Raw genomic sequence first — 144,179 nt, forward strand, 5'->3', positions numbered from 1 at the left:
CCTGGATAGGAAATTTCTTAATCGTTGGATCGGACATGGAGGACCCATTGCTTGGCCACCACTTTCACCCTACATTACTCCGCTTGATTTTTTCATGTGGGGATTTGTGAAGGACCCTGAGTATGCGACCAAAGTGGACGATATTCCTACGTTGCGACATTGCATCACTAATGTGATTGCTACGGTAACAGAGGAAATGTTACAAAGAACTTGGCAAGAAATTAAATATAGACTCGATAGTGTTCGTGCTACAAATAGTTCACTTGTAGAGGTGTATTGATGATAAATAAATAAATTCTTTGAGATGCTCTACTATGTTTTTTTTCCTGTGCCTTTGAAATCAGGGAGGTTTGAGTGGGACACCCTGTATAATCAATTCATGGGAGGTGTAGAACCTGTGCCTTCTGTAGGAGTCCAGATATGCTAAAAATGATGTATTACAGAATATTTTTTTCATATTCTTGATATGATGGTAGTGAATGCTTAGTTTCTTTACAGAAGAGATGCAACACCATGTGTGATGCATTGCTAAACCACATTTGTCATAGCCGAGTTCAAGAAGGACACAGGTGGAGCTTTGCTGTTCCAGAGTAAAAGTGAAGCAAGAAAACAAGGAAGTGCTAGAAGTAATTCTACTGAGAGATCTTCCGTCACAAAAAAGGACAAAGATGGCGCTGTAGTAATGTATGGAAAAGATGTGCAATAGGATGGCATAGTACATTTTCCTGAATGGATATGAAAGGATGATGCAACGTTCCATCATGCTATTGAATAATTAGTATGAAGTGTGTGAAATGGAAAGTGCATTTTTGTTTCTCTGCAAATAAGAAATGTTTCTTGAAATTACAGTGTAACAGATGAGATGAGGTATAAAACTGTTCAAGACTACAACTAAAAAGTTTTAGAAAATTGTAGATAAAATGAAAGGTAGAATAATTTTTTATATAAAACTTTTCCTCTCGGTATTTAGGCTTACATTATTTTACGTCTTTGATAAAATTGTTTATACATATAAGAAAATAAAAAAAGTTGTCATACTTATGTTGTTGCCATATGGCAGCAGACCTAAAATAGTGAATAAGTAAAAATGAAATCAACATTTCTAATTTATGTTTTCATACAATTACATTCTAATTTGTGTTTAAGACCCTACCAGAGCCGTGCAGTTGAGAGTTAATGAAGTTTTTGCATGTGTCTTTTAGTTTATTGTCTTGGAGCTGTCTTTGTGAGGTGACTTTAATTTGTTGTGTATCTATAACATATCACACTGGATTAGATACATCCTTTTCTACACTGCTCATCATTCAAACTGCAACGATTTAAACATATCATGCAGCAAGTTGGGATCGAATGTATGTAGAAATGACAAACATTCCAGTGTAATTGTACACAAAAGGGAGGAAGAGAGATTAGTGTGTAACATCCCTTTGACAACGAGGTCATTAGAGAGTGAGCACAACCTCAGATTAGGGCGGGATCGGGAAGGAATTCGGCCGTGTCCTTTCAGAGGAACCATCTCCGCATTTGTCTTAAGTGAATGAGGGAAATCACGGAAAGCCTAAACTTGGATAACCAAATGGTGATCTGAGCAGGCGTCCTCCTGAATGCGAGTCCAGTTTGCTAACGACTGCGCTACCTCGCTCGGTCGTACACAGTAGGTAGGAGTAAGGCGATCTACATTCCGAATACAAGGAAGATTACGCAATGGGATAATAAATTAGAGATCGCGTCTGAACGGTGCTTGTATATGAGACGGTCGCGTTATGCCTCATATGAGGAGGAAAACCGTCTACCAACACGTGTCGGAAAACGACAGCGGCTGGATCACGGACTTTCATCACTGCAGTTTATAGTTCAGTGATACTGCTGCTCGTCTGGTCATTATCCCACGACTGTTATGTAAATATGGAATCATTGAGTTCAGGAGGGCCGTACCTCAACGCCACGCAGGGTCTCACCTGTCCCATGCGACTAGTGCCAGGGAGGATACACAGATTGCCGTGCATGACATAAGAGTCGCGTCACGCAGTAAGACAGGTGCCCACATGGATAGTACGACGGCGTCTGAAGTACCACGGTCTGTCAACACGATGACCATTGATGCCGCATCCCTTGTTGCGACACCGAGGCAATGGCGTGCGGACAGCGTTGCACCCGGCAACAACACTAAACACAGGCAGCACGTTGTCTTTTCAGTCGAGTCCCGTTCTCCGTACAGCACCACGATGGACATATCCACGTACAGAGGCTCCGAGGAGAACGAACCTATCCAGATAGCATTCGTCATCGTCACACGGGTCAAGCACCTGGTGTGATCGTATGTGGTACCACTGTTCTACAGCCACGGGGGTAAGTTAATTAGTATCCGCAATTTAGTTATATTTTGGTAGTACTGTCGTTTTACGTTGATGACGCATGCTTTGTTTATTTGTTGTAATATCTTTGCAATTTCCAAGCTTCTAGGTTTGTTTCATTATCGCTGCCGTGCTGTTAATCATAGCTGCTCCGCCGTCTATTTGCACCAAAGATGAGTAACGTTCAGTGATCCGTTTTTTGTGGTCAGAAGGCGTGTCAGGGGCCGAAATTCGTCCAAGACTTTCGGTACAGTACGGGAACAGTGTTTTGCCACAACGGAGTGTCTACAAATGGATTGAAAAATTCCGAAATGGTCGCACAAGTGTTAGGCACGATGAAGGAGCCTGACGATCGTTTACTACCACAAATGGAGAAACCATTGAGCGTTCACGTGAAATGATTCTCTTAGACAGACGATTAACTATTAACGAAGTGGCACATCGTCTGCAAATTAGTCACGGTTCTGCCTACGAAATCATCCACAACGGACTTGCGTTTCATAAAGTTTGTGCAATATGGGTCCCAAAACAACTCACATAGCTGCACAAACAAACGCCTATGGGCATCTTCAAAAAACATTTGGATCGCTATGGTAACGAAGCGGACAACTTCTTAGACAGGATCATTACTGTGATGAAACATGGGTCCATCATTACGAGCCGGAGAGTAAACGGCAGAGTATGGAATTTGCCTCGGACGAAGCAGTGAAAGAAGCGGTGCATTCCTGGCTCGCAGCTCAACCGAGAACCTTCCTTTAAGAGGGCATCAGGAAGCTTGTACAACAATGGACCAAGTGCGTTGAAATGCAAGGAGACTGTCGAAAAATGATGTTCTTGTAAGTTACCTATTTGATTACAATAAAATTTTATAACTACTTTGCGGATAATAATTGACTTACCTGTGAAGTGCATGGCAGAGGGTACGCCCCCCTGTACCAGCTATTAGAGCTTTTCCCTGTTCCATTCAGGTATGAAGCACTAGTAGATTGATTTTTTTAAACGACTCTGTGCTTGCTGAAATTAATCTAATCATGTCCTCACGTTCCTTATGGGAGCGATATGCAAGGGGTTGAGTATATTCCTAGAACCGTCATTTAAATCTGATTCTTGCAACTTCGTCAGTAGACTTTCTCGGGATGGTTTCCGTCTATCTTCAAGAGTCTACCAGTTCAGTTCTTTCATCATCTCTGTGACATTCTCCCGTGGGGTCAAACAAACCTGTAACCATCATGCTGCCGCTGTCTGTATACGTTCTATATCCCCTGCTAGTCCTACACTGATGAGTCAAGAAATTATGACTACCAGCTTAACAGCTTGTTTGCAAGTCTTTGGAACAAAGTACGTAACTGATTCTGCGTATCAGAGATCTGACAGTTTATTGGTGGGTTTTTGGAGGTCCGTGGCATTAGATGTCTATGCATAGATCACGTAATTCGCTTAAATAACGGGCCGCTGATATGCGTACGCGGTGACGGCGCCCGATAGCGACCCAGGTGAGTTTGACAGGATTTACATCAGGCGAATTTGGTCGCCGAGGAATCTCCTTGAGTTCACTATAATGCTCCTCCAACCACTGGAGCACGGTTCTGGCTCCGAGAAACGGACAGTTATACTACCGAAATATGACATCGCCGTCGGTGGACACATCACGCATTAAGGAATGCACATGGTTCGCAATTGTCAACGTGTCTTCGTCTACTACCACAGGTCCCATGCAAGCGCAGGAGAATGTCTCCCACAGCATAATATTGCTCCTACCAGCCTGCGTCCATGGCACTTTGCATATTTCGAGCCGCCGTTCACCTCGATGACGGCGTTTGTGGAGGCGACCATGGACCTGCTGTAGCAAAAATGTGATTCACCCGAAGAGTAACATTAACTAAAATTTAACATTTTTATAGCGTATAAATTCAAAATTTTATATGTACTCATAGAGCATAGTCTGTATGAATTCACACGCTGAATCTGCATAAAACAGCATAGGAGCAATAAATGAGTCAGACAGGTCATAGACTGAGCAATGCTCTATCTCGTGTGTTTTATGTAACACTCTTCCGCGGAAGTTCCCACCAACGACGTTAAAACAATTGCCACTGTGGGTCGTCGATCTCAAGAACGCAATATCAGCTTCTGATTGGGCCGTATATCAGTTTCTGGGAGAAGAAAGTTTCTATACCGTAACATTTTGGCTTGTACAGATGGCCTTAGAGACATTGGGGGGGGGGGGGGTCAGAAGGAGAAGGAGCAGTTGATGGACGAGGGGGGAGGGGGGAGAAGCAGATGGTCAGAGAAGCGGGAAGGAGGAGGTGGACTAAAAGAAGAGTGGAATAAATACATACCAAGGCAATGCCGGGTACTCGTCTAATATGATTGTAAAATCATATAGGTAAAAGTAAACAACGGAAGGCAACGATTCCGTGAAAGATGATGTCAGTTCAGATGGCTGACAAATCCCAGTTCGGATGTCTGACAAATAGGGCGGAATGACAAATGCAGTGACGATTAGATTTTTTACTTTGTTATATTTATCGGCAGAACTACCAAAGAGAACTTGTTTGCGTAATGCACATTCCATAAGAATGAGAGTTTCATTATTTTCCATGGAATTTTCGAAGCTTCTTAAGGGACGTGCCCGTTCCTGGAAAATGCGATATGTGTGAGTTGATGATAATTTGTAAAATTCCTGTGATCCGAGAACTGCAAACAATAACGTGACATTATCAATTGCTTTTTCAGTAACATCTAACGAACGAGGTACATCTGACGACAGGTTTATATTTCTAGACATAAGTTTACATGATACTTTGTCCCTCATTTCATTGTAACGATCCAGTACCCAAAGTTTGTCGAAGTCTCTGTTCTGAATCAAACTGGGGAGAAAAGGGTTTTATGTCACCACTTGAATAAAAGACGGAATTAGTTGATAGGACACTTCCTGAAGAAACAAGAAATAGTTACATATGATAATGGAGGCATGTTCGGGATAGTGTACAGTAGAGAGAGACTAAGCGAACGTCCAGTAATTACATTCAAATACATAGGCTGCAGTAGTTACATAGAAATGAAGAGACTTGCACAGGAGAGACTAACTTGGAGAGATGCGTCAAATCAGTCTTCAGACTGAAGATAACAACCGCAGCAACAACAACAACATATATTTGTCCATTTGAGAACATTCATACGCTAAGAGCGTGTAACAGGATATCTTTTCCAACTTGCGTATTACGTAGTACCTGACAAGCACCTAACGTAAATGACTTAGCTCGTTATGGTGTTTCGTAACGATGTTCACTGGAAAGTTCTCAGCCTTGTATCAAAGCAACTCAAATACCAACAGCAACTGTAATTTTTATGTTGATGTCGAAATGAATCAAGGCAAGAAACGTAGAACAGAAATATACATTCTTCGGGGATTTGTGAATTAATCATTAACATAAATGTCTTTACGTTGAAACAAAATGGTAGTTATGAAACTCATGACTCATGTCGTAGAAGATTACAAGGAAAGAAATATTCCCTTTATCGAATCGAGGTTTGTGAAAGTATAAAAGATAGACAAGAACCATTGGGCAAGAAGTCTGTATAAGGAAGGATCTTCTTCGCGCTATACTCTGATGACGGTTCACGAATCTGTGCCCGGACTAGGAAGTCAAGAACTGGGGAGGGGGGGGGGGGGGACGAGAGTCTAAAACGGAAATTTTTGCTTCAAATTAGTTAGTCAATTTCGAGACGTGTTATGCTGCAAAAACTAAAGTTTATAGGAGACAAAAATAACTTATTATATCTCAGATAATTGTGTCTATGCACTGACTTGTACAAGTTTATGAGAACTTTGATGTGCATGAAAACTCAGTACTCCAGGTTTCAGGAGGAGAGGGAAAAGGGGGAGACGAGGGCCCTCTCTTGCACCCCATCTCCCCGTCCCCATAGCAGAAAGCATTGCCCGCAATTACATCCCACTTGTATAGCCCTTCTATATACTCCTTCCACCTTTCTGCTTTCCCTTCTGTGCTTAGGGCTGGTTTTCCATCTGAGCTCGTGATATTCATGCAAGTGGTTCTCTTTTCTCCAAAGATCTCTTTAATTTTCCTCTAGGCAGTATCTATCTTACCCCTAGTGGTATATGCCTCTACATCCTTACATTTGTCCTCTAGCCATCCCTGTTTAGTCATTTTGCGCTTCCTGTCGATCTCATTTCTGAGACGTTTGTATTCCCTTTCGCCTGCTTCATTTACTGCATTTTTATATTTTCTCCTTTCATCAATTAAATTCAATATCTTTTCTGTTACCCAAGTATTTCTACTAGCCTTCGTCTCTTTACCTACTTGTTCCTCTGCTGCCTTCACTATTTCATCTCTCAAAGGTACCCATTCTTTTTCTGTTTGTTTCCCCCATTCTTGTCAATCGTTCCCTAATGTTCTCTCTAAAACTCTCTACAATCTAGAAAATTTTAACAATTTTGATCATTTTCGCGTACGTCTCCCTTAAGAAGTACCATCATTGGTCTTTCGGACATGCAGGGCTAATGCATCGTGCAGGCACTGGTGTTCCGCATTTCGTTATAATTATCCAGCCTTTACGATTTCTCTGTAGACAATGGCGTCAACACAGGTAGTGAAAAGTCATGAGTGCCACTGTTGGTAACCAAACCGAAGTTGCTCTCGAGATAGCCGTCATGTTTAGAGAGGCGACGCAGGGGTGAGTGGCCGACCCGCCGCTTTCTCCGGGGAGGCGACAGCGGCCGTGGTGAACGACCCGGGTGTTCCCGCCGCCTGCCCCCATTTGCCGCCGGGATGGGGGCCCCCTCCCACGGCAGCCCGGCCGCCGCTATATGAGGCGCCCCCCGCGCTGCCGCCGCCGAGTCATCACCATGTCTGCTGAGGCTACGGCGCTGCTGCTGCTGCTCGCAGCTGCTGCACTATTCGCCGGCGACTACGCCGCGCCGCTGGAAGCCGACTCTGCAGGTGAGCGCCGGCCTCGTGTTGCTCTCGGCTGTGGTGGACATAGGGTCACTGACAACCACGTGCTCAGCAGCCAGACACCTGCTTATTCTACGGGTTTTGGACTGTCGTTATTGACAGCTTCAGAGAACTTAGGACTTGTACTCGCGTTTTAGCAAGACATCGGCGTCTATATAAACCTGTTCTCTTTACAGTGCGCTGCGGATGTTACTTTTTATTGCGCCCCCAATCTGTAGATATACCTCTATTTGTGGATGGAACGAATGGAAACTAGTACTTACTTACGTATGTATTTGCCGACTATTATTACTACGATGTCGTTGTTGTTGTGGTCTTCAATCCTGAGACTGGTTTGATGCAGCTCTCAATGCTACTCTATCCTGTGCTAGCTTCTTCAGCTCCCCTACGATTTTTACCCTCCACGCTGCTCTCCAGTACTAAATTGGTGATCCCTTGATGCCTCAGAACATGTCCTACCAACCGATCCCTTCTTCTAGTCAAGTTGTGCCACAAACTCCTCCCCAATTCTATTCAATACATCCTCATTAGTTATGTGATCTACCCATCTAATCTTCAGCATTCTTCTGTAGCACCACATTTCAAAAGCTTCTATTCTCTTCTTGTCCAAACTATTTATCGTCCACGTTTCACTTCCATGCATGGCTACACTCCATACAAATACTTTCAGAATCGACTTCCTGACACTTAAATCTATACTCGATGTTAACAAATTTCTCTTCTTCAGACACACTTTCCTTGCCATTGTCAGTCTACATTTTATATTCTCTCTACTTCGACCATCATCAGTTATTTTGCTACTCAAATAGCAAAACTCATCTACTACTTTAAATGTCTCATTTCCTAATCTAATACCCTCAGCATCACCCGATTTAATTCGACTACATTCCATTATCCTCGTTTTGCTTTTGTTGATGTTCATCTTATATCCTCCTTTCAAGACACTGTCCATTCCGTTCAACTGCTCTTCCAAGTCCTTTACTGTCTCTGACAGAATTACAATGTCATCGGCGAACCTCAAAAGTTTTTATTTCTTCTCCAAGGATTTTAATACCTACTCCGAATTTTTCTTTTGCTTCCTTTACTGCTTGCTCAATATACAAATTGAATAACACCGAGGAGAGGCTCCAACCCTGTCTCAGTCCCTTCCCAACCACTGCTTCCCTTTCATGTCCCTCGACTCTTATAACTGCCATCTGGTTTCTGTACAAATTGTAAATAGCCTTTCGCTCCCTGTATTTTACCCCTGCCACCTTCAGAATTTGAAAGAGAGTATTCCAGTGAACATTGTCAAAAGCTTTCTCTAAGTCTACAAATGCTAGAAACGTATGTTTGCCTTTCCTTAATCTATCTTCTAATTTAAGTCTTAGAGTCAGTATTGCCTCATGTGTTCCAACATTTCTTCGGAATCCAAACTGATCTTCCCCGAGGTCGGCTTCTACCAGTATTTCCATTCGTCTGTAAAGAATTCGCATTAGTATTTTGCAGCCGTGACTTATTAAACTGATAGTTCGATAATTTTCACATCTGTCAACACCTGCTTTCTTTGGGATTGGAGTTGTTATATTCTTCTTGAAGTCTGAGGGTATTTCGTCTGTCTCATACATCTTGCTCACCAGATGGTAGAGTTTTGTCAGGGCTGGCTCTCCCAAGGCTGTCAGTAGATACGATAGAACTTCAAAAGCCCTACAGGATGGAGCTGAACGAAAATCAAACAGTCTGGTCTGCGAATTCGATCTTGGAACTCATCATCAGTTTCACGTTACGAAATTACTCTTGACAAATCATAACAATTTAAAAATGTTTTAGTCCAGTACTATAGAGGAATGGTAAGGCTACGTTACCAGGGAAAGTCTGCTTGTTACAGGTAAAATTCTCCTACTTTTCGACGTGACCTCCTTTTATGTACCCATTCGAGGTGGCACAATAGTGCATTGCATTCTCATTGTGGAGGTAGGGGCTCCACTCTCCACCTGACCACCGTAATTTGCGTTTCCCATCATTACTCTAAATGACGTACGGTGAATGCAGGGGTAGTTCTTTTGAAAATTACATTGTGTATTTCATTTCTTACAGTTTCCCTACACGAGCTGCCGCTTCACCTCCAACGGCCATGTCGTCACGCGACGTTAGATCCTCATCTTGCTTCCTTTCCTTCCTTTTGCACCTGCGCACTTTGTCGAACGGTTTTGCAATAACTAGATTCATCGCTGAAGTATAGTTCTACAACGCCTATGAAATAACCAGCCAGTGACGCCTTAATCTCTTCATTGAAACTGGATAGCTGTGCGACCACGAATACCTTGCATGTGGGAATACCTGCATATCGAATATACACAGTGCCAAATCTGGTAAACAGGACGGATACTCGAATAATTCGTACATCAAATTCACCAGTTTTCCCATGACAAAGTACGTTTTTAAGCTTATGAGTCGTTCTGATTTTTTTTTTTTTGGCAGTGCAGTCCCGGCACGTATCATTTCAAGATCCACAATGTCATGACGATTTGTGTGCTAACCTATTTATCCTTTGGAAGTTAATAAAAGATAACAGTCTTTGATATATTCCAGGAAACACTGCTCACAAATTTTCCAAGAGAAGAAGCCAAATTTTCCTATGCAGTTACAAATAAACGCACAAATACAGCTGTATCCACTTTAAAACTGTTCAAACATTGCAGAGATATTTTCATACTTCCATTTCGTCAACATTAAACGAATGCGGTAACAATATTCCACATAATGTTTTCATAGTTAATTATTCATGCAGAACGAACTGTATTTTTCTGATATGCCTACGGCCTCAGCAGTTTCGTAGTCTGTTAACTGCCCATCTTTCATGCTGTGCAGTTCAATAATATCTTATATCTTTGTCTGAAGTTTCGGAATGTTGTTCTTGTGGATCAGTTTCGAAAGCGGTGCGTCATGTTTGAACGCAACCATTCATTTCTGAAATGCTGAAAATGAAGTAGAAAACAAAGAAAGAGAGAGTTAATGATGGTACGATATTCCATTTATCCGTATAACAAACCACACACAACACGAACTTTTTGAAACTTACTATAAACCAAACTATTCCGCTGATCAAGTTGACTGTTGATTTGCGCAATATATATCAACGTGAGGAAAAAATACATCAGTTTTGCCAACCTTATCTCTGTGTGAGTCTGAGAAATTTTTCCCTTGCCTGATAAGTGAAGCTGTCCTGCTGTACAATTCGTACATGGGACATGGAAAGTTTCATTACTTATATGCGATTATGTGGGATATTTGATTGGACCCCTTGCTCAAGGAAGTGATGTGATGAATATTCGCATGTAACAACTGGGATACAGTTTCACTATTTTGATTTTTTTGTGTCCCTAACTACTTCTAACGACTGGAAAATCCTCCGACTGCGCAATAGTAAGAAGAGACAAACAGTGTCCCTAAATTACATCTCCATCCTCCGTGGCTACACTGCGCTTTCATCAGGTCATTTTGCATTAGTTTGCGTTCAGTTATTTTTAATCCACCGTCAAATAATGTCTCTGTCATAAATGACGTTGAAAACTCATTCACCACTGAATCTAATGGTTTTTTTTCCCACTTCATACAGAGAGGAAGTTAAAACTTCATTGTAAGAGTAAACATTAACACAGCAGGTATAGTCGCTGATGAGTTGTTATCAGGATTGATATGTCCCGAAAGCAATGCAATGTGTGGAATGTAATTCCTACTTGAATATTTCCTTTTTTATTATTTGAAAGAGTCTTATGAAATAGGAACCTCGTTCCGTACACTGGAGTAATTTCTTTAATATGAAATCTTAGTTGCAGACCATGGTTCAGCGTCTGATGTTATCAGCAGAGAAAGATCCATACAGCAGTACAATAGATGGAATGTGGCTCGTACAGAATATTTCTTTTGTTTATTTTATTAATCAAAAGAGTCGCATGAAAAAGGATCCTTCTTTCACACCCTTTTACAGTTTCCTTAACAAGAAATATTAGTAGTCAATCAAGGTTCAGCATTTAATGTCACTCTGAGCTTTGATCACAGCTGGAGCTACAATTCGATATTTGTCGCCTGTTGATACGAGCTCAGAGGGGACTACATGGTGTTATAATAGCGTGTTCTCCGGTAGTTGCATAGGCGACACAGAAATGCTGTTCCATAAAAGTCGCTCCTCGACATTCAGCACCGAGGAGAATGTGCAAGTTGTACAGACAATCTTCCCACGAAGTCTGCAGAAACCAACACGCCGAGCATCTAGAGAAAGTGGTTTAACGAGACACACGACTCAAACCACTCGGAAAGGGGATTAAATTTCAGCCTTGCAGTCACAGCGCCACATGTAGCTTTTTCTCTTACCTTGATGTTGAGGTCGACTTCTTCTGCTAGCGAGTGCAGCAGAGCCCTTGTATGTTAGCTAGGAATATTCTTCATACCCATGAAAGAGAACTGTTCTCCCACACATCGTCACCGTCTCAGCAGGTGTTCCACAGAGTATAATACTTTGTAATAGGACGTAATGCTCATGCAGACTTGAAAACTGAGCAATGGCCTGTAACTGATTTCTGAAATGGCACTTCCTGAAATACATTCGACCTAGGAAAGGAATTCAGTACTTTAGTTTACAAGCAAAATTCAATAGGGAGAACGTTATCGTTAGTCTGTTACGTCATCGTACAGGACTGTACCAGTTCCGATCGCGTTCCACGTGAACAAACGTTACCAGATACTCCACCGAAATTCTTCTGTGCCAGACTACCCATCTTGAGATTTATACATACAAGCGCAGATGCAAAGAATCAACATCTGATGATATAAAGTCCCTGCAGAACGACTCAACGAAAGAATGAACTGAGTTCGAACAGAGCGTGATTCTGTGCATCCATCATGTTGGTTCATATAACACCGTTATTTCGTGAAACAGTTGGAGGAAAGTTGAAAGGAGTGCTTTATCGTGGAACTTGATGTGACGACCAGATCGTTTGTATTGATCTGGTGGATATCTACAGATGGCGTTGACTTGAGAATATTGTACAGTTTAACATGTGATGAAAACCACTGTGAAGCTTCGATTTCTTTTATTTACTTCACTCTGTTTTAATACGAAACTTACAAAGTTTTCCGATTTATATCTTTGTTTATGGACAAGGGCCTGCACAGGCCAAATTTGTAACAACGCTGGATGTATTGTAAATTTTTAAATTGCGTATCAATGCGCGAAACCCATTAGAACAAGCAATCTCAACATACGCTGAACAGAAAGAAAGAAACGATTTAATACGTCAGGAGATTTCAATTTACGCGTGTACATGTGCCTAATGGTTATCAGTATTTTAGGAAACTTTTTTATTGAATAACTCACGAAGTTCCTTTTGCTCACGGCACTTCACCTGATTACCTCCTGCTGTGATTGTTTATTCTGTGCGTCAGGATGACTTCCACAATAAAAATTATTAGTAAATAATTTTTTAACGGGCAAGGAGTATATAGGATATCTCAACTGAAAAATAGAACTTGGTGAGTGATTCAAGTAGAACAAATCAGGCATCTGTTCGCGTGTAATGACAGTAGAGGTCTTCTTCGATTTCTGTCTTATTCAGGACTGTAGACGATGCAGTTTTGACATTTTGAATGTGATGATGATGAATTTATACTTCTCTTTCCATTTTGGCCTTTGTCTGAAATATAGGCTAGTTATAATTACACTTTTGCTTCTTCAGAAGGCCCCCATGAAAAACTAATGGTTGTAGGACGATGAAACATTTCGGAAACATCGGTAAGGACGCCCGGCCGGTGTGGCCGAGTGGTTCTAGGCGCTTCAGTCTGCGATCGCTCCGGTCGCAGGTTCGAATCCTGCCTCGGGCATGGATGTTTGTTATGTCCTTAGTTTAGTTAAGTTTAAGTAGTTCCAAGTTCTAGGGGACTGATGACCTCAGAAGTTCAGTCCCATAGTGCTCAGAGCCAGCCGGTAGGGACACGCGGAAGAGAATTATCGAATAAACAATTGAAAGAAATACTTTTTAATTTCCACACGAGTGGGAAACATTTGTTAATTACGTACCACGATTGCTTTACACGTTACAGGCGTTGCTCAATCTGACGACCATCTGCATCGACGACAACGTGGAACCGCACTAGAGATACCATTTCCCAGTTGTTCGCAGCACTTGTCGAAAGCTGTCCTGACACAGCTCGTGGATCGCTTGAAGATCGCACATTGCGTCCAGCGTTCTCAACCGTGGCAACAGCAACTTCTTCAGAAGTTTTTGGTGCAGTTGGCCGTTAGATTATTCCAGAGGCAACTCCCAAATCGCCACTTAATTATAACTTCCGAAACGTGTTCTTAAACCCCGTTGCGGAAAGAATACACGCGAATAGCAGCAGCACTATTGCTGTTGTTTTGATAAAACAACTGTGCGAGTAAATCCACGCTCATCTATGTTGACTGCAACTATAATGCGCACTGATGCCTGTGTTTCAACCCTAAGTGCTGTACGGCCACCGACACCTAACGGCAAGTCATGACACTATCGCTGCCAACAACGCAAATCCTACAGCGCACAGTCTGAACATCATTCCTATAAAGTTGGGTTCCTGTACCGTAAATAGTTTTCCGTCAACACTGGCTGAAGTAGTGAGAGTTTAATAGTGAGAGTTTAATAGTAACTACCCTGTATACGGTTAGTGTACTCTGCCGAAGTCAGTCACTTCTTGTCCATATCAAATCACACATTGTTTTTGTTAACAGAAGCAATTCTAGTCCTGTGTGTTGTTATCGTTATTCTCTTTGTTTTCCTTGTTATTTTCATTTTGGCATGCGGCAGTATCATGATTTATTGTTTTCTTTCAATAAGTTTCGTATATATTTATTTGCTCGATCAATTTCGTTTCCGTGTATTTGATTAATTTCTATAGCACTCTGTTCCTGACAAAAGTGTTGAACTGAGTAAAGATTAAATAAACTAAACATAATACAGGGGGATAGTTTCTCTTCGTAGCCGCCCAGATCTCGTTAAGCCAAACGTGTCAATGTCACACGTGTGTCCGAGGGCGTCGCATATTGACCGACTCTATGCCGCGCCACTCCGATACGGACGCCATCTCATTAGCTTATCGTGCGTTCGCTGTCGTTCAGCTGTCTCTGGAAAACTGTGTCTGATATTAGCAAGGTCAACGTGGCTAACGTTTGCGGCAGTATTGTTCTGTATGTGCTGCACGGTCTCATTTTTTTTATTTCCAGTCATAACTGACTAACAACGTGACACTGGCCGTGGTAGTGGGAACGTTGGAGGGGCATTCCACGAATTCAAAGGTCCACGACTAGAACGCTGTAGATTGTGGTTCTGAGATATCACATTGCGTACAACGGAACCTCTAAAAAACTAAACTCCTCCCGCACAGACCGCCAAAGGTACCGACTGGCCGCCGTGTCATCCTCAGTCCACAGGCGTCACTGAATGCCGATATGGAGGAGCATGTGGTCAGCACACCGCTGTCCAGGCCGTATGTCAGTTTCCGACACCGGAGCCGCTACTTCTCAATCAAGTAGCTCCTCAGCTTGCCTCACAAGGGCTGAGTGCACCCCCCCTTGCCAACAGCGCTCGGTGGACCGGATGGTCACCCATCCAAGTGAAAGTCCAGCCCGACAGCGCTTAACTTCGGTGACCTGACGGGAAAAGGTGTTACCACTGCGGCAAAGCCGTTGGTCAACGTAACCTCTAGGACGAGAAAATTGCATTTCAGTATCATTTAGACAATGATCAGAGCAAAAGAATTTTAACTACACCAAACGTGAAGATAAATTGTACTTCTTCGAAGTGCTGGTCCCAGTAAGTTGTTTAACTTTATTGATTTCGATTACGGGATCGTATTATCACGCGAGCCAGTGGTGGACAATTCGCGGTCACTAAAATGATAGTGAAAGTCCTGTGACAAATTCAGAACTTGTCGGTAGCCTCATAGGGCGAGGACAACGTGGCGGCATCGAGTTTCATTCTCTCCTTTTCTTTCGTCTCCATATTTATCCTAATGAGCACTCGTTGCATGAGCATTCGCTAGTCATTCGCACAAAACAGTCACATGACCTTGGCAAAAAAACAACGTGGAACGCTTCTAATCGTCATCATGGCTATTTATGAGTACAGAGATTAAGTTAGTCCGCAACTACTACGAAAGGAATTTCCAGAATAGAGTCAGAAACCGTGTAGTCCACAAAGGGTTTGCAAGGGTGGTAAGAGGGGGGGGGGGGTATTCATGCTACTGTGCTCTAGTTTCAACCCGTATTATTCGTCATGTTATCACCTACCGCACTACAATGAGAAAATAATTCTCAGAGTACGAAGGTGTACTACACACACACCACACACACACATACACACTCACACACACAGAGAGAGAGAGAGAGAGAGACAGAGTGAAAGAATTTCTGTATGAGATCACGCATTGTGCGAAGGATCTAGTTGCTTTTGGGTTGGCCGGCCGGGGTGACCGAGCGATTCTACGCGCAACAGTCTGGAACCGTACGACAGCTACGGTTGCAGGTTCGAATCCTGCCTCGGGCATGGATGTGTGTGATGTCCTTAGGTTAGTTAGGTTTAAGTAGTTCTAAGTTCTAGGGGACTGATAACCTCAGAAGTTAAGTCCCATAGTGCTCAGAGGCATTTGAACCATTTTTGCTTTTGGGTCGCTCCATAGAACGATAATGATCATACAGGAATTGTGCTCTTCCGACGTTTGTAAGTTGTAAATAATCCTACTGTAAATTCTGGGAAAGATTGTGTTGCAGTTATAAGCTCAGACCTGTCTAATTTCGCTTCATTTAAGTATATTGCCATATTGAAAAATTTGCAATTCAAAACTTACTCAGGATACTCTATAAATTTAGGCAATAATCGTCATCAGTAGAAAAGTTAACGTTCAAGTGCAAAGCTCACCGGGATAACAGACAGAACAAATGGGTCAAAACTGCAACACTTCTTTTACAGCAGCGTGTTTATGTGATAAACTACGGTTATTGAGTGTTCTTGAATGTTGCCTAACAAAGTACGTGTCCTCCAACCCGAAAGCGCCTGACCTAGCGCCAACCATCGCTGCTGATGGTGACCCAGATTTACGATGCAGCGTCAAGGCTGTTCTCGCGTCAGCCCTTCTCAGAACGACGACGTGGAACGTGCTTGCGGCCTCTTTGTAACATGACTTCGGAACTCGTTACCCTTGTGCGCCTGTGGTTGCTGTCATTTCCAATGTGGTGACTTCAACTATGGTCCTACTGTATCGGAAGCCTAAAAATCCTTCCGCTTCCGTCATTAATCATCCGTTGTTTGTTCGCGAATTCCGCCACATAACACGTATTTCTTCTTATATTAATTCAGTTGCATCATATACGGTGAAATTATACATATGACTGTATGAGGGCAATGAATATCTTAAGATATGTCTGATGAGGGAACTAGTTATGTCTAATAGCCGACCTGTGGCGATTGATCTGTACAATAATTCCCAACAATCACTGTTCCCTTGTAGGGCGATGCCTGCGTTTGATAAAGATGTTATTTCTTTATTAACTTCATTGTATATTCACACAGATTTACTTTTACATTATTAAACATCCCGTAGCGGTCAGTTCTGAACATCTTCAGGTCACATAATAATTTAGTGACAATATTATATAAGAAACTAGCTTCGCGCTCCTTGCTTCGCTCGAGTAGACTTATGGCTTGCAGAAATTTTTGCTTTGATTGTATTTAATCGAATTTTTATGTTGTTAATAATTGCAACACACTTTAGGCTTTTCATGTTAATGAAGGCTGCATAAGCATGGTTTTTTCCGAATGTACTTCTGATCAAAATGCGATTCTGATAGCTGGAGTCCAAAGTTTGTGTTAATCATGCATTTTGCGTTCTTGTGGAGATATTTCCGTAGCAACTTCCATCCCATAACAAATATTTCTTTATATCTAACCGAGTAGTGAAATACCACTTTTCACAAATTTAGCTTAAAAATTTTTTTAATGTGACGAAATATTTTCTAAAAAATTTTCAACTCCTATTGCACTCCATTAGGGGTTGAGTTTCCAGAAACGCTGAAACACATTTCTTTTTATTTCTAAGCCAGAAGTCAAATACCAGTCGTCATAGATGTAGCCTTAAAAGTCCTTTCAATAAAACTTTCACCCACTATTCCACCCCCTTAGTGGTTGAGTTTCTAAAAATGCTGAAACGTGCATTTTTATTTTCTGACTGAGAAGCCAACTACCAGTTTTCGTAGTTCTAGCTTCAAAATTCCGTTAATAGCGACTTACTTTCTAAAAGCCTTTAATCCCCTTCTTCATCCCCGCAGGAGTGGAATTTTGGACAATCCCTTCTTAAACGATGCCTACAGTATAAGATGCACACCCTCTCTAAACGTCAAGTTTCTGTCCTGAGCTCTTTGGACTGGGCGATGGTGAGCCAGTGAATCAATCTGACTATTTCACCCTCTTAGGGGTTTAGTTTCCAAAAACCATAACAGAGAAGCCAAATACAAATTTTCATAGATTTAGCTTCAAAAATGCTTGCACAGTGAAATATTTCCATAAAAATATTTCAATAAAAATAAATAAAAAACTCCGTGTCCCCCACGGGGTTCAATTTCCATAAACTGGAACACGTGTTTTTTTATTTGTAAACTAGAAGTCGAATGTTTATATATGTATCTTTAAAAATGTTTTATTAGTCCTTTAATAATGATATATTTTCAAAAAACTTTCACCCACTATTCCACTACCACTGGGTAAAATTTCCCAAAATGCTGGAACATGTATTTCTTTATTTCTGACCGAATACCAATTACTGTAGGTCTAGCTTCAAAACTATCTTAATAGTGATGTTTCTTTAAAAAAACCTTCTTCCCCTACTTCACCCCCTTAGGGTTGCAACTTCGAAAAATCCTCTTTTAAACGACGACTGCAGTATAAGATCCACACCCACTCCATATTTTATGTTTCTATCCTTATCGATTTGGGCTGGGCTATGAGAGTCAGCCACGGGACATTGCCTTTTATATATAGAGATAATTAGCTGAGCATTATACGTGAAGCTGTTTTACAAAATCTCAATCACTCCATGGTATTATAAATAAAAAAACCTCGCAAAATTACGGATATGTTGTCTGATATGCAGATCTACTATTAGACACTACCCTATTCTACATGCAGTCCTGAAAGAACTATCGTAGAGAAGTTTCTCAAATACCTTAGTCCCGTGAGCAACTACACAAAATCTTACATATTATTTCAGTTATTCTGAAATTCCTATAGCTGTGAACGATATACTCTTGATCAGACTGCGGGTATAATCAGGTGAGGCAGCATTAACAATACGCTGGCTACTGATAATTTAATACACGCAATTTTTTTCTGAATGTTCAACAAATCTAGTGTATTTAGATCAGAGAGCGGTCGCATTATTCGCAGACCTAGCGAAGAAGGCGAATAAATGTTAATGATTCTTATCTCTGGCATTTTCACTCCCGGCCTGTTTCCCCTCTACGGAACCTACCTCACAGAGAACCCGTCAAACCGAGATGTCGAAAAACAGCGCAAGCACTTGTATGCACACCAAGGCTTGGGTGCCTCTGCGGACGTGATAGTTACTGACTTTTTCCAAGCAATAGCCGCCAGTCCTGAACGAATTCTAAATTGCGAAGTCTCCGAATATGTCGCTGAATGTCTGTACGGTTAATTTTCACTCTATCACCTAATGCTTACAGCGCTGTGCGCCATGAAACTCATAAAGACGTATTTTACGACGACCGTGTCGTAATAAGCACACAAAAATCTTTGTACTGCAGTAGGTGGAAAGAGTGAGAAATATGTGGAGAGGCAGGAGGTTCCAGAGGACTGATCTGTGGCAAGAATGTCTAAAAGATTAGCGCTCAGGACTGTATTGAAGTGACACAGAAAGCGGTCTGTCTGAAAAAACTGTGAGAAGTCTGCAAAGTATCAAAGGACATCTGTCGTCAGTATTCGTACAGTCTTGCTGAGGTCCTAGGTGGAGGAAAATAGACGATTAAAGCGTAGTTTTCGGGTTATGCTGAATTAGTTACTGGAAGATGCTCACCCTATTCTACATAAAATCACCTTTACCTAACGAATAAGTTGATGCTGTTTTGTATCTTACGTGAGTACCGTATAATTTATCTTTTGCTCCTGGTCGATAGCAGATCTACAATGAAATTGCTAACGGCTGATTATCTCACCAGCACCATGCCGCTTGTATCTGCCGCGCGACACATGCATAACATGTACACACTGGTCTGACAGTTTCGTTGTTGTGCAGCTCAAGACTGACAAGGATGAATAACTTGGTATGTGTTGAAACATCGAACATTACGAAGTATATTACGCGGGAAGACTCACGCCTTACAAGGCGATAAAAGGCGCGCATGGCCGAGAATTCCCCCGGCTAGCAGTAAGTGGTGATTCCCCGCTCGAGGCTGGGATGGCCAGCTGCCCTTGGAGTGCTGCCCTGTTACGTGTCCTGCGCATCGGCTGCCGCGAGAGTGCGCGTGGGCGTCAGGCGTAGCGTGACGTAGCAGCGAAAGTGCGCTTTCGCCTCGCCGCCTACGCAGAACTGGGGAGTCCCGCAACATATGTCAGAGCGCCCTAGCCCCGTGTCTCCGGTGGCCACATTCAAAGCTCAGTGCTGTCTTCTTCGACAGGAAGAGTGCCAGGATGTCAGTGATGTGCGTGTAGACACGATCGCTTCAAATAGGTTCCCAGAGACTGCTCAACAAAGTTGGGTGAAACCAGGGTCGATGGTGTCTTTATTACTTACAAGGGAATTATTCTAGCTCGAAAAGCTAAAAGCCGAATAAAATGACGTTAGAGTGTGGAAATGTGTTTGATGATGAAACCAGTGACAGTTACAACACTGACATGACACTGGCACACAAAACACACGTAACATAAACACATAGAACATGCATTAACGTGAACATAAGTCAAAGATCGCTATTTATGTCTCCTAATGCATGAATGAAATTAAAAGAAGAAGTAATTAGAATAGTCCCCGAACAGATATTGTTCTAGAATCCACGTGAAAACGTGTGCACATCATTGTTAAGTAGTAATATAAATTAATACGAATGTAATATAAGATATGTAAGCAGTAATTCAAACAGTGTTAATATACAACAGTAACAGATCATATAAATTTATAAGTTATAGAGCGCACCAATCAGTCGTCCTTGTTTTGTAGGTTTTATTACGCAAATACAGATTTCGGCTATCAATGCAACATTTTCTAATCTCGATTCTTGTTAATTCCCTGTTGTTCGGGCGTCAGTCAACAACAGGGGACTAACATGCATCGAGATTAGAAAATGTTGCATTGATAATGGCTAGGCACTAGCCGAAATCTGGATTTGCGTAATAAAACCTACAAGAAAAGGACGACTGATTGCTGCGCTCTATAATTTACAAATCACATAACAGTCGATGAGTGCACCCACTTTCCCAGTGGAAGGTAACCTGAGTAACAGATCATGCACATTATGCTATATATGCAAGATTAACAAGTGCATTACTCTGAGAAAGTAGCTGTGTCACACAAATATTTTGTTTCAAGGTTAATAACTGGGTTAGTTGTGGCTTGCTATTTCTGCTACAGCGGCATAAGATCTGTGTATAACTTAACTAGAGTACATCGAGGCAGCATATTATTCCAAAGCCATGTAAAATTTGTTTACTAACTAACCAAGTATTAGTAGTTGGTTCAAATGGCTCTGAGCACTATGGGACTTAACATCTATGGTCATCAGTCCCCTAGAACTTAGAACTACTTAAACCTAACTAACCTAAGGACATCACACAACACCCAGTCATCACGAGGCAGAGAAAATCCCTGACCCCGCCGGAAATCGAACCCGGGAAACCGGGCGCGGGAAGCGAGAACGCTACCGCACGACCACGAGCTGCGGACTATTAGTAGTTGTTATGTACCAAAACAAACATTAACTCGCATAGCACCCTAACAAACGACTCCAAGCATATATTAGATTACATCTGCATGCACTGAACAAATCTAATTTTCCCGAGGAGAGGTGTTCATGCAGATAATGCTAAAATGGGTAACACCACACAGGCACACTGGACATGAAGTTCAGTACCAAGTCCCCTTCCCAAGTGGTGTTGGTGAAGGGACATTTATGTCTACTCTTTCCTGTCTTTTTATTCTCTTCTTAAATTATGCCATAAATTTACAGTTTCCCACTTCCAAATTCATGTATTTTTCTTTCAAAAATTAAGTTTAATTGCCGTAAGTAGATGAAATATAATACCAAAGAGCAGACAAAAGAACTCCAAGCAGCCCCACCTGCACGTGGTGCTGCTGGCTGGGCAACAGTGCCCGTGGCCTCAACTGCGTAGCATGATTTTGCTGCGCGGTGGTGGCGGTAGGTACGGGCTAAAGGGGTCTGTACGAAGCACACGGCTTGCATATAGTAATAAGATGGCGGGCAACAGCAGTCAAAATAAAGCTCGAAAGAAAAGAAAAAGATCCCGAAATATACGCAATCTGTCCCAGGTTGCCACGCACAAAGCACAATGCTGTCTTCTTTGACAGAAGTACTGCCAGGATGTCAGTGGTATGTGTGTAGAGATGACAGCTTCAGATAGTTTCCAGAGGCAGTTCAACGAAGTTGGATGAATCCAGAGCTGATGGCGCCTTATTACTAACAAGGGAAGCACTCTAGCTTGAAAAGCTAAAATCGATTAAAATGACGTTAGAGTTTGGAGATGCGTTTGTTCCTCAATTCAGCAAGTTTACTTACATCTGCATCTAGATGTACACTCCGCAAGTCAAGTTATGGTGTTTAGTGGGTGTACCACTGTCACTTCCCCTCTGTTGTGTTCCATTCGCGAATGGTGCGTGAAAAGAACGATTGATGGTAAGTCTCTGTGTGAGCAAGACTAGTTTTACCATCAGTAGCTCGTGGTCTTATGGATAGCGTTGCTGACTGTCGATGACGAGGCCGCCGGTTCGATTCTCGGCGGTGTTGGAGATTTCCTCCACTCGGGATTCGGTTTGTGTGTAATGATAATTAAATCAAGACCCTAAGCTGTCGACGGGCGTTGATATACATCAAAGGGGACAGTTGAAAATGTGCGCCCCAACCGGGAATCGAACCCGGAATCTCCTGCTTACATGCCAGACACTCTATCCATCTGAGCCACCGAGGGCACAGAGGATAGTGCTACTGCAGGGATTTATCCTTGCACGCTCCCCGTGAGACCCACATTCACAACTCAATGTCCACACACTACATTCGTAGTGCCGCTGCCCACTACACTCATTACTCGTGGCAGACAATCTTACCGAGTCCCGTAAGAGTTCGGGCAATGCGCGTGCATCCGCACAGAAGAAGAAGGTCAATGGCCGGTTAGCCTTAACTATATGAAGATGGTATCTGTTTTTTCGGACATTTTCAAAAGAACAGATACCATCTTCATACGGTTTGTGTGTTGTCCTCCTCTTCCTCATCATCATTATCATCGACGCGGAAGTCGCCGAAGTGGCGACTTGCACCAGCCGGTCTCCTTTCTAATTTTACCTTTGTGGCCTTTTCGTGATATATAGGTAGGAGGAAGCAATGTATTGATTGACTTCAGGAACGGGACTGGGTGTTTTTCTGGTCCTCATCATTTCATCATCATCATCATCATCATCATCATTATTCGTGACAGTGGCTAGATTGGATTGTGTAAAAATTGGACTGAGTCAAAACTGGGACTTTTTATGGGCGCTGATGACCGCGCGGTTGAGCGCCCTACAAACCAAACATCATCAAACTTCAGGAACGCGTGTTCTAGGAATTTTAGCAGCAAACCACACCGTGGTTTATGGCATCTCTTTTGTAGCGACTGTCACTGAAGTTCGACGAGCATCTCTGAGGAGTTTTCGCACTTACTGAATGATCCTGTAACAGAACGAGCGATAGGTTTCGTGATTTCCTGTCTGGGAGGTCAGAGTTCGTAGTAACTGACGGAAAGTCACCGAGTAAAACAGAATTGATTTCTGGCGTTCTTCAATGTAGTGTTATAGGCCCTCTGTTGTTGATTTAGCAGAAAATCTGAGCAGCCGTCTTAGGTTGTATGCAGATTATGCTGTTGCTTATCTCCAGTAAAGTTATCAGAAGATAAAACAAATTGCGAAACGATTTAAAAAAAAGATATTTGAATGGTGCGAAAATTGGCAATTGACCTAAAATAATGAAAAGTGTGAGGTCATCCATTTGAGTGCTAAAACAATCTGCTACACTTCGGTTACGCGATGACTCAATCAAATCTAAAAGTCGTGAATTCAGTTAAATAACTAGGAATGACGAGTACAAACAACACAAATTGGAAAGTACAAACTGTAAATGCTGTGGGGGAGAGGAACCAAAGGCTGCATTTTATTGGATGAACGATTAAAAGATGCAAGATGTAAAGAGACTGCCTACACTACTCTTGTCCGTTCTCTTCTGGACTGCTGCTGCGCGGTGTGGGATACTTACCTGATAGAATTAACGGAGTAAATCGAGAAATTTCAAAGAAGGCAGCGGTTTGTGCATTATCGAAAAACAGGGGAGAAAGTGTTACAGATATGATGCAGGATTTGGGGTGACATCATCAAAACAATGGCGTTTCTCGTTGCGGCGCGATCTTCTCATAAAATTTCAATCACCAATTTTCTCCTCAGATCGCGAAAATATTTTGTTGACGGTGACCTACTCGCGGGAAAACAACCATCATAATAAAATAAGGGAAATCAGATCTCGCACGGAATGAAACAGGTGTTCTTTTTTCCGCGCGCTATTCGAGAGTGGAATAATAAAGAATTATTGTGAAGGCGGTTCGATGAACCCTCCGCCAGGACTTTAAGTTTGTTTTGCAGAATATCCATGTAAATGCAACTGTAGATTTCGGCAAATTAGCAGGGTCTACTAACCAGGTATTGCCGTGCATTACCTACAACAGTAAATTGGAAGAGTGATTTTCAACAAGAAATCCTTAAAAATTTGTGTCTCTATGTGGATAAAATTATTTTAGAAGTGAATCAGAAACTTCAATTTTACACAACCTTCCACCTTTCATTTGAAGCAGACGACTGGATGATAGGCAACACACTGCGTACGAACGCCACAGAGTGCCTTCACTCTGCCGTCTCTCAGGGGCATCACCAGCCTTAAACAACGCATAATGTCGCGTCGCTGGGATTCGTCAGCGAACATTTTGTGTTTAACAAAAGTTGTTCCCAATGACGTGATACATCACAAAAAGATGTTTCTTGCAAAGACTTTGAAACACCCTGTATATTCAAAAAAGAGATATGCTAATGTTCCTTCCACAGACCGCAAATGAAATTGTCCTTATGGATGCGGAACAAGACAAAAATCTTAAACAAATTTTAATTTTGAGAGGTAAGACACTTATCACAAAATAAGTAAATGGAGGTGCATAAGACAATTCTTAGACTTTTGTAGCCACACACCATAAAAGAGAAATTCAATTTACGCTGATCACTTTACTGCACAACATTATATGGTTTGTGGAGTGTAGCTGTAGATGTTGATGGAGAAGATGAGGTGTGCAGATGTCAGATTTTATATAACTTCACATTATTTGGTATTATTAGTAACGTATACGTTAACTGAGATACGTTAATGGTGTCTGTGTTGGCTGTCATTAAATCCTTTAGGCTTCTATTAAACTGCAGTTTACTCGTATTAGTAGCTAAACATTTCGTGGCTGGTGGAAAGTTATGGAATATGTTTGTTCCTGAATAATGGACACCTTTTGGACCAAAGTAAATGTCTTTAAACCTCTTTGTAGCGTATTCTTATTCTTCTTCTTATTATTATTATCGAATCCACGAGCTGAGTTATCGCTTCGAAAAATAGATAATCATAATGCAGTAACTAGCACCGCCTTTTTGTTGAATTGGCCTCAGCAGGACGTTCCTGAGTTTACACTGCAAATAATTCATATTGTATCCTTTAGGACCCGCAAAACTTTAATTAGGCTTGATAAAGTGACCCAAAAAAGGCATGATATTGTGGAATGAAAATAAATGAAGTATGCTAGCTTTTTTATATCACCTATGTTGGACAACAACCGCATTACAAATAAAGATTTGTTTCGGTACTTCAGAAGTTCTGTGGTATTCCGCTTCCACTTGATTTTACTGTAAAATTGTAATCCGAGGAATTAAACTCTGTCAACCTCTTCTGTGTGGTTGTCGACATATTTTAAGCACATACTGAAAGGAAATATCTTACAACTGAACTGTGTATAGTGTGTTTTTTCAGGATTTAGTGACAGAGAATTCGAACCAAAACACATGTGTGGAACTAATGGGAACAGGTATTACGACACTTACAGCTGTATCTTAACGCTACATGAGTCAGAATTTGCTGTAGTTTACCAAAGAATGACACTACAATCAATACAGTGAATCATCATGTTAGCTGTAAATTCAACAGCAGACCTGTGAAGCGCCCGCTGAAGAACCATGTATGTAAATTGATATAAAATAGACTTCGCTAAGCTGATACGAAAATTTCATCCACAATGGATTCTTAAGTGAGACTATCATAACAGCTATTGCACGATGTATGATACATTTCATACCATCCCTTTTTCTGAAACGAAAATAAAGAAAGGAATATCCCGCCACAGTGTTCAGCTTCTTTAAGTCAAGGTTGACCTACACTGTTGTTAGTATTCAGAAGTGTAAAGGCAGTGTCGTCTGACAGAGCCATGAAAATGAGACTGCTGGCGCCAGTTGGCTTTCGGAAGCCCAGTAAATCTTCGGCGATGGGGCGCTACTGTTCGCGTGCAACGCGATGATGGTTATTAAAATAAAACGTTTAGTCGGGAAAATTGATAGATCCACTACCAGCAAGGGTGGTAAATTACGGTGGATACGAGACAAATCGCTGAGAAATCCCGACAAAAAAGAGTGAAGTAAGCGGCGAATAAATTACTAACCCGGCGGCAGATTGGGTCGTCCGCGCTTACGGGCGCGCCGCCTTATTGGAATGTTTCGTATGAGAACGTCCTAATTCCCATACTCGGCTGAAAGCTCGTGCCGCGATTGCTACCCGTGTTGGGCTCATTTGCATGGGGAAACACACGGGCGGAGCGCTTCGCGTGACCGTCGGCGCTTGGCGGTCGGGGTGACGTAACGTGACTTGATGGGACGTGGCGGTACGGGATGCTGGGAATCAGGTCGTGCCCGGGAACAAAGCTTTGTTTGCAGCTTTGCAGTTTCTTCCCCTCACACTCACTGCGTTCGCTGTGACACACGTCAGCACTCGCCACGGACAACCACTATGCCAGATCACCGCAAGATTAGCAGTTGGATAACGCTGCTTGTTCCAACAAAAAATCCAAGAATTACGTTTAACCACCCGTCGATGACGAGGTCGTTAGAGATGGAGCACTCGCTTAGACTGGGGAGGGATGGCGGCGTATCCTTTTCAAACGAACCATCCTGGCATTTGTCTTAAGCCATTTAGAAAAATCACGGAAAACTAGAATCTGGATGGCTTCACGGGGATTTGCACCGTCGGCGTCCCGAATGCGGGTCATGTCTTACTAGTGCGCCACGTCGCTCGGTCCCCTGCTCCAACGTCCATTGCTCTGGAACTACCAACAAGATGACACTTTGCATCCAGCTGAGACCGGAACAGCCGCACGGGATTAGCCGAGCGGCCTAAGGCGCTGCAGTCATGGACTGTGCGGCTGGTCCCGGCGGAGGTTCGAGTCCTCCCTCGGGCATGGGTGTGTGTGTGTTTGTCCTTAGGATAATTTAGGTTAAGTAGTGCGTAAGCTTAGGGACTGATGACCTTAGCAGTTAAGTCTCATAAGATTTCACACACACGTTTGAGACCAGAACTTCCCTATGAAAAGCATCTCTGTGGCGCCAAAGAAACCCATGGGCAAGGGCCCAGTTTTCCTCTTGAAAACTTCATGTCTCTTTTACTGACGGTAAGAACTAAATAAGCTGTCGGACAAGTGTTGGTAATTATGAAAAGAATTACTAGACAGTATGCTGCTTGATGTTTTATTTTGTATACAGGATGGTCCATTGATGGTGACCGGGCCAAATATCTCACGAAATAAGCGTCAAACGAAAAAACTACAAAGAATGAAACTTGTCTGGCTTGAAGGGGGAACCAGATGGTGCTATGGCTGGACCGCTAGATCGCGCTGCCATAGAACAAACGGATATCAACTGCGTTTTTTAAATAGGAGCCCTCATTTTTTATTACATATTCGTGTATTACGTTAAGAAATATGAATGTTTTAGTTGGACCATTTTTTTCGCTTTGTGACAGATGGCGCTGTAATAGTCACAAACATATGGCTCACAATTTTAGACGACCAGTTGGTAACAGGTAGGTTTTTTAAATTGAAATACACAATGTAGATACGTTTGAACATTTTATTTCGGTTGTTCCAATGTGATACATGTACCTTTGGGAACTTACTATTTCTGAGAACGCATGCTGTTACAGCGTGATTACCTGTAAATACCACATTAATGCAATAAATGCTCAAAATTACGTCCGTCATCCTCAATGCATTTGGCAATACGTGTAACGACATTCCTCTTAACAGCGAGTAGTTCGCCTTCCGTGATGTTCGCACATGCATTGACAATGCGCTGAAGCATTTTGTCAGGCGTTGTCGGTGGATCACGATAGCAAATATCCCTCAACTTACCCCACAGAAAGACATCCGGGGACGCCAGATCCAGTGAACGTCATCAAATATGCTATTCAATACCGCTTCAACCGCATGCGAGCTATGTGCCGGACATCCATCACGTTGGAAGTACATTGCCATTCTGTCATGCAGTGAAACATCTTGTAGTAACATCGGTAGAACATGACGTAGGAAATCAGCATACATTGCACTATTTAGATTGCCATCGATAAAATGGGGGCCAATTATCCTTCCTCCCATAATACCGCACCATACATTAACACGTCAAGGTCGCTGATGTTCCACTTGTCGCAGCCATCGCGGATTTTCCGTTGCCCAATAGTGCATATTATGCCGGTTTACGTTACAGCTGTTGCTGAATGACGCTTCGTCGCTAAATAGAACGCGTGCAAAAAATCTTTCATCGTCCCGTAACTTCTCTTCTGCCCAGTGGCAGAAATGTACACGACGTTAAAAGTCGTCGCCAAGCAATTCTTGGTGCATAGAAATATGGTACGGGTGCAATCGATGTTGATGTAGCATTCTCAACACCGACGTTTTTGAGATTCCCAATTCTCGCGCAATTTGTCTGCTACAGCAGCTAAAACACCTACTTGGGCATCATCATTTGTTGCAGGTCGTGGATGACGTTTCACATGTGGCTGAACACTTCCTGTTTCCTTAAATAACGTAACTATCCGGCGAACGGTCCGGACACTTGGATGATGTCGTCCAGGATACCGAGCAACATATATAGCACACGCCCGTTGGGAATTTTGAACACAATAGCCATACATCAACACGATGTCGATGTTTTCCGCAATTGGTAAACGGTCCATTTTAACACGGGTAATGTATCACGAAGCAAATACCGTCTGCACTGGCGGAATGTTACGTGATACCATCCACATATACGTTTGAGTGTATTACAGCGCCATCTACCACAAAGCGAAAAAAGTGGTCCAACTAAAACATTCATATTTCTTTACATATTACACGAATATGTAATAAAAATATGGGTTCCTATTTAAAAAACGCAATTGATTTCCGTTTGACCTATGGCAGCGCTGGCTGGAGTGGCCTAGCGGTTCTAGGCGCTACAGTCTGGAACCGCGCGACCGCTACGGTCGTAGGTTCGAATCCTGCCTCGGGCATGGATGTGTGTGATGTCCTTAGGTTAGTTAGGTTTAAGTAGTTCTAAGTTCTAGGGGACTGGTGACCAGAGCAGTTAAGTCCCATAGTGCTCAGAGCCATTTTTTGAACCTATGGCACCGCCATCTACCGGGCGAACCATAGCGCCATCTGGTTTTCCCCTTCAAGCTAGACGAGTTTCGTTCTTTGTAGTTTTTTCGGTTGACGCTTATTTCGTGGGATATTTGGCCCGGTCACGATCAATGGACCACCCTGTATAAGCTTAATTCGGCTTCGTTGGCTTCATCGGTATATCTGCAAATAATCGTATTTATTTATATTTTACGTAACATATAGTTTATAAAGCCTTTTTATCCTCGGATATTCTACTCACGTCCTGACGTTGTAGACGGACATATGCCAACCTTGAGTTGCTGTCCGTAGTTGTTGGATGTAATAATGTAGTAACACTTTAAAGTTGTTCGATGATTTGATGTTTCACGTATATTATAACACGTTTTTTATTATTTTAACAGTCATAGAAATTCAAGTTTGACAGATAGTTGTTTACTGTAGCATGTTTATGTTGTTGCGGGTCGTTATAAACAACTAACTGTCAAACGTGAATTTCTACAACTGTCAAAATAATAAAAAAACGTTATACGCGTGCAACATCAAATCATCGAACAACTGTAAAATGGTAATAAAAAAAATATTACATCCAGGAACTAAGGGTAGCAGTAATAGTTTACTCAAGGCTGACATAATATATGTTGCTGGTCCCATAAAAAAGAAAGTGTTTGTAAGTTATGTTCTTCGAGCATTCTTGGTATGAATCCGAAGTTGTCAACACAACTATACTGATGTGCCGAACTTAAGGATGGAAGTAACTTTAGCGTAATGTGTCTCTGCCAAACAACACAGTTCGATGAAACTTAGACCATACATAGAAACAACTGCTACGATATAGTATAGAAGGTAACTGAAAGAAATACGCAATGAGACGAACAGAAATGATACTTTTATCCAACCACAATAATTACACCTAAGTCACTGCGATTTATGATGGTCCCCTGGACATTACAAAAAGCAAGACTAGGTTCCTACCACGGTGATCATCAGGGACAGCAATAAATGCTGTGCATCGTAAGCCCATGCTGGCCACAAGGTTGGGAAGGAACTCTTCTAATAAGGCGTACTGTTCCTCTACCAGCGCGGTTGACAACTGCCGGATGGGTTGGGCTGGGTTGTTTGGGGGAAGAGACCAAACAGCGAAGTCATCGGTCTCATCGGATTAGGGAAGGAAGTCGGCCGTGCCCTTTCAAAGCAACTATCCCGGCATTTGCCTGGAGCGATTTAGGGGAATCACGGAAAACCTAAATCAGGATGGCCGGACGCGGGATTGAACCGTCGTCCTCCCGAATGCGAGTCCAGAGTGCTAACCACTGCGCCACCTCGCTCGGTCTGCTGGACGGTTCTTGGTGCACGTGAACGTACTGCAATACGTATGCCCAACGTACCCGACACGTACTCGATAGGATTTAAGTCGGGGGCAAGGGTAGGTTCAGTCCATTCACCAGTTCTTCTCTAGTTCCAAGAGCTGCCGCACCAGCGCTGTTCGATGCGGTCGCTCATTTTCATCCATAAAAATTACGTCAGGGCCGAAGGTAGCCTAGAAATATGCACAAGGAGGTGGAATACGTTGTCACAATAACGTTGACCTCTAGAATCACTACTCAGAATGAATCTGCACTCAGCCAAAAACGCAACCCAAATACTCGTTGGTGCAGTTTCTATGCTAGTGGCACCATCGCCAACGGGGCTGTCCTCATGTGAACACTTTGAGAATACTGTTCTTTGACTGAACACCTTCTTTGTTCCGAAGGTTAATGAAATTTTAAAATAGAGAAAAACTTGTTTCATTAGTGATTACTTCTATTATAATCATAAATAATGACGTAAAAATCATACTAAAATTAAAAAAAAATTAGTGTCATCAAAATGGTAAATAAAACCCTATGTTATTAATAGTTTTTCGTGGAACACTTATTCACTTCCTACTCTACACAATATTGTTTAATTTATTTATTAGTACCGTATTATCTCCAATGATAGCTTCTTTGGGGGGGGGGGGGGGGGGATAAAGAATGTTCTTTGCTCTGTCGCTCCTTTTACCAACTTCCAAGCAAATGTAGAGCACCTAGAAACGGAAGGTGATGGCGGCAGCAAGGAAATGCAGTTGTGTAGTTATTTCATTGAAATGATCTAACAAAGGAAATGATCTGACACGGGGACATTGTTAAGTGTTAATAAACGACCTTGATGGAACTTGGCAGAGTATAGAGGGGGCAAAATAATGCAATAAGTATCTTTTTGTTTGTGTCCAGTTTCACTTTTAAGGGGTAAAACACACCCCGAAAGGTAATTCGCAATTTTAGATTTAGAGGGAATATCTTCGAAACGGTGATACATATAAAAATGTTTTTAACATGATAAATAATTAATGTTCTCCATTCCAATAATTTAAAATTTTGCAAAATATTCCACCACCATTAACTGATTTTGAAAAATAAAAACTTTAATTACAATATAAATTAAAGAAGCTTTCAAGCCACATACATCCCTGTGTAATAAAGATGGTTTCTGAAACACCATTTACGGAAAATAAATTGTACATAATGTGCTGGCGGAGTATTTTCAGCGTTCCTAATTAAAATATCTAATCATTTATTACTATTCTAAGTATTTATTTTACTTACATTTGTTCTATGTTTTAAATGATTCTTTTTACGTTTTAAATTCATAGGTTTCTTGTTGTTTAGATCACCGTTTCACATACGTGTATTTTGATAACTGAAAATGATAAGTAACTCATTATTATGACAGAAAATAATTACGATAATGAAATGCTTAAATCAAAACGGTTTTTTGCGCTATGCACACAACACGAACGAAATTTCTTCACGTAATATACACAACAGCATTTAACGGAATTTCAAATCGTCACAGGTGAACCTGTAAATTTCCTGATTTGAATTAGGCACATTTCAGTACATTGGTAAGCTTTGGCGAAGAAAATTAACTATATACCAGTGACTGTAGGTTGACTAAATTGTTTCTGAAGTGTAGATTGACATCATAATCATTCAACGGAACTAGATCTGAAAGACTTCTCACAAAGTTTTTCCAACAGCGATAGCCATATTCATTCCACGGTTGTAGCTGCGCCATCGAGCCCTGTGGGATCACCATATGTTTCTCGTTCTGGGGTACGACCCTCAAAGCGTTTTAATTCACACTGATCGCCCACCTTTTCATAGTTTTAAGAAAAACTAATTGTGAATTTGGACCGAGAATCCAAGCTCTTTGTGAAGCCCTAAAAGTCCTTGTGACAATATCGAAATCTGCTAAACAAAACATCTGACCAGGTCAAAAGGTATTTGAAAGATGCTTTCTTGTCTGTATTATTGTTAGGTTCTTGAAGTGTTAATGTGAAAGAACCATTGAGGACAAGGAACTTGTTCATCTGGTGATCCCAAAGGATTCGACGGCACAGGTGCAGCCGTGGGACGTGTACGGCTTTCGATGTTGGAAGGACTTTGTGAGAACACCTTCAGATCTGGTTATGCTGAATGACTACGATGCGAATCTCCACTCGAGAAACAATACAGTCAAGCTGCAGTAGCTAGTACATAATCAATTCTCTTCACCAAGGCTTACCAATGTACTGAAATACTCCTGATACTAAATCAGGATAAGGATCACCTGTGAAATAAGAAATCTTGCTGAATTTTGTTTTATATTAGCTTCCCCGTCATGTATATTACGTGAAGAAATTTCATTCTTTTATGTGCATGCTTTAAGTATTTTCTTACAGATTATCGTTATTGTAATTATTTTGTCCCGTAATAATGAATTGGGACTACTTATTCTTTTCAGTTAACAAGAACATGAATGTGAAATGGTAAATAATAAAACAAAAAGCAATAAATGTATAACATAAAATAACAATTTACAACATACAACACATAAAAGTAAAACAAATAATTCGACTAATAATTAATTTTTATATATTTTAATTAGGTACGCAGAAAATACTCCGAAAGCACACTGTGTACAGTTCATTTTCCAACAATGGTGTTTCAGGAAACAGATTTATTATACAGAGATTTATGTGGCGTGAAAGCTTTTTTAATTCAAGTTGTAAGAAAAGCTTTCCTTTTTCAGGATTAAATAATGGTGGTGGGGTATTTTGCAAAATTTCAATAGTTGATTATACAGTTTTCAAGAACATTATTACATGTCAACTTTTATGTTAAAAACATTTTTATACACATCACCGATTCAAAGATATTCCCCATAAAACTAAAATGGCGGAGTGTGTTTCACCCTTCAAAAGGGAAATTGGGCACAAACAAAAAAATACGTATCGCACTACTTTGACCCCTCTACCCTCTCGCCAAGCTTAATCAATATCGTTTATGAAACTTGAGAATGTTCCCTTGTAAGTTACATCTGCTCTTAACTCAAATCCTGTATTCCACTCACAGTAACCCCGCAGCTATATATCAAGTTATTTCTTTCTTTGTTTACAGCGTAAGTCGTGTTGTTTTTCTTATTTTTCTAAAACAATCACTTCGCTGATTCGTGTGGAAAACTGTAGTCGTGCAGCTTCTGAGAACTGAAGATAACCTTGACACAGTGCGCCTCTGTAGCCAATCTGTTTACACTGTAGAACAGGGCGGGTCACGTTATGCAAGTCACAGGAATCATGAAGCGACGTAATCTCTGAAGGTCTTAAGGTGAAGCCAGTGCAGCAGAAAGTTATCGCCAAGCATCGTTGTATAATCAGAATATCGTAATGGCGCGCAAATATTAACTACTGTATGTATTGGTGATGCGTGGTTGTCAACAGTTCAGCTGTGCCCATCGTCTACGTCAAATACAGCACTGCTTCTTGAATTTTGAGTAAAAAGAATATGAGTAAAAGAGGCCTCAAGAGGCGTCACTGTACATAATTTCTCCAATTTATTTCCGAGATGCCAGTTCTGGACACGGAAAGGACATTTACCGCTCGCTGTACGATGTATTAAATTCTGGGTATGGCCGTTCATTCGGAAGTTTATTACAATGTAATTTTTAAATTGTAAAGGAACTATCTGCTTGATGACTAGTATTACCTAGTGTAATATCAAATTAATGTCTCCTGAGAAAACATTCTGACCTACTGTTAGGCACCTTCACAGGTAACACAGTTTATAACCATCTCAAAAGGACAAAATCGTTTACATGTATAGTATTTGAATACCTTCGATATTGTTCTTTTCCGGCCAGTTTTCTACACCGGCTTAATTGCCAAGATTTAGAGACATGTGTGGATTTGAAACTTTATGTTAAGCAGATGCATTCTAAACAGGTAATGCTATATTTAATTGTATATAATACCGAGTAAATCTTTGATAAAGTGAAGTTGAAATGAGATGTACATATTCTAAGCCACAGAAATATGATGGAGGCAGAAGATGATCACTAACGTCACTGTGAGACGGAGTAACTCTATGACATAGTACAACATCACTATACTGTTGTTTAATTATGAAACAATGACGGGAGGAATTAAAAAGAGACAGCCAATACTCAATCAGTAATTTAAACTCAGAAAACTTCGATCCGACAACCACATATGCTGTTTCGCTAGAACATTACAAGGTGTTGGCAAGGAAGGGCAGAATGAGAGATTCGCCGACAGTGATGTAGCGCGCATCATAAATGAGAAGGTATTAGAATGAAAAATAGTTAAGTTTCGTTTCGTTAAAAGAAGACACTGAGTGTAGAACATGCAGGGAAAGCCTAATTCTCTACGTAGAATAGTGTGCTACCAAGTTTTGCAGAAAGTTTTATTGCTTTGGTAAAAAGAAAAACGTTTACTCTTTCTTATGAAGAACATCCGCCCCCATGAACCGTCGACCTTGCCATTGGTGGAGAGGCTTGTGTGCCTCAGCTTTTCTCTGCCTCGTGATGACTGGGTGTTGTGTGATGTCCTTAGATTAGTTAGGTTTAAGTAGTTCTAAGTTCTAGGGGACTGATGAACATAGATGTTAAGTCCCATAGTGCTCAGAGCCATTTTTTGTGTCTCAGCGATACAGACAGTCAAACCGCAGGTTCATCCACAACGGAGGGGTATCTGTTGAGAGGCCAGACGAACGTGTGGTTCCTGAAGAGGAACAACAGCCTTTTCAGTAGTTGCAGAGGAAACAGTCTGGATGATTGAGTGATCTGGCCTTGTAACATCAACCAAAGCGGCCTTGCTATGTTGGTACCGCTAACAGCCGAAAGCAAGGGGAAACTACAGTGGTAATTTTTCCCGACGGCATCCTCTTTGATAAAATATTCCGGAGGTGAAATATCCCCCCATTCGGATCACCGAACGGGGACACTCAGGAGGATGTCATTATCAGGAGAAAGAAAACTGTCGTTCTACGGATCGGAGCGTGGAATGTCAGATCCCTTAATCGGGCAGGTAGGTTAGGAAATTTAAAAAGGTAACTGGATAGGTTAAAGTTAGATATAGTAGGAATTAGTGAAATTCGGTGGCAGGAGGAACAGGACTTCTGATCAGACGAGTACAGAGTTATAAACACAAAATCAAATAAAGGTAATGTAGGAGTACGTTTAATAATGAGTAAAAAATATGGGAACGCGGACAAGCTACTATGAACAGCAAAGCCAACGCATTATTTTAGCCACGATAGACACGAAGCCCGCACCTACCATAGTAATACCAAGTTTATATGCCAACTAGCTCCGCAGGTGAGGAGGAGATTGAGGGAATGTATGATGAGATAAAAGAAATTATTCAGCTGGTTAAGGGAGCCAAAAATTTAGTAGTCATGATGGACTGGAATTCGATAGAAGGAAAAGCAAGAGAGGGCAAAGTGGTAGGGGATTATGGATTGGGGGAAAGGAATGACAGAGAAAGCCGCCCGGTAGAATTGTGAACAGAGCATAATTTAATCATAGCTAACACTTGCTTTAAGAATCATGAGAGAAGGTTAAATACATGGAAGAGACTTGTAGACACTGGAAGGTATCAGATTGATTATATAATGGTTAGACAGATTTCAAATCGTAAGACATTTCCAGGAGCAGATGTGGACTCTGACCACAATTTATTGGTTATGAACTGCAGATTAAGACTGAAGAAACTGCAAAAAGGAAGGAATTTAAGGAGGTGCGGCCTGGATAAACTGAAAGAACCAGAGGTTGTAGAGGGTTTCAGAGGTAGAATTAGGGAACGATTGACAAGAACAGGGGAAAAGGATACAATCGAAGAAGAATGGGTAACTTTGAGAGATGAAGTAGTGAAGGCAGCAGAGGATCAAGTAGGTAAAAAGACGAAGGCTAATACACAGGGTAACACAAGAGATATTGAATTTAATCGAGGAAAGGAGAAAATATAAAAATACAGTAAATGAAGCAGGTGGAAATGAATACAAACGTCTAAAAAATGAGACCGAAAGGAAGCGCAAAATAGCTAAGCAGGAATGGCTAGAGGACAAATGTAAGGATGAAGAAGCATATATCACTAAGGGGTAAGACAGATACTGCCTATAGGAAAATTAAAGAGACCTTTGGAGAAAATAGAACCATCTGCATGAATATCAAGAGCTCATATGGAAAACCAGTCCAAAGCACAGAAGGGAAAGCAGAAAGGTGAAAGAAGTATATAGAGGGGCTATACAAGGGAGATACGCTTGCGGGCAATGTTATGGAAATGGAAGATGAGAAGGGAGATATGATACTGCGTGAAGAATTTGACAGGGCACTGATAGACCTAAGTCGAAACTAGGTCCCGGGACTAGACAACGTAGCGTTACAGCTACTGATAGCTTTGGGACAGCCAGCCATGACAAAACTCTTCCATATGATGAGCAAGATGTATGAGACAGGCGAAATACCTTCAGACTTCAAGAAGAGTATAATAATCCCAATTTCAAAGAATGCAGGTGCTGACAGCTGTGAAAATTACCGAACTATCACTTTAATAAATCATGCCTGCAAAATACTAACACGAATCCTTTACAGAAGAATGGTAAAAGCGGTAGAAGCCGACCTGGGGGAAGATCAGTTTGGATTCCGGAGAAATGTAGCAACAAGCGAGGCAATACTGACCCTACCACTTATCTTAGAAAATAGATTAAGGAAAGGCAAACCTACGTTTATAGCATGCGTAGACTTAGAGAAAGCCTTTGACAATGTTGACTGGAATATTCTCTTCCAAATTCTAAAGGTGGCAGGGGTAAAATAAGGGGAGCGAAAGGCTATTTACAATTTGTACAGAAACCAGATGGCAGTTAGAAGAGTCGAGGGGCATAAAAGGGAAGCAGCACTTGGGAAGTGAGTGAGACAGGGTTGTAGCCTATCCCCTATGTTATTCGATCTGTATATTGTGCAAGCAGTAAAGGAAACAAAAGAAAAATTCGGAGTAGGAATTAAAATCCATGGAGAAGAAATAAAAACTTTGAGGTTTGCTGATGACATTGTGAATCTGTCAGAGACAGGTAAGGCCCTGGAAGAGCAGTTGAACGGAATGCACAGTGTCTTGAAAGGAGGATATAAGAAGAACATGAACAAAACGAAACGAGGATAATGGAATGTAGTCGAATTAAATCAGGTGATGCTGAGGGGATTAGATTAGGAAATAGACACTTAAAGTAGTAGATGAGTTTCTGCTATTTGGGAAGCAAAATAAGTGATGATGGTCGAAGCAGGGAGGATAAAAAAAATGCTGATTGGCAATGGCAAGAAAAGCGTTTCTGAAGAAGAGAAATTTGTTAACATTGAGTGCAGGTTTAAGTGTCAGGAAGTCTTTTCGGGAAGTATTTGTGTGGAGTGTAGTCACGTATGGAAGTGAAATTTGGATGCTAAGCAATTTAGACAAGAAGAAAATAGAAGCTTTTGAAATGTGGTGCTACAGTAGAATGCTGACGATTAGGTGGGTAGATTACTTAACCAATGAGGAGTTACTGAATAGAATTGGGGTGAAGAGAAATTTGTGGTAGGACACATTCTGAGACATAAAGGGGTCAGCAATTTAGTACTGGGTGAAGTGTGGGGGGTAAAAATTGTTGAGGGAGACCAAGAGATGAATACAATAAGCAGATTCACAGGGATGTAGGTTGCAGTAGTTATTCGGAGATGAAGAGGCTTGCACAGGATAGAATAGCATATAGAGTTGCATCAAACCGGTCTTTGGAATGAGGACCACAACAATAACAACAAATAACGCGTGCATCTCCAAATATACGAAATTACCTAACAGACATGCACCTGAACTTGTCTTCAAGTTTAGTGCCTATCTAGACAGAGAAGTCAAATTTCAACTCACAGGAATCAATAACTGCAAACATTCGCAAACGAAAGAAGAATTAATTCTGTTTACATCTCTGTAGTCATTATCACCACACTTTCTTTCCACAGATGTGAAACTTTTTTTTACTTTCAGGATCCAATTTGTGGGCCATGTTTGAAGTTTTTGATAGCTGTTGTGCTGTTATCTAAACGTCACTCCTTGAGAGACATTGTAAGACAGACTTACCAGATGTATAATACAGGCAAAAATTCCTGTGCAGTAAACCATAAGACAGCCCCTCCTCTGTCCATTGGAGGGTATGGTCTTGAAGGTGGAAGGGTTTTAAACACTGGCGTAATGTAACTTTTCAGTGTAGGTTGCATTCGAATATCGGCACGAAGCATATCGCGAAGTTTATTACTGCGATAATGTGTATCGAGGCAGGGAGCGTGGAACCTAGTCTGCACGGAGGAAACAAAGGCATCTGTTGACGTCGACCTCAATGTAAACAAAGCTCCATTGGACAAGAAAGTGAGAATGAATCGACTGTTTGTTGAAGTGACTATGTTCGCATTTGCTAGCAACAGTAAGGGAAATCAAGAAAAATCTACGGTAGGATCGTCTGATGGAAATTTGCACCACGTTTCTGTCGAGGAAGAGTCCTTTGCCTAGACCATGACTGTCCCGTGGACGAACCAAGCTTAATAGTGCCTCATTATCGCTCTCCATTATCCTAGAGGACAGACGTTTGAATTTTTATCTGAGGAACGCTCTAATATATTGCCCCTGGTTCTCTGCCGAGGAGGTATTCATGAGAGCCTCTTAGCTACAGCTGGGGTGGGAGCAGGCAGTCTGCTACAAAGGGTCACAGCTTCCCCGCGTTTTACCGTCTCAAGTCGCGAATGAGGCCGGCGAATGCATAGAGCTATACAAGCACGGGACGGACTGGTGGGGCTCAGTGAAAGCGCGGCCTAGACCCTCTTGGCGCAGCACGCATTGTGTTGGCGTCACGAGACCGAAGCTTCCAGCAGCGTGCGCTGGGACCTCAATCTGTCTCGCAAGAAACGATGTTAGGCACTTCACGCGAGTCTACAACAAATACGGACATATCTGTCAGTATGTGTGTGAATTCCTAAGGAACCAAACTGCTGAGGTCATCGGTCCCTAGACTTACACACTACTTAAACTAACTCATGCTGAGAACAACACACACTCACATGCCCGGGGGAGGACCCGAACCTCCGGCAGGAGGGGCCACTCAATCCGGGCGGCATCTAAGAGTGATGCAGTCGCTGTACAGTATGTATTACCACTCTCCCAGATTCCTTTACATCGATACCCTCTACTTTAGCCGTATTAACCTCATCCTCCACAGTGAAATATGACTTTAAACGATGTTCCATCCAGTTCAGTTATGCATGTCCGTTGATCCACTGGCGGAAACGGAAGTGCTACACCATAATATACTAGTCTGTCATTTGTAGATATGTTTATCACGTGACGAATATTAATAGTTAAACTTCCAATCCGCAATCAACATTAATATGAGGAACAAATATACTCTTGTTTTCAGTGTGGCATGAGAACAGTCTCTGAATGTTATCTTGAACAATATCTTCCTACGCCTGAAGCACATGCTGTGGCAAGTCATGTAGATTGTTGGCTGGAGGATGTTACGACAATATACTCGTTTCTTCTGTATCCCAGACATACTCTATAGATGGCAAATCAGGGTATCGAGCATCTCACTCAGTGATACGCACGTTCCTCGACGCGTTTGCGGTGTGAACTGCAGTGTACGGGTCTTGCATTATCCTGCTGTAATTTGCCATTTGGTACCCAGGTCATGAAGAGAAGACATGAGGGCTTTACCATTCTTGTCACGTACTGTCGACCATTCAGCACTCTTCACCAACTACCAAAACAGTCCTGTTCTCAAATCATATAGATTCCAACATAATGATCCCAGGAGATGGAGAGGTATAGGTCTCGAGGATCGCTACTTTATTTGATCCTTCGCCAGGTCGTCTATGGGTACCTTGACACCTGCTGACCACCACAGACAGAAACAGGAGTCATCGCTCAACGTCACAGGATGACATTCACTGTCCCAAAAGTCTCTGGGTCAACACAACGCAACCCTCTACTGTCTGCGGGATAATATCAACGATAAACAACGCATGACACTTCGGAAATTCAACACAATTTCCAGTCACCTGATCGTTCGCGGTGCCACTTTACCCGTATTTCGACTGTTGTCATTCGTCTAATAGTTGCAGCTAGACGAACAACAGTACGATCTCCTAATGGTGAGGTCCATTTGGAAAGACCCGTGCCGCTCTTGCGACCACTCGACTTGAGTTCGTCTTGTCACCACTCCTTCTGTTCGCACTGGTCTGTCGGTGTGATGCTGCCATGTCCCACATGCGAAGGAGTCATTTGTAAATGGAACAAAAGAAACTTATTTTTTGTTGCTATGGTCTGTCTCAGTGACGTGGCGCCTCAAACCTCGCGGCCAATCCGCGCGGCTTCTATTAGTGATGCAGTCGCTGTACAGTATGTATTACTACTCTCCCAGAGTTTTCGGATCCGCATATCCGTATAATGTGTCTATTGACACGTCGCCTCGTGACTCATAACAATTCGTTCCGCACAAATCTTAATACTGCTCTGTAAAGGGCAGAAAATTCTTACAAGAAACTGTCTCTGTAAGAGATAGTTACGCTGCAGTTCGTCACCAGTAGAAATTGTTACGGGATGCACTACAATCAGCTCCTCATAGGTATTATTAATAATAGTAACTACCGGTTGGCTTTCTACAGGACTGCGATAATGTCTGCACAACGTCTGGACTGGCGTTGAAAGAGAGGCATGTCGTCCAAAAATACCCATCGAAAAGCAACAGCTAGTGTCATGTTGTTTTCTCTCTTCTTGTAGCGCATTTGCGAGAAAAACTTCCACCTGTCCCTTACAAATGTTACAGGCAGTTTCCGGCGACGTGTTTACAATATTGATGATGAAGAAAACGTATTATTTGCAGTCCTATGTCAATCTTCTGGAAAAATGCTTGGATAAAGGTCGTCATCATCTCTTTGACTAACGAGGCAAGTTTAGATGGTCACAACTCCCAACAGTTTGTATGAACCCTGTCTGATTATGCATGAGAAACTCCAAGATCCAATCACTGGACCGCAAATCGTACATCGCGAAAAGTCTTCTTTTGATCTATCCTTCGGTTCCTTGCAAAGTCCTTTGCAACAAAAAATAAAAGTTCGTAATAATAGCCCCAGTTCAGATGTGAGAGAATCAAACTGTCACACGAAATCAAACATTCAAGTTGCCAAGAAGACATTATGATTTACATCGGCTTCAACAAACGTCGCCGAGCACGATATGTTGACCAAGACTTTCTCCTGTTAGCTATTGGCTCTACAGCCTAGTACTGTGAAGTCGCTGAAAAATTACGCACCCCTGGACTGACTCATAATACGCCGAGTGATGGGATACGTCCTGGTATCGTGTCGGACCTCCTTTGTCCCGGCGTAGGGCAGCAACTGGACGTGGCACGGACTCAACAAGTCGTTGGAAGTTCGCTACAGAAATATTGCGGCATGGTGCCTCTACAGCCGTCCGTAATTGTGAAAGTGGTCCGGTGCAGAGTTTGTGCACGTACTGACCTCTCAATTACGTCCCAAAAATGTTCGACGAGATTCACGTCGAGCGAGCTGGGTGGTCAAATCATTCACCTGAGTTGTCCAGAATGTTCCTTAAACCAGTTGCGAACAATTGTGGTCCGGTGACATAGAGCATTGCCATCCACAAAAATTTCATCGTTATTTGGAAACATGAAGTCCATGAATTGGTGCATATGATCAATGATAAGTTCAGCTGGACCACTTCGTTGTCCTTGGTGAGACGTAATGCCTGAGATTCTCGGCACACTCTTGACACTGTAGATCTCGGAACACTGAATTCCCTAACGATTTCCGAAATGCAATGTCCCATGCGTATAGCTCCAGCTACCATTTCGCGTTCAATGACAATTAAGTCGCGTCGGAAACATTTTCACGTGAATCACCTGAGTACAAATAACAGCTCCGTCAATGCTCAGCCTTTATACACCTTATGTTCGAGATACTTCCGCCTTCTTTATATGTGCTTATCGCTGTCCTATGACTTCACCTCTGTGTGCTTGTCTTTGAGAATCACAATTTGATTCGTAATTTTGCCTGTCCCTATCAGTTTCATGTTTCGTCTTAACAACATGACAAACAGTTGAAAAATGAATATCTCCCTGCTGCTTGTGCGATCTGAGGTTTTCCCGGCTTACATAAATCTTGAAAATTTCTCGGGTATTCAGCCGGGTAGTGTCGTCCAAAAGGCGCGGTATTTCGGCAAGCCGACTTCTTGCCATCTGCAGGCGTTCTTGGTGTCTGACTGCATGCTGCTTCTCACAGGCTGTTGAAATGTGCCCTTTGTTGTCCTCGAGGAGTCGCAATCAGCTTCTAGATTTCGTGAGTTACGAGCAAGTCCTAAAAATTGTTTAACATTTACACGTGGAGCACATCTTGTAGCCATTTTAGATAACACCAGCATTTGCCCTGTTCTGAACAAAATGCGATATAAATCGAAACTGAATAAATCTGTGGTCAAATGAAAGACAGCATTATGTCCTTCGCGTGATTCTCTAGCTGTCTGGTATGCCACATGGACCGCTTTCCATTTGAAAATTACTAGTTGAACCCAAGATTGTTGCTTCCAAAATCATTTTGACGACATAGCAACGCGTTGTTTCCCCCTGTAGCATCTCGTACTACGTGATTCTGTTTATGCACCTGTTTTATAAATTCAATTCTACACCTATGGACCACCCTCTACATTGCAACAACAGCTTCTATAATGTGTACTACAAAATTTTATTGATTTGACGCCATTAATCACAGAACAAAATATATGCTTCACAGAAATTATTTGGGTTTCCACCAGGCAGCTATACGGTTTCTGTATTCCCTGTAAACTTCCATAGTCCACTATTACCGTTTAGAGTTTCTTAAAATTCTTGCATCTTGAAGTCATTTTTACTTCTGCTTTTACAAGTTATATATGTCATGTAAGTCATAACAGTTATAATCAGTAAATCACCTTGAACCGAAACTATAAAAATTGCTGCGAATATCTAGTTCACAGACTGTCGCCACAGTCCCAGCATACAACACGAGTTTATATCGATGTAACATTATGTAGAATGGAATGAAGACAGACACGAAATAGTGCTGTAAGACGTACCCTATTTCCATATACAAGTAATATACCACTTGATTGTTATTTGTGGCTTTAAAACGACCTACAACGTTACCTTACGCATAACACTCACCAGAAGAAGTACTGGACAATTAAAAACTTTAAAAACTGAGCTCTCAGTTTATCAGGGAGTATATAATCAACGGCCACTCCGGCTGGTCTATATAACCTGCCTCGATGGTGGGATAAGCGTAATGACATCGACTAGTTAAATGCTTGTTAACAGCTAAAGGTGCCCATCAATTGATGAGGTAGTTTCCACTGTCGCAGGTGTCAACTCAGGGCTAAGGGGGTGTAGAATGAAAACCAAGGGTCTCGAAAATGCCAATGAATCACAGAATACTTTCCACTTGCTTGCTGACGGCCTGCTCATATTTCATCCACAAGTGGAGCGGTTCAAGCAGTATCTTACTTTGTATACATGAATTATTACGGCACTGTTTACTTTTATTGAAATGATTTTATGTCTGCCATTTGACTTTACATTTGTCCTACTTTACTCATTCTCCGTTCTTTCTCTTTTTTCCTGTGTTTTTCACTGCCTTCCAAGTCCCAAACGCTCCGACATCCGAGCCACGCTGTATCAGCGGCCTCGTCCCCGCACAAGACACGGCCCCATAACCGCGCTGATTCCTGGGGCAGCATCTCATGGCCTAACTTACCCACCCACTATTATCATTCACTGTTCACATTTCCTCGCCCTTTAAAAAAGATTCCGGGGAGAGCGGTCAAATGTGCGTGAGTTTTGTCTATGTTATTGTATGAATGTGTATGTGTGCTGTGCTTCCTTTCCGAAGAATGCTTTGGCTGAAAATTTATGTGAACACTCTTTTCGTCGTGCCTGCTTTATGCTTGGCGTGGTAGTAGCAATCTATCAGTTTCACACTGTAGTTATTCCCTCTTGAAGTTTGTTGTAAATAATCCACTGCACTTCAGCAGGAACAATTACAATACCAGGAGAAAAAATGTCATTCAATACGCCACACTAAGGTTGTCTGTAGCACAAACAGGGGTTCACAGTGCTGCAACCAAAAGTGTTGATCACTTAGCCATTGATATAAAATGCCTGACACCCAGCAAAGTAAAATTAGAAACTGAACTGAAAACGTTTCTCTTTGATAACTCCTCCTATTTCGCGGAAGATTACTGTTATATGCAAATGGTGATGGGTAGGAATTACTGCCTAATGTCTGTCTGTCATTAATTAGAAAATGTAAAACTAATAAATGATCAGCATGCAGGCATGTTAACAAAATAAATGATGTCAATATATAATTACTGGTTCCATATCATTACTATTTATCGTGCAAAAGATACATGGAACATGAAACTAAGCAACTAACTATTGGTATATCACAAAGCAAAGTATAGACTTATATGCTAAAACGAAGCAGATGATCAAAGTAGAAGCACATTCCAATTGTGCTGTTCTTGAAAAACTGACAGAGTTACAGGCGATAAATATTTCGGAAAAAGAAGCAAATTGGTTACTGTTCGCAAGGTAGGCCTACATCTTAAGGCCGGTTCCCACTAGAGCGCGGCAGCGCGGCGTGCGGCAACGGCGGCGGCAAGCGTTTTCCGCTTTGACGCGGCGGCTCGCGGAATTGGCGTTCCCATCTGGAAGCGGCAGACGCTAGCGGTAGCCAATGACGGACAGCCACTGAGGTACGGGGCGGGACCCACTGAAACGCCCGGTGCGTTTGATTAACTATATCTTACACCTACAAGAATGAAAGACGAAGTTGGGTGAAGACATACCAAATTTTCATTTTCTGTAGAATGTACTCTTTCACATATTTCATTATTCATGTTTTCTCATTTCACCATAAACACATTGAAACAATCAATGTACGACAAAAGAGATTATTCAGATAGTTAAGCGAGACAAAAATTTAAAATTTGATACGGTAGCAGGTACAGGAAAACAGTAAGAACACAAAGGCATGAAAGTGGAAGCCACCTGGTAGAATTTCGCACAGAGCATAATGTAATCATCGCCGGCACCTTGCTTAACACTCATGAAAGAATAATACATATTTGGAACAAAGTTTTCGAAACCAGATTTTAAATTATAAGACCTTTTCCCTGTGCAGACGCAAACCTACAATACTTTATTGGTTAAGATCTGCAGTTTACAACCAAAAATACAGTAAACGATAGCAAATTAAGGAAATGGAACTTGAATAAGTCAAGACCCACAGTTATTCGATAATCTTATTTACCGTAATGCAACGACTGACTGAAACAGAGGAAGGAATCCGCTAGAATACGAATGGATATCTTTGAGAGAAGAAGTGGTGAATGCAGCAGAGTATGTTAACGGGAAGAAGGTACAGTAGAAATCGTTAGATAAAACGTGATATATTAAATTTGACAAGAGGGAAAATTATAAAAATGCAGCAAATAAAGTAGGCCATGGGAAACAGAAATGTCTAAACATGACGTCGACAGAAAGTCCAAAATTGCAACGCGATTTTGCACATTGAAAACATAGGGGAGTGAAAATGAGAAAGAACAAAGAAAACTTTCCTCAAAGGAGAAGCAACTGTCAAGAGCTTATTAGGCAAGTCAGAACTAAGCAAATAAGAGAAGGCATTCCTGTGAAATGTCTGAACACGCAAAGCAATACTGATCCTACCACTTAGATAAGTAGACACACTGAAGAACTGCGAAACTGTGTTTATAGCATTTGCATGTTTAGAGAAAGGTTTTGACAATCTAAATGAAAACATTCTTTGAAGCTCTGGAGATGTCAGCGATAAAACACAGGACCACAAGATTATCTACAACTTGTACAGAAACCAAACTGCATTTCTAAGACTTCAATGACTTGAAAGGGAAGCAGTAATTGAGAAGGTAGAAGTAGAGATGACATAAAATGAGGACTGTCAATAGCAAGAAAGCGTTCTGAAAAAGAAAATTTGTTCACATCGAATATATATTATAATGGTTGGATACTATTTTACAAAGGTATTTGTGTGGACTGCAGCCTTGTATGTAAGTGAAACGTGGACGATGAACAGTTCTGTCACGAAGACAATGGACGCTTCAAAACGTGGTGATCAATAAGAATGCTGAAGATTAGATATGAGGATCGTGTAACTAATGAAGAGGTACGGAATTAAATAGAGGAGGAAGAGGAAATTACGGCACAACTTTGACTACAACAGGGGTAAGTTGACAGGACATATTATGAGGCGTCAAAGAGTGAGGACAAAGGGGTTGGGTGATAGTATTCTGATAATAATCATCTGTTGAAATGCTATTCTACTATTTTATCTATTAATGTAAGCAGTGAATTTACTCTTCCATGCACTCTTCCACAAAACATTTAAACCAAAACTGAAATCAGCTGAACACCAAATCTTTCAACCACTGTCTGACAACTACTGGATTCACTTTCAACTTTCTATAACTATCACTGACTAGCCACACGCACATACAGATATAAGGAGAACAAAAATAAACAAACATTAGTTTTCAGCATATAATTCTGCAGGTTGGCAACATGTACATAAACAAACCAGACAGGAAGGGACATGAGGTGAACACACTGTAGTTACGACTTCAAATCAGAGTTTTCGGTAAAACGTCTACTGCTAGTGACAGAAAAAAACAGAGCGAACATGAAAATGTGCTTATGTTCCATAATCTAAGTTTTAGTTCAACCTCCAGCATGTGACCAGGTGAAGGGAAACGTATATGTCCGCCTGTCCGCCAAAAACTCGGTTCACTGTAAGTAATCAGTCATTCACGTAAAAAAAGATGTGAACTGTTTTATAATCTGCAAGTATCACATATCAAAACAAAACTGGATCATTCTAGATTCCACCGAAGGTGCCTTAAAGTAAAAGGCGAAACGCGTCTTCAATCAGTGAAGTACACTGGATAAAGAAAAAAAAGTTTCTTACTTACCAAAGGGAATAATCAATAGCTGTAGATATTTAGTAAATTACATCTTATGACATACCAGCAAATTAGTTTCGGTTTAACTTCATTCCACATGCTATTAAATGCTGTTTAAAAAAATTCATCTATCCCTTCTGAAAAACTGTAGTTACTTTCATATCTCGGTAGATAAACAGATTTAGGATATTTATCATGCGACGAAATACATGACTTTTCACAAGTTATCGTTTGCAAAAAAACACGTTTCGATTTCTTGAACCGTTTACGAAATTTGCGGTTGATACAACCACACGGTTTACGACGAGCAGGACGAAGTACCGGTCGCGTCGCGAGCGACTTGCGCGCGGTCACCGCACAGCCCGTCCGCCGACATATCATCCAATATCTCGAGAACGGTGATAGCTATCGATCTGCTCTCAGCTTTATAAACAATTTCGATATGTTGACTAAATTTCATACGCAATGATGTATTACCTAAAATGAACTGTACGCAAAGTCCACGCAATGCGTTTTTACCTCTGCACACTCATTAAAATTTCGTGTAAAGGTTTACGTAAATGCGATACAGCAAGTGACCACAACGAATAACGAAAATAAATTCGGTCCTTTATCGAGAGAAGATATCAGGCTGTAACATACCCAAGAATCAAATTTTTCTGCCGAATAGTTTCCTTGGAATCGGATGATAAGTATTTCATTGCTGCCGCCGCGTCCGTGCCAGCGGTTCGGCGAAAGTTCGTGTGGCCAGGGGTTCCGTTCCTGACGTCACGCTCAGCGCGTTCTGTGATTGGCGGCGCGCACCTGGAGCGCAGCACGCGGCAGCGGAAGCGGTTCGACATGGGCAAACCGCGACGCAGAGCCCGCCGCGGCGTGCCGCTGACGCCATTTCCATGGCAACCACGCCGCTGACGCGCGGTTTTGACGCGCGGCAGCCCTAGTGGGAACCGGCCTTTATGCATGCTAGGCTAGCATTACTAAAAAGCTATTGACAAACATGTTAAAGAAAACTATCCATTTTAAGAGGTCTTAAGCGTTTGCGACCATTCCCTTCATCACATTTATAGCATTCCACAATGCTGGAAGATGTTTAAAAAATTATGTCTGTTTTTACCTAGTAAATTTCTGTTATTGGCCACACACTAAATGACACGTCATAGGTAAGATTTCAAAGTGAGAAGATGGTTAAACTACAGGGAGACTAGTATAGTGGCAATATAATAAAACAATAACTCCATTCTGCATGGACCTATACCTCTATGCAGTCCTGTTTCTTTGACATTTCAATAATCATTCACTTTGTAGACGTGCCCAAGATACGATAGCATCGCTTGCTTCTTTAGTAATTGCACACGTTTATGAGCTAGCAAAGAACACTTAGGTAAGTTTTTTGCAAACGTGAACCCTAAAAATGTTGTGCATACGAGAACAGAAAACGTTCGAAATTGCCTTTCTTACACTATTTTGTTCATTAAGCCCTGTAATTTTAGTATTTAAAATAGCTGTTACGCGCACACAACAGAAATAATGAACAAGGAGCAATGATAAACAGTAGTCTGCTAATCTTTTGGGCTACTTAAAATGGCGGCAGGTCCAGACCACTCAGCTTTCAAAACAACGTACAGCGTAGGTCTGTAGCGTCATCGCCCTTCTTTTGTTTTATCTCCATACAGTAGATAAAAAAGATACAAAAACTATGATGTATAGAGTGCTTGCAAAGGAAAGTATTAAATTTCTTTAACATTACGCAGAAATAGTTTCGTTAACTAAAAAATAAAACAAAGTTCTTTTCCTTGTGCAGGTACGTTTAACTACTATTGAAAAATTAAGTTTCAGTTATACAAGTATTGGATTACTATTTAAATTCCACTCTATTTTTCAACACTTGTTAATTGTATCTGCAAATGAAAAAACTTTGTTTTCACTTTTAGCTAGTGTAACTATTTTTGCGTAGTATTAAAAATTTAATACTTTCCTTTGTAAACACTTACATACACTGAAGCGCCAAAGAAACTGGTATAGGCATGCGTATTCAAATACAGAGATATGCAAACAAGCAGAATTCAGTGCTGCGGTCGGGAAAGACCATACACAGCAAGAGTCTGTCACAGTTGTTTGATCGGTGACTGCTGCTACAATGGTAGGTTATCAAGATTTAAGGGAGTTTGAACGTGATGTTACAGTCGGCGCAGGAGCGATAGGAGACAGCACCTTCGAGGTAGCGATGAAGTGGGGATTTTCCTGTACGACCATTTCACGAGTGTACCGCCAATATCGGGAATCCGGTAAAACATCAAATCTCCAACGTGGCTGTGGCCGGAAGAAGATCCAGCAAGAACCAGACCAACAATGTCTGTAGAGAATCGTTCAACGTGACGGAAGTGCAAACCTTTCGCAAACTGCTGCAGATTTCAGTGCAGGGCCATCAGCAAGTGTCAGCGTGCGAACCATTCAACTAAACATCATCAATGTGGGCTTTCAGAGCCGAAGGCCCACTCGTGTACCCTTGATAACTGCACAACAAAAAGCTTTACGCCTCGACTTGTCCCGACAACGCCGACATAGGACTGTTGATGACGTGAAACATGTTGCCGGGTCGGACGAGTCTCGATTGAAATTGCATCGAGCGAATGGACGTGTACGGGTGTGGAGACAACATCATGAATCCATGGACCCTGCATGTCAGCAGGGGACTGTTCAAGCTGGTGGAGGCTCTGTAATGGTGTGGGGCGTGTGCAGTTGGAGTGATACGGAACCTCTGATACGTCTAGATACTACTCTGACAGGTGACACGTTTGTAAGCATCCTGCCTGATCAGCTTCATCCGTTCTTGTCCATAGTGAATTCCGACGGTCTTGGGGAGTTCCAGCAGGACAGTCTGACACCTCACACGCCCAGAATTGCTACAGAGTGGCTCTAGGACCACTGTTCTGAATTTAAACTCTTCCGCTGGCCACCGAACTCCACACACATGAACATTATTAAGGATCTCTGGGATGCCTTGCAACGTACTGTTCAGAAGAGATCTCGACCCCCTCGTAGTCTTACGGATTTATGGACAGCTGTGCAAGATTCATGGTGTCAGTTCCCTCCAGCACTACTTCAGACATTAGTCGAGTCCGCGACACGTCGTGTTGTGGAACGTCTGCGTGCTCGCGGGGGCCCTACGTGATATTAGTCAGGTGTACCAGTTTCTTTGGCTCTTCAGTGTATAATTTATGTTTTGTTTCTTGTGTATAAATAATATCTGTGTAAGTCGCACGTAATTTTATCTGTGTTTGCGACATTCAGTTGGCTGACGATGCCCTAGGAAGCCGAAGCCGGTTCGTGCCAAAATAAAAATAATTTTCGGGACAATGAAAAGTGTTTGCCGTTTAATACTATTTTTGTGTTTGTTGTAGTAATAAGAAATTATTCCAGAATGAGATTTTCACTCTGCAGTGGAGTGTGTGCTGATATGAAACTTCCTGGCAGATTAAAACTGTGTGCCGGACCGAGACTCGAACTCGGGACCTTTGCCTTTCGCGGGCAAGTGCTCTACCAACTGAGCTAACCAAGCACGACTCACGCCCCGTCCCCGTAGGTTCGCAGGAGAGCTTCTGTAAAGTTTGGAAGGTAGGAGACGAGATACTGCCAGAAGTAAAGCTGTGAGGAGCCGGCACGGTAGCCCAGCGTGTTCGGTCAGATGGTTAGCAGCCCTCTGTAATAAAAAAAACTGAGTTAATCGATCAACAACGAACTTAAACGGATGTCTTACGACGTCCGCCCCGAGCAGATGCAACGAACGAAAGCGAACAAAATGAGATTTTAAAAAAGCCAGCACGGTAGCTCAGAGTGCTCGTTCAGAGGGTTAGATACCCGCTGTAATAAAAAAAACTGAGTGAACGGATCAACAAAGAACCTGAACGGCTGTCATCGGACGTCCGCCAGGAACAGCTTCATCGACCATTATAGAGCAAAATGAGGTAAGTCCGCAGCTCATGGTCTTGCGGTAGCGTTCTCGCTTCCCGCGCACGGGGTCCCGCGTTCGATTCCCGTCGGGGTCAGAGATTTTCTCTACCTCCAGATGACTGGGCGTCGTGTGTATTTCATCATCACCGAACTGGCGTCAGCTAAAAAGGACTTGCAATTTGCCGGCACGGTAGCTCAGTGTGTTCGGTCAGAGGGTCAGTCGCCCTCTGTAAAAAAAAAAAAAAAAAAAAAAAAAAAAAAAAAACCTGAGTTAATCGATCAACAACGAACTTAAACGGATGTCTTACGACGTCCGCTCAGAGCAGATAAAGCGAACAAAATGAGATTAAAGAAAAAAGCGATCTAAACGCAAAACAAAAAAAAATTGTAGAGCACTTGCCCGCGAAAGGCAAAGGTCCCGAGTTCGAGTCTCGGTCCGGCTCACAGTTTTAATCTGCCAGGAAGTGTTAAGAAATTATTATTATTATATCAAAACAAATATTATATTGTTTTTATTACCAAAATCTCATGCATCTGTAGTCGTTAAAAGTGGGTGTAACGGCGGGGCCGCTTGTTTATTTATGTGTGTGTGTGTGTGTGTGTGTGTGTGTGTGTGTGTGTGTGTGTGTGCGTGCATGTATGTATGTATGTGCGTGTGAGAACTGAATCCGTGATCGGCGCCTGTACTGACGCCGATATGAAGTGCACTTGAGCTGCGTGCAGAATGTGTGAGACGTGGCTGTCGTGGTGTTCGCAGAGGCGACGCCACGTCCGGCGTCGGTGGCGACGGCGGCGACGTTCCGCCCCGAGGCGGCGTGCTCGCGCCAGGGCGGGCTGTGCGTGCTGGCCGCGGAGTGCCCGCCGGGCTCGCTGCACAACACCACCGGCCTCTGTCCGCAGCAGCAGCCGCAGGGCGTCGAGTGCTGCTACGGCCGTAAGTATACACCACTGTACATGGTACACACTACGAGCCGCACCTCTTTCTCCGGCTACAATGCTGGCGCCCGACATGCGAACAGCTTAGCCCGAGGTTTTATGGAATTAACGGTATAAAAAACAGATGACTCACGCGTTATTTAGCAAAATGAGAGTACGTTGTTGTACTTCGTAGTTAATCAGCTGTAGACAGGAGAGGGGGGAGGGTGGGGGGTGGGGGGTTGGTAGCGATTAGTGGTGTTCCACACAAAAGATTTAATACGGGGTCTTCCAATTTATCACATATGTTAATCATCTTTGGGCAACGGCCTTGCCGCAGTGCACACACCGGTTCCCGTGAGATCATCGAAGTTAAGCGCTGTCGGGCGTGGTCGGCACTTGGATGGGTGACCATCCAGGCCACCATGCGCTGTTGTCATTTTTCGGGGTGCACTCAGCCTCGTGATGCCAATTGAGGAGCTACTCGACCGAATAGTAGCGGCTTCGGTCAAGAATACCATCATAACGACCGGGAGAGCGGCGTGCTGACCCCACGTCCTTCCTATCCGTATCCTCCTATGGAGATGACACGGCGGTCGGATGGTCCCGGTAGGCCACTCGTGGCCTGACGACGGAGTGCTGTTTTAATCATCTTTCATTTCGTATAAATCAAGCCGAAATACAGGGGCAGGACATAAATATTACCGTTTCTAATAAGGAGTAGAAATAGCCGTTGGTATTCAAAACAGCTTCCTGTCTTCTCAGAAGACGTAAATACAGGTACCGGTACTCTATTGCTTTTAACGGAATCTTACACCACTCTTCCTGCAAAATAGTGGCAAGTTCAGGTAACGATAATGGAGATGGATAGCGATCACGCACCCTTCTTTTCAAAGAGGTTCAATAATATTCAGACGTAATTACTATGGCGGTCGGGGAAGATGCAGCAATTCATCCTCGTACTCACAAAAGCAGTGCTGGACGATGTGAGATTTGCGGCCGGCCGCAGTGGCCGAGCGGTTCTAGGCGCTACACTCTGGAGCCGCGCGACCGCTACGGTCGCAGGTTCAAATCCTGCCTCGGGCATGGATATGTGTGTGATGTCCTTAGGTTAGTTAAGTTTAAGTAGTTCTGAGTTCTAGGGGACTGATGACCACAGCAGCTAAGTCCCATAGTGCTCAGAGCCATTTGAATCATTTTTTGAGATTTGCGAACAGGTGAACAGGGGCCCTGTCGTTTCAGAACACCGTATCACCATTGGGGAATAAACACTGGCATGGACCTCATTGGCCAAAATGAGCACATAATTCTTGACAGTAATACGATCTTATAGAGTAACAGTGAGGCGCATGGAATATCGCGATGTGGTTGCTCAAATCGTCACCGACCCCTCCCCTATCCGTCATGTCTAACTCTTGGGACGTAAACTCGGCCAAAATTTGTAAACAGTAGGTAAGAAGTCTCATCCGACCACATCACATTCTTCCATTGCTCCATAGTCCACATTTTATGGCTTCGGTACGATGTTTTCCTGCTACGGACATTTGCATCCCTGATGAGTGGTTTCTCAGTTCCAGCTCGGCCTGCTATTCCCAGCATATGTACACTATATAATCAAAAGTATCCGGAAACTCGCAAAACATACGTTTCTCATATTAGGTGCATTGTGCTGCTATCTACTGCCAGGTACTCCATATCAGCGACCTCAGTAGTCGTTAGACATCGTGACAGAACAGACTGTGGCGCTCCGCGGAACTCACGGACTTCGAAGGTGGTCAGGTGATTAGGTGTCACTTGTGTCATACGTCTGTACGAGAGATTTACTCACGCCTAAATATCCCTAAGGTCCACTGTTTCTGATGTGATAGTGAAGTGGAAACTTGAAGGGACGCGTACAGCACAAAAGCATACAGGCCGACTTCGTCTGTTGTCTGATAGAGACCGCCGACAGTTGAAGAGGGTCGTAATGTGTAATAGGTAGACATCTATCCAGACCATCACACAGGAATTCCAGACTGCATCAAGATCCACTGCAAGTACTATGACACTTAGGCAGGTGAGAAAACTTGAATTTCATGGCCGAGCAGCTATTCATAAGCCACACGTCACGGCGGTAAAGGCCAAACGACGCCTCTCTTGGTGTAAGGAACGTAAACATTGGACGATTGAACAGTGGAAAAACGTTGTATGGGGTGACGAATCACGGTACACAATGTGGAGATCCGATGGCAGGGTGTGGGTATGGCGAATGCCCGGTGAACGTCATCTGCCAGCGTGGGTAGTGCCAACAGTAAAATTCGGAGGCGGTGGTGCTATGGTTTGGTCGTGTTTTTGATGGAGGGGGCTTGCACCCCTTGTTGTTTTGCGTGGAACTGTCACAGCACAGGCCTACATCGATGTTTTAAGCACCTTGTTGCTCCCCACTGTTGAAGAGCAATTCGGGAATGGCGATTGCATCTTTCTACATTATCGAGCACCTGTTCATAATGCACGGCCTGTGGCGGAGTGGTTACACGACAGTAACATCCCGGCAATGGACTGGCCTGCACAGAGTCCTGATCTGAATCCTATAGAACACCTTTGGGATATTTTTGAAACCCGACTTCGTGCCAGGCCTCACCGACCGAAATCGATACCTCTCCTCAGTGCAGCATTCCGTGAAGAATGGGCTGCCATTCCCCAAGAAACCTTCCAGCACCTGAGTGAACGTATGCCTGCGAGAGTGGAAGCTGTCACCAAGGCTGAGGGTGGACCAACACCGTAGTGAATTCCAGCATTACCGATGGAGGGCGCCACGAACTTGTAAGTCATTTTCAAACAGGTGTCCGGATATTTCTGATCACGTAGTGTAGCTCCCTTCGTGTTAGTTTGGTGCTGACAAGTTTCACGAATCCGACATGAATTCCTGCAGTGACTTTTGCTGCTGTCGTCACACTCCTGTTTAATCACTCTCCGTCGTGATCACTCAACACACACTTTCACCTGCGTTGTGACAGCGAATGAGGTTTTCCTGTTTTCCCTGCATCTAGTGTAAAACTCCGATACGGTGTCTCTTGATACAGCATATACTTCTTAAATACGGCGCGTTTTGAACAAACACTTAGCCTATCTTGGTTACGGAAGCACACACCACAGCCGCACCAGCAACGTGCTCGCGTTCGAATTCACTTAGCTCCAACATAATGCACTCACAACTACGCAAATACTGTTCTGACTACGGCTGATACTTGCGACGTGCCGGCCGCGGTGGCCAAGCGGTTCTAGGCGCTTCAGTCCGGAACCGCGCGACCACTACGGTCGCAGGTTCGAATCCTGCCTCGGGCATGGATGTGTGTGATGTCCTTAGGTTAGTTAGGTTTAAGTAGTTCTAAGTTCTAGGGGACTGATGACCTCAGATGTTAAGTCCCATAGTGCTCAGAGCCATCTGAACTTGCTACGTATTGAGGGCATTACGCAGGTGTCGTTCGTGGTCAAATACAACAGCGCTACCTGGCCCGTCTGGCGTCTGCATTTATGTTCAAGCATGCGTTTGTCGCGTTGTTTCTAAGTTTTGTCAAACCCCTGCAGTTCTTTTTGCACCGATGCAACCGTTATAATCGTTACTAATAGACATAAAGCAACATAGAGAAGTGTAGAAAACGTTTTTAAAAGAGCTGTTAAATATTGTCTGCAGGATACATCTCTCTTACCTTCAATTTTAAGAAAATACAGAATATTCCGTTCTGAACATCAGATCGTAATATGTTTACAGCATGAACAGCAGTGAGCAAGGCAGAGTCTTGCAATTTTTTGAGAACACGTTTCGAACAGAATTAAGTTAAAAAAAAAATTGAGTTTCTTAAACAGCTCATTTCAGCTACTTTTGCACTTCATTTTACTGCACGCCTGGGAAAGATACACATTCGTAAGCTAACATACTTTGCTTATTCTCATTTCAGTAATATCATACGGAAAAGCATTCTGGGATAATTCGTTTTTAAGGGACAGTATTCTGTTGTCAAAATCGTGCCATAGGAACAGTATTCTGTGCTCACCCTCTATTATGTTGTAGACAACCATCTTGTACAGGTAGATCGTCTTGATATCTCTCATTATGTTCTTAAATGATGCCATTTACACATCCTGATATCTGTCATTACGTTCTAAAAGCGTGCAGCGTGAACACCCGCGAAGAACTGAAAAACATAATTGATTTAAAAAATACCTAAAACAGTTCTTAAATGTACGGTGCGATTTCCGTAACAAAAGATTTTCTGTAGCACTTTCTGATTTGTTATGATGTGTCTTCTTCTTCCTGTATTTTGTCTCATTCCTTTGTTGGCGTCTCGTTTTTCTGCCGCATTGCACTTTTTTAATAGTAGCTTGGTTTATCAGTTCATTCTTAATGGCTGTTTAGTTACACTTACGACTGTCGTGTACTAGTTTACTAAGCGCTGATGGCGCCTGCATGAGGGCGTCATCTACTTGCTTCTAGTGCGCATCTAGCTTATCTTCATCACTAGTTCAGCAACTTTTTTCTAGCTTTGACATTGAGAAGTCTTTCTCTTATGATTAATTTTTGTTCTGAATATTCTTAGTTATGAAGATGCGAGTTAGGAATTTCTTTGTCAGCTGTAGTCTTCAGCTCCAAGAATCAGGGCGCCATGTTATACTGTAAACTCCTCTTCGGGACTCGTCAGTTGACGAGTTACAATATAACGTATTGAAGTGCACATGGTTGTATGTAGAACTTATTTTGATTTGAAATTAAGTTTCCTATTATTTTAGTGTATCCTTTTTTCTTCCTCTTTAAACAGATCATTTGATGATAACTCGGTAATAAATGTGACGTGAAACTGATACAGAAAAAAATAGCAACTGTGATGGTTGGCGTTATTGAATGCAGCACGGTGGTCTGGACTTCCATCTATTAAGGGTAATCTGAACAGCACAGTTACATCGGTGAGGTGTTAGAGCTCGAGACATTTCGCCACATTCATGCAACTTCATAAGCCATATTTCAACAGTACGATGTCCAGCGTTAGTGGTGGATGTTGTAACCTTATTCATTGTCACTTAACCATACAGCATTTACCAATTATACGAGCATTTAATTTCCGTATGACAAATATTATACACATTTTAAAGAATAATTGAAAACATGTAATACAGTTAAATTTCCGCTTATCTGGTTTCTCTTGTTGATGACGTTAGTTAATTGTAGGCAGTCGTTGAACAGCGTCCCAAGAAAAGTCGGGTACCTTACTAAATTCACATCTGTCATAGTGAGAAAACATTTCACGTTTAAATAGCAGACACAGTTTCTGATTAAATTCGCGGTAAATACAAAAATTGTTTCTATTCTTCACAATAAATTTATTCAACCTGCAATCCCATCTTCTAATCGGCTCCTAGCTAATCTGGTTCACTACTTGTACCGAACACAGAAGGTATGCCACTGACAAAGATGGCGTGGAAACCATAGCTATTGTAATTATAACATCTTTAACATTATTGTTTACGAGCACATTTTGGATTTCCCTCGAAATATTTTGTGTTACAGACTCACCGGTAACAGTATAGAAGCCCTACAATGTGACGAAATTATAGATTTTACCAAGAAAATAACTAGGATGCGTCAGAACAGTACATATTTGTAATTCCGACAAAATTTGCTTCTAGAAAATACAAATAGAAAACTAACATTATCTGCGTCACTCCAAAATCACAAAATGAACTTACTGACGTTGCGTCAGCGAAAGTAAGTGAACTTACCAACACTCCGCGTAAGGAAATCCTGTAGCTCTGAAAATATTACAGCGTTCAAAAAGCGTTATCGACGAATTAAGGTACCACTGCTTCTCTTCACTACACATTCATCCGATACGTCACTCAAGGAGTATGTCTGTGTGACAATCCTCCAGAAACCACTGTCAGTGTTCTGTGAACCCGCATGCTCAAACTGCATGGGGAGGAATTACGTAGAAATGTCTCCAGGCCCTCTTCCATCATTTCATATAATGACGATTAGAGATCCTGAACGTAGTACGTGGGGGAGGGGGGGGGGGTTACCACACACCGTGTCAAAAATCGTGTACTGTTCTACTGTTCTGTACGCAACTAGAAGAAGCACCAGTATCCTTCAATGAAGTCAATACAATTATAAAAATTGTAAAAAACAAAAGCTCTTTTTGAGGTTGATAGAATTTCAAACAGAATTGTGAAAAGTTGTTCCAGGTTAATGAGTAATGTCCTTCTTGATATGTGGAATGCATCTCACGCAATTATTAAATCACTTCATAAGTAAGGTGACGAGACAGACTTAAACAATTATCGTGCAGTTTCCTTTATGAGATCTTTTCTCCAAGAAATATTCTAAAAAGAGATGTACTCTAGAGTAGTCGCAAACAGTTTACTTAACATATCACAGTTTGGATTTCAGAAAGGCTGCACCACTGTGAATGCTAATTATACAACCGCTCATAAAATAGTACAATCCTTACGTTATAACATATTGCCAGTTGGTATTTTTTGTGATCTTTCCAAGGCGTTTGATTGTGTAGAGCACACAGCTGATCATATTTGACAAGCAGAATGCAAAATGTTGTGCTGAATAATTCAGATAATGTTGGAAAGGTAGAAAATTTTAGTGACTCGGAAAAGAAGTCACAAAAATAGTCAGACGGGGTTCAATTTTGGGTCCACTTCTATTCCTTGTATCTGTGAATGACCTTCCACTTAACATCCAAGAAGCAAATTTGGTACTTTTTGCAGACAATACTTGTGATATAACAAATTCCAGTAAAGAGAAAGCAACAGAAGAGCTGGTAAATGATATTTTCCCAAGAATTATTAAGTGATTCTCTAAAAATTGACTCTCCCTAAATTTTGGAAGAACGCACTACATTCAGTTCTGTAGAACAGATGGTGCGGTACCAGCAACCGATGCAGCACGTGAGCAGTAGTCAGTAAGTAGGGTAGAATGCTCCAAATTTTTGGATGTACCTACTAATGAAAAACTGAACTTCTCAGACAATTAAACTCAGCTACTTTTGCTCTTCGTATAATTGCTAATCTTGTAAACAAACGTATGAACCACCTGACATATTTTGTATATTTCCACTCAACAATGTCGTATAGAATAATTTTGCGGTAACTCATCACATAGAAAGAAAGTATTGACTGTATAAAAGCGAGCAGTAAGAATAATACGTTGTGTTCACCCACTGACGTCATGTAGGTACCTCTTCAAGGAGATAGGCATTTTAGCTGCATCGTCACAGTACATATATTCGCTAGTAAAATTCCTCAGTAATAATCCATCACAATTTGAGAATAACAGTGATGTACATACCTACAACACCAGAGGAAAAAATGACCTTTGGTACCCATTGTGAAAGCTGCAATAATTCAGAGAGGTGTTCAGTATGTAGCGATAAAAATTTTTTGATCATTTGCTCAGAAACATAAAATGTCTGACCGGTAGTGGAGAAAGTTGTAAATCTAATTTAAAATTATTTCTTCTGGACAGCTCCTTCTATTCCATTGACGAAATTCTACTTAAAGACGAGTAGTGTGAGTAAAAATAATAGTGTGGTAATTGATGCTAACACTAATCACATATACATATCCTGTAAATTGACTCGTTCCATGTCGTTTCGATAGAAGAATCGTTCAAATGATGTATGAAAGGTGTAACCAACTAACTAATGAATCGTAGCTGTTTGTGTCTTGTCACGTACGTGAGCTGTGACATGAAGATCGTTTAAGTCAGTGGTAATTTTCACAGCATTCGAACTGTCTGCTAGATTTCTGAAGTCAGGTGAACTGATGTGGTTCCTCGTGCCGTGTTCCAGTGTCGGTGCAGGAGCGGCGCTGCTCGGCGCGCGGGGGCGTGTGCCGGCCCAAACACAAGTGCGGCCGCCAGCTGTGGGAGGAGAGAGCTGAGGACTGCGGACCCACCGATACCTGTTGTATACTCGTCTCCTAGCAACGGGGACTCCCACCTGTCCAGCTGTACTCAGCACAGGCCGTCTATGACGCAGACTGCCTCTAGCAAAGCGAACAGTACTCTTGCTCTTCAGTACGAATACATTTGCTGTTTGCTGCAAAACGACCAGATCATTATCTGTACACCTAATCTTTGCAGAAATGCAGATGCCTTAGCATGTCTGCTACAACTAATGCCTGGGGCTCAGTTTACATTTATTTCAGAATTAGCAGTGTAACAGAGACTACGTCATTTTCTTTTCTTCTAGTATCCCATAAACTAGCGAAGTTAGAGAACAGGGCAATGGTTCTATTTTGAAGCCACTTGAGATACATTACTACCAGATGCCGTTCTTTCTTATTCATTTGTTTTCTGACCTAGGAGAAAATATCGTCTGTAAAAAAACTCTACCTAGTATTTCATTTTTCATGTGCCCTGAGTGTACAACTAATTCCCTTCAGAATTAATACTGCACAGTAGACAATTCTGTTCCTCTTGTCGCAAGCGATGCTTCAGACAGTCTTATGATCAATTTGAGAACCTCGCTCGCGGTATGTCTTACACAAAATTACAACCAATTGCATCCTTCGCCCTCATTTTGTACCACTGTGACGTTATTAGAAGCTCGGCGAAATAATAATGTTATTATTTAGATATTAGAATATAATAGCTTTATTACTTACATTTGTAATTAATTGTTATTTCGAAAATATAATATTCTTGTTACTTACATATTTATTTTCGTTTCTAACTCCCGTTACTCCCATCCAACCTGAAGAGTATACATGTGCTTATAAAAATGACAAAAACCTAATTTTTCATGTCTCCTTTTCTACCCATTCTTTTGACAGCACTACAAAATGTTATGCACATAGAGAAAACTCGGTTCCAAATTGCTGACGAAAGCTGTCTTCTGCTGCATTTGTGCGTTGTGAGTGTTTGAATGTTTTCATCCTGTTGCTGTGCTGCTCTTTACGAGTCCATATTTGAAGCGGACACTGAAAAAATGAATCTTCAGTCTCTACATTACGAATCGTTGCTCTAATATGACAACACACGAATAATAATAAACATAAATGACGTGAGCATAACAGTAATTCTTTCAAATATGGCTACTCAGATGGTAAAACCCATCTGAATCCCTTCGAAAATATACAGCCTCGAAGTGGATTGGTTTTCAACGAGTAGAAAAGATCAGTATTTTTTGATTCGTACATACGTGTTTCATAAAAAAAATTTGACATACAAGAACAGCTACAAAAGATCCATCCATAAGGAATGAATGTAATTACCTGTGTGAGAGCAAGAAACGCAGACAGAAAGGTCGAATATTTTTTTTATTCCTCCTTTTGAAACTAGTTTTTTAAAGATTTCCAACGCTACAATGACTAATGAATGGTGTTCTAAAAGATTTACAGAAGCTGCTTAACTGGCCAGAGAGAAAAATCAGCCGTACATAATACTAATGGCATGTGTTTGTAGCTACATCTATTCCTTCTTCCCTGCCATGCCCTCATTTCATATGTTCTATAGCGTAGAACGTAGCAACAGGAAACGGCAATTAGAAACGATATCAGCCAACCTATTCCATGTTTGCAAATGCTGTGATGGCTACTTGTAGGAGGATATAACTGAACCAGATCCCAGTTTCCAATGATCTGCATGAAGATTTGTACTCCGCAAGCTATCTCATAGTGTATGTGGATGGCAAATCGTTAAGGACTCTCATAACGTTCCTGTTTCTCCATTCACAAATGGCGTGCGGAAAGAGCTAGTGATGGTTTCTTTCTGGAACCGCGTGACCGCTACGGTCGCAGGTTCGAATCCTGCCTCGGGCATGGATGTGTGTGATGTCCTTAGGTTAGTTAGGTTAAATTAGTTCTAAGTTCTAGGCGACTGATGACATCAGAAGTTAAGTCGCATAGTGCTCAGAGCCATTTGAACCATTTTTTGGTTTCTTTCACTCGTGATGTGTAAGAGGAAAGAAATTAATATTTCTCCACTATTCTTGAAATGTTCTTCTTCTTCTTCTGGTTCCTATCCGTTCAGGATTTTGGCAATCATCTTGGCATGATTTTCTGTCACCTGCAGCTCTAAATAGCTCTGCAGATGTTTTTGAGGTCCACGTTCTGATGTTATTAAGCCAGGAATTTCTTCTCCGGCCAACGCTTCACTTCCCTGGTACTTTTCCTTGCGAGATAGATTGGAGGAGATGGTATCTGTTGTTGTTTCGCATGATGTGTCCCAGGTACTGGATCTTTCTTGCTTTCACGGTGGCCAGTACTTCTTTATCTTTCTTCATTCTTCGTAGAACCTCGACATTTGTGACATGCGCTGTCCACGGTATTCTTAACGTTCTCCTGTACAGCCACATCTCAAAAGCCTCCAACAGCTTATCCAATGATTCTGTCAGAGTCCATGTTTCAACACCATGTAAGAGGGTGGAAAGCACGTAGCAGCGTAGAAGTCTGATCTCCGTCGTCACTGCTAAGCCATAATGCCTGAAAAGGTTACTCATCTTATAGAAGACAGCCCTGAATTTTCCAATTCGAGTTCTCGCCTCATCAGAAAGATCCCACTATGTACTTGCTCTATGTAATTTTGGCTTATCTCAATGTGACATGCAGGGACTCTGTTTTTACTGGTTATCATTGTTTTGGTTTTTTGAGGGTTGACATCTAGACCACATTCAGAGCTTTTTTGTGCAGGTCTATCGACAAGGTACTGCAAACTACCCTCACTATCAGAAAATATTACAGTGTCGTCAGCATATCGGATGTTGTTGATATATTTTCCGTTTAACAGCGCTGCCATCTCTACGTCATCAAGAGCTTCCTTAAAGATGTGTTCTGAATAGATGTTGAAAATCAGTGGGGATAATACACAACCCTGCCTTACACCTCATAAAATGTCTATGTCTTCTGTATTTTCTCTGTCCCGCCTCACAGAAGCCGACTGGTTCCAATATAGGTTCACAATTATACGTAGGTCTTTATCATCCAAACCAATGCTTCTTAAAATGTCAACGATCTTCTGGTGTTTTACTCTGTCGAATGCCTTCTGATAATAAAGCAGGCATAAATGTCGCAATTCACGTCTCTGCACCTTTGAAATAGTATCTGGATATTAAATAATGCTTCGCGCGTGCCAACTGCATTTCTGAAACCAAACTGTGTGGAAAAAATTTATTCTTCACAGATCTTGTAAATTCTTTGATGAATGGCCCTCAGAAAAATCTTTAGCACGTGACTCATGAGGCTGATGGTCCTATATTCACCACAAGTCTTAACTCCGAGCATTCTGAGCAATGTAATAAATTCGGATTTAAGCCATTCCCGTGAAATGTTACCAGAGTCGTAGATGTCACTGAATATTGAAGTCAACCATTTTAAATTATCTTCACAGAGCAGCTTGATAATTTCGGCATTCACATTGTCGGGACGAGGTGATTTACCGTCTTTCATTCCATTTACCGCAGCTTGTACTTCTTCCAGCAGAAATCTAGGTCCTGTTTCGCAATACATTTGAGGAAGTTCTGGCCGGCTGCCATAAAAGAGTTGTTCTATGTATGTTTTCCATCTTTCTTTAAGCTCATCTTGTCCAACTATTATTTTTCCTTCATTATTCACCAACCTATTTCCTGTCCTTTTTCTGTAATTTCCTGCCACTTCCCTCACTTTTTTCATGAATATTGGAACTATCATGCTTCAATTGGCATTTCTCTGTTTCACTGCACTGTTCCTGTGTTTCCCTTTCCTTAGCTCCTCGTACCCGTTTCCTGATTTCCTTGTCGATATTCTTGTATTCATCAGGATTACTTTTCACTTTCCTCCTTCTGTCCATCATTTTAAGTATCTCTTCAGTCATCCATGACTTCTTTTTGGTGACATTGGATTTTAGATGTTCTTCTTTAACTGACTCCACTATAGAGTTTATCTTTTTAATTTTCTCTTCGGTGCACAAGTTACCTGGCGGAGACTTTAATTTATTATTAAGATGTACTCCTGCATTTTCTCTTGTGGAAGATTCTTTCAGTTTGCGGATATCATACATTTTGAATTTTTTCGTTTGAACTCTTTTCATTCTGGTTTTAAAGACACCAACTAGGGAATGTGGTCTGAGTTAATGTCGCCGCCTGGGTAAGTTTTTATTGAGAGACAGCTGCTTCTATATCTTAGATTTATCAAGACATAATCAATCTGATTCCGGGTAATATTTTCGTCTGAATCTCTTGAGGACTTCCAGGTGCAGAAACGTCTGGGTGGTAGTGTGAAGAATGTGTTAGTTATTACGAATCTCCACTCTCCTGCAAATGCACTGAGTAGTTCGCCTCTCTCATTCCTTTCACCAAGTTCATAGTGACCTATAATGTTGCCTTCGGATCCCCTTCCTATTTTGGCTTTAAAATCTCCCGTAATTATTGTAAGATCTTTCATCGGTAGTTGTTGCAAAACACCTGAGATTTGGGAGTAAAATTCTGCAACTTCTTCATCACTATTGTCTGTTGTTGGAGCGTAGACCTGAATAATGTTCAGTTGTGCGGGTAGAGCACTTATTTAGAGTGACCACACGCTCTCTGAAACGTTTTTAGAATTCCCGTCCTTTTTTTAAATAACAGTTTTGATCTGCGTGTTTTTCAGTTGTTTGGGACACCCGTCACTTTAGCGACGTACGCTAAACTGTTCCTTGAAGTTATTAAGTTCTTACCGATAATCTGTACAGATTCGTATTAGTGTAGCATCATATTTAGCGGCTTCTCGTTTATTGGTCTATTTCAGTTGATTTTTAGTTCCTCGATTTCCTTTTATCTATCACCTTACCTTGCTACCTTCACAATGAGTGATCGAGGTACGATTTTCTTCGAAGAAACACTAACGCTTGTCTGATTGACGTATTTAGGCCTTCTTTCCTCCGTGGTTTATGGTCTGAGAACCCCGTTAAACGATAAACTAAATCTTTTGAGCATTGATTGTAAATGAATTTTAGCATTCATTCAGTCCGAAACCACATTCGACTTGCAAAACCCCGCGTGTGTAAGTGAAGTTAGCTGAATCTGAGTTAATCGCGAAACTGCCATACCCTTGTGACTCAGTGCTGAATTTAGTGTACGCAACGGAGTTACTAACGCTGTAATTAATTTAAGCCCTAGCAGTGAATATGAAGGTGGGGAATTGACATAATATTTATCACTAAAAAGGATAGACTGTGATAATAAATTCAAGATTTCATTCCACTCTACAGTTTAGTATAAAAGACATATGGAAAAATAAAGCATTGAAAACAATTTTGAATATCGACGTTACAATGACATACTTTCCGATTAGAGTTGCAAAACTAAAACTATGAGTGGCCAAGGTTAGTCATTGACGTGGAATTGCTTAATCGTTTCGCATATAGCTCTGTGATATACTTTGTAAAATGACTATAACGATCACCTGACCGTCTGTATGCAACAAGAACTTACGACTCCCAAAGATGTGAGGATGTGCTGACGAATATGAGACATTGAACTCTGTCATGAATTTGATGTGCAAACTCTTGTCTGTCCTAATACGCCAGAGCTGTAAGCGACATTTATCATAATCTTCTAAGCAATATGTACAGAGTACAGACAGCGCGCCTCTCTGGAATGGAATGCAGCGCTACGATCCTGCAGTTGACTCGAACACTTGCGTTCCAGCAGTTCCGCCAGTTGAGAGCGTAACCCGTAGAGCACCGATCTGTTCACCTCTCCATAACTTCCACACCCCAACTTCTGCTCACCATCTGCCGCAACACATTTTCCAGAATCCAAAACACAGCTTGCTCGTTTATTTCCGCCAACTAAATGAGTGCACCAGTCCACTGAAAAGTTACTAAAGCCTGCCTGTGGAGTAAGTGTTTCCTTGACAAAATATCTTGCAAAAAAAAAAAAAAAAAAAAGGCGAAATGTCAACAGGACAATTAACTGAGTTTCCCTCTCCCTTCCCCCCTCCAACAACAACAACAACAACTTCCCGATAAGTGTTACGTCCTCCAGACATCTCTTCCACCCGGCCAATCAGTACTCAAGCAGTCACCAGGTAGACTCACATACCAGGCCCTGTGAAACGTCCATGCAGCTAGTCGCCGACTTTGCTGCAACTTCCGAACATTAGGTAGGTCGCAGCTGTTTGGCCAAGTTTTATTAGGAAAGCCAGGAGATGTTTATCTGCTCAAGTATTTCTTTTAACATCCTCCTAGCGCCTACCACCCGCTGACAGAGTTACATCCTCTGGAACAAAGGTTTTTATCCCGGCCGTCTCGCACACCGCGCTATTAAGTGCAGAACAGCCTGTCTGCCTGCTCACCGTTCAGCAGTGCGACTTTCACCCCTGCCATGGTGAGGCATCTGAACTCACTGCTCTCCTCCCTACAATTCTGCAAAAGCCGGTGGGCCAAAGGTTCCTCGTGGCTTGTTTCGCCGCGCCTCGCTACAAGTTGCCTGACTCATACTCACAGCACTTCCAAAGCTTGCACATAAAGAAAATTGATACACCCAGAACCAAGTTAAATTACCGAACGTTAAGAAGAGGAAATGGAATCATCTCACGTAATCAGTGTGAGCTAATGACTCCTCTTGAACTAAATCAGTACCCCTCCAATTTGTAATTAAAGATGCATAAATGGGAAGACAAGAACCGAAGCGTTTGCTGCTTTACTTCCTGCTTGCACAAAGCTTTTGTGCATGAGGTGTTCCTCTACAGAAAAATAGTGAGGCATCAACAAGCAGAAATTTACATAGAGCTTTATACATAGAGGTCAACAAGTTAATCTAGTAGACCACCAAAGTCAATGGCAGAGCGGAGGGTAAAGCGAAAGGTATCTTGGCCAACCAGAACAAAATTAAGATAAACGAAAACACATTCATCCGTAGGGAAACGATCTTGTCCACTTACCCTTACAGCTGGCCATTTTTCTGAAGGCAGTTAAGCGATCATCAATAATGTAACAATATGCATATCAGATGCCCAGCTGGTCAGACATTCACTAGTTTATGAAGACAAGAGTTGGAACCCTGTTACAAAAATGTTATCAACTTGCGGTTTTCTGATTGGCCTTCTAAGCAGACAAATCATAACTGAAGGTCACTCATACTCATTAAATACTATGTTGGTATCTATTCTGGATCAACGATTATAACAGATGTAATTGTTTTACAATAAACACAATTATTACTACGAGGTATGTCCACAAAGTAAGTTCCGTTTGGTTATATAAAACAAACGTGTACAGAAATCTACAACTGTTAAACTACTTTACTACATAGCTTCCGAAATTTTGTAGGCACTTGTCATAGTGTGGCACAAGTTTTTGTATGCTTTCTTCATAGAAGGTTCAAATGGCTCTGAGCACTATGGGACTAAACATCTGTGGTCATCAGTCCCCTAGAACTTAGAACTACTTAAACCTAACCAACCTAAGGACGTGACACACATCCATGCCCTAGGCAGGATTCGAACCTGCGACCATAGCAGTCACGCGGTTCCGGACTGAGCGCCTAGAACCGCTAGACCACCGCGGCCGGCACTTGTCATAGTGTGGCACAAGTTTTTGTATGCTTTCTTCATAGAAGGTTGCCGCCTGTGTATTCAACCATGTGGTAACATGTACTTTCAGCTCGTCATCATCGTTGAATTGTTGACCACCAAGGACAGATTTTTAGTTGCAAGAAGAGATGAAAGTCGCTAGGAACGAGGTCCGGACTGTATGGAGGGTGATCAAACGTGTCTCAGTGAAATTCCCGTAAGAGTTGTTTGGTCACTTTCGCCGTGTGAGGTCGGGCATTGTCGTGGAAAGAAACAACACCTTTCGACAGTAATCCTCGGCGCTTGTTCTGTATTGCGCGGCGCAATTTCTTAATGGTCTCGCAGTAACCATGTGCATTGATTGTTTGATCTCGTGATAAGAAATCAATCAGCAAAACGCCTTTTCTGTCCCGAAAAACGGTGCACATGACTTTTCGAGATGTCATGATTTGCTTAGGCTTAACCTTCATTGGGGCTGAAGTGTGCCCCCATTCCATTGATTGCCGTTTTGTTTCAGGGCTGTCGTACGATACCCAAGTTTCATCCCCCGTGACTATCCGAGAAAGAACACCATCGCCTTCTCCATTGTGGCTTGTCAAAAACTGAGGTGCACTGCCTATCCGTTGTTTTTTGTGTTGTTCAGTAAGAATTTTGGGTACCCAACGTGAGCAAAGTTTTCGAAATTTCAGTATTTCAGTAACAATTTCATGAATTAGTGATCGTGAGATATGCAGAACTTCCACAGTATGGTCACTAAGTATAAACTTACGGTTGTGCTTAATCTTCTCTTCAATTGTGTGAGCCAGTTCATCAGTAACCACAGACGGGCGTCCACTTTGTTCTTCATCATGCACTTGACCACGTCCTTCAGTGAACAGTCTGACCCATGAATCACTCATAGCATTTTGTCCGTAAACCTCGCAGATATGCCAATGAATTTCCTTTGGTTTAACTTTCTTTACATTTAGAAAACGAATCACAGATCTGATTTCACACGCGGCGACATTTTCAATTACGGCTGACATAAAGAAGCACTACAAAGCACACGTCGGCAGCAGCGATCTGAAAACGGCGTACATGTCTTCTCCTTGGGTCAGAGTAACTGCCGCGCACGCTCGGAACTGCGATCGTCGCGCTGCTGCGGATAGAAATAGAAACGGAACTTACTTTGTGGACGACCTTCGTAGAACAGAAATTTAACAATATTTTTTCTTAGAATATCTCTCGAGATAAATGCATAAATTAGCTAACTACATGCTAAACAAGAATTTAAGCCATCACAAACAAGATACAATTTAAAACGTGTAGTACGCAAATCTGTCATGGGGTACTCATCTATAAATGTACCACATAAATATTTCAATATTTATACAAATAGATATATTGTCCTCTTATAACTGCTCTTTTTTCCTATGTGAGCTATGTCTTCCAGAACATAAGTAGCAAAACAAAACTGAAAAATTAATGGAAGGTTTAAAGCTAATATGTGGACCATGAAAACATGGCGTGTAGATTTATTTGTAAAGCTAACACAAAAAATAGCGATCAAGAAGTGTGTAATGTTATTACTTGCACACAACATATATTGTTCTTAGGATAGAACAACATTCGTTATTATTATTATTACACAATGAACAATATAAAGCACATGAATCAGTTAAATTTACCAAATTGACGTGAGAATAATTAAGAGCCTGCTGAAAGAAAAATATACACAACTGTGAACATGAACCTGATCTGAGATCGCCGGCCGAAGTGGCCGTGCGGTTAAAGGCGCTGCAGTCTGGAACCGCAAGACCGCTACGGTCGCAGGTTCGAATCCTGCTACGGGCATGGATGTTTGTGATGTCCTTAGGTTAGTTATGTTTAACTAGTTCTAAGTTCTAGGGGACTAATGACCTCAGCAGTTGAGTCCCATAGTGCTCAGAGCCATTTGAACCATTTTTTGATCTGAGATTGCAAATGGAACACCGTAACACGAGAACCGTGGGGCGCTCAATGCATCACACAAGAAAGAGCTGTTGACTTTGTCACAGGAGAAAGAGGTTTTGGCATAGTTACCACACATTTAGACGGCAGGTGTGTATCAACACTGAGGGCGTGTATGCGGTCGTGGCTTGTAGACATGGTGTAGTGTGACAGGCAGGCTTATTTTGGGCTGGATACAGTCGGCGGATTACCTCCTGCTTCCGGCAGGCATCTTCCACAACAGGGTGACAGTGAGACTATCAAAGCAGTGGCGACAAGTGTGCATCACTGAGGACATGTCTGAGGCATCGTGTCTCGTCAGTATTGGCACGGAGGTAGCCTGTGCTTGTGTCCACAGAGACTGTCTGCAGCTTGTTTTAAACGTCTGTGAGTTACTAACAGATGTTTTCTGTGTTTGTTAACTTGAGTGTACAATGCCAGTTGAAACGTCACCTTTGAACAATTATACATGACTGTGCTTAAACTGACACACAATATTTTTTTAGCGCAACGCAATCAGACATTCAATAATCCCTACAAAAGAATGGCCCTGACTAACTGTAAACTATACCTTTCACAAATCGCTTACCTCACCAAAAATCTTCGTTACTCGAACTACTGCAAAACAGCGAGCGCCACTACTGCCAGCTAAATAAAAGATTCAAACTACGGAAGGCACTAACTACTGATAGGCATAGTTAGGAAATGAAAGATTTTAGTAGAGAACAAACAATGTATTTACCTCAATAGTGTTCGAAAGTCATAATGTATATAGCAGTTCATGGTATCCAGTATTGCAAATTTCAAAACTCCGCCATCTCTCTCCTCACATCTACCACTGCTGGCGGCTCACCTCCAACTGCGCAACGCTACGCGCTGTTCACGTCCAGCTGCCCAACACTACAATGGCAGACAACAATGCAAACTAGCCACAGACTGCACACAGCACAGCCAGTGATTTTCATACAGAGAGCGCTACGTGGCGGCGGCGTTACCAATATAAGAAGCTAAACAGCCTACTTACATAGCCCCAATGCTCCCCACAAAAAATTTTACAAATTGTTTTGGGGAGCATGGGGGCTATGTAAGTAGGCTGTTTAGGTTCTTATATTGGTAACGCCGCCGCCACGTAGCGCTCTCTGTATGAAAATCACTGGCTGTGCTGTGTGCAGTCTGTGGCTAGTTTGCATTGTTGTCTGCCATTGTAGTGTTGGGCAGCTGGACGTGAACAGCGCGTAGCGTTGCGCAGTTGGAGGTGAGCCGCCAGCAGTGGTAGATGTGAGGAGAGAGATGGCGGAGTTTTGAAATTTGCAATACTGGATACCATGAACTGCTATATACATTATGACTTTTGAACACTATTGATGTAAATACATTGTTACTTACACAGTGAGGTGGCAGCGGTTCCATCGATAGCTGAATAGTTTACAGTTGTTGAGTAGCATGAACAAGTAAGTCCAGGTGTCTGTGGGAGGGAGGGCGACTGCCCCTCACGAGTACCACCCTTGTGTATGGGGTAGTACCAACGCATCAGCTGGAATATATAGTACAGCTTTGTATGTGGACGCGTTTTTGGACGGGACAATACAGCGCGACATCGACACAGTAGAGTAGGAGGCTGTAGCTGAACTCGGCTTCGGACGGTGTGGTATAGCGCAGTATTCGTACCGTGGAGTATAGCACTGTATCAGGACATATTTCCGGTGGGATGGTACAGCGCAATAGCTGGACGGACTAATGTACCGTAGTGTCCGAGCATCATACGAGGGTTGTTTTTTAAGTAAGGGCCGTTCGCGCGTATAGTCCCGTAGTTCGCGCGGACGCCGCAACAAGCCACCACGCCACTTGCCGGCATCCTTCCCGTTCACACTGATGCAAGTTGCAGCTCTGTAGCTGACGTGTACGCATCGCTGTGCTACTTTATAATTTCTACGATTATTGAATCGTCCGCCGCGTGTGAGATACGGTCAGTGATACGTTTTTTGGCCGCGAGAAGCCTATCAGCTGCAGAAATTCATCGTCAGTTAACAGAAGTTTATGGCTTGAATGCAATGAGTGAAGGTAAAGTGCGTCAATGGGTTAGAGAGTTTAAAAATGGCCGTCAAAACGTCCATGACGAAGAACGCTCAGGCTGGCCCTGTGTGATCACTGATGATTTGGTGGCTGCAGTCGAAACAAAGATTCGTGAGGACAGAAGATTCGCAATTTCCACTCTTTCTTTGGAATTTCCACAAGTCTGAAAACCTTAACTTTCAGAAACTGTGTTCTCGGTGGGTACCCAGACTCCTCACAGAGGACCACAAAGGGAAGAGATTTGCCACTTCATTGGACTTTTTGATTCGTTACGAGGAAGAAGGGGATGACATGTTGAGTCAAATTGTCACTGGAGTGAAACATGGGTATCCCATATCACTCCCGAAAGCAAGCGACAATCGATGGAATGGCGACACACAACCTCACCCGTCAAGGTCAAAGCCAAACAGACGCTTTCAAAGCGCAAGATTATGCCAACTGTGTTCTGGGACCGGCGCGGTGTTTTGCTAGTGGACTTTGTGCCACGAGGAACGACAATCAACTCAGATGCCTACTGTGCAACTCTAAAGAAGCTCCGCAGAGCAATGCAAAACAAAAGGCGTGGCATGCTGACAAAAGGAGTTTTGCTCCTGCACGATAACACTAGGCCTCACATCTCGCAAAAGACTCGGGATCTGATTGATTCTTTTGGCTGGGAAGTTTTGGACCATGCACCATACAGCCCCGACCTTGCTCCTAGCGATTTTCACCTTTTCCGGTACCTGAAACACCATCTTGGCGTGCAGCGCTTCAATCACGACGATGAAGTGAAAGCGGCCGTGAACTCTTGGCTGTCGGAGCAGGCGGCCGTATTTTTCGAAGAGGGAATTAAAAACTTAGTTGTATTGTATTACAAGTGCTTAAATAAACAAGGCAACTATGTAGAAAAATAGGTAAAAGTGTGTAGAATCAGAAAATAAAAGTTTTTTTTACAAAAGTATTTGTATCTTTTTTTAAAAATGAAAACGGCCCTTACTTAATAATCAACCCTCGTAGATGCATAGTGCGGCGCAGATGGTATCGCGAGGAGCAGGAGCCCTCCCTCACCCCCGGACACCTTGCTCACAACATAGCGGAATTCGGCTACGAGCTAATTGGATTGCAAGTAAAATCAAATTTAGAATGTATGACAGGAAGGTCAGTTTTAATAATCTACGCGGAGATTCTTAACTCTGGTTCCAACAAAGACAATGTAGGTATTACACAGAAGTGTTATGTTAGAGCAGGAGAAACACATATTTCTCAGTCTAGAACAATGTTCTCCATAATATCGTCCGAAATAGATACCGCCGAATTGGGACTGATTCCTACAAATAATATTATACCACAAGTCTTAAGAAAAATAACCAATGCATTAAATAGACTTAAACCATTCCCCAATAAAGAAATTATTCCTTTAAGTTTAGTTAATGTACCAAGTGTACGGAAAAAAAAACTGGAAATGGAGGATGTCGAAGTAAAGAAAAGAAAACTGGAGTATATGGAGAAGAAAGCTGCGATAAAGGAAGAACATAAGCTGCAACTGGAAAAGGAAGAAGCTACCGCGGGTGTGCAGGCCAGGTTTACATATGGTTTTAAAAACACACTGTATGGAGAAATCTGATTACGAAGGTGGAATATAAAATATTGGCATTTATAGTAAACAGCAACGAAAACTGCTCATGTGTTGGAGTTCTGGCAGAAGTCAATGGAATCGAGAATGTTTACTATATTAATGGATACACAAAAACTGTGTTTATTAAGTTCTGTTCCCATTTGGATCGGTTTAAAAAAGATGGTTGTATTCCAAGTGTGGTGAGCTGGATGTTGTCCACTTAGCAACAGAACAGCCATGATGGAATAACTACATTTAAGGGACATTTGTTTGCAAAAGTTGTAAACTTAAAGCTATTTACAGAAATCTCGCAAGAATGTGGAGCAGAAGAATAGCCGACATACACATTGGAAGAAATGGAACGCTTAACAATAGCGCTATGGTGGAAATAAGAGGAAAAATTAAAATCCCCGAATGCTGTTGCCTAGAAGAGTTTCACGAAGGAACTGATTTAATATTTAAAGCCATAAAAATATTTTACAGTAAGAAAATTAGATACATATTAGAATTCGAGAACATACCTCCTCTGTATTTGTCACATTATTGGTTGGAGAAAGAAATAGATAATTTAGATGTGGATTTATGTTTGAATTTGAAAATTAAGTTGGACATCATTAAAACTACACCTAAAAAAATAGTAAGAGTTGTTTTCCATGTGTAAATGTATATGCAAAACTTAATAAAGGTTTCGTACGAGAATATTTGCCTGTCTTATTCGTTAACCTACCAAAAATCCTAAGACACTTCCTATACACAATGATCTATGTGAAGGTATTTTGGATGTGGAAGAGGGTGGTTGGATGGCCTTGAAAAGTAGTTGAAACTAGGTAGGTAGCTGAAAGCGTAGCGACCCTCTTTTCTTACTTATAGGAAGAGAACAGTAGTTGTGCACAGGGCTTAATTGGTATCTTCTCATCCACTACATCATCATTTTGTCCATGCAGTATAACTGGAATATTCTGCGATGGCGCGTATGGTGGGGTCCAGTACCGACCCGCGTCATACTGATTAGGATCCCCGGTGCACTTCAGCGAGTCAGGGGATGGCTGGATGTCTCCAACCGACAATAACAGCTGATTGCCCTGCTCCATGAAGCTGACCAGGTGTGCGACAGGATCCTGCTGCCGCTGCCGGAGGTCCCGACGGGCTGGGACACGTCACTGTTGCAGACCCCCACTCGCGAGCAAAGAAGGAAAGCCGTTACAAGCACAAAAACTTTACCTTCCTCCCACGGCAGTAAACACAGACATTAAGCAAGCGGTACTTACTCATCCGCGGCTTCTTGTTAATCTGCTGCTGCTGCGGCTGGGCAGTGCTGGACGATCTCGGCTGGCGCTTCGTGCTGACTGACTGCAACTGAGGCTGCAGAGCTCCTGTCCCGATGTCATCGGATGCTGCTCTCCTATTGGCTACTGCCAATTTCAAGCGCTTCTGGCGGTATAATTGTGTTGATACTCCCTCCATTTCTGTTATATTCCTAATATTATTATATAGTTTGTTGATACTCCCTCCATTTCTGTTATATTCCTAATATTATTATATAGTTATGAAGGTCCATTGAAATTGTGTTCGCGCTCTCCATTTCTTTCCTTAACATTTTACTCATTGAAACCGAATTCCAATTCATACAGTGTGTTCTTAAGTGCACAATCAGATTTTCCACAAATAATAAATTACAACAAACAGTAATCCATGATGTAAATATCTCCAAGAGTTCCTACAGTAAATCAAGAATATGCAAACTCAAATGCGATACATGCCCAAAATTCTACATTGGACAGACAGCCAGAAGTGCCGAGTTCGAGTCTCGGTCCGGCACACAGTTTTAATCTGCCAGGAAGTTACATATCACCGCATACTCCGCTGTAGAGTGAAAATTTCATTCTAGAAACATCTCCCAGACTGTGGCAACCCATGTCTCCGCAATATCCTTTCTTCCAGGAGTGCTAGTTCTGCAAGGTTCGCAGAAGAGCTTCTGTAAAGTTTGGAAGGTAGGAGACGAGGTAATGGCGGAATTAAAGCTGTGAGGACGGGGCGTGAGTCGTGCTTGGGTAGCTCAGTTGGTAGAGCACATGCCCGCGAAAGGCAAAGGTCCCGAGTTCGAGTCTCGGTCCGGCACACAGTTTTAATCTGTCAGGAAGTTTCAAATAATGTACTGTCTTACCTATAAAAATACTGAACAACTATATAATTAATGTAACAGTATTCGCTCTAAAGCTCACAAATCAATGTATCTCTGTACTAGTGTAAAAGGCGTTTCAGTTGCAAAAGTGAATATATGATCTTTTTCCAAACATGGGACATTTTCATAATGTTACGATACATCATAGCATCGGTGACACTCATATGTTTGTAAGCACTTTGTATGTATCAAAACACGTGGTGCGCGTTAGAAATCTCGCCTGTGACAAACCTAAAGTGTTCAGTGAGAAAAATTTACGTGTGTAACGATAAGAATGCGGTGGGAATGTTTTCACATATGTTGGACGAATTAATGAAAACAAACACTCCAAACCGACATTTCACGTAGGTCACATCCAATGAAAATCCGTAACGCAACCATCTGTGTGGCGTGCTTATAATTATATATTGTTTATATTTTAGGACAATTAATCTGTAAAAAAACGCACATGTAATGAAAGTATGAAAACTGTCTGAAGATGAATCATAACTATTCGAAACCGTTAACGGTACCCTTTGAATAAAAAACTGAAAATAAATTTGTGGCTGGTTTCTGTCTCAACACCATCAACATTTGTCTTCTGTATCTTCATTCAGTCGTCCTGCTAGTTGCTGTTGGTAATTCTTCCGCAGTTTCATGTAGTAGTACCGAATGATTTCGCCTGCGCTAGAAGGAATGCCTGAGGATTAATTCTTTCTCATCATAGCTTCAAAGGACAGCACTGGATTCTTGCATCTGATGCTATTAAATTTTGCACATTATCATTTTGTGCTTAAAAAGTTGTTGCACTTCTCAAACCAGTAATTCATGAGGAAAGCGTCTCTAATTTCACGATATGAGGTACAAATGGTAGCTATGCTCTTCATATTCTCTGCTGTTGCTCCTTCAATATGCGCGCAAACGAACTCTAATTTATATAACAAAGACCAAGAAGGTGGTAAAGATACATAAAAATCTGCAATTAAAGTTTTATGGTGATGCATTTTCCATTTTCTTGCTAATTTTGGAACTTTTGGACTGAGATAACGTTATTACGATCGACTGTCTCATGTTCTATTACACACTGCCTAAGATCTGTTTTTAATGTTCATATTTGTTCACATTGGAACTCTCCGTAAAAGTTTTCACTGTTGTTGTGTTCAGAAACGTTCGTTTCTGCTCAGTGGTATACAGTTACGTGTTTCGCTTGACTCTGCTTTCACTCATACCGCTAGTGAAACTGTCCTTTGAACTTTGCTGTGAATTTTATCCAAATCCTTGTTTCTTCTCCACTGCTGTTTATTTATCCTTTCCTTTTGTTCTGATACACAAGAGGCGACTGTACCTCCCGGCTCTCTCCTGCTGATACTGGGTTAGTAATAGCTGCGCCTACTCCCACTTTCTGTACCTTTTCTTCTGTTATTCTGAACTTGTAATTAGTTTGTGGCTTCTTCGATCTTTCGGACCTCGTAGGTAGGTAAGCAGGGCACAGGGATTGCTGGAGAAGAAACACTGAGTTTCATTCCAAAAGACACAAAACAAGCTTCGCTGGTATTAACATAAACATTGACTAACTTATTCGGGTTAAATCATCATTAAATAAAGCGGCAAAGCAGCAACCTTACAAAAGGCTGCACTCTTAAAAAATTATTGCTCTCCTTCTTTTTCTAAAATTAAGTTTAACAGCATTTAAACAACAATGTTATTTGTTTCTCCCTTTTCTTTGCTCCATTAGCCTTTAGATAGATAAAATTTTTGTTCAGTTTTATAAAAATATTTTCAGAGAACTATTAGCACCCAATTACCAGATAACAGCAACAAAGATTATTATTGATAAGTCAATTTAATGAATCATTCGTTCTGAAAGATTTGTGCACGACAACTAGTAATAAAGGAAAATCTCCACACAAACACTGCCTTGCTCTGATCTCAATCTCAATAAGGTCAAATTCAGAAGCAAGGTAGTAGTCATTTTACAGCTAGACTCAGACTTAATTACACAAACCTTTCTAATTAATCCACCACTTGGTGTAACTTAAAAACTATAAACCCCTTTCCCCTTCTACAAATTTTCACCTTATAGTCAAACTGCAATAACTATTACTACCAACAACAGAAAAAAATTCGTTAAAAAAATAATCAAGAGATCAGAGGCTTGCTATGCCTGGCTGGTTACGACAGCACAAGCCACTTAGCCAGCCTGGTCACACAACCAGACATTGCGCCCTAGGCAGGACATTTAATCTATGATCAGCTAGATCTAAAACACACAAAAGTTGCCTCAACAGCTAAACCTTGCTATATCAACCTTTATATAATGCACAAGCTTGGACACTGTCGTGAACAAGGGCACTAGTGGTTAAATTAACTGCACAATTATAGTTAGTGTCCCTATTCCAAAGTGTTTTCAAAAGGAAGGGAAAAGCACGACCCTTAAACGTGCCACCGAATACAAATTTTACACCTCCAATTTTCAGATATGGTATTATCTTAACAGCACCTTTTAAACATGACTTAAATAACCACTATAAATGTTAACCCACCAAACAGTTCTGGTCTGCTTCAGCAGCATTTGTTTAACATGTTAACTGGGACAGTTCTTTACAACTCTCATCAGGGATCTCACAGAAAGAAATACTATTACTCTTAACACTACGCTCAGAACAGCCAGGGTACAGTCAGAACCAAACAATGAGCTTGGACGAGGTAACAAATCGATACAACTGTTAATGCTGAACACAACGGTGTTAACGGCCTAACCGCGTTCAGCAACCAGGAAGACATCGAGCCACGTTTTCCCACAGAGCCGTGCTGACAAACTGACCGCCAAGCCACTCACTGCTCAATGCTCGGTACCGGCTGCATCTCTCATGAGGCGGCGCGCCCACCATTTTAGCCGGCACCAACCAACCACAGCGGTTGCCAGCAAACTTCTACAGACTTGCAGATAAAGACGATATCGAGGGGAGCTACAGCTCAACCTCTTCGTCTTAAAGCGGAAAGGGAGGGAGTGAGCAAATCTCTTGTCCTAGCGCCCATCTCTCGAAGGTTTAGGTGCACGCCCATGTAGCCATTCCTGATTTGGCTCAGGTGCACTCTTGCCAGACTGGGTATCGCGGAGCATTGAGCTCACCGGTGAGAGCCTTTTAGACGTTACCTAAGGTCCCACGAATCTGGACAACAACTTCTCAGTAATTCCTACCCTGACTGAGAGCTGGTTTCTCAGGATGGAGCAGGATACGGTTACGATTGTGGATGGGGCCGTAATTAGTTACTCTCGCTTGCACAACAAATACGTAAACTTTATTTAAAGAAATTAAAATTTTAAAACAATCTCTTAGAAAAGACAACTGGCTGTATGATGCCTGAAGGCCTTATCATAGAAAAAAAATCCACAATTTTAGGGCCGAAGGCCACCAACAATAACCTCAAACAACAAACGGCCGAAGGCCTGAATTGGAAGTCAGAAGAACAATTCCAAAGAGCACATATTAAGATAAATACTTCGTTTTAAAACAACTGTAACACGGCTGAAGGCCTTATAATAAAAGAAGTGAAATTATCACTCGGCTGAAGACCACAAACAATTTCAAATAACAAACAGCTTAAGGCCTGGATTAGAAGTCCGGAAAACAGTTCCAAATACCACACATCTCAACAAATACCTTACTTTTATAGCAAGTTTGCTTTAAAAAAACTTATTGTACCACGGCTGAAGGCCTTATTATGAAAGAAATTATTGCTTGGCTAAAAGCCACACACAACTTCAGTCACAAAAGGCTGAAGGCCTGAATTAGAGGTCAGAAGAACAATTCCAAATAGCACTTTTAAAATAAATACCTTGCTTTTAAAAAAAGTTTGCTTTAAAAAAATTTACTGTAACACGGCTGAAGGCCTTGTGACCAAAGAAGTGAAACTATTGCTTCGCTGAAGGCCACATCAACAAAAATTAGAAAATTACAAATATCCTTAAAACAAACATCACAATCTAAGGAATCAGGACAAGCAGTTCTCAGCAAGTGTTCCAAAGGTCGGCCTGGGAAGGTATTTCAAACATAAGGTAAGGTGAGACAGGCAGCCAAGAGTTGTACTCACGTAACAGGATGGCAACTCAAACTAGGGGCAGCTTAAGCGCCGACCGACAGACTAACCAATCCGCCTAACGTCCGATCACCGTTACCACGAGGGAATATTTTTAGGCAAGGGCGAAGAGACAGACAGCACTACGTCTTCAGAAAACACCTAAGGCCGAAGGAAACACTAGAACCATGGAAGATTTCTAAAAAAAAAAAAAATGCACAGTACAATACAAGAGGCTGTCGAACAACACGCCATGTTGGACAGCATCAACACGACGAGGAAAGGTACACTGCCGGAACAGTACGCTAATCTCCAGGGCAGGTAACTGCGGCGTTAGCGGCCACAAGGCAGAAAATACGGCTGGTTGCACTTCACTGATAAGAATAATACTAAATTCAATAATGAATAACAAATAGAGAAAGACGACTGCAATATTTCACCGCCTCAAAACACTTCGCGTTGCCGCCAGGCTCAGCGGCCCTGGGTGCAACAACCCACTGGCCAAAGGCGAGATGTGAGAATAGTCGGAGGTTGCATTAGCAATTAACTCTTCACTCAACTTAAACGTCCAGCGTAGGGTGTGCAACGAAGTCGTCGCTCTCGCAGCTCCCCCTCCTCGATCCGGCAGTGGCAGCACGCCGCCATGCCAGCAGCCCCGGCTTGCCCAGGCGCTGCACGGACCTGCTCGCTGCTGCGCCCTCAACTGACCTATGTCGGTTCGCAACTACCCACTCCACACAACGTGGCCCGGAAATACTAACTGTCGCTCCTAATAAGGGAACCTCCCCATCGCACCCCCCTCAGATTTAGTTATAAGTTGGCACAGTGGATAAAAACTGAACACAGATCAGTCGAGAAAACAGGAAGAAGTTGTGTGGAACTATGAAAAAAAAAGCAAAATATACAAACTGAGTAGTCCATGCGCAACATAGCCAACATCAAGGAGAGAATAAGCTCAGCAGCGCCGTGGTCCCGTGGTTAGCGTGAGCAGCTGCGGAACGAGAGGTCATTGGTTCAAGTCTTCCCTCGACTGAGAAGTTTAATTCTTTATTTTCAGACAATTATTATCTGTCCGTCCGTCCGTCCGATGCGAGGTAACTGCGCCGTAGTATGGGGACGCTACACCTAAACAAACATCGAAACACACGACGTCAGTCGACTACAACGCACAGAAGAGAGAGTATTCCTGCTAACGAGGCTCCCTGGCTGGCAGTTGACTGTTCGCTACTTTGGACGACAGTGCATTAAATACGTGAGATGTATTCCGTGGGCAATATGAATCCAGCAAATATAGCTTGCGACTTCAGTAACAAGGTCAATGAATATTTTCCGAACTGTAAGTTTGCGGTGCGGTCGCAAAACACAGACACTAAACTTATTTCAGTGAACAGAGACGTCAATGAACGAACGGACAGATCATAACTTTGCGAAAACAAAGAAAGTAAACTTTTCAGTCGAGGGAAGACTTGAACCAAGGATCTTTCGCTCCGCGCTTGCTCACGCTAACCACGGGACCACGGCGCTCCGGAGCTCGTTCTCTCCTTGATGTTGCCTATGTTGCGCATGGACTACTCAGTTTGTACATTTTTCTTTTTTTTTCATAGTTCCACACAACTTCTTCCAGTTTTCTCGACTGTTCTGTGTTCAGTTTTTCAAGGCCTATCCACTGTGCCAACTTATAACTAAATCTGAGGGGGGTGCGATGGGGAGGTTCCCTTGTAAGATAGTACCACAGGACTCGTATCGATAAGTGCTGCTGCTGCCACTCACGGGCAGCCAAGCCAGCAACTTAGTAACGCCAGAAAGAAACGAGATGCCATAACCGCAATGCCAAGATGCCAAGCAATAAACGGCATGAATACGAGCCGCGCACGGCTCACTGACTCTGCCGCAATATATTAAATGTATTTAGGTAGCGAATGTGGGCAATCATTAGCTGCATAGTGGAATGACGACAATGAAATTTTGTGCAGGACTGGGGCTCGAAACCGGTTTTCCTGCTTATCACGAGCAGTCGCCGTACAATGTGTATGTTCCTCTACAGAGGAGAAATTTTAGTTGAAAGTCTTTCGCCCGGAGACGGCGAATAAATACGATATTTTCACTGTATTGTTATTCCGCATTTGGTGCAATGTCTCTTTGGACATGCATATATGTCTGAAAGAACGGGCACTGCGGGGACTACAACCGTTATGAAATACATTAAATGTATTCGCAGTTGCGAATATGGACAACCATCGGCTTTGTAATGGAATAACAATGAAAATTTATGCTGGACCGGGACTTCAAACTGGATTTCCTGCTTATTGCGAGTGATTGCCTCACCATTTGTCTACCCGAGCGCAACTCACGGCCAGACCCAAACATCCATACGTCGTCATCTATGTGTCTACAACCTTGACTCTTACATCCATTATGTATGTTTCCGTGCAGGGGAGACATATTACTCGAAAGTCGCTTGCCCAGTGTCGACGGATAAATACAATGTTTCAGTGCCGGTGTTACTCCGAATTACGATGCAATGTTCCTTCAGACTGCAGGCATGGCCGAAGGAACATCGCATCGTAATTCAGAATAACTGCGTAACCTTCTTTTTCTTCTTTCTTCAAGTTCTGCAGCTAACCTCCCCACACCTAACTTTTGCTGCCGCTTCTCACTCACATAACTGCTGAAAAATCTTACGCTCAGAGCCCACAAGCAACTCCTCATGCAGTAGATTTGGCAACTGGACCACAGAATGCTGTAACATGTTAGAATTACAGTTGCTATTCTAAATGGATTAGATTCGCATCCTGGACACGAAAAGCTCAATTGCGATGGTACTTAATGGTTACTGCACAGTGGTTGCTCTTCTAAACAGACGAAGCCTTTGGCACAATTGTTTTATTAATCTCCATTGCATGATGTAATTTTAGATTTTTTACTTCTGATGAAGGTATATTTATATATGCCGAAACCTCGGTCAAGAATTTTAATAAATTTTTATCCTGCAACTGTTTTGGCTGTCATCCTTTATCGTGAAGCTTCTAAACAGCATTTCATATTGTGGTGAACTGAGATTTCTTCTCTGCTGTCGGACATGAAATAACGAGTAGATGACTAATGAGATTTCCCCCGTTATGACCTAACAACTAATTGATGTCAATAATTAAATAAAATCAAAGAATCAGGGTACGAAATTAAGAGGAGCAGGTATGAATGTAAAAGATTGTTTATATTATCAAAACATGAAAGAAATGTATTTATTTTAGTGCTGTTTACACAAACCAAAACAAAATTTCGAATCTCAGGGCCGATTTGACTGGGCTTGGAAACAACTCAGTTATTAAGGGGAAAGAGGGAGGGACGACTCGCCCCATCATTATTAGTTATCGTTCGTCGTGCAGTGTTGTCGGCGGCAGGCGCTGCGTCGGTACGGCGCATCGCCTCGGAGCTGTGCGGCGCGAGCCGGCTACCATCTTCAGCAATCACGGCTTTGCAGCGAGGCGCAGATACGACCTCCACGTTGTCTGCCATTTGTCGCTTGCGTAGCCGAAGCTGTGATACTACGACGTCGTAAAGCGGATGTCAGTCGTGAATGGAGGAGACCTCAAGCCCTCTCGCTTTCGCGCCGTCTCGCCGAATCCCCTCTACCCTACTCACCCATCTCTCAACTCAACAACTCTTCGAAATTTTCTTCCTTTCGGCGTTGTCATTCGCAGACAACGTCGTTTCATGGCCACGCCTCTCCGTGCAGGGTGGAAATTTCCCGTCTGGCGTGGGCTGTGTGCCTCGTGAATTGGTATCTTTCTCACGATATCACATTCTTATGATGTTTTTTCTGCACTCCGAGGCTGTTGTGAGAGCAGCTACACAACACTTCTTTGTAATCTCTCTCTCTGCACGAGGCCTAGACAGACTCATGTATGGTCTTCGTCTGGGAGTCTACTGGCGCCCGTGATTTATAAGGAATGTCCTTACTGTGAGAAAAACATCTTCTTAAGAACACTGACTTCTTCCACAGGCCTCCCTGCACAGATTCTCCGCGATTTGTGTACGCTCCTCCTTGTGCCAGTGGGATGTCCGAATTGTTGGCACATTTCTGCTTTCTAAGCCAGGTAAAATGGCTGCCGCCAGGCCAGAAGAACCCACACGCTTGACGTTCCGTCCTAATGGCTGCAGGCGTCCATCTGTTCTCGGCACACTCTTCATTGTGAACCACGTCCTTCCCAATGTGTTCCATCTTGAGCGAGGAGAGGGCGTCATCTGCTCGGGCACTCGCGGCAGGATTTCCGGCTCCCTCCCCTCCTCTTCGGCCACTGGAGCTGCGAGTTCGCGAAAAAGGCTGCGGCCGGAGGTATCATAATATGAACAAAGCAGTTGCGTCTTTACCTGCTGTTACTCGTACTTTAGGTACTTGGGCTACGCAAGGCTCTGTTTAAAAAGAATAGCTCGACGTAGTCATTGGGTCGAACCGCGCACGTCTGCTTTAATCCCCACTAGCTAATTAGCTGCAAACAAAAACCTGTAGCTGTGATCGTGCAGTCAAATAGTCTATGCATTGGCTAGAATTGCGAATTAATAAAATATACAGAAATACAGACTAAAAGTTAAATGAATAATTTAATAAAAGGTTTCTATTCTAACGTCTGTAATTGATGTAGACGACAAAGATTATGTTAAATAACGTTTATTCGAGAAAGGCCATCTCAAATAAACGGGAAGTGTTCCTACGATATTCAGTTAAAATACAGACAGAAAAACCCTTATTAAATGTAGTAAAGTTACGTTAAGAACTTCACGAGAATGGTAACAAAATCCCTCAAACAAGTCATCAAAGACTCACGAAAACTAAGTCCATTTCGCAATCACAACACACGAAATATTCACCAGCTCAAAACAGTTCAGAGTTCAACATGATGTTTCACAAATTAACACACGCGATACATAGAATAGTAACTGATACTCTGTTTGTCCTCAGTTTCTTAACACAATCGGAAGAAGTTAGTCCTATTCTGGAGCACATACAGTCCTCTCAAAATCACTTATACGACTGAATCGCGCACGTTATTCTAGACAGGTCTGCCTTCTTTCAGAAATCGCCACAAAGTGTCCAAAACCACTCGCTTTAGCGCTTCTTTCGGGAAGTCCCAGTCTCTACTCGACTCCAGCGTTGTGCCGCCACTGTCCAACTCTCATTGGCTGAGGGCCAACCCCACCCAAAAATACATCGTTCTTAGCCTCTACAGACAAGATTTGACTCCTCATGGCCACTTTTTAAATCTATTTACATATTTTACACTCACATGGAACACTTTATTCAATCCATATACATTTAAGTCTTAATACTAGTTGTAGATTTGACTTTCCTCTTCTGCTCCCAAAACTTTTTCATCCTTTCCGACCTGGCTGTCCTTTCTTCATCAGTTATGGCGTATTTTTTCGTGTAAATGTCTTTAGTTTAAACCTCGTGTCACTGTGTTTCAGGACCTTCTTTCTCCTCTGCCTTCAATTTGTTGCATTGTCAAGCCTAACTCGTCTAAATCATCCTGAACTTCTTTGAACCAATTGTTCTTGGTCTTACTTTTCCAAAAGTAGGTGAACAGTTGTTTCAGTTGCCTAGTTTCTGGCAGTCTGGAAATGTGGCAGAAAAAAGCAACCCTCCTTTTCCGCACTGTGTCAATTATTGACTCGGTTTCTTGGTTCACAACTTCGTCAGGTAATAGCCGCCACTGTCCCTCTACTTGGTTAATTTTTGTCTGTAATTGTTCTAAGAATTCTTTTGTCTGCCTTCTGTAGTTTGTGGTTGATTTGGTGTTAATCTTGAACAGTGTTTCACTAGCATAGCTTGCTTCAGGTTTAATAGCAGAGTGGTAGTGTATGAGTTTTGCATTTATCGAGAGACATTTCTTCTTTTATGTTGACCAGGTGACGCGTTGCGCTTGTTTCAGTTTAGTTGTTCTGCATTCTACTAACATTTTCTCGTTCGAATTGCATCTTATAACCTCCCCAAGATATTTGAATTTATTTACAAAAAAATGGCTCTGAGCAATATGAGACTTAACTTCTGAGGTCATCAGTCCCCTAGACTCAGAACTACTTAAACCTAACTAAGTTAAGGACATCACACAAACCCATGCCCGAGGCAGGATTCGAACCTGCGACCGTATCGGTCGCGCGGTTCCAGACTGTAGCGCCTAGAACCGCTCGGCCACACTGGCCGGCGAATTTATTTACAATTTTAATTTGATATCGTTCAGTGTAATAGCTAGTGTTTCAACCTTGAAGGATGGCATCATTTCTGTCTTTTCAAACGAGATCTGTAGTCCGACTTTTGCTGCTATTTTTTTGAGGTCTTCAATTTGGTGTTTAGCCTCTTCCACACTATTTGCGAGCAGCGCTAGATCATCAGGAAAGGCCAGGCAATTGTGTTTGATATTTCTGCCAATCTTGATGTTTGGTTGGTATTTCTTATTCCACTCTCGCATGACTTTCTCCAGTGCCCTGTTAAATAGTAGTGGTGAGAGACCATCCCCCTGTCGAAGTCCCGTCCGGATTTCAAATGATTCAGATACTTCCCCTCTGAATTTAACTTTTGATTTAGTATTCTTAAGGGTAAATCCAATAAGATTAACGAGCTTCAGGTGCAATCCAAATGCCGCAGGGATTTTAAGTAATGACTCACGATGGATACTGTCATATGCTTTCCTGAAGTCAAAAAAGTGGTGACCAACTTCTTGTTTCTCACTCTTTGATGTTTCATGATCCACTTACGGCTGATAATTTGATCTGGACAGCTTCTTCCAGGAGGAAATCCTCCTTGATATTATTCAAGTTCTTGGTCGAGTTGTTCCTGAATTCTTGTAAAGATAATTCTAGACAAGATCTTATAAGTGACATCAAGCATCGAAATCCCCCGATAGTTGTTTGGATCCGATCTATCACCCTTTTTGAGTATTGGGTGGATTATAGCTGTATTCCACACTTCTGGCATTTTTTCAGAATTCCAGATGTCTACTATGTGCTTATGGAGTTTCTGGAGTGTTTGTTTATTTTCGTTCTTCCACATCTCTGCGACCAGTTGATTCTCCCCTGCTGCTTTGTAATTCTTGAGCCACCTAGCTGTTTCGATCACTTCACTGAGATCTGGTGGTGTAATCTTCTCTGCATGTGTTTTTTTTGGATGTGGTTCGAAATCTAGGTATTCTTTTGGTTCCTCGGCATTTTGTAATTCTTTGAAGTGATCAGCTAGAATGTTGACGTTGTCTTGATTATTGTGCGCTGGTTTCCCATTTTTATTTTAGGTGGAGTATACTTTGACTGATATTTTCTGAATGTCTTATAACAGTCCCTTGTTTTATGTTGTTTGAATGATTCCTCTATGAGGTTTAGCGTTTCTTTTTGATGATCTCTTTTGATTCTTTTGATTTCCTTGGCCATTTCTCTTCTGGCAATGGTTAGCTCTTCTCGAGATATTTCAGTTTTCTTTTTCTGGTCATTCAGCCATGCCTTGTGCCTTTTCTGTATTGCTTTACCACATTCTTCATTCCACCAGGCACGTTTCTTTCTTCTTCTGACAGGGGCGATCTCTTCAGCAATGTATTTCAGTTTATCAATAATCGTTCCCAGTTCGTCTCTTGGAAGTGTTTTGGATCTCTCTGAATACAACACATTATTTATTAAATAGCTGGGGTCATATTTTCTCCTCCTAGTGGATTTTGATGGCTTGTTTTCCTTTCTTGGGGTTAATTTAATTTTTATCTTTCGAGTGTAATGATCTGAATCGATGTTCACCCCACGAAGAGCTTTTGACGTTATAGAATTCCTTGTGGTATTTTTGACCCATTGCGATATGGTCTATTTGACACTCCCCAATTTTAACATTAGGGCATTTCCAGGTCATTAACTGGTGCGGTCTTCTCTTAAATTTTGTAGTTTCGAGAATAAGTCCATGATCTACGCAAAGTTCAATTAGTCTTTGACCATTCTTGTTTGTCAGTTTATGTACTGGCCATTTACCAACAACAGTGTGATATTTTCTTTCGTTCCCAATTTTTCCACTGAAATCTCCAAGCATGATTTTAATATGGATGTCAGGGATGTTTGATATCAGTTGGCCCAGTTCTTCCCAAAATATTTCCGTTTCTTTCTTATCTTTCATGATGTCCGTGGTAATAATAATGTGGAGGAAGACGAGGTTGCTTCACGACATTGGAAGCCGTAGTGATAATTCGAAATTACGAGATTGAAGATAGCGCGGTAGGTCAGATACGCTGATGAGATGATATGCTCAGATGAGTTCACACACCTCTTCTCTAAATAGAAGATAGTAATCAGCCAAGGTAATTTTGGAATAGTTGAATTTTTAAAGAAAATGGATGAGAATTCACAGAAGAGTGCAGATGAGCTAAGGAAATGGACAGACGACATAGAAAAACACATAAAAGAAACACAGAAACAGACAGATGAAATACAAAGATAGATAGATGAAAAACAATAGGAAGTATAGGAACCTATGAAAGAAGTGAGAAAATACTAGGTTAATGGAAGGGCGAGCAAGAAACGAGGGAAGCCAAGAAAACAGCAAAAGAATGCATCATCGTTGCTGGAAAACAAATGAAGGAATCATGGGAAGAGGTGAAGAAAGTAACCAGTAGAATCGAAAACGTTGAGCAAGTACAAAAGCAGTTCACGGTATTGAAACAAGATCAAAAGAAGAAGCATGGAGGGCACGAAAAGGCCGAGAAGCGAGCAGAAAAAGACAGAAGAGTGAGTTTTGAGCCGTAGCGGTCACCGAGGTTCGCGCTAGTTTATCTGCGCGAGCGCAGAATTTTGTTGCGGCTGGTTGGCGGCGGCTAAAAGAGAGGGCGCGGCGGCTCGCGAGAATGGCGGCCGGTACGAAGCATTGGACACTGAGTGGCACGCCGGTTGGTGTGGCAGCACGGCTCTGTAGGACGACATGGTTTGGCGTCTTCCTAATAGCAGAACTGGTGTACAGCTAGGGGTGTGAAGCAGAGGTGGTTGTTACCGAGGACTGTCAGTGTTTGTCTGCGGCCGCCGCAGCCAGTCCAGGGAAGAGGCGGAGTTCCTGCCTTGCTGCGCTGATCGAATTGATGTCAAACGGAACCACATTCATTGTTCCACTTCTGTCTAGTGGTTCAAAATGGTTCAAATTGCTCTGAGCACTATGAGACTTAACTTCTGAGGTCATCAGTCCCCTAGAACTTAGAACTACGTAAACCTCACTAACTGAAGGACAGCACACACATCGATGCCCGAGGCAGGATTCAAACCTGCGACCTTAGCGGTCGCGAGGTTTCAGACTGTAGGGCCTAGAACCGCTCGGCCACCCCGGCCGGCTCTGTCTAGTGGGCTCGTGCTGTACGCTGTTAGGATGTTAACGCCGTTGTGTCTAGCATTAACAGTTGTATCGATTTGATGCCTCATCCGAGCTCATTGTTTGGTTCTGATTGTGCCCTGGCTGTTCGGAACGCAGCGTTAAGAATATAGAAAGGACTGTTCTATGTTTTAGATCTAGCTAGTCATCGTCTACGTGTCATGCCTAGGTCGCAGTGTCCGGTTGTGTGACAGAATTGGCTAAACAGGTTGTGCTGTCGTAACCAGCCTTGCACAACAAACCTGTGGTCTCTTGATTGTTTTTTCTTTAAGGAAGGTTTTTGCTATTGCTGGTAGTATTTGTAATTGCAAGTTGTCCATAAGATGAGAAATTGTAAAAGGGGAAACGGGTTCATTGTTTTTGACTAACACGAGGTTGTGGGGTAACCAGAAAGCTTTTTGGAACTAAGTTTGTGTCTAGTTGTAAAATGATTGCTTCCCTACTTCTTAATTTGATCTTATTGAGATTGAGATCAGAGCAACGCAATGCCTGTGAGAGAATTTTCCTTTATTATTATTTTCCATGTTCAAATCTTTCAGAATGAATGCCTCGCTAAATTGAGCACTCAACAGAAATCTTTTTGTTGTTAATTGATACTTTGGTGCTAACAGCTACCTGAAATTATTTTTATAAAATTGAGCAACAACTGTATCTAGCTAAAGGGTAATGGAGCAAAGAAAAGGGTGAAACAATAATATTGTTGTTTACCCGCTGTTAAAGTTTGTTTTTTTTTTTTAAAAAAAAAAGGAGGAGAAAATATTTTAAGAGTGCAGCCTTTTGTAAAATTATTGCCTTGTCACTTTATTTAATGTTGATTTAATTGTAATAAGTTAATCATGTTAGATGTTAGCCCATTTTTATGGTAATACCAGTGAAGCTTGTTTTATGTCTTTTGGAATAAATTAAAGCACTTATTCTCTACTGGACTCTGTGTTTCTACTCCAGCAGCCCCTGTGCCCTCCTTACCTAGCTACCAATGGTAGCAAAGAGCGTGGTTCCGTTTCATGGCGCTAAGGATACAAAATTGTACAGTCATATCAGCACAACATTGGTGTAGTTGTTATTGTATTTTATATTTGCTCTTGTCTTGCTGAGCTCTGGTTCTGTTATGTTTCAGTGAAGGTACCTTTGGAGCAAGGAAATTCATTGGTATGGCCAGCCCCAGAAAGCCATGTTTCCAGTATGAGCTGCGTATACCTAAAAAGGATGAGGAAGGCAGCGTTGGTGAACTCGGTCAGCGCATGAGAGCTGCCTTGATCTTGCGAGTAAACATTTCGGTCGAATCAGTGAAAGAGGTGTAAAAATTTGTTAGGGGTCTCCAGGATGATGTGCGCATTCGAAGTTGCCTCTCCGTCTTGTAAGAAAACTTGCCAAGTACAGGCCCTCCTTGACCATTTGGCTACCAGTATCCATGATGCTCGGTGTTAAGTGAAATTCAAAAATTGCAGTATTAAGTTTTCTCCTTACAACAAGACATGTTATCCTCTAGTTGGTACGATGATGAACCGAATACTGGTACTGATTTCAGAGAGGATAAACATGAACCGAAACTTGAGAGTCTGTTCGATAGGTTACCTAATCCTCTAATGGCTACTCTCAAAGGAGAAATGAGCTTATCTGTTGACAGTACTGATCAATTAATGGAACTTTCGTGGTTATTGGTTAAGTTGCATGAACAGGTGAACGTGTTGCGGAGTGGTCCTTGTGTTGTGTTGAGACTTGTTTATCTGTTATCCATGAGTCGTTTGGCCAGGATTATTACAGAAGCAGTAGAGAGTGAGGAATCGTTGTGGGATTTCTGGAAGTCGCTTTTAAATAAATGCCTTGGGAGCCGCGAGAAGAAAGAATTGATAAAAAAACATTAGTACCACGAGCAAGGCAAAAATGAATCCTTAGCTCTTTATATCAATGAAGCACGTTTTGCCATCTTAGCCTTGTGTGTAGAAGTTTCTGAAGCTGGGGGGATGGCTAATAACATCGAAGGGGCAAGACCAGAAGACAGATCAAGGATTCTCTTTTCTGACAAGCTGTTGTGTTTCACTGACTTAGACAAATTACTGGTTGACATTGAAGATATTCGTTATGGTAACAGTAAGCGGGGAGAGTTTGAAGTAGGTTTTTGTTGGCAAAGGGTGAATGATATTAATGTCCTACCTGGTATGTCTTCCTTGGCTACTAAAGGTATGTGCTATCGCTGGAGCAAACCAGGACATTTTGTTAAGGAATGTCCAGTCCCTAAGAATAGACAAAGAAGCAGCTGAAGCCAAAAGAAAGGGGCGTCTTCGGCGTTGTGTCGGAGGCTTTATGGCGGGCAGTCATAGGGTACGAGCGGTAAAGTGTGGGACGCTACCATACGTGTGTATCTTACTGGGTGTGAAATTTGTCTGTGCCCTACTGGATTCCGGCAGTGGTGTATCTCTTCTTAATTATGCCTGGTATAAAAGATATAGGCGAATCGCCAGGTTGTCGGGGCTAAAATCAGAGGATCATTTGTGTATCGCTGCTGATGGGCGGCCTCTGGAGATAGTAGGTCAGTCTCGCTTAAGCTAAGAATTCAGAGTTTTACATGTCCTCTCAAGTGTTGGGTTGTCAAGAGGTTGTCGGCTAAACATATTGTAGGATGCGATTTTTTGCAGTTGACTAAGTGTTTGGTGGACTACGCTGATGATCAGTTTTCCTTTAATTTCAGGCCTGGGGAAAGGTTTTAAATGTGTTCCCATGGGGCAGGTATCAAGGTGTGTAAAGTGGGCGTTCAAACTGCTGAGGTCTACGTTTGTAATTTACCGGAAGCCCAAGCCTCCCAGCTGCTCCATCTGTTGGGCACGTTTCCAGAAGTATTTACCAATCGTTAAGGCGTGACAAATAAAATTAAGTATCATATAAGACTTACTGAACAGAACACCGTGTGTCAGACCCTGTATCAATTGTCCCACGTAAAATGGAGAAACTGTGCAAGATTATTAATCAATTGCTGGCAGACGATGCAATTCGACCTTCAGTTTCATCCTATGCAGCCCAATGTTTTTATACTCCCTAAACCTCCTGACGAAGGAGTTTGGCCTGTGGTTAATTACCGTGCCTAAAAACCAGAAGATTGTTTTGGTGTCAGTTCCGCTACCGGAGTTACATCATTGTTTTACCTGGTTTGCGACAGCCAAAGTTTTCTAGGTCCTGGATCTAAACCAGGCATACTACCAGATTTCCCTTTCAGAAGAGTCTAAACCGATTACTACATTCTGTAGAGATTATAATCTTTTTGAATTTAACAGAGTCCTCTTTGAATTGGCCACAGGTGCGAACATTCTATTCTAGGCGACTATCAAGTCAAGTTCCTGTGTAACAATTTAGTCGATGTAGTTGTGTAGAGCGCCAGGTTTAATGAGCATCTTGATCACCTACGCCAAGTTTCTGAACGGCTTGGAGAGGCTGGTTTGATGTAAAGCCTACCAAGATCACCTTGGCTCAGAGGGAGATTTCAGCCTTAGGACATTGCTCGCGAAAGGGAGCCGTCGGTGATCAAAGCCGGATTGAGGCTATCAAACAGTTTCTGGTGCCGCCGGATAACAAAGCCATTGCTGATTTTATTGGCATGATAAATTTTTTACTCTCACCCAGTTGGTGACACTAATTAACCAGCTGCATAGGAAGGGCCTCAAGCCTGTGTGGGTGGAGTCACGACAGGCAGTGTTCGAAGGGTTGAAGCAGGGCGTAAGCGCGGCTCTGGTGTTAGAGATTCCCGATTTCAACATTCTCCCCTTACGCGTCCAACACAGGGGTGGTAGCAATGGTAGTACAAGAAAGGGATGACGAAAGATGGGCTCATGCGTATGTGTCGAGGGTGTTATCGTGGGCTGAGTCTAAATGTTTTGTATATGAGTTAGAAGCTTTGGCTGTTCTTTTTGCCATGTAAAGGTACAAATTTTATTTGGAACATTGCGTGTTTCGCCTCGAAACGGACTAACAGGCGTCGAGTTGGGTCTGCGCCCGCAAGACCGGACGGATAGCGCAGTGGGCTGTGAGGATTTCCGCCTTTCAGTTTGATGTCTTCCATGTTAGAGATGGACAAAACCAAGTTCCGATGCCTTAAGCCACATGTTCCAAGCGGTTGAGGCCGAGTAAGAGCCGGAGCCACAGAGGGAAGTGAAGTGCACGATAGCGATACCATAAAGAATTACAGTTCATCTGTAATGAGTCAGATGAGGGTAAAACCATTGGGGGCTACTCTGTGCAGAAGGGTTTGCTACGTTTTGAGCCTCGTGATAGCAAGAGACCTCAGCTGTTTGTACCCAGTAGTTTAACGTTCAGCATGATCAAGTTCTTCCTTCAGTCCATGTGTGGGGGAGGGGGCGGGGCATTTGGGGTATCATAAATCACGGATGAGAATATAACTGACTTGGAACGGTATGGACCATGGCATTCGTAGACTGGTAGCGGAATGTGAGCCAGGTAAGAAGGTGAAACCTGATACCAGCCCTTAGCGAGGTTCACTGCAGTCCATCCGTGAATGTTGACCTACGACCTGTGGAAAAATTGTTTGTCGATTATGTAGGTCCTTTGCCTGTACACAGAGAGACAGTCGCTACATTTTGGTTGAGTTCGAGTCTGCAGCGGCCACGGCAACGCGGTCCACCGGCGGGGCTTAGAGTTTATTGGCTGCATCTACAACGTCCGAAACAGCATTACAGCAGAAGCAGTCAGCATGACGCACAAGTTAAGTACTTGCGCAGATAGTGTTAACATATGTGAAACCGCAGGGTCGTCGTTAGTGATGGAGTCTCAAATGGTTCAAATGGCTCTAAGCCCTATGGGACTTAACAACTGAGGTCATCAGTCCCCTAAACTTAGAACTACTTCAACCTAACTAACCTAAGGACATCACACACATCCATGCCCGAGGCAGGATTCGAACCTGCGACCGTAGCAGCCGCGTGGTTCCGGACTGAAGCGCCTAGAACCGCTCGACCACCGCGGCTGGCATGGAGTTTCCAACGACTGAACTGTCACCCAGTCTGTGTAGTTCAGATAATGTTAGTGGGCCAGTTAGTCCAAAATCTGACCGTTTTGGTGTTGACAGGGACGATATTAATGGAGCAAATAGTCTGAAATAAAAGAAAGGATATCTAACTGCGAGTGATTCAGTGGCGTGATTAAGGGAAGTTTTGACGAAATTGAACTCTAAAATGGTGATACAGTGGAACCAGTAATAGCGAGCATAATTTCCTCCAAAATATTACTCGTAGTGCGAAACACTCCTTAAGCGAAAAAGTTTATCCCTTATAAATTAATGTAAAATGCGATAATGTATTCCAATCAGAAAAAGTGCTAAAAGTTTTATCTTATTCATGTCATTTATTCAAAGAAAATTACACATACAGTATTACGTACTTTATTATTCATGATACATGCTCTTAGCCAAAGACACAATCTCTGCAGGTACTGACTCAAATGGTTCGGAGTCAGATTCGACAACTCAGCCTAGCCAAAGTTTCTTCCAAGCAGAAATGAGAGTTCTCGTGGTAACCTGTTCCCACATCTTTTCGATCATCTTGACGCAGGGAACGATGTTGAAGCGATATTTCCAAAACTCTCTGAGGGTGAGACTGGTAGTTTCAGTCAACTCAAAGCAACGCTCGAAGAGTGCTTTAGTGTAGAACTTCTTAAAATTAAAAATGATCTGCTGGTCCATAGGCTGGAGTAATGGTGTGGTGTTGGGAGGCAGAAATTGAATCTCAATGAATCGAAATTTTTCAAGGTGGTGGTCTAGTAGGTAAGTTGGGTGTTTGGTTTGGGGGAGGGGACCAAACAGCCAGGTCATCGGTTCCACCGGATTAGAGAAAGGTGGGGAAGTAAATCGGGGGTGCCTTCCAAAGGGATCATTCCGGCATTTGCCTGAAGCGATGTAGGGAAATTACGGAAAACCTAAATCAGGATGGCCGGAAGCGGGTTTGAACCATCGTCCTCCTGAATGCGAATCCAGTGTACTAACCACCGTGCCACCTCGCACGGTGGTCTTGAAGGCCTGGAGAATGGCAGGAGCGTTGTTCATAACAAGCAAGACATGGAGTAACATTTTCATTTCAAATGTTTTTTCACCGTAGGACCAGACACTTCATTGATCCAATCACAAAAAGATCACGTGTCACCCAAGTCTTGTTGTTGGACCTCCACATTAAATTTAACCTGCTCTTCTCGACTTTACACTTCTTGAAGGCTCGTGGAGTTTCTGAGTGGTAAACAAGCAGAAACTTAATTTTCAAATCACCGCTAGCGTTGGCACAGAATAGCAGGGTGACACGGTCTTTCATTGGCTTGTGATCGGTCAATTCATTCTCCTCTGCTGTTATAAAGATACGCTTCGGCATCATTTTCGAGAATAGACCTGTATCGTCACAATTAAAAACCTGTTGCGGCTGATAACAGAATCTACGAGCATCTTGAAGTTGCTAGTGAAACTCTCTGCTGCCTTTGTGTCGGACCTGGCTGCTTCTCCGTGCCTCACAACGCAGTGGATGCCGGTCCTTCTCTTAAACTTCTCGAACCACTCACAGCTTCCCTTAAAGACTACTTCGGCAGCTGATGATCCTGGCGTTGTCTTAACGAGGTCGGCGAAAATCATTATCGCCTTCTCACAAATGATGTTCTCGTTAAGAGTGTCACCTTGCAATTGCTTTTCAATCATCCATTTAAAGAGCAACCTTTCGATATCTTCCAGGATACGAAACAGTTTTTTAGATGCTCTTGTCACTTCCTTTGAAGCTTATATCTCCTTAATCTTGGCCTTGTTCTTGAGGATAGCGCTAACAGTCGATGAAGAGCGACTGTATGTGCGTGCTAAATCAGAAACGCTCACACCACGTTTCGTGATTTTACGTTTCATTTCTAGGGTCATTTTCTTTCTGTTATGGTCATCTTGCTGCTTTATCTTCGGGGACATTTCTACGAAGGTTATTAAAATGTATACACAAATAACACTGTGTGAACACAAGTTTAGAAAAAGTGAGATCACAAGCTGCTGTGAGATGGTAGCAGAAAGAGCACTGAACCCATACTGCAGTACATACTAAAGACATTGTTCACAGACCGCTGCGGCTGCAGTGAGAGGTGTTCATATTGTTGAACGTTTCCCCGCCGCTCGGTAACGGCTGGTGACGTCGCACTAAATCGTTGTCACTAGTTATACGAAACACCACTCGTTTAAAACCGAGTTCTTTTTTTTTTTTTTTTTTTTTTTTTTTACAGTTTGTTCTGCTCGTTATGCAAATTGTGCGTTATGGGAGGTGCTCGTTATGCGAGGTTGCACTGTATTGGATACAGAGATAGGTACAATAATAACAAATATAGGTTCTGTAGAGACAAGTGTAGCAGGAAATGTATAAGGTGAGGTGAAGAAAATTAAATCCGTCACAGAAGGGATGATAGCTCCAAATTAGAAACTACAAGAGCATATGTAGGCAAAATTTGTGAAGAGGTTGGTAACACCAGAGTCGACACAGTGGAAAAAAGATTTCGTGGACAAGCTGGAAAAGATACAGGACGGACTGGGCGGCGAAGTGAAAATGTGTGTAGAGGCAAAACGAGCTTGAGGACGTGACCAATAAGTCTCTTTAACAATTTGCCAGGTAGAGTACCAGAAAGTGAAAAGGAGGTGCTTAAAAATAGGAACCTCTTGAATCGAGATTAAATAAAGAATTTGTGCAGCATGAACAGCAGTTTAGACATGAGGACAGGATTAAATTCTGTAATAGCGAATCAGCTTACTACTGTGATAAGTATTTCTTAGTTTAACTCAGAAACGACGAAAATTATCATCCAGTTGATTTCCTGGCTACACGTAAAGATGGTTTTGTGAGAGGAATGTCGGAAGAGGCAAAGATTATGTTCGCTATAAGACATCTCGAGGGCAATGCGCAACCATGTGCAAATTTATTGAGTGGTTCAGTCGGGTTGTTTGGGGGAAGAGACCAAACAGCGAGGTAATCGGTTTCATTGGATTAGGGAAGGACGGAGAGGGAAGTCGGCCGTGCCCTTTCAAAGGAACCATCCCGGCATTTGCCTGAGTGCTTCAGTTACTTCCTATGAATTGTTTAAGAATTGTTCCCTGAATAAATTCTGGAGTGAAGCGAAGCAAATACGACTTCAGGATGAATTCCTGGATGTACCAAATTTTAGACACGGAAGTAGGTCGATGCGGGACTTTTGTGTCCGTGTGCTCACTAAGTTGACGAATGTGAATCGTTCGCTGGGAGTGATGACTGACGACGCTCAGGAGAACTTATCGAAATATTTAAAATTGGATCTTGTCCGCAACCCGATAAATTCCATTGACGAGTTTTTAGATTTTATAAAGAAACTTGAACAGGCGTTGAAATTCAAGCCACGTTATGGGAACAGTAAACAGGGAAATGGGTACCAGAACGTGAATTATAGAATTCACCAAAACAGTTATCACCGTAATAATAAGTTTCACAGGGGAAACGGAAAACAGGAACTTTCACAACGAAAATAAAATTCGGTAACGAAGATTTGAGGGTCAGGAGCGTCACGAAATGCAACGCCAGAATACGAGGTAGGGAAATTAGAGATCACGTCAAAGGTAGCGAAATAAACAGGCGTTGAAAATGACATGTTATCTTAAAAATTCTGTGGGTGTAAAAAATGTCGAAATGGAGGTTGTAACAAGTAAGAATAATATTGGGAATAATTTTAAGCAACGCAACCGTAAAGATGGCACGAGAAAGCTTATAAAATATGTAAAGAAATTTGATAATTAGGCTGTGGGGATGAAAAATTTATTCTATGACTGGAAAATGAATGATGGAATGAATGTATGTTTGTTAAAAGACTGATCAAATGAGAAGCAGATGTGAAACTGAATTTGGTGGAGGTGAAATGTATCATGAGTTCTAATGAGGCACTAATCAGCAGCATCAGTTATAGTAACGTAGATGAAAGCAACAGAGATGATTTTGTATTGGCGACAATATATCAGGATATATGCGAAGGCGGCTAATCGGTGGTCTCATCCGCTGGAGATAAATTTTGTGGTGCATCGACGGAAGTTTGTGAAGGTATTTGTGAAGGTGGCGTAGCAATAGTCCCGTCAAACTGGTGGTGGTAAGTTCCTATGGGATCAAACTGTTGAGGTCTCCGGTCCCTCGGCTTACACACTACTTAATGTAGCTTAGACTAAGGAGAACACACGCCCCATGCCCGACGGGATGCCTGAGGGGGGACTCGAACCTCCGACGGGAGGAGCCGCGCGGACCGTGGCAAGGCGCCTAAGACCGCGGCACAGCAGCTGCTGGTGAGTTTTATTATGTATCGGCAAAAGTAAGTGATCTACTTTTAAAGGGAAGCAAAGGTGATGTTTTAGAGGTTGACGTTGCGGAATTTGAGGCTACTGACTGAGATATCTCGGAGGATGTTTGCATTTCTGTTGATGAAAATGAACCACTGACTCTCGATGAAAGCATGAGTTACGAGACGATGTGGAAGGATGAATGTGACAGTAAAGTGTTAGGTAATGAATCAGAATCTAAAATGTCAGAGGAATCTGAGGAGGGGGGAGAAAATGTTATGGAGACAGAGACAGTTCAGACTCTGGAGGAATTCGAGAGCACTGTGAATTATGATTTGGTGCGGTGCAGTAACGGAAAATTGAGTGGCGTATCGGATGAGGCTGACGAAATACTTGGTAGAGATTTCTAAAATGTATCGACGGATGTAACAGATGTTTTAAGTAATGAATCTTATGAGTTATCTGAAGATGTTAATGGAATTACTTCTGCTAAAATTTGTAGTTATTCGGCGGAAATAAGTGAGGTTTTCTGTAAGACAGACGAAGTTTTAAGTTGTGTGGTTAGTTGTGAGAACATTACAACTACTGATATAGTAATTCGGAGGAAGAGGACGGTATATTTGATGCTTATGAGGATGATGAAGGATTTGAGGGCGGTTTAAAACCTACAGATGATTTCGAGGAGGCTTATGGGAATATAGAATTGGATAATGGGGAAAGTATTTGTTTAGGAGACTATATTAGTACTGGATGGTACGTCAAGGAAGAAATTGACTACTCTATAAATGATTGAAGATGGTATGCAAAAATATTGAAGTCAATTACTGTCTCACTAGTGGGCACAGGAAAAATGTAAAGTAGCAAGAAGCCTTGAATGGAGGAAAGACGAAACCAGAGCGAAGGAAGTGTTTAATAAATTGTTTGATGGTGATAATGAAATTGAAGGTTTGTCTGATGCTGTAATGGTTGCAATAGATATGAAGGAGAAAGGAAGGGACATTAAAAAAGATCTTTCGTGGGAACAGTGTTTAGAGAGGAGTGAAATTAAAAATGTGCAGCCCGTTAGCGAAATAAAAGATACTGATGAAAAAAGGGAGCGTTTCTCGAACTGAAAAGTGGTGTGCCAACAGTAGTCACAAATTTTATCGGTAAAAGTAAGAGCCCCTTGGTGAACGAGGAAGGAGCGCCTGAATTTGAGCAGGTGAAAAAACGCAAGAAAGTGAGATTCAAAAAGTATTCACATTGGGGTGAGGATGGGTGTAAGTGTAAGCGGCAACGGCGGCAGAATTGCACATTGTAAAACAAGAGGGTCATGTGTATTAATACTGTGTAGATAAGTGTAATTTCATGTGTAGTTTTAAGAATTCTGGGGTCTATTTCTGTTTGGTGTAAAGGATAAACTTGATGATTTTAAGATGTATCTAAGATGTATGGAAGCAAGAGTGTTGACATAACATAATTAATTTCGTTATAAATTGTACTGTAAGCAAGATTTGGGGGGAAAATTCAAGGGGTTAGTTAAATGTGTTACTTCCACTATTTTTTATCGAATTCTCGTGTAATATGTATAGTTTATTTTAATTTCTATCTGCACAAAATTTGGTGTGTGATCATGGCACCTCATTAAAGCTTTAACTGCTTGTGGGAGTTGAACTTGAAGCTACGTACAAAGTGTAAGCAAAGTTTTGGGGGTATGTTTTGTGGAGTAAATCTATAATATACGTTATTTTGGAAGGGTTTTGAATAGATTTATGTATATAAAACTATGGGGACAACTTCGTAACATGTTTAAGAGACTAATTCTATGGATAAGTGTTTCCTTCCGCAAATAGTATATTGATGAATTTAGAATGCAATTATCAGTTGAATTGAAATGGAAGTTAAATGGGTGATTTCTGCAGAAGTTAGTATTAGATTTAAATTTTCTTCTAAGACTCTGTAAAATTGTAGAGAAATGGTAAAATGTTAATTGGTTCATGGCGTCGAACAAATTTCATAGCACGAAAGACGTGTTTTCTAGTGGGTACATGGACAGTGTGTTTGAAATGTCGAGCTAAATGAAACATGTTTCAACCAGCAATCGTTCTTCAGCACTGTCGGTGACTGCGAATTGTCGTATGTTTGAAACTACGACGTGAAATCAATTAGCAGTATAGATATAAATTCATTAGTGGGTAGACATACAACTCAGCTGACACATGGCTCAACAGGAACTGATGGATGAATAGACTGATGGATGGATGGATTTAAAATAATTGTTTGGCGCTAAAGAGTGCGGTCATTAGCGCTCTTTCTCAAGTTCGTGGTACGGGTGCATGAGTAGTTACTTTTGTTAAAACATAAAGCAAAGGACATTTAACTATAGCCACTGTATTAAAAAGTATCACATAAAGTCTCCAGGGTATGTACTCATACTGTTGTCATACCGATACATAAACAAAAGCAATGAATTATTAAAGGAAATGACTCCAGCATGATTCCGCGATCATTGTGAATATTTTGTGACTAAAACTTTCTAGGGCGCTGGTAAAATATTCTTTAACTATAACGCCGATCCGGCTACCGCCGTCGCCACACATCAAAAAGCTTTGAATTTGCAGAAAAACGTTCATGACAGCGGAAACTGTGTCATAAGTAAAGAACTTTTTAATAGCGATCTAAACGATTTTATTCGCAAACAAGGCTGTGCATTTTTTGCAGAATTTTTATTTATTTGTACATCTATACCCAGCAACCATCCTGCGGTGTGTGACGGACTACACTTCTGGTACACATACACACACTTTCCCTCTTTCGTTGCTCCATTGCGAATGGCGTGTGGGAACGATGATTGTCAATGAACTTTAGTATTACCTTCAATTTCTCGAATTTTCTTATTGTGATCGTTTCCCAAGACGTAATGTGGGAGAAAGTAATATGTTGCCTCCTTCTTCCTGGGGCATACGCTCTCGAAAATTCCCCACGATACACAACGCCTGCGGTGGAGTTTGTTGAACGTCTCTGCAACGATCTAGTGCCGAATAAGCGATCCAGTGACGTAACGTGTCGTTCTTCCTTAGCTCTTCTGTCTCTTCAGTTAATCCAAGCTGGTAATGGTCCCAGACTGATGAGTGACGAACGATATTTAAGAGCGATGGAACAGGTGATTTGTAACCCACTTCTTTCGTGGGTGATTTACATTTCGTTAAGCTTTTTCCAATGACTCTCAGCCTAGCATCTGATTTGTGCGATCATTGCACGTTAGGTGTCTCCAGACGGTTAAGCTTACGTTTTTACGACATTTACTGTTTACAATCAGCTGTTGCCAATAATGCAATCGAACAGTAGTGGATTTCCTTACTTTCTTATGCACAATACGTTACATTCATTTAAGTTCAGGGGGAATTGAGAGTATCTACAAGGGCAAGCTGAAAAGTAATACCTCTGAACTTTTTATGTGAAAACTCTAACCTTTTTTAGTAAAACAAACTTTATTACCATTCTACATTTTTATTCTTCTAGTCTACATATTTATTTCTCGTCGTAGTCACTCTTTCGACGAAAACATTTCTTCCAACAAGAGATCAGTTTGTTGATACCGTCACTGTAGAATGTTGCACTTCGTTGGCGGAGCCACAACCTCACCTCTGCTTACAGACTTCATCACTGTCGAAGTGAAGTCTTCTAAGGCGTTCTTTAATTTTTGGAAACAGATGAACGTCGGATGCCAATTCATCTCTGCACGCAGAATGATCGGTGACAGTCAACCCAAGGCGTCGGGTTGTTTTAGATGTCTCAGCGCTCTACTGTGGTCAGGCATTGTCATGCTGAAGGAAATGGTGCTACATGTGTGGAAGAAGTTTCCTGCAGTTAGAAACTAGATTACAGCTCTTTGTCTTCGCACGCACCTACAAACACTATGTGATGAAAAGTATTCGGACACCTCCAAAAACATACGTTTTTTTCATATTAGGTGCATTGTGCTGCCACCTACTGCCAGGTACTCCATATCATCGACCTCAGTAGTCATTAGACATCGTGAGAAAGCAGAATGGGGCCCTCTGCAGAACTCACGGACTTCGAACGTGGTCAGGTGATTGGGTGTCACCCGTGTCATACGACTGTACGCGATATTTGCACACTCCTACACATCCCTAGGTCCACTGTTTCCGATGTGATAGTGAAGTGGAAATGTGAAGGGACACGTACAGCACAAAAGCGTACTGACCGACCTCGTTTGTTGACTGACAGAGACCACCGGCAGTTGAAGAGGTTCGTAATGTGTAATAGGCAGACATCTATCCAGACCATCATACAGTAATTCCAAAATGCATCAGGATCTACTGCAAGTACTATGACAGTTAAGCGGGAGGCGAGAAAACTTGAATTTCATGGTGGAGCGGCTCACAAACACACATCACGACGGTAAATGCCGAACGACGCCCGGGTTGCTGTAAAGAGCGTAAACACTGGACTATTGAACAGAGAAAAAACCTTGTGTGGTGTGATGAATCACGGTACACAATGTGGCGATCCGATTTCAGGGTGTGGGTATGACGAATGCCCGATGAACATCATCTGCCAGCGTGTGTAGTGCCAACAATAAAATACGGAGGCGTGGTGTTATGGTGTGTTTGTGTTTTTCATGGAGGGGGCTTGCACCCCTTGTTGTTTTGCGTAACACTATCACAGCACAGACCTACATTGATGTTTTAAGCACCTTCTTGCTTCCCACTGTTGAAAAGCAGTTAGGAGTGGTGATTGCATCTTTCAACATGATCGAGCATCTGTTCATAATGCACGGCTTGTGGCGGAGTAGTTACACGACAATAACATCCCTGCAATGGACTGGCCTGAACAGAGCCTGACCTGAATTCTCTAGAACACCTCTGGAATGTTTTGGAACGCCGACTTTGTGCCAGGCCTCACTGAAGGACATCGACACCTCTCCTCAGTGCAGCACTTCGTGAAGAATGGGCTGCCGTTCCCCAAGAAACCTTCCGTCACCTGAGTGAACGTATGTCTGCGAGAGTGGAAGCTGTCATCAAGGCCAAGGGTGGGCCAACACCATATTGAATTCCAGCATTACCGATGGAGCGCGCCACGAACTTGTAAGTCATTTTCAGCCACGTGTCCGGGTACTTTCTATCACATAGTGTAGTTACGTCACAAGCCGCCATATAGACGTTACAATTCAGAAGTCTGTAGTGGCAGAGTATTGCAACATGCTTCAGCGAAGCGGGAAAGTCGACCGAGTAATGTGCATGACTTTTAATACCCCAACCGATATTGAGGACAGAATAAAAAAAATTCGGAGGCATTACTGAGCCGTACCCTGTCGATGGTTCGCGGTACGTTTTCTGCATGCCATCTTTGCCTCTGGCGGAGAGGGAGCTGTTTTGACGCAAACAAGTGGCAGTGTCACAAGGGAGCAGGACGGCGGCAGGCAGCAGAACAGGAAGGGCTCTTCAGGCACGGCGCTTTGCGAGTTGAGCCGTGCAATTTCTCTATTGAACGACTGGGCTTCAGTATTCCGCATGGGACCGCGTGGCCGAGAATGTTTTCATTCTGGCGGTCTGGAGGTCACGAGGCAGCCGACGTTACTCCTGTGGAAGTCTGTAGCTGTGATGCCTCGATTAAGATGGAAGCGTGGCGTCTTAGAACTATGGTGTGGTACCTAACTTCTATTGAGTGATTTTTGTGACGGTGTGAGATTCGCAGAGTGTTCCTTTCTATTGTCTTCCCCTGTGCGTCGCCGTCTGCTTATGAACCTTACTCGCCTTCACGACTATTAGAACTCTAAAAATACCGGCTCAATCTTCCTGTTTACTTAAGCCCCGGTCGTAGGTAAGTTTAGTGCGAGTTCAAGAGGGCTACACGTGTATGTACAAACCGCTCGTTGTTTCACCAGTAAATTTGTGATTTTCTGTAATTAAGACATACTGTGTTTTGCCTTCTTATACATGATAGCTTTGTCGACTTTAAGTTACCTCATTTATTGCTGTGAATGGCTTTGATGCTTGGTAGTTAACTTTTTAATTCTGAGAGAACAGGATTCGTTCCAATTACTTGGTATTTAAGGTACCGTCTGCTAATGTAATACACTCCTGGAAATGGAAAAAAGAACACATTGACACCGGTGTGTCAGACCCACCATACTTGCTCCGGACACTGCGAGAGAGCTGTACAAGCAATGATCACACGCACGGCACAGCGGACACACCAGGAACCGCGGTGTTGGCCGTCGAATGGCACTAGCTGCGCAGCATTTGTGCACCGCCGCCGTCAGTGTCAGCCAGTTTGCCGTGGCATACGGAGCTCCATCGCAGTCTTTAACACTGGTAGCATGCCGCGACAGCGTGGACGTGAACCGTATGTGCAGTTGACGGACTTTGAGCGAGGGCGTATAGTGGGCATGCGGGAGGCCGGGTGAACGTACCGCCGAATTGCTCAACACGTGGGGCGTGAGGTCTCCACAGTATATCGATGTTGTCGCCAGTGGTCGGCGGAAGGTGCACGTGCCCGTCGACCTGGGACCGGACCGCAGCGACGCACGGATGCACGCCAAGACCGTAGGATCCTACGCAGTGCCGTAGGGGACCGCACCGCCACTTCCCAGCAAATTAGGGACACTGTTGCTCCTGGGGTATCGGCGAGGACCATTCGCAACCGTCTCCATGAAGCTGGGCTACGGTCCCGCACACCGTTAGGCCGTCTTCCGCTCACGCCCCAACATCGTGCAGCCCGCCTCCAGTGGTGTCGCGACAGGCGTGAATGGAGGGACGAATGGAGACGTGTCGTCTTCAGCGATGAGAGTCGCTTCTGCCTTGGTGCCAATGATGGTCGTATGCGTGTTTGGCGCCGTGCAGGTGAGCGCCACAATCAGGACTGCATACGACCGAGGCACACAGGGCCAACACCCGGCATCATGGTGTGGGAAGCGATCTCCTACACTGGCCGTACACCACTGGTGATCGTCGAGGGGACACTGAATAGTGCACGGTACATCCAAACCGTCATCGAACCCATCGTTCTACCATTCCTAGACCGGCAAGGGAACTTGCTGTTCCAACAGGACAATGCACGTCCGCATGTATCCTGTGCCACCCAACGTGCTCTAGAAGGTGTAAGTCAACTACCCTGGCCAGCAAGATCTCCGGATCTGTCCCCCATTGAGCATGTTTGGGACTGGATGAAGCGTCGTCTCACGCGGTCTGCACGTCCAGCACGAACGCTGGTCCAACTGAGGCGCCAGGTGGAAATGGCATGGCAAGCCGTTCCACAGGACTACATCCAGCATCTCTACGATCGTCTCCATGGGAGAATAGCAGCCTGCATTGCTGCGAAAGGTGGATATACACTGTACTAGTGCCGACATTGTGCATGCTCTGTTGCCTGTGTCTATGTGCCTGTGGTTCTGTCAGTGTGATCATGTGATGTATCTGACCCCAGGAATGTGTCAATAAAGTTTCCCCTTCCTGGGACAATGAATTCACGGTGTTCTTATTTCAATTTCCAGGAGTGTATAAGTTCGTTGGCCAGCCGTGTGTATCCATTCAAATCTTGTTGATTTTCCGTCCCGCATGGCGGCCCCTTGCTACCGTTACGCCATCGGGCGTTGTTGTGAAATAAAATTGCGATTGGCGTGCGAATCTTATCTCCTTATTGAGATTTGGCTGTGTTAATACTGCAGGGCTTGGTTTCTGCCCCTTTGTTGGTACGCAGGTGTGTAATTACGCTCTTAGTCATATTATGTTCAGTTTCATGACTGAAGGGTTAAAGGTCATTTATAATTTAATTATTTGTCGAACTTCAAGATCCTTTCTCTTGCGCAGAATTGTCTCGATTATCCGTGAGGTGTCCGTATCTGATTTACGCTGAGTAACTACCTGGGTGCTGTCGGTTGGATTCTGAGGCCGTGTGTGCTTCAGGGGAAATGAATGTAAATTCTAAGGTTATTGTTTTAATATGGTTTTATTTCTTTGGCGAGTGGTGTTGTGGAACATTCTGTTATACCAAGCAAATTGTAAATCAATAAAATGGCTGTCAGAAAATACGATAAGCTAAACTATTAAGTTGTTTGTCACACTAATTCTCCTTGTTGTAGCTGTTGTGTTGAAGTATAGGTACTGTACGAAATTTTTGCATCGTTCTTCTGTACTAAAATTTTTCGATGACCTAATAATTATATATTACCTCATTATAGGAACTGAAAATTAGTTATAAGCAATTAATTCTCAATGAAATACAACAAATTTCCTTGCCTCTGTAATGGGTGTTGTTGGAAGTATTGGCTTCCATAATTGTGATTGTTAAGTGCAAAGCTTATTTGTTGTCTATGAAAATAGATATTTTCATAACAATATACAAAATTTTGGGTTTCCTATGTTTTAAAGGAATAATATGCGACGTTGTGACAGTGTATTAAAGTCTTATTTAAATGCAAAGTAAGTACTTCCGCACATGTTGGGGAAGTACATATTTATGAAATTCATTTGAGACTTTTTCTTGCTGTTCTTAACGTGTTTTTTAATCAATTGGTGCAAGCTTACAAGTAAATTTTTCTTTATTGATTTGATTGATCCTTTAAGCACAAAATGTTAAACAAATATTTTGGTTACGAATGATGTTCAACCATTACTTAGGCCTAGTCCTTCCCCTCCTAGACAACCCCATACAGTAACCGTGTAACAATTACTTGACTATCTTCTTTTGTGCGGATGCACAAACAGTGCCCGAACTCTTACGAGAATCGGCAAAAAGCCACAAGTAATGAGTATAATGCGCGGGAGCTCTATTAACATAGTGCGGGACAATAAGTAGGGAATGTGGGTCTCGCTGGAGGTGTGGCAGAGATAAGCCCTGCAGTCGCACTCTCCTCTGTATCCACGGTGGCTCAGAGGGATAGAGCGTCTGCCATGTTAGGAGGAGATCCCGGGTTCGAGTCCCAGTCGGATCACACATTTTCAACCGTCCCCGTTGACGCCTGTATGCAGCTAGAGGTATTCATTTCATTGTAATTTCTCTATATTATCTTTATAAACACTGTGATCAAAGTATCCGTACACTTTCTAAAGGACGTTAATATGGGGTGTGTACACCCTCCGCCTTTATAACTGCTTGAACTTTCTTGGAACACTTTCAAAGAGATGTCTCAATGTCTGTGAGAATGATAGCCCATTCTTCGTCAAGAGCTGAAACCAGAGGATGTAGTTCCAGTGGGTGCACATCGGAAAACTCTAGGGAGGCCAGTACAGGAATGTCATTGTCTGTAAACCATTGTCCCGCACATGCCTTTACGAGAGGGTGCGTTGTCATGCTGATACAATCATCGTCTCCGAACTATTCCTTTACTGTACACACTAAACAATGCTGTAAAGTGTGTTCATATTCTTCTGCATTTAGCGTTTTTTTGAGCGCAGTAAGGGGACCACACTAACTACAACAAACACCTCCATACTGTAACGCCACCTCCTCTGAACTTCACGGTTGGCTCTACACGTGGTATTGTGTAAAGTTATCCGGGGACTCGCCTAACTCGAATCCTTCCATCGGATTGCCACGGGGTATAGAGTAACTCATCACTCCTCACCGCTCGTTTGCATTCAGCCACTGTCATCGCTCTTTACACCACCTCAACTCTCACTTGGCACTGAGTGCAGAAACGTGAGACTTACGAGGAGCTGCACGACCATTGTACCCCACACTTCTTAACCCCCTACACACAGTCGACGTGCTAGCTGAACTCTCGGTAGGCTTTTCGAGGTCACGAGCGATTCCTTCCGTTGGTTTTCTGTGATTTTTTTAAAACCACCATCCGCAATGTTTGATAGTCCTTGTCCATCAGTACATGTGGTGTGCCCGAATTTGTTTTAGCTGTGGTTGTTCCTTCTCGTTCCCACTTCTCAGACATGTCACAAACAGTCGGCAGCTTTAGATAGGTTGAAATGTCTGATGGACTTATCACTCAGGTGACATCCAGTGACTAGTTCTCGTTCGAAGCCATTGAGCTCTCCTGATCTGACATACATTCTGCCGTTACCGCTTCTCTGCCCACAATACAATTCTGCCACCCTTCTTATACACTGGCGGGTCAGTCTCTCGTGACATCTAATGGTCAGTTCCACATTAAATATATGTGCCCACATACATTTGATCTGATAGTGTATGTCTGAGCCTCGAAAACTCAGCAGTTTGCAGAATGCTTTGTATATTGCCATTTGATACAATAAATGTGGTTTTGTATGAAATAAGGTGTATCATTTGAGTGGAAATAAGAGAAAGAGCACTAACCTTCGCCTTATAAATTTACTGGCGACATTCTTTCTTTACAAGAACAAACTTACATCGAAAACTATTTTTCTCTTTCAATAGGATAGACTTTTTCAATGTTGAAATTACTTTCTATAAAAAACGTTTATCTGTTTACCTTCTCATATGAGCATTATGTCTAAATCTTCAAACCGATTGCCCTGGGCAGCAAGAGCAAGGTCATCAGCATATATGAAACTTTTACAGCCTCAAGGATGCAAAAGTTTCATATATGCTGATGATGACCTTGCTCTTGCTTCCCAGGGTAATCGGTTTGAAGATGTAGAGATAATGCTTACACACGGTCTACAACAGCTTGGTACTTACTGTGAAAAGAATCAACTCGCACCCAATCCTAAGAAAACGCAAGTGTGTTCATTGCATCTTAAATATAAAGAAGCTGACAGGAAACTTGACATATTCTGGAATGGAGTTGCACTAGAATATTATTCCCACCCAGATATTTGGGTGTCACTCTCGACCGCATACTAACCGACAAGGAACATCGTCTGAAGCTCATGCAGTAAGTATCCTCCAGAAACTGCCTTCTTCGGAAACTGGCGGGATCGAACTGGGGTACACATCCACAAACATTAAGAACAACAGCTCTTGCCTTATGCTGTTCTGCAGGAGGGTATGCTAGCCCAGTGTGGTACAATTCAGTACATGCAAAGCAGGTTGAAGTAGCCTTAAATGACAGCTGTGGGATTGCTACCGGCTGCCTAAGGCCAAACCCCATGGACAAAGTTGAATGTCTCACTGGGATTGCTCCATGTGACATCAGAAGAGAAGCCGCCACTAACATCGAGAGCATAAATCAAATACAGTGACCTCACATCCACTCTTCGGACATCAACCTGCCAAGCCAAGACTGAAGTCCAGGAAGAGTTTCCTAACAACTTCACAGCCCTTAGAAGGATCAGCTGCGGCTACCCGACTCACCAAGTGGAAAGAAAAATGCCAACATCTGTCAAACTGGATGACACCACAAGAATCCCTGCCGCCTGGACACATGGAGAAGTGGGTCATCTGGAAGTCCTTGAACAGACTACGGACCGAAGTCGCAAGATCGAGGGACAATCTCCTTAAATGGAACTTCCAACTGCCAAATGCCAACACAACACTGTGCGAATGCAGTGAATTGCAGACAACCCGGCATCTCTTCAAATGTAACTCATGCCCAACCAGCTGTACCATGAAGGACTTAACGTCTCCAGCATCCAATGCTATCAAAGTTGCCCAATTCTGGGTGAATACTGTATAATTTTTTTTGTATGTATTGTATATGTGTACATTTTAGTGTACCTCTGACACGAATAAAGAAGACCTTCTCATTTATTCATCGTATAGGCTTTTTATCTAAATTTTGTGAAAACCAAATGTCTTTTCCAGTTCAGATGTTTGGTATCTATTTTGGGAGGACAGTAAAAGTATAAAATAAGTACATGCTGTGTGTCCGAAGAAACACTGCATCGTTCTTTTTAACAATGAAGACACTGCAATATCGTATTTATCCGCCAATACCAAGCTTCGACTTTCAATTAAAATGTCTTCCCCTGTACGGGAATTACATAATGTGTGTGTAAGAGTACAGGCTGTGACGCAGAAAAGACGACATTTGGATATTTAGTTCTGGTCGTGAGTCGTGCATTGGTGGCTAAAGCAGTCAAGGCGACTGCTCGCGTAAAACAGGAAATAGTGGTTCGTGTCCCGGTTCGGCACAAACTTTTATCGCCGTCATTCACTTACGCAGCTGATAGTTGTTCGTATTCGCAATTGCGAATACATTTCATGTACTACAAAACAAGGATTAAGAAGACGGAAAATGACAAAATTCACTACTACAGTAGGAGTGAGCACGGTGAGAATGCGTTTAACTTACGACGTTAGCAGACGTTGTCATGGTCCCCCGTCTTTAGAACACGCTCGGTGCAATCAATTGATCACTGACATTACTGATTCACTCGCAGCGTGGGTGGCGGGAGAGACGTGGGGCGCGCCCACAGTAAGTAGTCGACTTTGACCAGAAAGTCGATCGGGTAGAACGGGATTCAGATGCTATCGAGCGCTCGTCGGGAAATAGCGTGGTAAGCGTGCTGGCGGACGGAGTTGGCGCAGCTGAGACTTAGATTGTAGAGCGCCGTCAGCTGCGGGCGTCCAGGGGGCACGTGGCGGTGGCCGGTGATGGCCAGCTCGCAAGTCTGCCGGCGCGGCGTGCCGCCCGTCAGCCGCAGGCGCTGCCCGCCTCCCTCCTCCAGCCTCCCACTTCCCACCTTCCACTTCCCGGCAGCTCAGCACCCGGGGCGACGTGGGCTGGCGGCGGACGTCCACGGGAGGATCAGGTGCAGCCCAACAAATCAGGTGCCTCATCTCTTCTCTGCCAGTGCTGTAGCGGAGACAGTTAAAGCTGAGAACGGTCGCACGTAAACTGTACGCAGTGAAATCTGCACTCAGAAAACGTCTAGGAAGGGTTGACTAATACCCTCGTCCCAATTCCATGAGTTGCCCGACAGGTAGAACAGCTGAGGACCCCCCACTTCCTGCCCTTACGTGGTGTGCTGTTGAAGAGGACTGGAGATGCTCTAACGAGAACTGTATTGTCTCACCAAGTTGTGTAATACACTACTGCCATTAAAATTGCTACACCAAGAAGAAATGCAGATGATAAAAGGGTATTCATTGGACAAATATATTATACTACAACTGACATGTGATTATATTTTCACGCAATTTGGGTGCATAGATCCTGAGAAATCAGTACCCAGAACAACCACCTCTGGCCGTAATAACGGCCTTGATACGCCTGGGCATTGGGTCAAACAGAGCTTGGATGGCGTGTACAGGTGCAGCTGCCCATGCAGCTTCAACACGATATCACAGTTCATCAAGAGTAGTGACTGGCGTATTGTGACGAGCCAGTTGCTCGGCCATCATTGACCAGACGTTTTCAATTGGTGAGAGATCTGGAGAATGTACTGGCCAGGGCAGCAGTCCTACATTTTCTGTATCCAGAAAGGCCCGTACAGGACCTGCAACATGCGGTCGTGTATTATCCTGCTGAAATGTAGGATTTTGCAGGGATCGAATGAAGGGTAGAGCCACGGGTCAGAACACATCTGAAATGTGACGTCCACTGTTCAAAGTGCCGTCAATGCGAACAAGAGGTGACCGAGACGTTTAACCAATGGCACCCCATACCATCACTCCAGGTGATACGCCAGTTTGGCGATGACGAATACACGCTTCCAATATGTGTTCACCGCGATGTCGCCAAACTGTAAACAGAACCTGGATTCATCCGAAAAAATGACGTTTTGCCATTCGGGCACCCAGGTTCGTCATGGAGTACACCATCGCAGGCGCTCCTGTCTGTGATGCCGCGTCAAGCGTAACCGCAGCCATGGTCTCCGAGCTGATAGTCCATGCTGCTGCAAACGTCGTCGAACTGTTCGTGCTGATGGTTGTTGTCTTGCAAACGTCCCCATCTGTTGACTCAGGGATCGAGAGGTGGCTGCACGATCCGTTACAGCCATACGGATAAGATGCCAGTCATCTCGACTGCTAGTGATACGAGGCCGTTGGCATCCTGCACGGCGTTCTGTATTACCATCCTGAACCCACCGATTCCATATTCTGCTAACAGTCATTGGGTCTCGACCAACGCGAGCAGCAGTGTCACGATACGATAAACCGCAATCGCGATAGGCTACAATCCGACCTTTATCAAAGTCGGAAACGCGATGGTACGCATTTCTCCTCCTTACACGAGGCATCACAACAACGTTTCACCAGGCAGCGCCGGTCAACTGCTGTTTGTGTGTGAGAAATCGGTTGGAACCTTTCCTCATGTCAGCACGTTGTAGGTGTCGCCACCGGCGCCAACCTTGTGTGAATGCTCTGAAAAGCTAATCATTTGCATATCACAGCATCTTCTTCCTGTCGGTTAAATTTCGCGTCTGTAACACGTCATCTTCGTGGTATAGCAGTTTTAATGGCCAGTAGTGTAATTTGCAGAGAACTGTCCAAGTTCCAATATTACTTACTTTTTTACTTGATGACTAGTTTCTAGACTAAGCTCTTCATCAAGTCATCCACTAAGCTATGCAACAAGATCAATCACACAGCCACGTGGCTATACACTTCTAGTTAAACGCATCTTGTAAATTAGTGCAGGGCCGAACTTCATTCTTTAGTTAGACAGGTGAATGAAGTTGAGCACTGCACAGATTTACAAGATGAGTATTACTGGAATGTACACACATTTGGCTGTCGTGATTGATCTTGTTGCGTAGCTCAATGGATGATTTGATAACGAGATTGGGCTCGAAACTAGTCATCATGTAATAAAGAAAAGTAAAATTGCAACTTCGACGGTTCCCTGCAATTTGTTACATAATTTGGTAAATCATTCAGCTGCTGACATTATGCCGTCCAGACTCCTGGAAATTAGCATGCATTGCCTAAATTTTCACAATCGAAAGTGATTATAATTTTTTCTAATTTTCTGTCGAACCCAATAATAAATTTTTACTTATGACCAGATCTTCAGAAAATGCAATGAGAAACGTTAAAACCTAATTATGAACACAAATTTTAAAATCTATATTTCTTCTTCTCGATAGAGGACACTTTAAAATAAAAAGTGGCCTGTACTCGTTGAATAGCGTATTGTACATGTAATGTACCTAAGATGCTTTGTCATTATGACGAAAAGGCTATTATGCATGTCCACAGGATAAAACAGAGCTCCTACGACAAACTTTCGGATGTTATCCAGGAATATTTCCAGAATATTTTGGTATAAGAGACGCGCCGCTCCTCTGCCTCGTTAGAGAGTAATTACATTTCGTTTGATGTTTTACCCCTTGCTATTGTATTGAAAGCATCTGCACAATAATGAAAATATCGACGGCATGCGAAGTGCGTCTCGTTTGGAAACAAACACGTTCCATTTAGTCACGGTACTTGCTGTTGACAGTACAAGGCCTGCTTCACTCTTACAACTAAACCTCGAGATGTCAGACACTCAGTGCGGTACCCAACGTCGTATGTCGATAGAGTATGAACCAAAACATCGATTTAGTTCGTGCTGTGTGCAGTCGTCTAGTAGAACGTGCGTAAACCGTAATTAAAAGTAGCACCAGAGCTACGGAGCACAAGAAAAGCGTATCTGTGAGTGACTGAACTGTAGATCTCGCGTGGGTGGGGAGGAAGAGCGTTCAGTCGTCGGACGAAAGGTCTTGCGTTCAAACTCCACAGATTTTTTAAACTGTTTACGCGTGGAACTGTTATACAGGAAAATATTTTTCTGTTCCGGAAAATGACTTTTCGGAGTTTGTAGCTATGTTCTTTTGGCAGTCTGCTTTCGCTTCGTTAGTTGAACGTTGTGTACTTATTGTTGATCTTATTATTTTATATTATTAATTATTATTACTATTACTTCCACGCGCGTGATGCAATTGTTCCTTTATTTTTCTGTTCTGATTGTATATTCTGTGAAACCACAAATGTACTCTACAGTTTTACTATTTTAAAAGAAACGAAGCGATAGCAGACTGCCAAGAGAACATATCTGTAAAGTCCAAAATGCCCTTTCTAATGTCATAGACACTTTGTCCCATGTAACACTCATGCATAATACTGTAAAAAAATTGTCGTCATTGGGGTTTTGAACTCGGGCTCTTGGTACGACGATCTTATGCTCTACCAGCTTCCCCACGGGAGCAAAGTAAGTGACTGATTCACAGTTATGCTTTTAATGTTCTCCGTTGTTCTGGTGTTACCATTAATTAACGTTTACGCCCGTTCTGCTGGACGATGCACATAGTACGAACTAAGTCTGAATTTTGGTTGATACTCTATCGACATACCGATCTTAGTGTCTGACATCTGAAGGGTTGGGTGTTAGCCCTCAAACTAGCATTCATTACTGCTCGGTCCTTTCTCGGGTTGGTTTCTCCGGCAGTGTTAGTTGCACTAACAATTATACATAACAGTATGGTTAGCTTTACTAATGAAGAAAGGGCCGACGTGCGTTTCGTCTATGGGTTCATTGAATGCAATGGAAAAACTCTACGCTCAGCTGTTTCTACAGGGGCGGCAACCACGTAACAATAGTTTTGCCTCTGTACGCAGACGCCCAGAAATAACTGGATTCATTCATGTTACTACGTTTTGGTGGTCGAGTATTACAGAATTTTTCCACTGCTGCGAAAGTATATTCACAGAAGCAAACATAATTCTGGTAACAAAGTCAGATAAATCGCAATTACATCATTAGTGTGTAACAAGCCAAAGGATGTCCCTCATACCAAAATAGTCGGAAAATATTCCTCATCAACCTTAGAAATTTTCTCGATGGGGTTTTTAGTTCATCCTGTAGATGATATGAGTTTACGTAGCTTCTTCTCCCACTCAAAGCTCTTAGCGCTATGTGTAGGCATCCTCTATATGGGACTTGAAACAAAAAACGATTTTCTTGATAACAGTAATTCTGCATCTAAAACTATTTCCATACTGTGCAAATCACTGTGAAATACATGGCAGGCGATGCTTTCCATTGTACCAGTTATTTAAGTTTCTTTGTACCATTCACATATAGCTTAAAGGCCTCAGTGGGAGAAGTGTTTAATTTAAACTTGTCCTCGGGACCCATATGTGAGCGATAAGAAGTGGGTTGTAGCACATTCATAGAATCATAACTTAGAGATGGTTCTCGAAGCTTCCTAAGTAATCTTTCTCGGGATAGTTTGCCTCGATCTTCAAGCGTCGGGCTGTTCATTTACATCAGCATTTCTGTGACACACTCTCACTGGTCAACTTCCACCTTTCTGCTGCAAGACAGAGTCCAGCTGACTGTAATGAGAAGCAGTAAACACCACACACTTAAACCACATTCCATTCTGTAGTAGTTGTTGTCACGTTTAGGCATCTGAGATCGCTGAAACACTCTTACATCCCTCGTACCCATAGCCCAATATTCACACGCTGCTGTGGACACGCATCTCAGACATTATACTAGGCCTGCAGCTGGACTCAGCCCACCTGAGAGGGCTGCCCAGCCATGGAGGGTGTCCAGGATGACTGGAGTGGTAGGAATTCGGATGTTATCAATAAATCCAGCTCCAGCACTTTTCAGTGATGGATACTGAATCTCCTCAAATGTCCACCTAAAAAATCGAAGAATACTCACAACACACGTGATCGTGAAGGCTACCCAATACATACTGAGTATTAGTTCGTTATTCACCTGCCCAGAGGGCGACACAGTTAGGTCAGGTGCATGCGTGCACGCCGCCTGACTACTGCAGTAGCTCGCATCTTAAGCCAGAAATATCCATTTGTTCCAGTCGCTGGCTATCTCCGCCACACATTCGGAATCCAGGCAACGTCGTCCTAGGAACACAGCCACATATTTGTGAGTGTAATTACAATTAAATATGATTGTAGCGCCAATCTGGTGAGATTTAACAATGAGCGAAGTATCTGAAACACCTTCTCTTGACGACTTTGGCTCTGGAAATCTCAATACCTATACCATTATTATGACTGGACATAATAATTTTTCACGTAAAATGTTTCATTCCCTTCACGGCAATCTATGCGTTGAAATCGCAATTTTCCACATGAATATTATGCCGGCCTCATGACCGGACATAGTGATTTTCTTTGCACATGTCGGAACACTGACCACAGTAACTTTACACTCTGACACACACACATTTCCAATTATTAAGAAATTATGATATATCTACACACACAGTTGTTGGAAATTATTTGACATTTAAATCTTGCAGCCAGTCAGATTCGAGAACAGATTGCTGGTATTATCAGTCAGCGCTTCTGGAAGGTGCTGCATCTCGCCAAAACACTCTGAAACAAATATTGTAAAGCACTGATGTCGGCACTATGTGATATTCAACAGCGATCACACGGACGAAAGGGCTAGAAAGTCATCACCGATAAGGGCTGGTGTACTGTAATGAACATTGTAGTCGATAGTGCAACAAAGAACATATGATGATCTGCTTAGGGAAGCCGATGACAGGACGCTCTGTGTATCCATTTTGTTCAGCCGTATTGCCGACCCGTTTGTAAACTGTAGCAGATCCAGTTGAACCCTCACATTGGAATTTTATGCAGCTGTTTGTGAAATGAATCTGTCACTCTTTACAGTCGGATATACTCCTCAATGCGTTGAAATCAGAGTTACGCATGTCAAATGTATCCTTTCCTTACGGCTAGACATACGAATTACATTTAAATTACCATATGTCCATACTCGCAGAAGCTGGGTGCCGTTATGCACTTCCCAGTAGCATGCACCCCGCCTCCCTCCCCCACCGCCACATATTCGTTGTCGTCCACCTGTTCATTGATGACTAACTGTGTAACTCCATTTAAAAAAAACCATTGTCTTTTATCTTGTTAATTTTTGTCACTTCCAAGAAACCCTTTCGTATTTTTAAAAATTGTAAATCCAGCCAACATAGTGGCATCTTATATATTCGGACTGGAAAGCTGAAGTTCACATTAGTGCATTAGAGACTTATGCCATGTTTAAATGCTTAACTATCATAAACCTAACACCCGCATCATACAAATTTCTCGACTAAGACGTCATTTCGAGTGCGGAATCCTAGAGTACGTCCATTCAGGGTTAATTTTCAAGGGCCAAGTAACAAGGGAGAGAAACGTTTGCATACCATAATGTTATCACAGAACTGTTCTGTATCGCATCTAAGCACCATACCTGTTTAACACTTCGGAGAGGGAACACCCTGAGACGGATCTGTGGCAGCTGGCAAAATTGAGCTTGTTGCGATCAATGTGCCTCAAAAGTCTGCACTTCTATAGGCTGATGCTGAGACAAGTGTTCCAGAATACCACGTTCCTATTGTGTGATGCTGAATCAGTGAAGGTATATAAAGTGCACTCCCTCCACTCTCTCTCAATTTGCCTTCATCCGCCACAGTTGTGTGAGGTCGATTGTCTTGTACTTTCTCATGTGCTTTAATCGTGGTAAGCATAACTTCAAATCGGAAACTGAACTTTTCTTTTCACTAAGAATTTCGTAGTATTGAATACATGTCATCTTATTGTTTCAAAGTATATCCACCAATTCACTGATGAACGAAGTACTGAGATGCATGAGCGCCAGCAACAGCAACAGCAGCAGCAGCTGCGGAATTGGTACATATATTTTTCTTCCTCTTCGTAGTATACGTAATTTCTTTCTAAAAAGTTTCATGGTACACACAATATATAGGATATTCCGTGCCAATTTAGATGATATTTCAGGATAACTTTTTACACTAAGAATTTCGTAATGAATACATTTCGTCTTATTATTTCAGTATTTTTCCAGTGCATAACTGACCAGCTGGATGTTAAGAAGGAGCTATAGGGGCAGCGACTGCATTGTAAGTGGTATATATATTTTCTACCTGTGTATGTAGTATGTTGCTATTAGACACATTCCTTAAAAAATATCATGTTATCATGTATATACTATGATGCACTTTCTTTGTTGTTGGTGATTTCCTGGAAGAAAAGAGAGTAGGGGTATGCACCAAGGATAAGCAGGAGTCATTGCAGACCTCATGTAAGTGCACATTCTAAAAAAGTTTTCTTAGTTTTATGTGTGTACATTTTTTTGTATAAAATCAATATTTTGCTATTGTATGTAGTATCAATAAGATGGATCAAGGGCTCGGCACTGGTTCGACCAAGGACGAAATGTCAGAGTGGGTGGAGGAGATGGAGAGGAGAATGTCGCCATGAGGAGATGCTCGATGATCTGAGGAAGATGCCATGGAAACAGAGTAATATAGGTAATTTATATACATGTAATCATTCTACTTAAAAGTAATAATCTGCATTCTTTTTTTCCTTGCAGCAGCAGATGATGTATGGAACGATGTATTTATCTCTTGTTAGTCTTTGTCTACAGCACCGCTATCAATGGAGTATGCAGTGGCGTGGATACTGGGGGTGGCAAAGCCTGCTTCGCCAAAATGGGGTCCACAGTGCCTTCCTGGCACTGTCGCCACTATTTGTCATGCAAGAAGTTGCCGCTGCTGCCTCCACCCCCACCCCAACCCCATCCTCCTCCCTCCACACCAGCTCCGCTCTAGCATCCGTTGGCCACCCTCTCACTGGAAATGGTTCAAGGCTGCAGCAGCAACCGCAGCCAGGTCGCTGGTACTGGCTCAATACTGCAGCGCCCCCTCCTCTACCTTCCCGTCCTTCCCGATATTTCAACCCACGGCACATACCCCTCAACACCTCAGCACAAACATCTACGTCCACAGGAAGTATGGAGTCATTGTCTAGTTATAGTGCTGGTAACAGCAATGATCCTGTGGCCAGTCGCAGTTCCCTCTCCCGTTCTTTTATGTAGAACATCAGATCGGTTGCATCATACCACAATTAGAATACTCGGGGATTACAGACGCCTTTGAGGATCGAATCTTTTTTTACTAGAATCGAGAATCCGGTGCCGGCCGCTGTGGCCGAGTGGCTCTAGGCACTTCAGTCCGGAACCGCTGCTACAGTCGCAGGTTCGAAGTTCGAATCCTGCCTCAGGCATGCATGTGTGTGATATCCTTAGGTTAGTTGGGTTTAAGTAGTCCTACGTCTAGGGGACTGATGACCTCAGATGTTAAATCCCATAGTGCTTAGAGAATGCAGCAGAAGGGTACCACATCCTTGCAGAGTTTCTACGAGCATGTCTTCCTGTAAAAACAGAGTTCGTCAAGATGGTTAATGATTTGCAGTATCCTTCCATTAAATGCATTGCAGTGCTGTGCATTGTACTATCGCACCCCCGCCCCCCTCCCCTCGTCTCCCAAACAGACCTCTTGCACTGAAGAGACTTCACTATCGTTAGGGGGGAAATGGTGTGATAATGTGGACCACATCAATCACTGGATGGTTTCATGACCTCAGCTTGAGTGCTATTCTGGACCAGTTTTCCGGTATCGATGCTACAGAGTCAGCTGAATACTACACCTGGACATCCATACACATGTCCAAGGATCAGGCTTGTTTTGCAAGGCCAATCCTGGCTTGTGAGAAAAATGACATGAAACATCCGCAGCACACATCTCCATAAGGTAGATACCTTGATATCTGTGGATGTTATAACTTTGACAGTAATCAGTTCCCCGTCAAGATCCAGGACATACCCTAATTTGTGGCGCCTGGAGAAATGCAAGTCAGATGAGCAGAACAAGTATATAGTTGTCAGCCCATCCATTTCGCAAAATTTTCCAGTGAGTAAGATGAATGTGAACATGCTGCTACTCTCCAGTGAGAAAAATAAAGAGAAAGGCAATTATCATTATGTATGGATCAAAGACATATACAGACTCCTCTCCTACCAACTGAGTAATCACAGTGGTAAAATGCATATTTGCTTAAGTTGCCTAAATGTGTTTCCGTCAGACAAGTATTAGCAAAGCTTCTAGAAGATTGTACTTTCAAGGACCGAGTATGTGTTGTTATACCTACAGAGAAAAACAAAGTCATAATGTTTAAAATGCCTACTTTGAGTGCCTCCTCGCTCCTGTGACCCATTGTGAAGGCGACCCACCGCCTCAAATACTACTCATACCTTTACAGAAAAGCATGTACCATATGCAGCTACGTTCCAGAGGGTATTGTCCAGTGATCCAAGTCTTAACTGCACAAATCTCATGTCAGGTATAATCCTGCGGTTTGGCTTCTCACTGAGCTCGAAAAAATTTCATGGGAGGTTGATAAGCTTTACAGCAACAACGTTACCATGACCAAATCAAAGGTGAATGAAGATTTGTCCAAAATGGCGGTTGACTGTCATATTTGTGGGCTACAGTTAGATAGAAAAGTGGAAACTCTTCGTAAAGTCCACTTTCGTCTTATGGGCAACTTCTGTGGCATAGTCACAATATGTGCAATTTCAAGTATCAATTACCAAGGCACATACACATTACCTTTTGTCTTCCATAATTTAAGCAGATATGACACTCACTTTCTTGTTGAGCACTTGACTAATTTCGGCTGGGAGAAAAATCACGTTAATGTCCTGCCTGAGAGCGGCGATAATTATGTTTCATTCTCCAAACGAATGATGAAGAGGATTAAGCTCTGCTTTCTTGATAAGCTACGCTTAATTCAGGTTGTAACCTCCCCCTCACTTATCGACCTTAATGACAGTGAAAAATTAAACTGTGTGTACCTAATGGAAATTTGGGAAAAGCAATCGTCACTGAAATTAATTTGTCGGTAAAGAGGGAGGAAAGGGTTACATCTAAATGAAAGGAAAAATGCCAATGAAACTGGTGGAAATTAATTTTGAAAAGGGGTAAAGTTAATAAAGAAAGTAAATGTGCGGCCGTTACGTTAACAATTAACTAGCGATAATTAGATATTTGAGATTTGGGGGAAATTACGGTCGCCAGTCGAAAGGACAATTACTATAGCAACTGAAAAAGAAAGGTTATTACACATATAATTAGCACTAGAAGCGTGGCAACTGAAGGTTGACACGTGTAGTGTGGAAACTGAAAGTTTGTCAGAAGTAATAAATTTCGCTACACTCTGACTTAATTTAGCAAAAGAATTAATAAAACCGGAAAATCGAAAGTTAATTTAGTGACTGAAGTTAATAGTGAGCTTTCTTTCTGAAGCATATCAAAATTCAGTAAAATACGGTTAGTCTTGGACTACCTCAACAATCATTTCAAAAGCTACTTGAATCTACGCAATTTAGAAATAAGAGATTTAACTTTGAACTTGAATTAAATGATTCTGAACAATTAACAATAGTAAAATTTAGTACGTACCAAGCTGAGCTGTAGTCACAGATAAGCTAAAATATGGTAACAAAACTCGCACTCTTAATTTGTGCTTGTGTAATCTAAATATTGTAGCCAGCTATGAATACCTTAACTGAACTTTGAAATTAAAGCAGTGAAATAGAATAATATTGCTTTAATGCTGGCGTTTGAATGTCAACAACACTCGGGTTCATTCCGGAAAAGGAAGGGACCCTGCTTGGTAATGCAATTGGGACAATGAGCAACAAAGGTTCATGCTACGTTGCTGTAATTTTGTGATTTGAACAGTTTTAAAAGCTGAGGTCTGCCATACAGTTGTAAAACTTTACGTGCTTCCAGTCTTCCTTGTTGGTTGATTGAAGGTTTGAAACCGTCGATCGAGGAGGTGGCGACAGTCACCCATTGTCGGTCGTCGCTGTTGCAGAAGCTGGATGTTGGCGCGCCTTCTTCTCGACGCTGTCACCAGACGAAACGGGCTCTTGATGTGCGCCAGCTAATGCTTCCCGTCCGCGACACCATGTCAGAAACTACTCGTATCATCGCAAGTCGAGCGCAATTACATGCTGCCAAACGCCGAAAGCGCGGCAACTCGCGGGAGCTTCACACAACACACCTGCTCCACTGCACCACCCCAGCCAGATTCCCCTCGGCCCGCGCTCCACGCGACAAACACTACCAAAGATCCTAAACACTTTGGTTCTCCACACGACCTATCGATGTATTCGTTCGATAGCATAGTTTTTCCTAGGCCAGACCCAGCGTATAAATACAAATAATATTCACAAAACAAACCAACATAAATGCATTTATATATATATATATATATATATATATATATATATATATATATATATATATATATATATATATATATATATATATAATTATATATACAAACAGTAAAACAATTACAATATGTAAAGAGACAGAAATGTCATATCTTCAGATCACAAAATAAGGAAAAAAATTTGCAGTGCAATAGATGGAAATAGGAGGATATGCATTTCCGGCGTTACACGTGCCCCACATTGAGGATGTTCGTGTAACCTAAACAGACTGAGAAAATGTCCCAAAAAAGAAACAGCGGAAATGCATATGCTCGAAACATCAAGTAAATTTAGCATTCGTTTAATTAACCATAAATCAATTTTTAGACCATAATAATTGAGTGGAGACACTCCTAATCTTAATCCACTCTGTCATCTTACACAAAAGAAAACAGATTGCCAACATATTAAAATTCATAGAAAACATAGAAAATGGTTTAGCTATTCTAAAATCATCAAAATTCCTAACAGTATCAAGAAATGGAATTCTATTTACAAAATTAACCAGAGTACATGGTCATAAGAAACAGGTATATTAAAATACGCAAATTAATAATTAATTACATAGAATACACATTTTACATAACCTTTTCATAATTCATATTCTCGTCATGAGAGTCCACTTAACGCTAAACGAGAAAATAATATACAGCAGATCGACAAAAAACATAAATATTGACAACAGAATTCTTTCACATAGGCTGTCCGGGAAGAAAAACAACTCCGCCTTCCGCACTCGCAAGTACAAAGAATGCCGACAGCGGCACAAGAGCCGACAGCGGCTCCGCCTCGCCAGTATTGTTGCGCCCGCCTGTGCGGCACGCTTGATCTCACTCGCCTGTGTAACGGCATTTCCAGAACGTCCGTTTCACTGAATTCTTTGGGAAAAACTCCCGAGTAATCTCAAGGAGTCCATAAACACTATCATAGTGGATAACTCAACACTGTCCATCATCATACGCATGTACTAGCCTGAAACTTAAAACAGCGTCTAAGTACATCGGCAATGACTAGTATATCACATATTTATAAAATCTTGCAGCTAGTTACAAAATCATATTTACATTCCTTAATCTACTGTGAGTCAGCTGAAAAACTTAAACTAGCAGCTTGGATTTTTCAATTGATTTATAATGACTCTCTCTTAAATCATTTAGTAAAAATTAATTACTTATTAATTACAACTTCTTTAGTGTCCTCTTGATCAGGCAAAAGCATGGCAATCTAGCAAATCGTTTAAATCTTACACTCTATATTTACATACTGTACAAATTACCCATTCTGTGGTATTAATCAATCCTAGGTTGGTACAATTTCAAGTCTACAATGTTCCGTACACCTAATAGTTTTCCAGAGCTTGGATACTCTAAGCAACAAACATTTGTGTGAGGTATACCAATGACTATATATGGTCCATTATACACAAACTTAAATTTAGAGATTTCATTGTCTATCTCGCTCGATTTCTCATGAGCTTTTACAAGTACTAAGTCTCCGATTGCAAACTTAGGAAAACGCGCTTTAGCGTCATGACGACGTATGCGACCATCGGTTTTTTAGCTTCATTATTTCTGGCAAATGATCTTTTTTCACACCAACACTCGGTTTGTCTGGAAACACACTCTTATTCCTCATTATAACTTCATACAGGCCTCGTCTTTGTTCGTGTGTTACGTTTGACACACCGTCTACAATACTTTCCAATTCACTTTCTACGCTATTGTCAATGTGGAGATTCCTCACGTTACCGTAGTTCAAATTCATGCCGACGTCAATGGCATCCGGCCAGTTAACAATGTGTATAGGCCGGTATTGCCTATGCACACCGTCTCCTGACTCGTCAAAACTAACTACTATTGTTTTATCTTGTGACGTACATGTCAAAGTTTTGCTTTCGCAATTAATCACTGCACGGTACTTTAATAGCCAATAAACCCGATAATTACTTCCGTAGTTAAGTCTGGCACGACGACAAACTCTTGTTCAAAACGTGCCCCACATATCTCGAAGTTGACAAAAATCTGTTTTGTGACCGGTTTACTGGCCTTCCCAGTAGCACCGATAATTTTCACTCCTGTTACTGGCATAACTACGATGTCAGGTCTGTCTTTCGGTAACTCAAATATTTTCCCAGATACAGCACTCAATTCTGCACCGGTGTCAATCAACACGTTTAGTTGTAGGTCGTGCATATTAACAGACACTACTATCTGTCTACACTTGTCCTCGACTGCTTCTTTATTTTCCCACAGTAAATCCTCGTCTATATCCAGGTCATTCCAGAAAAAACCATCCGGCTTTGATCCTAAATCCGGCTTATCTGGCGGCCTTTTCAGCCTCTGTTCACACATAGTTTTAATTTCAACACGTTTGTCCTGAGGCTTAGTCTGTAGCTTCGCCTCCAATACCGAAACCTTTTCCTGTAACTCGTCAACTAGTGAGTGTTGCTTTGCTATCAATTCATTGTCATCTTCGTTGATTCCTCTTTGGTCAGATTGATCTCATCTGCCAATCTACCTGGAGGAATGTGCCCAGTAGTATCTGCAATTACTTCCTCTAGATCTGCACAACCCACACTGCTATCGTCTGACCGTATAATGTCAGCTCTAACCTCATACACGCTGTAATCTATGTGCTTTTCTACCAATCGTGTCCAGCTATCACTAAAATTTTCGCAATCTTTCTCCTTAATACTCCCGCAATGTTTAAACTGGAGGTTTGCGTCGGATGGGTGGGTACTTCTACCACTATAACTTTTCGGTAAAGTCTGCCGGTTAGGACCAGAACTTTCCGTTACTACTTCAACATCCAACTCCTGCGGGACGAGACATGACGAATCTTGCTCGTGCTCCCCATTAACATCAACTATTTCTAGTAAAGTCTGCCGGTTAGGGCCAGAACTTTCTATCACTTCACAAATACTATCTTCCTGTGGGACGAGACGCGGCAAATCCTGCCCGCGCTCCCCATAAACACTTCTCCCATACAGGCCCCTGTAATCTCTTAGTTCGTCGTATAAGCGACCGAAGTGCCTTAACCAGACCTCATCCCTCTCTGCATCCCCTCGCTCAATGACGAACGTGTTATCCGACATCTGATCGTCTCTCAACAATTGCGAATCGTTCTTAAACTCAATCTTCATTTCCGCTGTGGGTGTTACAGCTGCCACTTTATAATCGTTTTCCGGAACACTACTTAAATTGTTCTCACTGACAGTGAATGTATTTTCTACCGCCGTGTCTACAGCTGATCTACTACTTGTGGGCGCACTCCTTTCTCCTAACACTGGCACACTCTCCCGCCGTTGAATATTCCATACGGAATTTTCATAACGACGACACCTGGGTTATCTCCTGTTATTGGTCCTCCAAAATTTCTCCACGCCCGGTGGGCCCCTCACCGGCGCGGCTAATGGTTTCCCTGTCTCGTCCCAGCAGATCTGCTCCCCGGATGCTGCTGAGGCGGCTTATCGCACCCTCTGGCGTTATTACTATCCTGTGAAGCCCGTATCACGTTAGTATGATACCGGTTTCCGTCATTCCTGTTATTATTTGCATTGTACTGATTGTTATTACGGTCCGAACCATTATTGTTATTGCTGCCAAGATTGCGGTATGCATTATCCCCATAGTTATCATTGTTGTGGTTGCTGTGGTACCCGTTGTTGTTACCACGGCCTCTACCAGTATCGCGATTATTGCGCCAATTATCCTCGTCCTCAACTCTTTCCAGGAAATCATTGATTGTCCTGTAATTGCTTCCTACGTAGCGTTTTGTATCATCTGGAAGCTTCTTGTAGAGTTCCCAGATTATTTCGGATTCCGTGCGGCGATCACGCAAATATTCCAACATGCGGATCCAGCCCTCACAAAACTCCTTCATCGAGCCGCGCGAATTCGCATCGAAAGGCCTCGATACGACAAATTCGCGCCAGACACTTTGCGGTTTTTGCTCTGACCAGTATTCAGCCAGAAACAAATTTTTAAACTCGTCAAAAGTCAGGGTGATAATGTTGAGGTTTAAGCCCCAACGCTTGGCATCACCATCCAACACATCAATAACCGCATTAATTTTTCTCTCATTAGTCCATGATCTGGGTAAAACTCTTTCACAATTTTTAATGAAATCCGTCGCGTGTATACCGCCTTTTTTCAAGGGGTCGAACCGCTCCTCTTTCGTCAACAATTGCGAACTATGTACACAGATTGGCACATAGCTCTGTTTTGCGTCAAGTTTCTTTTCTAATTCCGACACTCTCGTAATTACTTGGCAAGTGGTTGTCGCAAGCGTTTCCAGTTCCCTCTTTTTCTTTTCGCAGGTATTAGCCTGCTTCCTCACTTAAATATCTACTTCGGACACTAAAGTCTTTAAAGTTTCCACCTTCTTTTGATCCTCTTTTTTCACTAATTGAATTTGTTCCGTCACCTTATTCTCGATGATCGGAGCAACTGCTTCTCCTACACTTTTCTCGATTCTGCTAATTTCGGAATAAAAACGAGTATTTATGCTCGCAATTTCCGCCTGAACGCCTATCATTTTCTGTTTAAGATTACCGATTTCGGTATTAATCACAACAATATCTTCTTTGATTTTATCAACTTTTGCGTTAACAACTCCTACATTGTTGTTAACAACATTAATAGCTTTGTTCTGATTGTCTAGCTTCCGTTCAATTTTTTCAGACTGACTCGTGATTCGTTAATCAAAACCTTTAATAAATCAGTTAAATTCCCGGAAACTACCGGTTTTACTTCCGTAGCGGCTTCCTCTTTAATTGTCCCCCCGTATTCGTCATCAAGGGATTCACATTTGATTTTCACTTCCGATTCCGAAACATTTTCTAAAGTTTGGAATTCCATTTCTGCTCTTTGTTGCGTTTCGGCGGTCGCGTCTTTCATGCTAGCCGCCTGCCCCTGAACAATGGGTACCGCGGTGCGCGTTTCCCACAGTTCGACCGATTGTCCCGTATCCAAGTCTACCAAATTTTGGTAATTGTTGCCTTCACTCATTTTAATAATTTTCAATATAAATGACAAATGTCAAATCTAATTAGGATTCCTCCCACTACTTAATCTCGCTGACGTAACGACCTGTTCGTAACCAGTACTTTGTTACGAGATTTGCACAATACAAAATTCGTGTCCAGAACAACCTCAGATCTGAAGATTGTCCTGTCACCAGGTCGCCACGTGTAACCTCCCCCTCACTTATCGACCTTAATGACAATGAAAAATTGAACCGCGTGTACCTAATGGAAATTTGGGAAAAGCAATCGTCACCGAAGTTAATCTGTCGGTAAAGAGGGAGGAAAAGGTTACATCTAAATGAAAGGAAAAATGCCAATGAAACTGGTGGAAATTAATTTTGAAAAGGGGTAAAGTTAATAAAGAAAGTAAATGTGCGGCCGTTACGTTAACAATTAACTAGCGGTAATTAGATATTTGAGATTTGGGGGAAATTACGGTCGCCAGTCCTAAGGACAATTACTATAGCAACTGAAAAAGAAAGGTTATTACACATATAATTAGCACTAGAAGTGTGGCAACTGAAGGTTGACACGTGTAGTGTGAAAACTGAAAGTTTGTCAGAAGTAATAAATTTCGCTACACTCTGACTTAATTTAGCAAAAGAATTAATAAAACCGGAAAATCGAAAGTTAATTTAGTGACTGAAGTTAATAGTGAGCTTTCTTTCTGAAGCACATCGAAATTCAGTAAAATATGGTTAGTCTTGGACAGCTAAAATATGGTAACAAAACTCGCACTCTTAATTTGTGCTTGTGTAATCTAAATATTGTAGCCAGCTATGAATACCTTAACTGAACTTTGAAATTAAAGCAGTGAAATAGAATAATATTGCTTTAATGCTGGCGTTTGAATTTCAACGACACTCGGGTTCATTCCAGAAAAGGAAGGGACCCTGCTTGGTAATGCAATTGGGACAATGAGCAACAAAGGTTCATGCTATGTTGCTGTAATTTTGTGATTTGAACAGTTTTAAAAGCTGAGGTCTGCCATACAGTTCTAAAACTTTACGTGCTTCCAGTATTTCTTGTTGGTTGATTGAAGGTTTGAAACCGTCGATCGAGGAGGTGGCGACAGTCACCCATTGTCGGTCGTCGCTGTTGCAGAAGCTGGATGTTGGCGCGCCTTCTTCTCGACGCTGTCACCAGACGAAACGGGCTCTTGATGTGCGCCAGCTAATGCTTCCCGTCCGCGACACCATGTCAGAAACTATCATCGCAAGTTGAGCGCAATTACATGCTGCCAAACGCCGAAAGCGCGGCAACTCGCGAGAGCTTCACACAACACACCTGCTCCACTGCACCACCCCAGCCAGACTCCCCTCTGCCCGCGCTCCGCGCGACAGAGTTAACACTACCAAAGATCCTAAACATTTTGGTTCTCCACACGACCTATCGATGTATTCGTTCGATAGCATAGTTTTCCGTAGGCCAGACCCAGCGTATAAATACAAATAATATTCACAAAACAAACCAACATAAATGCATAAATATATATATACAAACAGTAAAACAATTACAATATATAAAGAGACAGAAATGTCATATGTTCAGGTCACAAAATAAGGAAAAAAATTTGCAGTGCAATAGATGGAAATAGGAGGATATGCATTTCCGGCGTTACAAGATCCCACTCCAGAAACTCGTTGAAACTCTACCTCAGGAGGATATGGATATCGCACTAGCTGCATTTCCCAGTGGGGAAAAGTTTCAACTTGTAACTAGCAAGGGGCTGGAGTGTCTGGATAGTATACCAAAACTCAATGACACCAGGCTACCCGACATAACAGCATTCTCCTGTATCCTTACAGGCGATGGCATAACGGATGCAGAGTATTAGCATGCAGTGAATGTCTGGCGGAAATTGAACATCTCCCTGTTAGAAGTGTATTCACGGCTTTATACAGACACAGACGTGTGCTTGCTTGCGATGCTTTGGAGAACTTCCAGAGGCTATGCGTGACTACGGAATGGAATGTGGTTTAAGTCTGTGATGTTTACTGTTCCTCATTACAGCCTGGTGGACTGTCTTGGAGCGGAAAAGTGGGAGTGGTACTCATTGTTTTTACTATCCAGTGACATGGTGGACCCTTCCTCCTCCTCCTTCTACTCCTCCTCCAGCTACTCCTCATTCTTTGTCTTGGTGTAGCTGAGAGAACCAACTTAGGGATTATATAGTGCTTTAAAAACCCAGTCGCAACATCAAATTCCAAGTTGATCAACTTATTGTTCCTGATAGTGGTGTTGCAAGAACACACACCAGTCCAATCCCACCGCAAATTGTTTGAGGGCCTACCATGGAACTGAACTGAAATTTGAAATTGTCAGCTACCTCCAGCGTGATGTACTTCTTACCAAATGGCCCTTCTATGGCAGTATCCATCCATAGGAGGCAAAGGGAAAAAAATCCGGAAGGGGGAAGATTAGGGTTTGTAAACTGGGTAGCTGCAGGATCGAATCCCACTAAACATACCAATCCTAGTATCCGCCAATACGATGCCAGGAACAACTACCCACATACAAAGTGTATCGATTTAATTAATTAGTCAATCAATCTGATAGACTAACTGCCTATTGGCTTCTGTCTCGGGTTCTTTGGCCGACGTTCATCTAATAATTTTACTGATGTTTCGTCAGCACGAGTGGCTGGCATTGTCAAAGCTTCACCCTTCATTGCCAGTTCACCATCGGCAATGGAGGGTGAAGCTTTGACAATGCCAGCCACTCGTGCTGGCGAAATGTCAGTAAAATCATTAGATGAACATCGGCCAAAGAACCCGAGACAGAAGCCAATAGGCAGTTTGTCAACAAATGGCCACGAAAGCCTTAACAATTTCGTACTCTGATAGACTAAGGGAATATTTCCAAGACGTCCACAGCTGGAGGTTTACCAAGTATCAGCTTCTTTATTCAGGACAAATGAGTGGTTAGTGTAGCACATCACAAATGCTTGCTGGGCAAGAAGTGGCCACTTGTGAGAGAGAGACAGAGAGAGAGAGAGAGAGAGAGAGAGAGAGAGAGAGAGAGAGAGGAGAGGGAGAGAGAGAGAGAGAGAGAGAGAGGGGGGGGGGAGGGGTGGAGAGGAAGTTCAAATGGCTCTAAACACTATGGGACTTAACATCTGAGGTCATCAGTCCCTTAGACTTAGAACCACTTAAACCTAACTAACCTAAGGACATCACACACATCCATGCCCGAGGCAGGATTCGAACTTGCGACCGCAGCAGCAGCGCGGTTCCGGACTGAAGTGCCTAGAACCGCTCGACCACAGCGGTCGGCCTGATTGCTTCTCCCAGCATCTTCTGCCAGTGGTATTGTGAACTAACTCAGTATCTACACGGCAGGGCAAGCACATACAGCATCTGCATCCACCGACCTTGTATGGAAGGTGTTTGTTTGGATGCAAAACAAGAAGTTAGTCTGTGGATGGCATGTGTGAAACAGCAAGTGTGTGTAATTGGGAAATTTATTTTTTCGCCAGATATTTTTAGTGCGATCTATAGCAGTGTAATAACATGCAGTGAGTTATGTTGACATCGATTTCATGACAGTCTTCCTTGCACAATCGTGAAAAAGCGATCTGTTTACGTATTTAATTACTTTTTTCGATGTATTTTACAAGACCTGCATCTTCCAAAACAGCAGACAATGGTGAGCTTTTCCTGCTAAATAAAAGAGACATCCAACCCCTGAAAATTGAATTTTATAAATAAACGCTATATTATTATATCTTCTGCAATTTAATTGAATGACCTGTCATGAGATCCTTTCAACTCAGTGATATTTCCCCCCAATTTTTTGTGGGAGAGGGGAGGGGCGATGGGTGGGGCATCCACTGGTGGTGGCACTGTGGACTAGCTCAGTCGATCCCTGCACTTCAAGGTGAGGACACATGCAAAAAAATTTCAAGAGGATAATGCTTCCAATCTGCAGCAGTGTAATTATGTAATTAGGACAAGTAGTTGCTGGACAGGTTAATACTTGCACCTTCCACATCAACAGCTGTGCACAGACTGAGCGATTTTCCCATCAATTTTTTTTCCTCAGTGGGGAGAGGGGAGGGCTAGGGGATGTCTCAGGAAGGGAGGCGGTAATTAAAAGATCAATTTTATTAATTAGTCAATTTGATATGAAAAGTGTGCCTGTATCAGTGAGGGGGGAGGGAAGTCTGGGGGTTTCCCAAAGAGATGGGCGAGGGGGAAGAGTGGTGGGGACTTCTCAGAAGGATAGATTATCTCCAGTGGGTCATAAATCAATTAGCATAACATTAGGTTAAGGCGAGGGGGCCGTAATTCAGTCAAGTTTGTCCCTGAATCTATGCAACCTGCGTTAACAAGATGCACTCTTGCTCTCTTTGCCCTGCTACTCATGTGTGAAGTTGTCAAGTAATGCGAAAATACGATTCTGCCTACTGATGTGGCAGGGAAGTCCTAAAAAGTTTTCTTCTCGTGTTTATTGAGTCAACGGATAAAATCAATCTGTCGAGGCTCTGTGACCATGTGGATGACAGAGAAAGCTGAATATCTAAACATCTTTTCCCAAAACTGTTTCACCGAGGAAGATCGTATGCCTTTCAGCCGTCAAAACAAAGTCGGAATGAGAGAATTCGAAGTAAATGACGATAGGACAGAATAATAACTGTAATCGCTCAACAGAGGAAAAGCGTCTAGACCTGAAGGGCTACTTATACGATTGTACTTAAACTAGACGAAAGAACTTGCTGCTCTTCTAGTAGCAGTTTACCGTAGGTCGCTGGAAGAACAAAGAGTTCATAGTAAATGAAAAAGTTTTCAGGTCATTTCCATTTTTAACAAGGATCGTCGACTAGATGTAACAAATGTATGAATGCATGGTTTCGCGGCGATATGAATTAATAAAATTTTCTCAGGCTTCCAGCCGCGTCAGATGTCACACACAAGAAACACACCAACAGAGCAGAGAACACCACCGAAGAAGAAAGCAAGAAATTTGTGTTTTTGCCTTTCTGTGATACAGTGTTGGGAAAAATTGGCCGGCTCCTGAAGAGATATAAAATTTCATCGGTGTTCGGGTCCCCAGCAAAAATTATACAGCTCATGAGGCCTGTGAAGGACGATCTAGGACTTAGAACGCCTGGAGTGTACAAGATACCATGTCAGTGTGGCTGTTACTACGTCGGCCAAACAGTACGCACTGTGGAGCAACGACGGACGGAACACGAGAGGTGCTTACGCCTACGCTATCCAGAAAAATCATCCGTGGCAGAACACGCCTTAAAAAATGAACACCGAATTATATTCGACGAAACATCTCTCGTTATGAGGACGAAGGGATTTTGGAATAGCGTCATAAAAGAAGCTACTGAAATAAAAACCTCTGAAAACACCATCAACAAGGACGCGGTTTGCAGCTCAGCACAGCCTGGGACCCGCCCATCGCGAGGTCAAAACGAGTGCGACGGACGCGGGATGAAAACATTACCATATATGGCGAGGGACAGAGCACTAGTGACGTCACAGCCAGCAGTGCAGCTCTATAACGACGCGGCCACGGCGACACAGCAGTCAATGACCGAGGAAAGCTCGGTCGAAAACTCGTGAGATTTTAACCAGCTGACGCGGTTGGAAGCCCGAGAAAATTTTGTTAGGATGTAACAAACTCTGACGCTGGTCTCTGGTAGAATTTTAAAACATGTTTAATGCTCTCGTATCTCGAGACTGAATTATCCTCTGCAGGAATCAACACAGATTCACCCTGTTCGTCGACGAGTTACCAACAGGCAAATGATATGGTAATCCACGTTGATGATGCGTTCCTTCACTTCTGGAAGGCGTTCGATATACTTCCACACTGTCGCCTAATGACCGAAATACTAGAATTCGGAATATCAGACCAGCTTTGTGACTGGACTGAAGAATTCCTATCAAATAGAAAATCGTATGTCGTTCTAACAGAGAGAAATCTTCAGACTTAAAAGTAATTCTGGAAAATCCTAAGAGAGTGTTAGGCTAGGACCATTTCTGTTCGCACACGTATATAAATTACATAGTGGATAACTTCGGAGACCCCATGATGCTCTCTGCAGATGATATTGTTGTACATAGAGAAGCCGCAGCACTAGAAGATTGTAATGAAATACAGGAAGATATGCGGATGATCGACGTTTGGTGAGCAGTGATTCAAAGTGGAACGACCACACAAAAGAAAGGTAGGAGTGCAGATCCCAGACAGATTCAGTGAGAGAATCGTCGGAAGTATAGTCCATCTACGAGGTAGCTTACCGCTACTACATCAGTATTGAGAAACATCTGTAATGACTGAAATTTAACAAAGCTTCAAGACCCGATGCAATCTATCAGATCCGATACCAGATTTCCGTCTGAGTTACCCCCTATCATAATTTTTAAATTTTTAAAATTTTAAGATATCATAGTCTCTCGAATGAACAACGGATCCCACTGGTTCAAAGAAAGCACAGATCACACCTATCTATAAGAAGTGTATCAAACGTGAAGCACAAAACTAAGGTCCAATATGCTCGAGAGCCCTTTGTTGTAGAATCTTAGAACATATTCCGAGGTCAAATGTAATGAGGTATCTCGTAGAGAATTACCTCCTCCATACCAAATAGCATGGATTCCGAAAACATGGATCAAGGCAGGCAGGCAGATACAATACTTGTCGATTTCCGAAAAGCATTTGACTCAGCACCACATTTACGCTTATTATCGAAAGTACGATAATATGGGATATAAAAAAAAAAAAGTGACTGGACTGAGGACCATTTGCTACAGACGACGCAGTAAGCTGTCTTGAATGGAGAGTCGTCGATAGATGTAAAAGTAACTTTCAGTGTGCCCCAGGGGGTCCTTGTTCTTATTATTGCATATTAATGACCTTGAAAACAATATTATAGTAATCTCAGACTCTTCGCAGATGTTATAGTTATCAATAATATCTGAAAGAAGCTGCATAAATATTCATACGATATTGATAAGGTTTCATATTGGCATTTTGCTTCAAATCTTCAGAAAAATAAAATTTTGCACTTCACAAAACAAAAACAGTGTACTATCGAATGACTACTATATCAACGATTATTGAGTTGGAATCGATCAACTCATACAAAGACCTAGGTGTAACAATTTGTAACCATATGAAATGAAACGATCACAGAGCCTCATTCGCAGGTAAAGCAAGTGCTGAACTTCGTTTCATTGGCGCAGTATTGGAGAAATGCAGTCAATCTACAAAAGAGATTGCTTAAATATCACATATGTGATTCACCCTAGAATATTAGTCAAGCGTGTAGGACCCGTACCAAATAGGACCAACAAGGAATGTTCAGCGTTTATAGGGAAAGGCAACACTAAGGGTTACAGGTGTTCGTTGTTTTTACTATCCAGTCACGTGATAAGACTCCTCTTCCTCCTCCTCATTCTTCGTCTTGGTGTAACTAAGAGAACCAACTTAAGGATTATACAGTGCTTTAAAAACCCGATCGCAACATCAAAATCCCGATTGATCAATTTATTGTTTCTGATAGTGGTATTGTGAACACACACACCGGTCCACCCCCTCTGCAAATTGTTTAAGGACATAGCATGCAACTGAGCTGAAATTCGAAAATTTCAGCTACTTCCTGCCAAATGGCCTAACTATGCCAGTAGCCACCTATAAGAGGCAGGAAACAAATTCCTGAAGAGGGAGGAGTAGGGTTTGGAAACGAGGCAGTTGCAGGATCGAATCCCACCAAGTATACCAGGCCTAGTATCCACCAATACGATGCTAGGAACAATTACACGCACACAAAATGTATCGATTTCTCAAACAATCTGATAGTGAGGGAATATTCCAAAGACGTCCACAGCTACTTTGTTGCCGACAAAGAAGGAGATAGTGTGACACATGACAGATACTCGCTGAGCAGGAATTACCAGTTGAGGGAGGGAGGGAGCGAGGGCTTGTGTTTCGAGAGGACTTTCTCATGTACCAATGTCAAAGAGTTGCTGCCACATTGCTGCTTTATTTGACAGAAAGTAACTGGAGAGGCGAGGGGGAGGGGAGGTGCGAATTGGAAGGACAGGGGTGTGTGGAGGTTGCCTCTCCCAGCATCATCAGCTGATGATATTGTGATGCTCAGTGCGATCAGTAACAGTGTAATTACATTCAGTGTGTTATGTTGACGTCGATTTCATGATGGTATTCCTTGCACGAACGGAAAAAGCGATATATTTACGTGTTTAATTACTGTTTTCAGTGTATTTCATAAGATCTGCATCTTCCAATACAGCAAAAAAGATGAGCTTTTCCCACAAGGTAAAAGAGGGATTCAAACCCTGAAAACTGAATTTTATAAATAAACGATATATTATTGTACTCCCTGCAGTTTAGTTGAATCTCCTGTTGGAGGATCCTTCTAGTCCACTAGCTCAGCGATTTCTCCCCCCACTTTTTTTCCGTGAGGGTGGGACGTCCACTGCTGGTGGCATTGGGCACTAGCTCAGTCGATCCCTGCACATCAAGGTGAGCTCAAATGCGAAAATTTTTCAAGTAGACAACACTTCCAATCTGCAGCAATGTAAATATGTAATTAGGGCCTTTTGTTGCTGGACAAGATCATACTTGTACCTTCCACACCAGCAGCTGTGCACAGACTGAGCTATTTTACCGCTAGTTTATTTTCTGGGTGGGGGAAAGGGAGTGGGAGGAGGAGCAGGAAGGGGTGGGGGACTTCCCAGAAGGTGAGGTGGTAATTATTTGATCAATTCAGTTAGTTAGTTAAATAATTTCATAGGTAATATATGCTTGTATTGATGAGGGGGAGGGGGAGAGTTGGCTATTTCCCAGAGAGATGGGGAGTAGGAGGGGGAGGGGGAGGGGGAGAGATGGAGGTTTCTCAGAAGGATAAATGCTTAAGATAAGAGGGGACGGAAGGAAAACGGGCTCAAAAAATCGATATTTTGATTTTTGTGTATTTGATAAGCTCGCCATTCCCTGCGTAAAATAGTTGTTGTTTCATGTAAATACCACAATTTCATCGTGAGTTTTCTTGATGCTCTGTGTGATTTGGCATTTAAATGCTACACCTTCTTTGTTGCGCTATGCAGAGAGAAATGCACTCATTCCGATATTCCTTGTACGCCATTTTCTGCTTTTATTGTTTTATCATGTCAAGGTTTCCTACCCTTTATCTACTATCTTCCTTCTGGTCATGTTTGTTATTATTGTTTATTCCTGTTGTTTGTACTTAGTGAAGTTCATTGCGAGTCAAGTAAGCGTTGATTCAAATTTTGTATGGTTTCGCATATCCTTATAAAAATGCCACGAATAAAGAGATTCAGGGGAAATAAATAAGTAAAGATAAATTAGGTTAGTAGGTCAAAGGAAGCAAGTGTATTACAGTGGTGGAAATATTTATTGCATCGCCATGAATTACTTCGTGATTTTGTCTTTTGCAGCAGTTTGCTTCAGATTATACCAGTCCCATTGATGCTAAGCTTTGTTGACATATTCTTGCCTTAATAACCTGACTTCTTCAAGCATGTTTTCCAACAATACACAACTCTTTGATGTTGTCGTTTGGTCTTACAATGAAAGTAGTGTTTATACTGCCATTTTGAGTTAAGACTTTGCAGTCAGAAGATGGGCAGGTCAGTTGAATTAACGACAGAAAAGAAAGCTGCTATACTTGCTTATTCATCTGTTGGTCTCGGTACCAGAGAGATAGCCTCTAAGACTGGATTTAATAAGTCTACGATTTTGAGGTTACTGAAAAAATACAGGGAAAACGGAAAAGTTGACTGTGAGAAAGGAAGAGGTCGGAAAAGGGCGCCTACTGCCAAACAGGACAGGGTATTGAAAAGGCTTTCGCTCAACGATCGTCGCCTGTCATCAGCTGAACTAAAGCAAGACAGGGAAGAAATGTGCGACGCCTCAGTAACCAGTAGAATTGTAAGAAATAGGCTACTGGACGCTGGACACTCAGCCCGTCAACCTAGAAGGAAGCCTTTATTGACCAAGATAATGCGACAACAGCGACTACAATGGGCAAAGGCACATACGACATGGACACCAGAGATGTGGAACAAAGTAATCTATTCAGACGAGTCCAAATTTAATCTGCATGTCTCAGATGGAAAAGTGTTCGTGCGTCGAAGAAAAGGTGAAGAATTTTTACCATCATGCATAACACATACAAACACCCACAAGAAGAGATGGTCTGGGGGTGCATTTCCAGTCACGGAGTAAGTAGTCTGGACTTCATCAATGACACTGTCAACGCAGATGACTGCAAAAGCATTCTTGAAAGGAAGCTTATGCCAACCATTAGAGACCAGTTTGGAGATGTTTCCAATTGCATTTTTCAGGATGACTCCGCTCCTTGCCATAGAGCTTTGAAGGTGAGTCCTATGACTAATATTTGTACCAAACATGAAGCAGATTACTGTCTTGGTTAAGTATCACATACTTCTACATTTCAGGTAAAATCTTTCCTTCGACAAAATGGGGTTCGAGTATTAGCGTGGCCTGGAAACAGCCCTGATGTCAATCCTATTGAGAACTGTTGGAAGGTTATGGGAAATGCTATCACCAAAAAGAAGCCACGCAATAAACGGAAGCTGTTGGAGACCCTTGTGCATGTGTGGTTTCATAAACTGAGTGAGGAGTACATTAAAAATTTAATTCTTTCAATGCCTTCAAGATGCCAAGAGGTGATTAAGGCGGGTGGTGGAGCAACAAAGTATTAAATGCAACAGTGTGTTCATATGAGGCAATACAAACACTAAAATCCATCAGTGTTATGTTACAACATTAAAACGCAGAGTTTCTTTCAGCATTAGTATTCATATTTCAGAATAGCAAACACAATAGCTGACATATCCACTTACACTCATTTTTCAAGAAAGTGTTAAGTTGCAAAAAACAAACATTTTTATAGAAACCAAAATTAAGAATAAAACAAATTGACAAAAATTATTGTGTATATTCATTTCTGATAGAAATCAAGAGAAATCAGGCAAATTTAGCTCAGCTGTTCAATGATTGTAACAAAAATCGTTAATTTTAAGAGGTGATGCAATAAATATTTTCACCACTGTAGATGTAAAGAAAATCAGTACTTCAAGAAAGAATCTGCAGTATCTACAAGACGTTTCTTCGTAGTCAGCTTGTGGAGATGAACACTTATTTGGAAATACTGTAGTGAAGTTCAGCATGCTCTGTGATTTTATTTCCAAAAATACTGTGTCCAGAGTATGTAGTGTTGACGTCTGTTTAGGAGAGACTCAGTGTCTTCGCAAAGGGATTATGTCAAAACTGACACTGAATTGTGCAAAGTGTGAGGCGGTTGCCACAACAATGAGATCACATACGGGAAATACTAGGCTGTATGAGAATAACATAAGGCTAGTTTATGGTCTTAGATCAGCTGGTAAAGGGATGGATACATCCAAACTCTTGTGTCCAGCTTAACATTCGAAATCTCTCTGCAAAATTTATGACTTATAATGAAATTATTGGAACTGCTGTTACTGAAGTTTGTAACCTCTCAATGAAGGAAGCAGCTGAAAAAGCTGCCAAGGAAAGTGATGACAGTGAAAGTAGTGATATTCGTGCATGTTTTGATAGCAGCTGGCAGAAATGTGGCCACACTACGCTAAATGATGTTGTGATGGCTACATCATTCGATACTGGCAAGGTAAGTGATGTAGAGATTCTAAGCAAGTACTGTATAACTTGTGGCAGTGAAACCGAGAAACAGGACGAACACAGCTGTCAGATGAATTAAGCTCGCCCAAGTGGTGGGATGGATGTAGCAGTACAGCTCAATTTTTATCCGTTCAGTGGTAAGTAGATGTATTAGATACATGTAGTATTTGGGGGACTGTAACAGCAAAGCTTATAACGAAATATCTGCAGAAGAACCCTGTGATCCTAGTGTCAAAATTTCTAAGATTAGAATACAGTGTGCATGTGCAGGAGAGAAGTGGGTCCAGGACAGGAAAGTTAAAAATAGTACTGGACAATGGTAAGAAGACGGTAAGGTAAAAGTCACCTGCCAAATGTAGAAATAGGTAAATTACTGAATTACTATGGCTTGGGCAAAGGAGGAAATGTTAGGCATTCAGAAAACAAGAAAAAAATCTGTATGGCCTGGCTTTTTCCATAAGCTTCACAAATGAAAATTTTCAGCATTTACTTTGTCCGAATAATGCTGACACTTGGTGCTAGTACAGGAGAAATGTAACGTTTGTCCACAAACATTCTTTACCTGCTGCAGTAATGAATGAATTTAAACCTATATTTAGAGATCTTTGTTCAAAATGGTTCAAATGGCTCTGAGCACTATGGGACTTAACTTCTGAGGTCATTAATCCCCTAGAACTTAGAACTACTTAAACCTAACTAACCTAAGGACATCACACACATCCATACCCGAGGCAGGATTCGGACCTGCGACCGTAGCGGTCGCGCGGTTCCAGACTGTAACGCCTAGAACCACTCGGCCACCCCTGCCGGGCTTAGAGATCTTTGTAAAGACACTTTGTTGAAAAAATGTCTTCGTGGGAAAATACAAAATTTAATGACCTTGTAAATTCTTTCATTTGGACCTAGCTACCAAAAACTGTATATGCTCACATTACAACCGTCGAATTCGGTGTTTATTATGCAATTTGATGCTTCTACGATGGTGTATTAAGGAAATTGGATGTTTTGGAAGCACTGGGCAAATAGATAAACAGAGAATCTACAAAGCAGAAATTGCTCATTTAAAATGCACAAAAGAAGCAAGACAGAAGGGGAACCAAGAGAAGAAGAGATCAATATGATTCAGATGATGCTCAGTATTGTGCAGGAAAATATTAATTGTAAGTATTTCTGAGCATTTTTTCTTTAAATTGATTTTTCTCAAAACTACATTTTATGATTTTCTGGTACCATTATTTTTTGAACTAAATGGCTTAGAAAAACAACATTTGATCAATTTCTACCAAGCACAGTAATACGTTATTACAAGTAAACCGAGAACCACCAACACAACAGAAACTGTTTTATGTTCAATAATGAATAAAGAAGTAAAATTTTATGAGAGAAAGATTTAAAAAAATTGAAATACATGAGAGATAATCTGTTCACTTAATTTGTAAATGTTGGCGTGCACGTTACATACATTCAGTAAAAATTTCATTGTTTAACACTTATAGTTCTTTTGGAAAGTGAGCAATTCAAAGGGTGAAACAGCACTTACAGAATAATGGATAAAAATTACTTTTCGTTCCCCTTCAGACGTCAACGCTTAGAACATAGAATCTATGGAAGGATACAACGTTAAATTTGCTTCCCAAGTCAAAATCTACATCTACATCTACATCTACACTTATACTCCGCAAGCCACCCAACGGTGTGTGGCGGAGGGCACTTTACGTGCCACTATCATTACCCCCCTTTCTTGTTCCAGTCAAGTATGGTTAGCGGGAAGAACGACTGCCGGAAAGCATCCGTGCGCGCTCGAATCTCTCTACATTTTTTACAATTTTACATTCGTGATCTCCTCGGGAGGTATAAGTAGGGGGAAGCAATATATTCAATACCTCATCCAGAAACGCACCCTCTCGAAACCTGGACAGCAAGCTACACCGCTATGCAGAGCGCCTCTCTTGCAGAGTCTGCTACTTGAGTTTGCTAAACATCTCCGTAACGCTATCACGCTTACCAAATAACCCTGATCATTCCACAGCAGATCGTTCCGTGCTCATCTATGTCTAATAAATGGGGCACGGTAGGAAACGTAAAACTCAAAAATACAATATTGAACGCTGTCTAAGAATCTCGGACAGGTTGTAAATATAACTGGAGACATAACACCCGGAAACTTTCGACTCATCAAGCTATGCTGGCAAGCATCTTTAAGACATTCAACGATGTTCTGGTCTTCTTTGGCAGTAAAACTGATACAGCTTTTGATCAGTGTGTCCATCCCAAGTCGATTTACGGCTGTGAGACCTGGACACTTTATGAATATACAAATTAAAACTGAGAACTACACAGCGAGACATGGAAAGGTGGTCTTGAGATTTACAACGAAAGACAAAAAGTAGGGTAGGAATAAGTTCATTTACTGACGTCAAGTACATCCTGGGGAGAACAGCTGCTATGAAATGGCAGTGAACCGGCCATGTCGACAGTGAAAATCATGACCTGTGGAGTCCAGCAGACAGACAGACAGACCACGAGGAAGACCGCCAGATCGATATGATACGAACCTGACATAGATCGCTGCAGTTAACTGCATGTACAGTACATTGCACAGGACCGTTGCTCATGGAAGAAGTTGCAGACGTATACAAACTCAATAATTGGAGGGGCTATATCACTTAATGATAGAAATGGCTGATGGCGATGAAAATGCTTAGAAGTGTCAGAACCATTATACTGATATCAGTCCAGTGTTACGAATTCGTTAGCTCATTTTCAAAGAACTCAGAAGCAGTCTGCCAATTTGTCCACTTTTCAAAAGCAACAATATCCAGAATCCAGAGTGAGCAGGAAAATGGGGAGGAGAAGAGAGACAGAGAGAGGGGGAGAGGTAGGAAAACTTCAGTTACCTATCTTTGAAGAAAAAAGGAAAGTAACATTACACTACGTACGTAATAAGACACTCATTATTCAATACAATGACACAGCTAACGAGTAGAAATCCTGTCTTTAAATAACAGACAACGGGTAGAATGACTTCTGATTATATGAGTAAATTCAGTATTCAAGAACATATTCTAACAGGAAATGTTATTGATTTACTTCTTTATATAAATTTGCAACAAGGTGCATTATATTATTACATTTTTCCAGTTTAGCAGCAGCCTATTATGAAAGTTAAGCAAACAGACACATGTTAATTGCTTATTTCAGTTACATTTTAAAGGAATAGCATAGAAAAGCAAGCGTGTGCTCAGGCAGACAGAGTCAAGATCAAAATTAAAACCAAACACGTTTTGTATGAGTTCTTTTCGTCAGCATTAACCGAAAGCAAACACTAATTTGCATCGTGCAACGCGTGTGCCTTTTGTTCCTGCTACGAAGAATTTTCTTTTCTGGCTCCCCTTTACGATTTTTTAATGCGTGGTATATAATTTACTGTGCACTATACTGGTTTCGGTAATTCGGAATTTGTCGGCCGTGAGCGGAAAGCTTTTCATGTCGTGTAATTGCAGACTGTACAGTACTTTTAATTAGATGTAAAGTACTTTTTTTAGATCACTGAATCTGATGAATAAAGACAAAAAAGTATGTGTTTCGGATAGCTGCCCTGGCAGATAGAACAGAAAAATCGTATCAGCGCAGCTATGGTTTTTTCTGATAAAATCTATAGTGATTTAAATACCAGTAAATGGAAACATTATTTACGACTATGCAAGGGCCTTCGCTCTTACGATCACCGAGATATTACCATTGCATTCGAGTCACCAAACGCTAGGGAAACCTGCAGGGTATTATTTTTGTTCTGCTATATCACTATTCCGCAAATCACACTTAAATGCTTGACAGACGGTTCTTCGAGCCTCCCTCAGACTATTTCTCTACCGTACCACTCTAACAGCGCGTGGCAAAATTTGACACTTAAATCTTTCTGTAGGAGCTCTGATTTTTTTTTTATTTTATTACAATGATAATTTCTCCCTACGAGGTTTGGTGACAGTGAAATATTTTCACAACCAGAGGAGGAAGTTGGTGACTGAAATTTCGTGAAAAGATCTCGTGGAAACGAAAAAGCATTTGTTTTAATGATTCCCACCCCCAAATCACTTATCATATCCGTGACACTCCCTCCCCCGCCCTTCTTTGGACATTTTGGTTCTGGTAGGGATGCCATACCGCACAGCAGTACTCTAGGAGATGACGAACAGGAGTAGTGTAGGCTGTCTCTTTAGTACACGTGTTGCATCTTCCAAGTGTTCTGCCAATCTGTCTTCCCCACAACGTTCCAACTGTAGTTGTTCGTAATAGTAATCCTAGGTATTTAGTTGAACTGGCAGCCTTTAAATTTGTGTGATTTATCGTGTAATCGAAATTTAAGACATTCCTTTTCGTACCCATGTGGATGACCTTAATACTTTTACTAATTCAGAAACAACTACCACTTTCGGCACCAGAGGGATCTCATGTCTAAATCGTTTTCCAACTGTTTTTGTCTTCTGGTGACCTCACTTGGCGATAAATGACAGTATCATCTGCAAACAGTCTAAGAGGACTGCTCAGATTGCCGCCTAAATCGTTTATATATATTAGCACCAACGGAGGCCCTATAACACATCCTTGACGCTGGATATCACTTCCGTTTTACTCGATAATTGTCAGTCGATTACAATGTACTATGTCTTGCTGACAGAAACTCAAGAGTCCAGTCGTAAAAATGAAACGATAATCCATAGGCACGCAATTTGATTAGAAGTCTTTTGCGAGGAACGGTGTCAAAAGCGCTCAGCAAATCAAGAAATATGGAATCAACTTGAGATCTCTTGTCGATGGCACTCATTGCTTCGTCCGATTAAAG

General features: G+C 42.2%; 1 protein-coding gene and 1 pseudogene across 1 annotated transcript; both read left to right on the plus strand.

Moving 5' to 3' along the window:
• Positions 1 to 7,224: 7,224 nt before the first annotated feature.
• Positions 7,225 to 61,317, plus strand: LOC124774486 (U-scoloptoxin(19)-Sm1a). Its single transcript, XM_047249488.1, has 3 exons — positions 7,225 to 7,318; positions 52,461 to 52,637; positions 60,454 to 61,317. Exons 1-3 carry the CDS (start codon positions 7,225 to 7,227, stop codon positions 60,585 to 60,587), a joined length of 405 nt encoding a protein of 134 aa, XP_047105444.1. The 3' UTR covers positions 60,588 to 61,317.
• LOC124728830 lies at positions 52,940 to 53,057 on the plus strand (annotated as a pseudogene).
• Positions 61,318 to 144,179: the final 82,862 nt, after the last annotated feature.

The sequence above is a fragment of the Schistocerca piceifrons genome, chromosome 1 (genome assembly GCF_021461385.2).
Source record: "Schistocerca piceifrons isolate TAMUIC-IGC-003096 chromosome 1, iqSchPice1.1, whole genome shotgun sequence".
NCBI classification, from domain to species: Eukaryota; Metazoa; Arthropoda; class Insecta; order Orthoptera; family Acrididae; genus Schistocerca; species Schistocerca piceifrons.

Excerpts from the sequence above, each read along its gene's own strand:
- LOC124774486 (XM_047249488.1), top strand. The coding sequence starts at position 7,225 with ATGTCTGCTGAGGCTACGGCGCTGCTGCTGCTGCTCGCAGCTGCTGCA. Across the intron at positions 7,319-52,460 it reads GCTGGAAGCCGACTCTGCAG|AGGCGACGCCACGTCCGGCG; the intron begins GTGAGCGCCGGC and ends TGGTGTTCGCAG. Across the intron at positions 52,638-60,453 it reads CGTCGAGTGCTGCTACGGCC|TGTCGGTGCAGGAGCGGCGC; the intron begins GTAAGTATACAC and ends GCCGTGTTCCAG.